The sequence below is a fragment of the Polyodon spathula genome, chromosome 17, assembly GCF_017654505.1.
Source record: "Polyodon spathula isolate WHYD16114869_AA chromosome 17, ASM1765450v1, whole genome shotgun sequence".
Classification (NCBI taxonomy): domain Eukaryota; kingdom Metazoa; phylum Chordata; class Actinopteri; order Acipenseriformes; family Polyodontidae; genus Polyodon; species Polyodon spathula.
Window position 1 is genome coordinate 30,630,514 of NC_054550.1, and position 116,000 is coordinate 30,746,513.

The 116,000-nt window shown below is 36.0% G+C and overlaps 2 protein-coding genes and 2 pseudogenes across 2 annotated transcripts; 2 read left to right on the forward strand and 2 right to left on the reverse strand.

The window, feature by feature from the left end:
- Positions 1-549: 549 nt before the first annotated feature.
- On the reverse strand, positions 550-71,903 carry LOC121329684 (annotated as a pseudogene).
- Positions 71,904-71,984: 81 nt separating this feature from the next.
- LOC121330195 (SNW domain-containing protein 1) lies at positions 71,985-77,390 on the forward strand. Its single transcript, XM_041276534.1, has 14 exons — positions 71,985-72,020; positions 72,784-72,937; positions 73,068-73,229; positions 73,432-73,527; positions 73,820-73,926; positions 74,054-74,158; positions 74,320-74,389; positions 74,604-74,669; positions 75,185-75,301; positions 75,457-75,598; positions 75,813-75,915; positions 76,185-76,302; positions 76,462-76,625; positions 76,781-77,390. Exons 1-14 carry the CDS (start codon positions 72,007-72,009, stop codon positions 76,971-76,973), a joined length of 1,611 nt encoding a protein of 536 aa, XP_041132468.1. The 5' UTR covers positions 71,985-72,006; the 3' UTR covers positions 76,974-77,390.
- Position 77,391: 1 nt separating this feature from the next.
- LOC121330196 (SRA stem-loop-interacting RNA-binding protein, mitochondrial-like) lies at positions 77,392-79,747 on the reverse strand. The gene is made up of 4 exons (XM_041276535.1): positions 79,662-79,747; positions 79,222-79,280; positions 78,890-78,997; positions 77,392-77,535 (listed from the first exon to the last, which is right to left on the reverse strand). Exons 1-4 carry the CDS (start codon positions 79,726-79,728, stop codon positions 77,464-77,466), a joined length of 306 nt encoding a protein of 101 aa, XP_041132469.1. The 5' UTR covers positions 79,729-79,747; the 3' UTR covers positions 77,392-77,463.
- Positions 79,748-81,136: 1,389 nt separating this feature from the next.
- LOC121329685 lies at positions 81,137-89,174 on the forward strand (annotated as a pseudogene).
- The last annotated feature ends 26,826 nt before the right edge of the window (positions 89,175-116,000 follow it).

Below are 116,000 nucleotides of genomic sequence, written 5' to 3' on the forward strand. Positions count from 1 at the left end.
GGGATTCCAGTGCTTTCTTCAGAGTCATGACTAACTTTTGCTTTCAGACTGTTTCATGGGATCACCATAATGTCATCACATATTAGATTGATTAATGAGATTGATGTAGCATCAGGACCAACAATCAGCTGCACAGATGCACATCACTGAGCTCCAAACAACAGCACAAAGTTTTCCTCTCAGAAATGTCTGCAACAATTAAAGATGCCTACTCAAGAAATACCTAATCTTTTAAGTTACACAAAAGCAAAGAGTTGTCAGAAATTCCAAGCATGGGCAGAAATGAAGATGACCATTAAGCTACATGGGGATCTAAAAACCTGCATTTCGTTCCATTTTACTAACAGAAATATGACTTCAGTTGTATAAAGACATTCTCCTGAAGGTAATTAAATGTTTCTTAGTTTCTGTCCTTCATTGTTACAATGTCTATGTCACCTTATTGAGTTTCAAGCTCAGTACTCATTTATAATTCGGTTGATGGTGACTACCATGACCAACAAAAGCATTATGTGCCTTGCAAGTATAGTGCCAACTTTCACACCTACCTCAATAACCATAAATGTCCTTGGAACTCTGCGTCTGCACTTTGGGATGCTGAACTTTGACAGCGACTGTCCTCCCATCATGCAACACTGCCTTGTGAACCTGGGCTAAAGAGGCTGCTCCTTGAGGGGACTCTTCGAAACTCACAAACAGCTGTGCAATCTGTCAGGAAGGAGACCATGAGCTTTCTTGTAGATAAGAGATACCAAACCTACACTGATGAATCTCTAGCATGATACCCATTTCATAGTGAAATAAACAGCAAACAGGATTCAAGGGTGTGTTAGGTGTGGGTCTCATTTGTGAGTGTGGAAAGATTTTTTTTATCACAGTTTAACAGCCTCTGTTATTTTTTTTGTTTGTTTGTTTGTTTGTTTTTCTGAAAGGGATAGTTAAGTTTTTACTCTGGAATTGTTTGAATTTACAATTCATATTCCAATATTAATGTATTTATATTTAGAAATTGTTTGGTTTATATAGAGCTATCCCGTTTGAACAAACTCCCAATTGACTCCAGACAGTAGTGCATGAAAACAATACATTTAATAGACATATGATACAATAAGTACCACAGTATTAAATAATTGAAACAGTCAAATGTATTGGGTATCAGGGGAAATAGACTTGCTGCCACAAGGTTGATATAAATAAACATGTATTATCATGAAACTCCCAACAGTAACTGCAATATTAATGGTAAAGGTATTTCAGCAGTATACACAACTATAGCAAAAAAGACATGAACCTAATACTTAATATCAGTCTTGGTAGTTATTTGAAATTACTGTATTATGTGACTGTCAATATGACTGTATTATTAGTGTGTTTTTCCCCAGCCTTAATCCCACTGCTGGGCCTATAGTTGCTGATCACATCAGGTCCTGACATGAAGCTATATTGATGTTTGGTACAGGGAATGGAAATAGATATTTGTATCATTTACACAGCATGTGTGGTCTTTGGTTGTTTAGTGAACAACATGGAAATGAGAACCTGATGCATAATTTGTTTTAATGAAAAGAAAAGCTTGCAACTGTATCACCAGTAAATACAGTATACTATATTTTAAAAGGCAATACTTCATGCGAGGAACCTCAGCTTTCAATTTCTGAATCTCGTTTTAGTGTTTCCTTATCCTATCCCTCCTTATCAGCCATATTAATCAATTAGACTTGCCATATACATTCAGATAAGGTTATATTCATCAGTGAGTAAATCAGAGGAGCTTTCAATCTGGCTTTGTTGGGTCAGACCAGTTTAAATAACTGAAATGCAATTACTGTGATTTTTAGATCCTTTTTACACCCTTTTTATAATCACATTGCATGTATGACTGAGCTGCTGTTATAGATTACATAAATGCAAACCTTAAGAAATGTAATTCCGTTTTCTTAAACCATTGTGCAAAACCTGTAACAAATAAAAGCAATTTGTGAGCAAAATGACCACAATCAAGGAGATTGGTCTTGCAGTTTTTAAGGGATACTGGCCACAAACAAATTGCCCATCTGTTTCAAATATGTTATGCTTTGTGTTGTTCTCATGTCAATTTGTCTCGATTGTTTACCACAGCTGCAGTATTCCTGAGAGTTAAACACAGGCATGTGCACAAATAAGAATAACAGTACTTTCAATATAGAGTAACAAACGCACTTGTAAATCTGGTACATTATTTTGATATAGTAAAAACACTAATTGTCAATTGAGCTGAAGTAGTCCCCTGCTTTTACCCCTGTTGCTGTTTTTTTTTTAATCTTCCTTACCTTCAAGACATCCTGAATAAGCAGCCATCTGGTTTAGGGATTCAACGTATTAGTCTTTTGCATTCTTTGTCAAAAAGCCAACCGTATGTTGGAGTCTTGTTGTTAACATGTCAATTGTTTTGACGTGAATTAGAAAATTGTTACCACTCTCTAGCATTGCATGTCCACGTGCTAGTTCTCTCCCACTAGACTGCACAAGATGACATTATACAATAAGAAAAAAGTATAAAGAAGCATAGTAACAGTTTTTTATTTCATCATTTCATGTATAACCACAAGAATTACATGAGAAAAAGGCAGGGAATGGCAAGTCCCTTAGCAGACTTGCTATCCCCATATTAAATGTGTCTGTCTTTTTGCATCACAGTCACACTGGCTCCTCTTTTGAAAAGCACAGGCACATTTCAATATGGGTTTCACAAAAGATGTGTGATGCATGGTGTGATGGTGTGTGATACGCAAACCTGGCATCACTGTGAAGGTCACAGTCATTCACAGCACAGTAACAGAGAGGACACTTCTGGGTCCTTTCACCATGTTAAGGTAACATTTGATGCATGTGATGCATTGTATTGAACGGTCAGTGGCATAACAATGCATAGGCTTGTAACTAACACGTCAAAGAAATGCATACCGATATGATGTCTGGTATAATTACTATAGGTAATTAATTATGATGTCTGGTATAAAAACTATAGGCAATTACATAAATCTGCATAATGCTAATCATTTTAGGGTTCACAATTTCAGTTTGGAAAAAAGCATCTGCCATGACAAACATTGGTTTTGAGATTTAATATTAAAATATCTTTCATAAAGAAAATGCTTTAATCTATAAAGTTCCTTAACACTGTTCTACAACACCCATGTTTTGGTTATCTTAGTGACCTATTATATTATTATAAATTATTATTCAGACTCTTATGGACATACATGTGGAACAGATCGACATTCCCATCACCTTGACTCAATTCACTACCCATAACTACACCCTTTTCCTGCAATTTCAGCAGCTTCGTCTGTTAGCAGGCAAACTGCAAATGCTTTGATCACAGCAGTGCAGTTAAACCTCCCATTTTGCAATTGGGGTTTCCTGGGATTTCTATAGGACCACCTGTCGTCTTGCAATCTGCTTATTATGCAATATAGAGGCCAACCTTTTCAGTCTACAGTAACTTCAATCTGTAACATCTCGATCTGCAATATGAGGCTCTTCCATATTGAATAAATAGCCGTTCTGCCAAACCTATTCCTTCAAGACTGCTGTAGCCCCCCTTTTTGCTTGCATGTGTGCTTCAATGCTTCCTCTTCAGTTGGACATGTTGTCCAACCATCTGCTGCTCTTGCCAATCAGGCAGCTCCACCTTTCAGTATTCCACCTGCTCCACCTCCAGTGCTTGCCTCTAACTGTCAACATAACATATACACAACAACTGCTCCACCTGCCAAGTGAGCTGCCAAAAGCAAAACCAAAATAGCAACAGCATTCCTCTCCTCATCTGCATAAACGCATTTGCATAAACTACAATCCAAGAGAATTTTTAGCACCATTTTGCTTTCAAAAATGAGTGCTGTTCTAAATAATTTTCACAACTTTTAATGGGAGGAATTGGAAAGTCCCTATTAAAGCAACACCTTTGGGCCTTGCATCTTTCAGACAAGGTGAATTTGGATTGCATATTAAACTGTGAATTTGTTAGAGGACATTGCAGAGCCTGTAAAAGAAGAGTGTTTACCTTGTACCAGAGTTAAATCCCTCTGTACTTTTCAATTAATTTTATTTAAACATGGATTATGCCATGTCATATATTGGCAGTCAGCTTATTCCCAAAACAATAGATTTTACATGAAAATTACTGAAAAGTAGAGATTTTTTCAAGTTACCATGTGTTAGGGGGAAATACTTTAGAGATGAAGGGGCCATCCAAAATTATCAACAATTTCTAAAAGCTAGTCAGGTGCAGCAAATGTATTTGCCTTGCAAAAGCAGTGGACTTTGATGTTAAATCTTTTTGGCACACCATTAAAATACTGCTTCCAACATGAAAGGATATACTATAAGAAAAAATAATCCAACAAGCTTATTACTTTCCATACACTCATCTTTGCAATTACACTGTAAAACACTCTTTAAAAAAATAGCAGGAAAGGGAGAAAAATTAATCATTTGGTGTTCTATTTACAAATGCGAAGCACTGACATTCCATTCCAGGCTCAAGCTGGCAGGATAAAAAAACAGGTGATTAGGTCTATTGATCTGGTGCACTTACAAATCCATCAGAGATCCAGTTTATACTTGCAAAGCCCAACATGATATAAGTGGATTTCTAGTTGGTAGCTTTAAAATCACTAATGGAAGCAGCTTATAACAGTTGCTATTACTCTAAGTGTGTATTCGTTTTTTTTTTCTCATGAATTGTTAGATTGAGCCATGCTCCACCTATATTACCCTAATTTGGTAAACACAAATATATATTTATCATGTTACTGTCCTGTATCCTTCTGATCTTCACTGTAATTTATACTTGGTATTCCTCAGTATTTATCAGATTTCTATGTATAATTTTAAGACTGTGTAGTCCATAGCCCCAAATCTGGCTAACTGCAACTTGGATGAATTTTAAACTCCTATTACCTTAAACTCCATACACATTTGATATGAAAACAGAGACTGATTTTGTCTTAACTATCAATCACTGAACCAGTGTTTCTGCATGGTTAGGTATTTGTCATACTGGGTTTGAAACAACACAACATTCATCTGTCTCTGACAGGTATTTTCCTAAAGGGACAAGTAAAAATGAAATGATTTTTTTTTTTTTCAAGGGACATGTGACCGGGGCACTTCACTGGTTAAGGGAGAAACAAACAGCACCGATTCTGGGATGACAAAGCGTATACAAACGTTCCTTGCTCAAAACCAGAACGTGTTGAAGAACTTGGCTCTCTGTATGCTGTACTGACCATCATTTCAGCTTGAAGATAGAACCGAACCTAGATTAGTTTATTATGCAGTTGGCCTATGAAATGACACCTCTAAAGTAGCTTGAAAGAGCATTTGCTAATAAGCACAAGAAGCAGAAGCTTTCAAAATAAACATCAACATAAGGCGCTTTACCAACAATATCAATAAATTATATTTTTTTAAGTCCCTTTTAGACTTAAAAAAATAAATTCTGCTGAGCTTCAAGGACAAAATTCTCTGAAACCAGAAATACATCTAACTACGAGAGTATACCGTTGGTCTGTGCTCAAGCTCCCTTTTTGTATCATTGCCTCTATGGCCGTTTTAGCTATTCAGATAATTCTTGTCTGGGTATCTAGTGTGGCAAAACCACTGAAGGAGGTGTGGTAAAGTGAATGTCTGCCAAATACTGCTTCTGAGCTGCAAGTCGGTGAACATAATGTGCTACCAAAGATGAAAGACAGTTCACTCCTGTGGAGACTGTTCACATTATACCCAGTGGAAAGGGGCAACCCTGCCATCTATAATCAAAATCTGGAAGCTCACATCAAGGATCGTGTGTAGTTTAGATCTCAGCCAGACATAAATAAGAACTAACAGAATTAACAAAATAAAAACAAAAAATTATAATTCTGTGCTCAGTCTGTGTATTGAAGAGCATACGTTACTGGTGGGATCTGTTTTGTTAAATAGGATTTGGCCCAGGTTAATTCTCAATAAAAAAAACATCTCCAATATATTCCACAAAGGGCATCCACTAGATCTTTTGTCTTTCAGAAAAAAATACCCTAGCATTCCTATCTGTTTTAGAAGAGTACCTGTATAGTAACTGGATGTGATCAGTCCTTTCTTGACCTTCAGACAACCTGTGTTTTCTCACTGTGAAGCTTTTTTGTCTGCAAGCCTTAATATCATTTATGTGCATCTATAATGTATTGAACATCACATCATGCAAACTTGGTTGATATTGTTGAACATGTTGTTCATTGATCCTTTAAAATGTGCATCTTTTTTATGAGCTTTACACTGATCACCATCAGTGAGTTCACATACAGTAGAAGGTCTATGTTCACAGATGACCCCAAACGCATCTTTTCTAAAAGGATCTAGTAATCTGCATTTTGGCTGCACGTTATCTAAAGTAACAGATGACTGGCACTTGAGCAGTCTGTGTGTCTGTGATTGACAGACAAAACCAATTGACCGTTGACTTTCACATGTGAAACACAGGCACTATAACTTTACATTGAAATCTCAATACAACATGATTACTGAAAAATATTTACTGAGAACATAAAGTCAGTTTGGTCCACTTTGGTAGAACTAATGTGTTTCTTACTGTTTGATCAAGTAGGGACCTAACAGTTCAAGATGGAAATCCATAAATCATGATTCCCCACAGAGCTGAGAAATCAATTAGCATAAGAAAACATTCTTATTGCGAATCTACCTCTGGGCCAAAAACGTGTTCTATAATGGTGTCTCCCCCCAACACATGAACAAGCAGAACATATTAAAAGAGACACATGATCTACACTGCATCCAGAGAAATGTAATAATGTTCTAAAAGCAAAAGTTTTAGATGTAGATCTAAGAACTTTTAAATGGAAAAGTGAAAAAAAGAAATACATCAACGTATGCTTTCTCTACACCTAGAATAATACGGTATGATGACATTTGGAGAGCAATTGTTTTACAGCATATGTGAATGACATAATACAATGTGACATTGAATAATAATATAATGTGTATGTAAAATACAGCATGTGTGTTTAAGAAATATGTACAGTGTATCTACACCCAATGAACACTGGTAATATAATGTATATTACTATTAATGGCATTCAATTTGATTCATTGATTATCTGTAAAGGAAGGTTTATCGTAGACCTATCTTAAACCTTAGGAAAGCTCTAAGAATGTACAGTTTAGAAGTGAGCCTTGACATTACCTTTCCACCTCAAAGGCAAGCAACATGAATAGAAAGTAACAGAATGCAAACAAAAACCACTCACGATGACTGTAAAAGGTCACAAAAGTGAAAAAGGCAATGTTAAAATCCATCAAAAGAACATTTCTTGCTCTTTAGAGATTTAAGTTGGTGGGCGTACTTTCAGCAATTGAAAATCTTTTCTTGCAGTTAATGTTTAAAAGGATACTGGGGAGCTAATAGTTGAAAAACTCAAAGCAACAGGAAAAGTTAAATATACAGGAACAACCTGTGGGCTGAGATAATATGGTCATAGTAAACACCTGGCCTTAATTGTATAAAATCATACTGTGTGCAATTATTGTACTGCAAAGCGATGGTCATCATTCCAATTTAGTCTTGTAAAAATAAATATAATCTACTGAGAATGAGGTACTTATTCTACTTGTCAAGGCTGTAAATCTCCAAGAAATTCAACTGGGTTGCTTTTGTTCATTCTCTAATGTACAGAAGTACACAACACAAAGAAGAAAAAAAAAGAATTGTAAGTAATTTGGTTGGATGTAATGAAGTCAATTAGAACTGGGAGCACACAACAGGACCAGAAGGTACTCATCTATCCAGAAGGCACACTCAGATACATTAGCTGCACCCCAGGAGATAGGAGATATATATATATATATATATATATATATATATATATATATATATATATATATATATATATATATATATATATATTTTTTTTTTACATTTACATGAAATTTACATGGGGTTCAACACTGTAAGTTGGGGTCATAACATGATACGTCGCACCTGTGTATTAGTCGCTCCACCATTTAAGGGCCTTGCTTATAAAAATCAACTTGAATAAGTTTATAAAATCAACTTATTCAATGGTTTTTACAGTATGAGCTTCCAGTTTACTTTCAGGTTTGGCCATCTTTTGACATTTCTCAAACCCAAGTTCACATAATTAAATTACCATCAGTAAATATGGTGACTGTTGTAAATTAATTTTGTTTTTGTATATTTTGCTCTAAGCTTGTATTGTATTTGTTCTTTATAAGACATTTGATACTTGCACATTTGCTGAGATATGGAAAGATTTTGCTGATAGAAGACATCTTCAATTAAGCTGTTAATGAGCTACATAAATCAACGATATTTTAAAGAATGTGATGTCAGGACAGTGCCCACTAGAAAGACAAAGTTTCTTTCCAGCATTGTGAATTCTGGGAGTGTGAAAAACAAGAACGGTAAGGTAAAATTGGGGCAGAGTAATTACAATATTTAAAGACATTGTTGATTCTACCCTTTCCCCTGCCTTTCTCCTCATTGTACTTCAAAAATATGATAAACTGGGATTTAATGACATTCTCCTGTTTGCATCTGCATATGTGACTGCTAAAAGGAGATTGTGCTAAGAGAATTGAGCTTTCACTTTGTCAGTATATTGCACCTGCACTCATCAAACAGTCACACATAAACACATCCTTACACACACATAAATATTGCAAGATACGCAAATACGTGTTGGAATCACATGTATAGCAAAGCCTTATTTTCCTGGTTTCAACAGCTGGAGATTTACTTTATGACTCAAGCTTGTCAGTTGACATAGCTCGTTTGCATGGAGCAATATGCTAATACATTTTATATGTATACTGACATAAGAAAAACAACATTGTTAATATGAAAATTACAACATGTGTGTATTATATTACACATAACTGTGTATTTTGGTTAAAAAAAAAAAAGATAAATGGTATCAAATTTATTGTATGCCTATATTTATTTTTATAAACCGTTCATATTTCTTGAATAGAAAAGGTATTTTTTCATGTTAACATATTTGCATCACATAAGATTGCAGCTTTAGTATGAGTTTTGATGAGGTTCCTTCAACATACAGTATACCTGTAATTGAAATTCTGCAAGTAATTAAGATTAGACATTGGTAAATGTTCTGTGCTATAAAGGTTTGGTTTTCAATTATAAAAAATCTTTTTTTTTTTTTTTTCCTAGGGAAACTATTACTTGGTTAGTTTTATAGTAATTTGTGCAAGATGTTATCTGCGTGTGTGTGGTTTTTGTTTTTTTTTTTTAATACAAAAGGTGCTACACGCTACCCTTCACCATAAAATTGCTTCTGCTTTAGCATCAAACATAAATAATTTTCATTTCACATGTAGTAAAACCAAATTAATTTGACTGCAAATTTAATATTTGCTTTCCTCAAAAGGGCAATGTGTGGGTCGTACAACTCAATGTGTAAATCAAATTTAAATAAATACAAATCAAAATATGATCAATTATTAAAAAAAGTGTGTTCAGCTGGAGTCTGTTTATTAGTAAAATATACTTCCTTTGTGGGTTACTACATCTATTGTTTGCATTTTTTCTGGCATTTCAGCTGATCATCACCACAGAATGTGTGTGTTTGGAAACTGGATCCAGCTAAGTGTAGCAGGTGTTTGTCTTAATAGAAGACCCTTAGTGAGTCTGGACTTCCAGCTCACTAAACAGACCATAACTTACAATTTTTGTGTGTCTGTGTGAACATTTGATATGAAGCAATTTTGGAATATGACTGGATTTGTTTTAAAGTAATACTAAATAAAAGACATACAATAATTCTGATGGCTATTTACTAAAGCCAAAAATGTATTTCGCCACCATATAGACAGTTATTAAAAGATTGCAAATATATCCAGAGCACTGATATTCTATAACAAGGCACAGACATACAGTACGCAGTCTGATAGACTAGAACACAATTATACATTTGGCTTGAATATTTGCATGTAGGACACCTTATTTTAAGACAGATTGAATGTACAATCTTACATTTTTAAATCACTGGATTTTTTTTTTTTTTTTAAAGGATAGGACAATACTATAAGTAACAGATTACAAATCTGTCATAGGTTTTTGGCATTGCATCAGTGGCAACTTGGCTGGTTTGACCTATGAGTTTTTAATAAGCCACTTTTAATCATTTAGGACAAAAACTATCAGATCTTATCTACTTTTTCAAGGATGGCAATCTATAATTGGCATGTGTGCAATGTACTGTATCCAATGTGACCAAGCCTAGGTACAACCGCACTTGAATTATTAAAATGAAGTTAATGTTCAGTTGAGAACCGCAGAGCAAGCTCAAAATAAACGGAACAAGTAATGATCTAAACAGCGGTAGATATAAATCCTGCTGCTTTTTAATGTTCATTTTGCTTCTGTTAACACCTGGGCTGAATTACTGACCTTCTTATTACCATCACTAAAGACAATAAAAAGACAGTGGGAACAGTGCTATGGTAGATTTGGATCATAAAATAGACCCACACTGAATCAAAACAAATAAATATTTTGCCACAGCAACATAATGTATATAGATATACTATTTTGTATTAAAACAAGCCTATGTTTGTATATTTACTAAATAATTTGCATACTGAGTAATTAAGGTTATAAATATACAGTGAGATTGCTTGCTGAAACATATAATTTATTATTGGAATGGACAGGATAAAGTGCACCATGCGACTACCCAGTGCTGTTACAACAACAGAATGGTCGGCTACAAAAACTGAATTCACTGCAATTGCTCAAACTGCCAGTCCTATGCAATATTTTGTAGGCTGTGTACTCCCAATTTACAGCATTACATGCTTGGTGCAGAAAAAGTGAACAGTTTATCATTGTGAAGGTCAAGTCCAGATTTAATAAAATGAAACCCTCTCTAAATCATTCTGCATGTGTTTGTGGGAGTGTTGACCAGATAAATAATATTCCAATAGGAATTTAGTGGAAGCTATAACACTGGCTGTAAAAAGAAAAGTACAAGACTGCAACCGGAAACCTGTTTTTTACCTTACTGCTTACAAGGTAAAGCACGTAGTAAAATAATGAACTGTACTGATATAAAAGTGAATAGTTTTAAAATCCTCATTTGTTATGCCTCTATAGTTACGGTTTCATTTCCATATTAAATATTTCCATTTTTAACTATTAATATCTCGGCAATGGTATTTAGCAGAGTGATGTCCTTCAGAACATAAACACTTTGTGACATTGGACCTCATTTACGAAAGGGCACTAAACTTTATGGTGTGCAACAGTTGCAATTACTGTGCACGTTAATGATTTCTGCAATTTTATTCGTTATCGCGTGAAACAGTGGGCATATTATAGTGCACACTAATTTTATTGTGCTATACTATGGTAATCAGTATGAATATGTGATGTGTATGGTAATGCATGATAATGTATTTAAATGAGCATCCAGCTCAGAATAATTCACAGAATAATTCACATGGTATTTACTAAATTTTAGTGCATGCATTAAAGTGATAATTTATTAGTGTGTATGAACCAGGCTTTAACCACGCTTAGGTGCACCTCAGCTAGACTGTCCAGCTGAGGTGTATCCATTGAATTTATTTACTCAGGTACAGCTAACCTTGGAAGTATTTGCGCTACATCAGAGGTCAATTGACATTCTGTGACACACAGCATGCTGGGATTCTGATTGTTTGTGACTATGGAGGTTGAAATAAGTCTTCTTGCTGTTTACATTTTTGTTATCCACACTATTGACAACCTTATAAATACTGATTTTATAGCAACTGGCAGCAAAAACAAACAAAAAGAAGATGATGACCTGTACTTAAATCATCATAAAGCTTTTATGGTAAGTATTTGTTTGTTGTGTCGGTGGGTGTTAAAAATGAACTTTCTGACAAATTTTTCAAAAGTGCTTTTATTTGCTCCCCATCCCAAGGTAAGCAAACATTTTGTTTTCTTGGCTAGCTAGCAACCTCCATTGCTGCAGTGAAATCCACTAACACGCTGACACTGCGTATCATGCTACATCACGACACTTCTGCCTGGACCAGTGGGGACTCATCCGATATGAGATACAAAACTGTACCATCTCAAACCGGTTTGGGAGGCACTGAGGTGCACCTCAGCATAAATGGAAATGCCCTGGACTCAGACGGACCAGCTGAGGTGCATCTCAGCGTGGCTAGTGGAAACGAAGCATTAGTCTCCCTCTTGAAAACTAACACCTACCTACCTACCTACTCACCACACTTAAATTTCCACTGCTGAGGGGCTGTGGAAAAAAAAAAAGAGTTTAGAAGCCAGTCCACACTGTTACCAGCACTGGTCAGATCTGTAGTATTATCTATTGTGTTCCTTGTATCTGATAATTCTCACCTTTGTGGTATGACATCACCAGATTCCATTAATTAAAACGCTTGTATGTTGCCATGAAAGTAGTTTGGGGCTGACCTTTTAATATAACATCATTGGTTCTGTATGAGGGAAAAATTCTTCAGTACATAATATTTGTATTCTTTATTTGTTTGTGTAGCACAGCAAAGTGTCATAAAGCCTTAGTTGGAACATGAGTGTTCAAGCCTGTTGGGCTTGCAGGAACATTAGGATGTCAAGTTTCACTCTAGGAGGTCACTCTGTAATGGAAAAGGTTTGAGGTTGGAAAGAAGGTTAGTCATGCAAAAGGCATTTACAGCTTCTTTGTTTTATTGACATTGCACAATATATAGCTTTTATTGATATAGACATGTCTCATTGACATATAAATTCATGGGGATTAATGGTGGCATAAGACATTGTATTGCAGCAGACAGTGATCTACCAGGGATTTTGAAAAACTGGCAAACTAAGGCCTGTGCCCTAAAGGTACCATATCAATAGCCTAATTGGATTTAATTTTATTGTATTTTACCCTAGGTCGTAAATTTGTCAGAACACACCAATTTAGTAAATCAGACAAAATTATACATGAAAAATTAGAATGGGTCAAATAAAAACCAAAAAAAAAAAAAAAAACCCCACCAGGCTCTTCTTCTATTTTTCAAGAAACTATGTTAAACACTAGTAATTGCTATGATGTATGACTGGGATATGACATGTATGAATGGGACATGACATGTATGAATGGGACAATTTGTGCTATAGTTGGGTGCCTGATAGTAGATCTCTATGCTCTTTTCTAAAACACTTTCACCATGCTGTTTACTCACAATTTCCCTACCTTAACCCCATCGGCCAGCATTACATTGAACTACCAACAGTGGCACTGGAGCAATTTTTAAAGTGAGGGTCCTTGAACAAAACTGTACCCCCTGTATATGATGGAATCCATGCAAAACCAGAGGGTGCTAACGCACCCCCAGCACCCCTAGTTCCAGCGCCCCTGACTACCAGTCAAACTGTGACCTTGCTCTCCCAAACATTGCTGCAGTTGAAAATTGTTCAGTCCTCATTACACCAAATATAGAGGTCATGTTTGGGTGAACAAGACTGTGTTTCATAGGTTGTTCAATGTCACACAGTAGGATGAGGTCAGGAGCCCAAATGAAATAAAACAAAGTTCAATGTTGAACTGCCTTATCAATGTCATATTTAAAAAAAAGAAAAAAAAAAAAGTAATGATATTTTGTAAACACATAACAGATTCCAGTCTTAAAGACAAATTCTTAAGCAAATCGAAAGCTAGAGTATCACAAAGTATATGGAGCCAAAAGGCAGCCTGTCAAACTAAGACCACATCAATCAATACAAATATCTAAAAAAAAAAAACAATTACAAACCACAAGTACAAATCTGTCCATCAAAGCCTTAGGCTCTCATCTCTAGAAACACGCTTGCTGGTGTACAGCTACAGTAGAGTACCTCTATGATTCTGTATCACGCTTGCTGGTGTACAGCTACAGTAGAGTACCTCTATGATTCTGTATCACGCTTGCTGGTGTACAGCTACAGTAGAGTACCTCTATGATTCTGTATCACGCTTGCTGGTGTACAGCTACAGTAGAGTACCTCTATGATTCTGTATCACGCTTGCTGGTGTACAGCTACAGTAGAGTACCTCTATGATTCTGTATCATGCTTGTTTGATTAGGCATAAAAACAAAGAATAGTCAGTGTGGGCACGACGTGAAATCAGAGGTCAAGTGCAAGACATTTTTATTAAAATGGTTTCTTAGATGGTCACAAAATAGTTGTTTTAGTGGACAATAATACAAAAGTATTGGCACCCTACACTTAATATGAGATCATTCAAGAAAATATTTTAAATACAACGAGCAGATTGTGCTTTCACCACCTAGTACAATTGTGTGAATTATTAATATGCAAATACTTTGTCACACACACCTCTCCAGACAAAAATGAAAACAGCAGGCACCCAAAGTTTTTATTTATTTATTTTGGATCTAAGACTCAGGACAAAAAGTGGACAGGCTATTTTGATCCACAAAAAAAAAAAAAAAAAAAAAAAATAATAATAATAATAACAATAATAATAATAATAATAATAATAATTACACTATAATTGCACTAAAGAGTGGAATTCTCCCGCATTGCCCTAAGTGCAGTTGCATTGTGCAGCTACACAATGTTAATCATTATGACTGGTATTCAGAAGACCTCTCTCTGTTAAACCAAAAACTGTGATTTCAGCAAATTTTCTTTCTTGTTGTTTCCAGTGTATTATCTGTTGATAGCCCACACGTAAACTGAAATGGATTAATTTAAAACACAGAAAGTAGAAAAGAAGCTTGCCAATACCCGTTCCAGCATTGTGAGGCCCCAGTGGCACTTCACCGTTTCATTTCAGATTCTGAATTATGGGAAGCTCTTAAAAGGCACATTAAAGTAGACCCTTAACTCAGGCTTTTGACAGTGTAAGAGTTTTTCAGAAAAGTTATTACAAAAACTAATGCAAATACATGCTGAAAGGAAAGAAGGTAAAAATTGATGTTTCAAGTTAAGCCCTTGAATCTACAGGAAATATTTGCGGAGAGAAAACAATTTTATCTCTTTGTAAGCGCCCTGAAGAAGATCAAAACAAAATTGCTTAAAGATTTAGTAACACAAAGCAATTTGAAAGCAAAATAAACAAAATCACAGCTCAGGAACAAAGCCTTTAGTATCATAATCTTTGCAGGTGTAATAGTGGTTACCTCATATACTTTGAAAAGCTACATGGGCTAACTTGCTTGAAACACACACCATGTCTTACTGTTAAACAATGGGCAGTCCGATCTCCCGATCTGCCCACTGTAAAACGCTGCCATGCTTAAGGCCCTTACACACCAGATGCGATGCGATGAGCGGCACGAGAAAATCAATAAAACCTCTGCTTTTCAATAGCGCTCTTCACACGAAAGGCGACATGACAAGTGACGTTGCCGCGACACCAATTCCAATGCGAGCGATGAAAAAAAAAATAGAAACTGATCCTATTTTTGCGAATTTGTCGAGCGACAAATACACAACTGAGCAATCAGAGAACAGCTTCAAGCACTGTTTCACTTTGTGACGGAGTGCCCACACCCTTGTCTGTATTTTATATTTTATGTAGGTATTAATTTGTTGTTTATTATTATTATTATTATTATTTATTATTATTATTATTATTATTATTATTATTATTATTATTGTGTTTATGTGTGGATGGACGAAGGCTGTCCAACATGATTATTTATTATTTAAGATGACGGCGAAAAGCTGTGTGTTTGTGTTTTGTTTATTTATTTAAAAAGCTTGTGCAGAAGGTGACCAATGACCAGAGATGGTCATCTGTATAAAAACCTGCAGCTTTCTGTGCTCCAGGAGAAGTGTCAGAAGCGCACTGCTTTTTGCCGCCATCCTAAATAATAAATAATCATGTCAGAGGGGTTTCACCTGACATAAACATGATATATTTAATAAATAATCATGTCATAATAATAATAATAATAATAATAATAAGAAGTGACATAAACATGATATATTTATATACTACTAATAATAAATAATAATAATAATAAATAATAATAATAATAATAATAATAATAATAAAAAATAAAATAATAAATACATACCTAAATAAATAATAAAATACACACAAGGGGTCACACACCCGTCACACTTTCACTGAAAATGGAGGTAAAGATCACACTTGCAGTACCTAATTTCCCTGACCTAATAATAATAATAATAATAATAATATAATAATAATAAGAAGAAGAAGAAGAAGAAGAAGAAGAAGAAGAAGAAGAAGAAGAAGAAGAAGAAGAAGAAGAAGACATTTTCTTTTGCATTTGTTAGTAATCTTACTTTCTGAAAGATCCGGCAAATTTCCAGCTGTCGCGTCGTTTCTGTGATCGCTTCTGGTGTGCACTGTGTTTTCAAAGCGAATTTGTCGTGTCGCCCCAGTAAAAATCGTCTCGCGTCTGGTGTGTGCAGGTCTTTACTCTGAACTCCACACTGTGGGAGCTAAAGCATGTACAAATGAAACTCATTGTCAGCATACTGCTTTGATGCAAGGCCTACTAACAGAGTGTTAACGTTAGCTGCCATTTTGAGACACATCAGCAAAATTAATTTATCAAAAACCTCTAAAACATAAATTTGGTATTTAACCACTATGCCAAAAGGAAGTGTTGCTAAACCTCTAAAACATAAATTTGGTATTTAACCGCTACGCCAAAAGGAAGTGTTGCTAAACCTCTAAAACATAAATTTGGTATTTAACCGCTATGCCAAAAGGAAGTGATGCTAAACCTCTAAAACATAAATTTGGTATTTAACCGCTATGCCAAAAGGAAGTGTTGCTTAAATTACTTCCCCATTTTTTTCTCTACTTATAATTGCAACCAGACACTATGCTCGTGTTTCTTGAGCACATCACATTACACACAGTGGTCATTTTGGGTCATCTCCTTGACTATGGTTAAGGACCGTCAATAAACACAAACATTTCTTTTGATCTGGGACTCTCTAAAAATTACTCTTATTTTGTAACATGTTATAACGATGATATCACTTCCAACCGGACAGAAGGCATAACAATGCACAATCAAGTCTGACCAAGACTTGTAGTCCATTTTTTAAAAAAGTACTTTTTGTTTTATTTATTTTGAATTTTTGATACCACTTGTCATCAATATGTCTATTTCAGTCAAAAAAAGTTGGACAGCTCTGATATACAGTACAGTATGTTAGAAAGTTCTATACCCACATTTTTTTACTTTCTTAAGTGTGAGTCATTGGATGTTCTTAAGATTTTGTAAAGTACAAGCATAATTACTACGGCTGGGGAAAACCATTCATTCACGCTATAATTACAATTTGCAATAATGACTGTCTTTGTGTACTTACGTTAGAGGTACACTCAGGGTACAAAAATGTACATCTGAAAGAAATATTTTGTTTTTAATTTAAAAAAAGTGTGAATTAATTTAAATGTTATATATAATATATATAATTATATATATATTATATATATATATATAATATATATCTATATATATATATATATATATATATATATATATATATATATATATATATATATATATATATATATCATTTCAGATCTCGATATTACTGTCTTTAAATTACACTGAGAATGCATGCCTGATAACTCCTCAGAAAGGTCTACAAGCTATAATTCATAGTAAACCTAGACAGGTTAGGTAAGCTTTCTCTTCATTTGCTGACCTGTTTACAAAGCTTTTCCAAAATGTCACTTGAACTTCTTGTCAAATGGAACCTGCTCCTTCTTTTGCTAATTATAAATGCCTGTCAATATAAATGTACAGAACATTTCAAAGCCATTTACAGTAGTACATAATGTATACTGTAAGACATACACTTACGGCTCCCCATAAAGCAAAATGGATGTAAATAATATATTATTTTTAGAAGTACAGAACAGTGCTTCAGCGGTTGGGAAATATTAACTTGAGTATGGACTCAAGAAATCATTCAAAATGGCTACAAATGAAAACCTATATGTGGGTAACTTCACGTCAACTGAACTAATAGCTCTATTGGAACCTCACTACCTATTATTTTTCACACACTGTAAATAATACACACCATTAAAAAAAGCATTACATAATGTGTTAAAAATATTAAATGTTAATTGACTTCAAACAAACAGATCCAAGTGCAAGTGTGCTGAGTGCCCCTGCTACAGCAGCAGTTGTTTGGGATGTAAATCACTGTTTGAATAGGCTGTAAAACAGCCCAGCTGAATAATCTCTATGAATAGGAAAGTAGGCACAGCTGGGCTTTTCATAATCAACATAAAAAACCAGATTAGTACTTTAAAGATTAAACATTATCTATTAACCATATGCAATAAATCAACTGCACTTAAGATACCATTCATTAAGGGCAGTGTTAAAAAAAAAAAAAATAAAAAAAAAAAAATCATACCCAGAGACCCTGTTTTTGTGGTACAGTACAGTACATTGGGCTGATGTATGAAATGTGTTCTGTAAGTAATTAAAATTCTACTCCCACTTTGCTTTATTTTACCCAAACTCTTCACTAGGTTAGTGAGTCATGTAAATCAAACATATGCAAGAGAATATTTAGTTCAAAAAAATGCGAATGATTCTACAAATGACAAAGCATGACATGCAGCGACACAACCACAGCCAAGAAGGCTATAAAAACAACGATGCACAAGACATCGGGACCTAAGACACTGTCAGATCTTGTTCAGATAAATTGTGCTGGTCAGTACATAGTCCGAACTGAAAATTGAAGTGAACAACTTACTGACTCTTCCGTTAATTATGTAGATTTAACAGAAGTGTTAATCAGAAAGCAGCTTCAAATGCCACCTTAGATGCTGTTTTATATTTTCTTTACTATGTTAGCATTTTGGGTGGCTCTAGGATTTGTTGCTCCAATGAGTTGTGTTACAATCATTTCTAAATCAGCCCTCATCTGGCTTTGAACTTCTTTTTGAGAATCTAAAACGCCTGGACTGAACAGACTTTATGCAACATTATGCCCTTTCAGCACTGCCAGTCCAACCAACACTAATAATAATGTTTATTTTTATATAGCACCTTTCATAGTGGACCACCATCACAAAGCGCTTAGAGACTAGGGTGTGTGAACTATGCATCCGCTGCAGAGTCGCTTACAACAACGTCTCACCCGAAAGTCAGATCACAAGGAGGTTAAGTGACTTGCTCGGGGTCACACGAGTCAGTGGCTGAGTTGAGATTTGAACCGGGGACCTCCTGGGGGAAGATGTTTGGTTCCAGCAGTCAAGCTCAAGGCAAGCACAAAGCTAAGTAAAGACAGATTTAGAAAAAAATGATAACGCAGTATTGAAGTAACAGAACCTAGAACCAGTCGGAATGATTGCAAACACCAATCTAATGCTGAATACTGTGGGCCTTCTGCAAACCGAAAGGGTTATACACCCCTTGATTAGTTCTCCACTTTGCTGCAATCACCATGCAAGCACAATGTTTGGAATTTGCATTACAGTTTTATATTCAGCAATAACGTATCCAGTCAATTGCAGTTTCCCTTTCCTTTGTGGTTGTAAAAACTAAATAGTCCCTGGGCAATTATTCACTCACACAAACACGTTTTTTCAGTTTCCATTTTCTGCAATGAACTGCAAGCCCTCGAGGACCCTGAAGACGTGCTCTGCCACAGCAGGGTACACAGCTATGTATTATTCACGCTGCCGGGAAACACTGAACAAATGTTGAACCCTTGTAAGGGGCTAATTCATTTCACTGTCACAGAAATTTAAGAATTGCAGTGGATGGGTCTGTGTCACTAATAAATACAGCATGTTCTATTATCATTACCTAAAAAACAGAAATCCCCTCACTGTCCAATACAAGATGCAGTGGGGCAAGTAGAAATGACAAAATAACATTTCAATACGTGAAAACGTAGGGTCAAAGCATTTTTATTTCCTTAAAGTGTTTATAGGCAAGAACAAAAACTGAGCTTACCTTCTTTAATTTTTTTTTAACATTTTTTTTATACCCATTACTTTGATTAATTTGTTTAAGCTCGTATATGCAATTTTAGCATTAAAATAATTTTAAGCATCTCTCCTCACAATGGCCTTGCTTATGGTCATCAAAACATTACGTCAGAGTAAGAAACACGGCACAGCTATGCTTTATGGGGATATTGTGTTTACATTTTCTGAGGAAATATGCTTAAAATAACTGTACTGCTAAAATTGCACATATAAGCATGAAGAAATTAATCAAAGGAATGGGAATACCAGTATTAAAGAAAACAAAAATAAAATCTGTTTTGAAAACTTCCACACACTGTAATATCTCCTTTTACAGATATCAGCATGTTGAAAAATGAATACAACTGTGAGTTATATAACCTGTACCCTGTTCCTAAAATAAACACTATAAGATAGGCATACAACCTTTAATACAAAAATGTATACTACAGAGTTTTTGATTTATGTCAAAAGAATGAATATTGCCTTGCTCCCCCCCCCCCCCCCCTTGTCACAGGTCTCCCCCAGTTTACAATAGCATGAAATGCCAGTCATGACAAAATCTGTGCCATTTACTCACTATGACTTAACTGTTTGTCATTTGTATTCTTAAGGGAAGCTGAACTGTAAAAGGTTAGGTCTAGATTGGTAATATTCTGATCTCAGCAGTGTGGAAATTATGTTTCTCATAAGATCAAAAAGCCCAACACCTTTTGAACACCTCCGGCGAAAATGAGTTACTGCAGATTTTCACTGTGAGAGAGAGCAGCCAGTGGTGTGAAATTCCATTACATTTTTAGACATTTTCCTTTCTCTTTTTTTTCTTAAAAAAATCACATTTTTAAATGCACTGCTGTTCTTTTTCACAAGGAATATCCAACTGTGAATTCCGTCAAATCACAGCAGGCGAGCCTAAACAGTTATGAGGCCAAACTGCAACTGCAAGAGCACCTTAAAGACAGTGTATTGTGGCCTACCAACCTGAGGTCCTGAATTCTGATATTCACCAGTAAAAGGGGCAGAATGTTAACCTGCTATTACAAAAACACAGTTACTGGATTCATTTGGTAAATGGTTTCATGTTGAGAAAAAAAAGGCATATATACTGTACGTACAGCTACAACAACCAAAAGAACCAGATTTTGTGTTATATATCTCTGTAAAAGGACGAGCAGCCCTGTTCAGTATTTATTTTAGAACAGGGTTTCCCCCTCCGCCCCTGTACTGTATTTTGTGTTTGTATTATGATTTATTTGTGTGTGTGTATATATATATATATATATATATATATATATATATATATATATATATATATATATATATATATATATATATATGCAGAAGGTGGCCACCTCCCGAATTAAGTTATTAATTTGTTGCTAATCGGGAAATGGTCATCTGCATAAATACCTGTAGTAGTTTTGTTGTTATATAATAAACGGCGCACGCCGCGCCTGTGAACTGCAGTACAAGCCTGTCTGTGTTTGTTACGCCTTCTGATCTGATGTCGCTGCAACTCCATTTCCTGCCACAATCTTATATTCTATCATCTGGCCAGAATCCACACTAGAATTATCTTATACATTTTGCATACAATGCAATAAGACAAAAACACTTACAGTACATTACAATAGTATTATGCCATATTACATACTAACCCTGCTGTCACCTGTCAGTAGTACTGATCTGAAACGCACTATGCACTCATGAACCAGACCTTCCACCTGCAGTTTTATATTACTAGAGAGCTATCAAAAGCCCCATTTGAAGGCTGCTTTAGAACTGCCAAAGCCCTGAGTGTAGGGAGATGCATGTGAATAGTCATCATGAAATGACTGTGGCCCACTGTCATACACAAAGAACAATCACACAAGTACCTTCGACTGTGGCAGTCCTAAGAATAGGTCTTAATGTGTTAAGGGTTTCACTTAATGATGTTATGATATATATATATTCTATGATTTATTTTCCTTTCAGACACATAAGAACATTATCCTGAATGCAAAAATACCAAAATATACAGCAGGGATTGACATTTCCATCACCTGCATGTTACCAAAGACAATAGGACCTTTTGACTACAATAATAAATATTTGCCAACCAAAGATGTACACATGGGTTGAAAAACGCAGCTGATCACCGAACAGAAATATACTGGATATGAGAGGGCAGTGAGAGATCTTGATTTGTATCCAGTTTAATTAGATATTAATAAATGTACACCTTTAAGCTGGTCAATCACACACTCAGAAGCTCTAGCTGTTTAAGATGTATGTCTTAGCAAGCTGCAGGGACTGGCTGGAGACAGGAAGCCTGTATGTTTTACAGAAGCAATCAAGGATTAAAGCACATGCATCCCCACAGATGGTCAGTGAATTGTCACAAACATCAGATTTCTGCACAGAAGAGTTTTTTTTTTTTTTTTTTTTTTTTCCCTGAGGGAGTACCATTAGCACAATGTCACAATGCTCTCGGAACTCCAGTGCTCAATGCTGTTGTTCCCAGGACTGCAGCAAGCGCAGACACAAAGTAATACATAATGGAGAAGCGACATCATGCTGAACATTAAAAGATATTCCCGGTGTATCACTGAGAAAATGAATAAAGCAAGGCATAAAGGGATGGAAATATCAAGCCATGCAAGTTCCCTGTCACAGTCTAACCACTGCACTGGGACGCGGCAGTATATAAAGCAACAGATAAATAATACTGAACATCATCGAGATAAAATGAACAGAGTGGTGTAAACATATAGGCACACATGTTTTCTCTCAACACTGCTGAAAGCAAAGGCACAGAGCAACTGCAGATTTTTTTTTTTTTTTTTTTTTTTTGTATGCAGCAGAGAACAGTTCACTTTGATATTTCAGTATTTCAAAGTGCCACAATGGGAAACACAATGATTGCTTAAATCCACTCCAAGGACTCAGCTAACTGAGCTAATATGCACGATTTACATTTTGCAAGCGTGTAGAGGTACTACATAGCAAAATTAGCGCAAAAGAAATTATGTGAAATAAAATAATTTAGCACTAATTGACAAAGCTGTCATGTTTTCTCATAAAAAGTATGAATACAACAAAGCAAAAAAAAACAAAAAATGATGTGTCCCACATGACACACATACTCAGTGCAAATACACTGTGCATCTTACCTTAAATCATTTTCACACCCTAATGATTTTGCAGTACTGCAAATGTAAAAACTTACATGCATGGAACACTAGGGAGTCGCTACAGACCACATTTTAAATGCCACTTGTACAGCTAGAACATGGATGACTCACTTGGGAATGCCCAGCATCACTATAATAGCACATGTATAAACTAGACAAGTGAGCCTACTGTGATGTTTCCAGTGCATCAGAAGACAGTTAACGATTAGCAAGGCTGTACTCACAGCAGAGCGGTGATAATGTTTACGTACTCAGTCAGCAGCACCAACTGCTTGAGCCATTGGTCCATATTTACTGTTGTGTAACGCACCGTGTTTCAATTACTTGAAAACATAAATATTGAGGCTAAACTGTATTTAGGGTCCGATACACTGCATGATGCAAACACACAGGAGTCCTCAATACTGCATTTACTTTGCTTTAAAACTTAAATAATGTTGAACAAATTCACTGTTCTTTGTTTCTACTGCAATTGTAGATTACTACAGATTTGGGATTTTGTAAACCTACAATGTTGTGTAGGTTTGCCTGTCTGAAATTAATCAGCATCTGAAATTTTTCTCATTCAGGACAAAACTACTAGTGCAAAGTGCAAGGTACAAATCTCTATTGAATATTCACGCCTTAAAGAGACGTTATTAGAAAAGGAACTCATGCTATTATAGTAATATATGGGATTGGGAGACAATAGTTGCAGCTAAACGTAGTAGGTAAAGTACAGTTAAGGCTTACTTAGATTACATGTTATTTTTTATCTAAAAGAATGTGACAGGAAAATTAGCATTTATTATAATTATATTATATAGCTATATGATTTTTAATTCCTGATGAATATAAATAAGATGGAAAGACATCTATCATAACTTTATAAAGAACCTCTATGTGAGTTGTGAAAACAGTCCCATTTTTTGTTGTTGTTGTATGCCGAAATAAAATGCTAATATTTTCCATGCTGCACTGGGAATATTGATGCAGGTTCGCTTACCGCCGGATGCGTTTATGACACGTCATCTTTACCGAACTACAGCCATCATTAATGTGGACTATCATGTTCCAATTACATCATCTGTTTCTGTGACTGTTCTGCTAAATAATGAACTAAGAGCATCATTTTATAAAACAGAAAGTCCCAGAGCATTTTGTGTTGAAGCAACGGAAGCCGTCTGAAAAGACTAAAATACTCTCTATCCCCCCAGAGCACTGGCTATGTCTAAGGATCATACCAAAGCACAATGCAAAAAAATAGACAGATTTTTAGATAACAAAGTTTCTACTTTCAGTTTAGGTGTAGGTCCTTTCAACTGGGATGAGATATTTGATCTATGGAGCAGTCCTTGAAAGCTAGGGTGCAGAACAATTAGGCACTTAGTAAGAGTAATCTCTCTCTCTCTAGCAATGTGGGTATATGACTTAGTGGAAATAAATGGCTTTTTAGTTATAAACATCTGTCTTCAGAGTGCTCACTCTCATAGCAATGTTGGCATTTGTACTGAACTGCATGTGTGAGAAAAGAAATCACTGCTTCACACACTGGCAATTATTATTATTATAATTATTTTTTACCCTGCCTGCTACTGCTAGAAATGAAAAATTCACAACGCTAAAATAACCCAGCACATGGACACATATCATTAGGAGAATTCCACACGTTTATGTGCTCGGCTGGCTGGTATATAATTGAAATGCAGCAGGAGCTACAATAAAAGCCCCATCTTACATAACGGCAGTGCAAGCACAAGGCAGCACACTGAGACTTGGTGCCATCTGTTGTTTGCTGGTCTAAAGTAATGAAACAGGGTTCTGCATTGGGCTTTGTCGCTGTAGGGGATTAATGTGCTGAACAATCCAGGGCTTGGTTTCATCATCTAGGGAAGAAATCGCTTGTTTCAGCTTTGCTGGCTTCCCAAAGATTAATGAGGTCATTCTTTGTGTAATGAGACTACTAGTTAATCAGCTAAGTGGTAACCATTTTGTTTCTTTTTCAAGTAACCTTTAGTGCATCTGTTTTTTTTTTAGTATTATAGCGTTTCAGCTTCTTAATTCCCCCCTCCCCCCCAAAAAAATAAATAAATAAATAAACCTCTTCCTGAGGCTACTCTCTAGACAATAAAAGCTTTTACTTATTTAATCTATTTAAGTAGCAAAGATCTATGAGACTTTTATCCTATTTTCAAGGACATCCTGGATGACAACAGCAGCACATTAGAAAAAAAAAAAAACATATGCTATTAATATGAGAAATGTATGAGAACCAACAATGGCAGCTATAAATAGCAGGGTCGGTATATGGTTCAGCCCTTTGCTTTCTGCTCAAGTGACATGTTGTTTTGGCTAAAGAGATGTGACATGAAAAGGAGAGTTTATTATATTTAGATGTAGCTGCAAAATGGACAGTGAAGAAAAGTGCAACGTGAGATCTTGTAAAAATGAAATGTGCCTTAAAATATGATACACAAGATGGCAAAATACTTTGAATCCATTTCTAAGAGCAAAGCGTTTACGTTATTTATCTGTAGGCACCGAGAAGTCCGATTTAAGGAGTGGTATTAGGAAAAGTTGTCAACAATGTTCTAATATTCACGTACAACTCCGACAGTCTTGACTGGGTGTCACATCCAACGTGGGCAGCTCTTCTAAGATACTATTGAAAACAATAAAAATCCTAGCTGTGAGTTAGTCGAAAATGGTAGTGTGGCAGGAAATGGCGTTGTGGTGACATCAGACCAGAAGGATGCACAGGTCAGATAACTGTAGTTTACTAAAAAAAGATGCGGCGTGCGCCATTTTTATTTTAAATACAACAAAAATAAAAAAAATTTAAACAAAAAAAAAAAAAAAAAACACTGCTCAGAGCACAAAAATAAAAAAAGAGATAAAAAAACAAAATCACAACCACAATAATAACTGTTAAGACCCGGCTGGGCAGTAGCCTTCACGGATCCTTTAAGCGTTTTTAGTTTAGTTTTCTCTCTTCTCTTCTCCCGCCTCTTGAACAACCCACCCCGGAGTGCAGGGAGCTGCAGGTATTTATACAGGTGACCTTCTGCACAGGTTTTTAATGTGGATGGGGCTTCCCATCCAAGCTACAAAACAATAACAAAACTAAAACACAGCTACGCCATCATACAATAAATAATAAATAAACAAAACACACGGCGGTTCGATGTCATCTATATATAAACAAATAAATAAATCATAATACATAAATAACGCAGGGGCGGAGACCTCGTTTTAAAAATAAACAAACAATACGATCAAACAGCAGGGCTTTCCAAACACCCTGCTACAGGTAGTTTATATCTTCTGCATTTTTATCTTTTGAGAAAAGCTTGCTGGATAGCTTGAGGTAAAATAAAGGCGGTCATGTGACGTTACCAGCGATGGTAACGCACAGAGGACAAATACAGCAAACTGTACAAAAAGTGCAAAATAAAACACAATACCCCAAACTATAACTCAAAAGGTGCCGTGAAAACGGCAGGCCTTGCAGCAGCCCCGAGCAATCTCCCGCGGATGTTTTTAAACTGACGGACACTCGGTCGAGACCCGCCCACCTGCTGATTGAGGACCAGCACAGCCAATCACTTGCTGCCCTTCCCTCAACCAAGCATAGCAGGCAGCAAGTCTCAATCAAGCGCCGGCTGTAAACAATAATTCAATCAAAGAAATCAAGTCCCAAAACGACACAAAATAAACCCATTCCCACATATAAACCACACCAACACTAATTTACCACTGTGCAGGGCAATCGCACTGCCACACCAGGTGTAAGTCATTTTTAACAATAGTTTACATTCAATTGTTCGTCCATCCATCTGTCAGCCGGGTTTGAGGACTACTACTACCACTACTACCCACCCTGATCGTTTGTCGACCAGTGGACTCTAGGGGGCGTACTCTGTACCACCTCCCCTTTTGTTCTAAATATTTAATTTACAGTCCTTTTTTTTTACACCGGTTTTCGTTAAATTAGTTAAAAGTCCATTTCTTTTAGCATCCTCAAATTGCTAATGAGAATTTTTTTCTCCAGCCGTTATTTGACGGCTGGAGATGTCCTATATATTGGACGGTCCCATTTAATGGACTTTTAAATAGGACTACTACTACTACTACCCACCCTGATCGTTTGTCGACCAGTGGACTCTAGGGGGCGTGCTCTGTACCACTTCCCCTTTTGTTTTGAACATTTAATTTGCAGACTTTTTGACCGGTTTTCGTTTAATTAGTTAAATGCCTAACTATTTAGCATCCTCTATTAAGAGGATGCTAATTTGTATTTTTTTCTCCAGCCGTCGTAAATGACGGCTGGAGGTGACAATTGCTTATTTAGGCATTTAAATAGGACTACTACCCACCCTGTTCGTGGCTCCAGCAAAAAGAGAGACCTCCTCGTCAATCTGCTCCTGGCTTTTGCTAAACTGGACATTTACAAGACCAGGAAGCGTAAGATGAGCGGGGAAGGTCTCTTTGACTGCTGGGCCATGTTCAGGGCCCTCCTCCGGTCAAGGATTCATTTAGAGCACACCCACGCAGAGGCTGCTGGCGACATGGCATCGTTTGTCGACCAGTGGACTCTAGGGGGCGTGCTCTGTACCAGCTCCCCGTTTTCTTTAAATATTTAATTTGCAGTCCTTTTAACACTGGTTTTTGTTAAATTAGTTTAAGGTCCATCCTTTTTAGCACCCCTAAGGGTGCTAATTTGAATTTCTTTCCAGCTGTCTTTGGACAGCTGGTGTAGTCCCATTACAATCGGCCTTAAAATAGGACTACTACTACTACTACTACTACTACTACTACTACTACTACTAATACTAATAATAATAATAATAATAATAATAATAATAATGTTGTTGTTTTTGTTAGGTATAAATCTAACAGGTTTAAATTCCTAATTACTGAAGATATTTTAAACTTTTCAGATACTGTGCAATTCTTACCCTCTTTATTCGTACGCTGGGAAATATTATGCACATAAATAAACAGAGCATAGTATGTGGAAGCAATAAGGCAAGATGTGATAACAGAAATGGAGGAGGTCACCTCTTACACAACTGAACATGAATTTAATGAACTGTATTCAACTTCTTAAAAATAAATATGGGTTACTCAATCTTCTAAAAAAACATAGCCTACCATCTAGTCCCAAGTACAACATTTGTAAACCTCCATGGGCACATATTAGGAAAACAAACAGGATAGGATCTACATGTAAAACATCACTGAATATATTTGTATTGATGTTCACATAAATCTAATGCTGTCAATCTTTTTTTAAGCTGATATGTATTGCCATGTTGTGCGATATTGCACTTGTATCTTAAAAAATAACCATTGACCCTTTCAAGCATCACGGCTCCCGAAATCAAAAAGAAAATGACAGCTTATTTTTCACCCAGTTTATTTCGCACCAGTCTAGTTAATGATTATTATTATTGTTATTATTATTATTATTATTATTATTATTATTATTATTATTATTATATTATTATTAATATATAATAATAATAATAATAAATAATAATAATAATAATAATAATAATAATAATAATAATATGCTGTTTTTGTTTCTTTTTATGTATAAAATGTAACAGAACCAAATCCCTATTTAAAAAAGCTGAGTGGATCCAACACATATTTTGAATAAGCAGCTTCTCCAAAACATCACATGCTGGAAGTAGTGAGCCGTGCAGATACAGATGAGTAACCTTCCAGGCAGCATCTCTGTAATGAGCCCACTGTTACAAGGCCTTTCCTTAAGCTAGGTATGACCTTACTAATCCATGGTGAGGCACGTCTCCCCGACCTTTGTCATAAACATCATGATTGTGCAGAGACTGCCACGGGAATTTATGAGCAAGGACATACACAAGAAGAGAGGGCTCGAAGTACACTGCGACACACGTTGCCAGTAATTAGCTACAAAGAGCTGGCAAGTGCCAATTACAGTGCTAGGGCACAGCAGCGACAGGCCAGCAAGATCTGCATTGCCGTACTATCAGACATGAAAAGACAACACTTGCTTGTTGAGTAACAATGAAGGAACACATAATCACTGTTATTTGGGTCCACATCTTCAATTAGTGATATATACCCTATTTATTAAATTAGTGTATTCGCACCACACACAAAAAAAGGCCCACTGTTTTCACTGTATTGTTAATAGAGGCAGAGATACACAACTGATGTGGTATGGTATATAAAGACCACTTCCTGAGTCTTATATACAACAACACAGTGTGTCTTAAGATTGAGATGTATCTCTGGCACAATCATATAGAGAAATTGTTGGTGGGGGCAGGGAATTTACAGTATTATACTTAGTTATTAAATTAATAAAAATTAAAAACATTAATTCATAAAATGTTATCTTGAATGTTGTGTTATTTGCTATGCACTAATAGTAACTCAATATACTACTACTAATCAGACTATTACTACTAAAACTGATACTATTTACTGGTAATAATAATAACAATATATCGATTTTTTAAATCTCAAACATAAAATACAAGCAATATGTTTTTCTTTTTTTTTCTATTACATATGCCATGTTTAGACTGAAATACGCAAAGGTCAGACTGTCCACCGAGAGCAAAGCTATTTTTGGAAAACAGAGCAAACTGAAAATAATTTATTTTTGCCCCTCATTATTAGAACAACACAGCAGTTCACATCTTGACAAGCAGAGGAAGCGGCAGCGGAGGGACTTTTATTGTGACACAGTGCGGCACAGATTATTCTCCTGCTTCACTGAAATCAAGGAGGCATGACAGGTCCATCTACAGCTTCAAGTAAGGAGGACCACCAACTGAAAATGCCCTTTTACCAGAAAATATTCCCTTTCTATTCACATTACACGATGTTAGATTTTGTACATGTATTTGTACAAAAAAGTAATACATATAATTTGGTGTTTATATGCAAATGTTACAGGAAATAGAATTACATGTTTTAGAGTGACCTGTAGATCTTCCAGTTCAGAAGTACATATTTATTATTTGTGGTATACTACATGATCTCTCCTACCAGCACCACAAGGTTTTTATTTTATACATTGCTATTTTATATATAGCATCTATTTATCCATGGGTACACAGACAGAATCTAACCTCTTTTCCTACGTCCTCTCTGATGACTTGCTCGATCACCCACAGACTGCTTTGGGGTGCCCTGCTGTGAAGGATCTTCAGCATGTGTGTGTATTTCTCTGGAAGGAGGTAATCTAGTGCACCCAGGTGCTGACCCACCTTGATGACGGTTCCTCTATTAGCACAGCACAGGTCTTTGAGTCATTCTGCAGAACGCAGATGTACCTGTAAACATCAGCCATGTTTATGCGACTGTTATACATAACTGACAATACACTGAACTCTTCTGTGTACATTTCCTGAAAAACAACTATAACAGAATAGTGGCATGATATTATAACAGAAATACAAACCGGAGATTCAAAACCAATATCTCCTTTGAAATGTCCTACATGTCAGGCCGTCAGATGGAATGTCATTTTATACATGGGTAATTTCCTCAACCTCTCTGCTCTACAGCAGTTGATGGTTTTATTTCTATGCAGTCCCAAAGCGTTTCAATTGAATACAGGCAGGAATACAGCAAGTGCTCATCCTGCAAATGTATAAATGCAGTTAATATACATCCCGTTTTATTATTGCAAATAGAATGTGAAGTCACATAGCAACATGTAATGACAATAACATTTGACATTTATTAAACTACACTATATCCACAAAGCAACATGTAGCAGGTATCATTATTATTATTATTTTTTTTTAAATAGTGATAAAGTATAAAAACATTTGGATATTGCTGATGTATAGATATTTCCTTATAATGTAAACAGAACATTTCTGATAGAAACACCTCCAACAAAACCCATTCACAACATGTTGGGTGTTGCCTGAAGTCTAGTATTGACTAGGGTCTTTTCTACAGTACCTCCCATGTAAGTACATATAAAGATCAGGACCCAATGTGGTTGTGTACTGTAGTATAAAAATTCAAGAGGTAAGAAGTCACCACTGCTGGCTGCTCTGTGATTTGACTTACAGACTGTCAGCAGTCATCATTACAGGTTGCTGCCTATTAAGGCTGCCTTTATATGTGAACTCTCCAAAAAGGAAAAGGCAGCCCAGGGCCGGCCTAGATTTAGGCCGCCGTTTTGATGTTGCCAAGGGCCTGCTATCCGGGACCAGGGCCAGCCTTTACATATGTGTGAACTCAAAGAACCCTTTCTGCATTACCAATTTGATTTTCTATGATAGCACGGAAAATGTCTATGATGTGAGACATTTTGTTGTTTTACATTTGAGGGACAAAAAACACACAAGGCTTTTTTTGTTTGTTTGATAATAACCAAATCAATACATGTACCATATAGAATTATTAACACAGGCAACTTTGCTTTAAATTTACGTAAACATGCCTGTATAATAAAACTGCTTCCATTGTTCAAGTTCAGTGTTGAATGAGGCTTCAGTTTACTTTAGTCAGTATCCAGAGCTGTTCAAAAATGCAGAAAACAATAACAATCCCCCCTAAAGAACGGATCAAGGAGTTTAGCAAGGCGGATTTTCACATCGATGGTAATGTGCTGTTTTGTACTTCATACAGCAAGGCTATAGACTACACTTGTAGGCAGACGATTGTAAAATGTGAAGCGCTAAACATAAATTGAATGAAACGAAACCTAAACAGCAGCAAACTTGGGATTTTCTTCTGTGTTCAACGCCTGCGTCGCATGTCAATATGGCTGGAGTAGGCTGCAGCTCAATTTTACAATGGCCATCCCGATTTTTTAAAACAGGGAACTATTTGTAATACTTGAAGCAAAATAAAAAAAAAAAAGTTTGTTTGTTTGTTTTATTGATCAGTGGCACTGTAACTTGCTTAGAATTTGAAAGTGTAAAAAATAGTATTTTCACTGTAATGTTTTAATGTCTGTTATTGTGATTATTATTGTTAATATTATTCTACTGGCGATAGAGCAGTATTGGGGGCTACCCTTATTGAAACTGCCGTACCTACATGTGTAACAAGGGTTTTATTATAGCCATATGTTTGGTAATCCTCCAAGAGCAAGTGTAATGCTGATGTTTAGTCGTTACTTGCGATGTTTAGGGATTAGAGACTAATAACAACAATGATAATAATAACAAGTAAACACAAAATTGTTTAACGATCGTGTTTGTAAACAAAGACGGTATTCATGCAGGTTAAACAAATACAGATACATATAAATGAGAGGAAACATGTGCCATGTAAATTATATAAATGTTTATTGTAAATGGAATGAATGTTAAATAATAGTTTTTGTTTGTATAAAATGATTCCAGGTGTAACGGGTTATTGAATAATTAATTAATAATTATTTAATGCTTTGTCTTTCCTCAAGAGGGACCAGTCGTAGTAATAGGTGGTTAGTCCTGAGTTTGTCTTGTGAATGTCAGTCATTGTGTACCACTCTGAGTGAAGTATCCATTACGAAAATAAATATTTATACGAGCACTGGCAAGTTGCTGTTTCCCGCGTTCTGCATACCTTGGTGTTCTTACGAGAGTAATGTGATTGTGAGTGGGAGTAAGGTAGGACCAACACCCACACACCACAACAGTAAGGCAAAATAATCTATATGTTTTTTTTTTAGTGTGTGTATGTGTGTATATATATAAACACACACACCATAAAATTGCTATTATGCTGCATTGAAGAAAAAACTAAATATTTAGAAACAACTGCTACAAAAGGATTACTGTATATCCCTGTAGCTCTTCCATTCTGAGTGCAGGTTATCGTTCCATAAAACAAAACAAAAAACAAGCAGTTTGCACATTTTAGGCATGCTTTTCAGTTACATACATGAACACGCAAAGGCGTCTTAAAAACACAAATGTGAACGGGGTTGTGAATGGGGTCCAAGTGATTCAGGTTATGGTTGATAACAGTGAATACTTTTTTTAAAAAAAAGAATAAGCCTGGTTACTTCAGTTATTTATTAGAAAAAGTCTAGAAATATAAACTAAGCAATATCAACACCTTGTGTATGACCTTAGCCAATTATTAACGGGGGTAGGGTTAATAACCAGAGTTAATAAGCAAAATATTTTCTGTTTCCTAAACCTGTCGGATCAATAGAGTAATGACTCGCATAAAGACATCACAGTGGCACAATATGTGCATTATGAATAAATTATCACTCAATTAAAACAATCAACAGTCATTAAATGGCATTAGCACAATATTACTAGCTTTTGTTAACAGGTGGCTTTTGACCTGAAATCGATGTACTCTTTCACGCTATGGTTACTTATCCTATTTTTTTCTGTTTTGTGCTTTTTGATAAAGCCAGAGTAAACAAATCTCTATATTTCTGGATTCAAATGAATCCTACACTGTAGTGTGTGGTGGATTTAAAGATTGTCCTGTTGTAATGTCTAACAGCTAGCCATGATGTTGTCCAGAGATGCCGGGAAATTGAATTTTCATTGCCAACAAAAGATAAATATGATTAGAATAGTGAAGCGATTTAAATATTTTCTGAAATAGTTATAAATGCTTGTTTCTAGAAAACAGTTTTTGAAGCTTATCCATTCAGGGTAATGTAACCAGGTTACTGTTATAATTATTATTTTTAGGAACATGGCCATTTATTAATAATATTAAAAACATTAATAGACACAGCAAGATTATTAATAATCAACATTTGTGCGTACTTGTTATGTGTGAATTAAATATGGCAAAAGACTCGGCTCTTTTAAGACTCTGACTGTTAGTTTGAAGAGGACGGTTTTTTCTCTATCTGTTAAAATCCCAAGGAGATAAATCTGTGCCACCTGTCATTCCAAAGCTCTGGCAATCAGAAGCACACACTATTGGCAGGCACAACCCTTGCTAATGCCTACAGCAAATACAGCCCTATCTATCCAAGCGAGGGACTGTGCATTCAGATAAGGATCATCTATATGGTGATGTGGAGTTTTATGGTGTAAAACAAAAAGCTTTTTATCCCTTTCACATAGCTGCAGAAAAGGAAAATACTGTCTCTCTTAAAATCACATTCATAGGCTTATAGTGTTTTTATACATGTTTTAACAGAAAACACTATTGAAAGGAAATCCTCTTGCGTACAAGAACGTCCTGTTCTAGGGGAAAATCTGAAGGCAACGTTGGCATACACATAATTAAATAAGGAACCAGCAAAAATCACGAATACCAACATTAGTCTTGTTAATCAGTTGCTTTACCAGTATTTACATTCACTGGGGTTTGTGCAAAGCATAGTTCACCCAGTGGCTAAATACTATATTACATTTTTTTTTTTTTATAGGGTAATTGGGCACACTGTGCCACTAGGTGTCCAAAAACTGTAAATGCAACAGATTAAATGGATATTTAAACCAATTTCCTACAGAATGCAAATTACCTGATATAATGTTTCTGTTAGTTAGATCATATTCTCTTATCTGCCTGAGTTACACATCCACAACATGGGATAATAAAAGCTTGACAGCTTTCCTCTGCACAGTGCTGATGGGCAGCAGGGGGCTGTTGGGTACAATTAACTGCCTCCCTTTTCTCCACCAGCACAGCGGATCAGTAGGCAGGAGAGACTTTGATAAGCTTACTACAGTAATTGCTGGAACACACTGACATTTTTCAGTTCTTGCAAAAAAAGCATTAGGTGTCTTCTTTATGGGGCCAAAGTAATCTTATTGTCATCCCTTATCTTCACTACCTCAATAAAGTGCCTCAGTATTTTAAAAAGGGTATGTTCTGTTCTGAAGGCTTTCTAAACCAAAGCTTGGACGCAAATCTAAACTAAAGACTAGAAAAAACAAGAAACTTCTTGATTTGTTCCTCTGCACCTCCTTCCTTCCTCCGCTAATGAAACAAAGAGAGCAGATGCTGGGAGATTAAATGCTCCACTAATAACACTCTTTCAACTTCAGCACAGGCTGCACTTTTTTCCAAAGGCAGAGCTTTATCAATTCCTAGCACAGCAAATGGATGGTTTCTCTTTGCACGGATATCATGTGATTATTCTACAGCACAGTCCTTGACCCTGGTGACATAGCAGCACAGAGTTCATGAGCATTAAAAAAAAAAAAATAATAATAATAAAAATAGCAGCAAGTTAGATAGTATAGTATTATAATGGGGAGAACATGCACCAATTACACAACTGTAATCAAACAAAGGATTTAAAGCTTATCAGAGAAACCAACAGCTTGGAAATAACCTAATACCGGCTGCCATAAATGTAACAGTGACATTCATTCTCCACCACAGCATTAGCATGACAAAGTAGATCACCTGAACTGATCCACTGTATGCTCATGTAAAAGTTTGATATAAAGGCAGACAGGTGACCCCTAGATTCTGACACTCTCAATAGTTTGTGCTAAAGTATGTCCAAGTTTTAGACCAGACATGTGCCTCCACATCAGAGTTTATTAAGCAGCTGGAAACACACTGCAATATGTAAAGCTGCCAGAATAGGGATATATGAAGGCACCCTGCCTCTCTGTCTCTCTGTTGGTCCGTCAATATGTCACATCTAAGTCTGTACAAATATCTAGAGTTATTATTCAACTGAGAAAAAAAAAAAAAAAAAAAAAAAAACAACCTTTGTTTAGCACATGTTATGGTGAGTATGATAGTCAGAGGGGCATATGGAGGCACCTAAGTCTGTATGTCAAACTTACATTTTACAGATCAATCTCATTGTGTTCGTATAGCCGTGGCAGAGAATAGCTCTCAATTTGGACTTTCTGAAGTTAATGAAAATGCACTACCCCAACTTCACTTTGCATATGAGGCTACTTAAACCTCACATACTGTTCATGGAAATACGGCATTTAATAAATGCAAAACACATTTTGTTTCAATCTGAGCTTTATCCTTTGAAATTGTCATTTCTGTTTTGTTATTGAATTGTTACTGAATTCCAGTGGTTTTGTGCACTGCTTTGTAAAACATACAATATGAATATTTTCTAATTATTCTAAGACCATGATGCATTATTTAGCATCAACAAGGTAAACAAGTAGGCTGTGCAGCTCAAGAAAAAAATACCACAGATTTTGTGATTCATTTGAAACCTGCATAGCAGGGCAGTCTGCAAGCAGGGAGATGTGTTTCATAAAAAGGGTTTATGGTAAAGAGATGGCAGGCAATTAAAACACTGAGACAAGAAAAGTGAAGAACATGCATGGGTGTGGGAAAGTTTGAAGCATTTTTCAACACAGCACCTGAAAATACTGAAAGGCTGTCTGTCACACATTTGAATATGTTTAAAACATTAGTCTCAGGTGGATTCTTGCCTGTAGAGCTAAAACAGTCACCTTCATCAGCTGGGCTAACAGTGAAACACACAAATACTGTATACTCAATGCACCATGACTATTTTCCAGAATTATTGACCATAAAAGGCATCTTTAAAAGTACAGATATACATACTTGTGCATATATACACACCACCACAATAAGTAATCATTAATTTAACAGATTCACACAAGTGTCACATTTCCACTTTGTATGTTTTTAAGTCACATTTCCTAAAATTGTTTCTTCTTTCTGCCTAACAGTATTACTGTATGAAGTAGATATTTTTCCACAGCTAAATTGAAGGGGGTGGGGGGTAGGATGGGAAGGGGGGACCACTGAGTTGTACATTGCTCAAACTTTGGTCCATTGTTCTCAAGTCAAGTCACATACTGTACCACAGCTTAGTGTCAATTGGAGGACATGTATAGTGATGCATCTCTATGTGTGAAGCTGTAGTCTGGTCTGATGGGCTGTAGTGGAATTACCAGATAAATGCATACAGTTACTGTTTTTCATTTTATTGGTATTTTATGAGCAGAAACAGTACATGTCTATATATTAGTGAATGATATTAATACCCTAAAAGAACTGAGATGGATGGTGGAACAAATGGTTCCTGCTTGACCTAAAAAAAAAAAAAAAAAAAAAAAAAAAAAAAATCAGCCGATTTAAAAAGCAGCAGTGCCACAGATCAATCCTCTGAACTCTAATTTGCAGGACATTTTCCACTTCATTTTCTTTCTAAAACCCCATAACCCATCATCAGGACTTGGCTGCTGGTCCAGCATTGAGAGCGCTTTTAATTCCAAAGCATAATAACCCCTGTGCTTTCCACACAGTCATTAGGGATTAATGCAGTGTAATCTTTTCAAATCTCAATGCCAGACATCATATATCTTTTTACAGCTGTACTCTTATAGAAAATAAATAAATAAATAAATAAAAGACCAAGAAACACAGTAGTTCATGTTCTCAGCCTTTCTTGTGTGAAATCTTTTAGGAAAATGTACGCCACTAAACAGGACGGTACTATAAGAGGGTATAGAGTAGCTGTTTTGAACTTATGTTCATGGTTAAACTTTTTGGTATGCTTACTTCCCATCATTCCCAATTGATTTATAAACACGATACTTTATGAAAGTACATGGAATGCTGTGTTTATTGAATGCATGGGTATGGCTGTAATATACATCACTAGAGATATATTTTGGTGCAAACCAGATCAGCTATTTTTATTTTGCACCAACACACAATTAAAAAAAAAAACATCCCTTGATGTAAATGAGACTGACAACAGCCTGCAACTGAGAGAGAGAAAGCCATTCCTATGGTGCGAAGCAGATTCTCTGCTAAAATGCAAATTTTGGGAATTAAAACTAATTATTTGGAGTTTTGCACTGTTCCAAATGGGTATGTTTCATTCTAGGAACACCTAACCAGTGACAGTTTGTTTAAATACTGTAAAATTCATTTAGGCATATAATTAAGAAGCATTAGGGACCAACAGAACAGTTAATATGTTCTCGGTATGCCTGCTTTACCTCAAAAGTCAAGTCAGGAAAGGACAAGGGGCCGGTAAAAATCACAGAGCAAGGGGGACTCTCATTATCGCTGATTGTATTTTTTATTGTGACCATAACTATAAAACAAAAGTGACCTTTTTAATAGAGAACAGGTTACTCTGATAACAAAGAGAAAAGCAATCTTTTTAATTTTTTTTCCACAGGGCATAACCATTTTCTGTGTAGCACTTTTTTGCCATCATAGGAATACCCGGCATGTAGATTTCTGTACTCATATGCTCATTAAAGGTAATGTTTTTATTGACTTTCTGTTCATATTCAAAATGCATTGGAGGCAAGACTTCTAATCAATGCTACCTAATGCCTGTATTTTTCTAAATGGGAGTGCACACAAATTAATGTCCTAGTGATCAATGTATCATGAAAAGCCTTTTACAGGGAGTGGGAAGGATTCTTTAACACCCTTTTCACAGCTATTATCACAGAAGAAGCACTGCAGTTTTAAAAGCTGACAACTTAATACCGGCATGTGCTGTGTTAAAATGTGCTGTGTTAAAATCTGCAAGCACTAATTAATAGGCAAAGCTTGTATAATGTCCCTAAACAAGGCCTGTGAATAGATGTGTGTTGTCCTTGTCTTTACTAAAGGGCCAATATTGCATATAAATATTAAAGTGTATGTGAAACAATCATACTTGCCTGAATAAATATGTATCTGAGAAATATCTATGACTGGAGGAGTCCTCCAAATGACTGGTTTATTTTCTGGTACATAGTAAGCTTTTTTATTGTGAAGAATTGCTGAACTATATTACTTGCTGTCATTTTTACTATAACACTCCTCTTTAGGGAGTAATACATTGCAATATACCAGCACTAGGCAGTGTGGTCCAGTGATTAAAGTACAGGGCTTGCAACCAGAAGCTCACCAGTTCAAATCCCACTCCTCCCACTAACTGACTCACTGTGTGACCCTGAACAAGTCACTTAGCCTCCTTGTGCTCCATCCTGTGGATGAGATGTTAAATCAATGTCCTACTGTAAGTGACTCTGCATATAATGCACAGTTCACAGCCTACCTCTGTAAAGCGCATTGTTGTGGTGGTTTACCATGAAAAGTGCTATTTAAAGATATTATTATTATATTACTACCAATGCATGTACTGTTTCTTTGACCAATAAGCAGCATAAAGATCATTTAAAATACTTCATTGTACTTTCTTTTTTTGTTGCCAACATCAATCACTTTACAGCAGGCCAGTGAACTAAATAATCTACTTAGAGAAACTCTTTGCTGCTACATCAAATTAACATAAAGTAACGAGTCACCTGGGGTGTACACGGCACTCAGACCCTCCAGTTCTTAATAGGGCCATCTTAACAGCTTAAAGCATATATCTACATGCCTTGGGAGAGACATAATGTTCCCTTCAGTAGCAATTATAGAACCACCAAGGTCCACATTTTTACATATACATGTTGTTATTATACATTTTTATATAGGTTACATTATATATGAGCTATATATTGACCACATCTTTACAGCATAATAACATATTTTAAATTGCATTTTTAAAGATGGTACATATTGATGCCTAACCATTTCCATTTCAGTCTAGCTGTCAATTTTGGTTTAAATTTTTGTCTTCACTTCTTTTACTACTCACTGCATCAACCTTTTATCAAATGGTATGCCTACTTTATCAACGTAGCCAATGTTTAAACCTGTATACAGCATCACACTCCAAGTAGTATAGGGACACATTGGGACACTTATCTTCAGTGTTGTTCTGTTTAGGCATGGGACATTTATCCATCCATCCATCCATCATTATAACCACTTATTCCTTTTAGAGGGTTGCAGTGAGCTGGAGCCTAACCTGGCAGACGCAGGGTGCAAGGCAGGACTACACCCTGGATGGGACGCCAGTACATCACAGATGGGACATTTATTTTAAATGTAATTTTTTTAATCATTACAAAAAAATAGCGAGTTAGCCTATCTGCTGATTTTTACATAACCACAGAAATTCTACAAACACACATTTTGGACTAATTACTACACTGCTTCAGCTTCTGGTATTAAATACTCTGGGAACATCCTCGCTGTGAAAAGGATTTATTATATAAAGAAAAAAAATATGTCAAAGTACGCCTGAGGATACTAAATAGCAATTTTGCAATCTGATTGTGACTTTAAGGTTAGGATTAGAAGTTAACAATTTTCAGATAATTAGGTGATTTAAGGTTAGCATTAGATTAATGTGCTGCTGTTCCTGGTAGTGTGGATGTTCCTGGAGTATTTTGGCACCACACAAATCATGCACGTACATCTAAACCACTGTGCAGGATCGATTCCCCAGGACTGGAGTGTTTTTGGTTTTTTTTGTTTTTTTTTAATGCACATAACCTTGCTGCATCCCACATTGAGTGTTCAGCTGTATTACACAATATTCACTTAGTAACAATGCCAGTGTTTAGAAGGCTCCCCCACTAGGCTGGCAGGCATATGACAAGTATTCAAAATACAAATCAGAAAGTTTCATTAAAAAAAAAAAAAAAAGCTTTCTCAACTGCTGTTGGAAACTAGGTAATACAATCTTAAAAGCCAACCTCTATAGCAGTGTTTCCATATGATTTATTACCTGGAGTTTCCATACAGTATATAACAAATATGAGATTTGGGTTAGCATTCCATGCAAGCTGTGCATGGCGATGGCATTGCCCATATTGTCTAGTTACTGAGAGACAGTGTCATTGCTGTGAAATATATTTATAGCTAGATTCACTATACTTTGAAGTTGCTAAACTGCATCATTAATATGAATGTTACGGTGACTGATAAAGTTTATCACCTCAATAGTAGATTAAATTAATCTTCACAATAATAGATGAAGTGTCCGCATTACCTTTGACATAATTAATTATTTTACATATTTGTTCAAGGAAATAAGGACTAGATACAAAGACTATAAAGACTAGAAGGTTACCCAGGAAACAATATGAAACCATCAAGACTCCCTTAAAATGACTGCTGTTTACTGTTCATAAAGTTAACAGCCATCAAGAAACATATTTTGCAGGCTTTTTTTGCAGAGCTGTCAGTCTGTCACAAGTCATAATTGCAGATTAATTCAGTCATCAGTAAGAGGAAATGACTAAGATGATACTTAAAAGTACAAAAAGGCATTGCTTCAGATTATTTCTGATAGTTTTCTTTTTATAGAATATAGTTACATCCACCTAAATAATATGTGAACAACATTGTCTTATTGTAATAATGCCAAAGGAGGTCCCGGAAGGTTTAGCTCTAAACCCCACCCCTACTCCCCAACCCCCCAAAAAACCCTAAGAGCCAGCTGCTTGTTTTTGAAATAGAAAGGAAACTCAAACGAGCATGCTATTTGCAGCTGTGGATAATTCACCCGCCTGTGTTTTAGCTCAGCTTTGGAGCCAGGCACTGTTGCCAAAGAGTCTGCCACAATATGTCTTCATTAATGTTCAGCAAAGTGTCTTTTAACCTCAAAATGAGGCACAAAATGAGGCTTCTTGTTCCTTGTCAAGCCATTTCCCAGAAAACCGAAGAGGGAGGGGATAATAACAGAGGCAAGCGTTATTCTGATTTCTCTTGTGATGAATCTGTAAAAGAGAATCATGTGGAAGATGATGAGTTGACAGTACAGGTGACAGCATTCGAAGAATAATTAATGGAAAAGCAGATAGCAGTAGTACTGAACCCCTTCACACATACTTCATCACAATCCTGACCTTGAAAAAACTGCATCCTCTAATTACAGCAAGGGACGATTCCACCCTGGTCTTCTCCAATTTACTCTGAAACATCCTCCAGTAGGGGTTGAGCTCAATTTCACAAGCTGCTTTCACTTACTATATTACTTGACCTGGATTCACATAGTACACTCCATAGCTTTTAAATCAGGCATCTAAACCAAATAAAACAAACTAGAAATGTGATAATTTCACTATTTTTACATGTTTTTCGCATGACCAAGCAGAAAAAAATAAATAAATAAAAAATAAAAAAACCCACTGGGCACTGGACCACCATCTGCTGTTTTCAAACCACCCTCACTGATTACAGGACAGCCGTTTTGAAGAGCAATTTGTCCCCAAGCTTGGGTGATGAATGAGATTTTCGATAGCACTTTGTCCCTGAGTACTTGTTCAAAGTCCTTGGGAGCTTTATCAACAAATACAGGGCCTCATCCATCCAATAAATTAACATGATTTTTTTTTTCACAATTAACACAGGGCTCTTAGAGGTATTAGTTGACAGATATAGGGCTCATTTCTTAGACCCTCATTAGCACTAGTAGTGAACTTCCTTATCCAATGTACCTTGTAACAATGTACTCCAACTCTGGTGCAAATTCAGGTGTACAGAGAGTGTACAATATGGAGAATCACCCTCATTTGGTTTTGGTAACACGGCCTCTCTGGAAGACTGCAGAAAAAGTTTCTATTGCTAATTATTACAATTACTGGTGGAAATTATTTAATAAGAAACACAGCTTACACCACCAACATAGCACACATCCACAGTGAATATAACCGTGTAATTACAATTGTGGTGTTAAAAGATCACAGGCTGTTGCTTTAAAAATAAAACAAAGAAGAGACAGCAATCCCCTGCACTGAATCGCAGGAACTTTAATTTCACTGCTTTTTCTGCAGTTCCCTGTCATGTATAACAAGTCAGCTATTGGTGTGGCTGCCACTTCAGCTATCAAAATAAGTCCAACAGGAATTATATACTGACAAAATAAAATACTGAAGAACATGAGGTCAGCTGGCCAGGCCAAGGCTAACTCCACAGGGAGACTATCTTGTAAGTGTCTGTTTTAAAGACAACTGTACATTCAGATGCTTATAATTGGGCTATTTTATGAACTATAAAGTTGTTTCACCATATATAATCACTAGTTTGCAAAATAAAATGTATTATGGCAAATGTAAATTCATATAGTTGGCCTAGTGACTCAACTGGAATAAGCGCCTAGACCAGGGGTTTCCAACCCTGGTCCTGGAGAGCCCCTATCCAGCAGGTTTTATAGGTATCTACATCACCAGTGTCTAAAGACCTGGAACACCTGTTAATCTTGACTAATTAAGCCAATAAATGGTTCAATTAAGTAACTGAGAGATTGGTTGAAACGAAAACCAGCAGCCACAATAGCTCTCCAGGACCAGGGTTGGAGACCCCTGGCCTAGACAGTTGCCAGGAGACCTAGGTGGTTTGCCAGATAGAGTGTTCTAGGGGTCAGATATTGGCTGTCAGGTCTTTATCCTTTTAAACTCCAGGTTGTTAGTTTGATTACTGCAGAGGCCCCAATGGTCTTTCAGTTTCCAGTGTACAGATACTGTGCTAAATGGAATTAACTGCCTTTTGTTACAGGAAAAGGAGAATTAAACTGTTAGGGAAACTGACACTTATTTAGACAGAGTATGAATGAATGGAGTGGGTTATCAAGCTGTACAGTACAGATCTCTTCAACTTGAGAAATCAGAGAGAGCGAAATTCAGCAGGGGCACCACCACCAGAGGGACCTGGGGGGGCCATTGCCCCTGCACTTTTCCAACAGGGGGAGCGGTATATAGTTTGGCCCCCGTACTTTTACTCTGAAAAAAATAAAGCTGCCAATTTTTTTTTTAAATGTCTCAGTGTGGCAACGCGGCGCTGTTGGGTATTAATGCGTTATTTTCTTAAACGGTGGTTAATTTAAATTAGAACACAGTTTCTATGGTTATGGGAAAAGAATAACAAATATTTTTGTTTTCCTGTAGACCTTACAGTTCTTTATTTTATAATAATTGATATCATTGTGAGAAGCAAATACTAATTGATTCAGATTTAAACAGCTGGAGAAAGTAGCATGTAAGAGTTTGAATGACCACATTTACTGTTAAGAAACAAGCCTGCGGTAACCTGTTTATTTAGATAAGTGCGTGCAGTTGGGTATAAAATTAAACTAATTAAACTTCTTTTCAAAATAACCAACTTTAAGCTGTAAGCTATACAAAATGCTTTTAAACCTTTGAATGTTTGCTCAGCCAGGTGGTTGAGAAAATTATGCCAGGGTTTAATTGTTTTATTTGGCAAAAAAATTATTTCTTGCCAAGTTTAAAATATTACATATATATATACTTAAATATAAGTATTTAAAAGTATAATCCTTGATTTTTTATTCAACCTTTATTTGTTTAATAAATTTGACCTCAAGGGTTCCATGCTCAAACTATACGTAGGATCCAATCAACAGCAAGGCACTGGAATCTCAAACTATCACTGCAGGCCAAGCTGCTGCTTTCAAGGAAACAGGGGAGCGGAAATCAAAGCTGCAGAATTTCAGTGTCCAAAAGTGCTTGCAACACGTCTTATAATTACCATATCCAAGTAATGCAGTCAACATTTGGCAAATGCAACACTCACTTTCTGTCATAGTATGATAGTATACTGCAGTTGTTTTTAACTGCTGTATATAGTTTTTATATGAGTTCACAAACATTTGGGAAAATACCTTTGCTTAATATGACCTGTTAAATAAATCTCTACACTGATTCAGTTTCAAAAAGAAAAGTGTTCAGTTTCAAGCTCACTGTCTGTCAAATTTGAAGAAATTCAGAAGCATTTACAAGAACATCGATTCCAATATCCAATATGCTGTACTCAGACCATTTTTTTATTCAAAACATTTTGAACAGTAGAGAATATGTGTTATTGGAATCAAGATCTATTCTAAACAGAAACAATTACTGGCATTTATTTTAAACCCCATACTTTCTCAACCTTGATATAATGATCAGTGACAGCTTCAGATAAACCTTTAAAAAAAAAAAAAAAAAAAATTCCAAGAATAAATGTCCCTTTGAAACAGACTTTAAAGTTATAAGGGTAAAAAGTTGTCAGGATGTTAACAATGAAAATAATTTACAGGTGTAAACCCGAGCTGTAATATGGGAAATGGGAAATGGTGGTGACACACAATACTTTTTAAAAGCATTCTTCATTTTTAAAGAGTGAATCTCCATTTATATACTGTACATCAGTCTAATGTACTTATTTTACTTTAGATATGACGCCACTTAGATAGCAAACCATGCCCATGCCGATGTTGGCTAAAATGTCAGACTTGTTATTAAAGTGAAGCTCTGTGCTGCTGCACTAGCATTTCAAACTAACTATACAGACAATGTTTGACAGCTCACATATCTAGGCAACCTTATAAAAGATCAATTACTTGAGTTGTATGCTACAAAAAAGAATGGAAAGACAAGAGACGTTCCTACTTCTTCTAACTAGTGCACACTTGTAATATATGTTGTTACTGCAGGTACAGATCATTAATGTATTTATTTATTTATTGCATTTATACAAAAGTATTGCAAAGCACTGTACAGTACATAGCAGAAAAAAAGAACAAACCACAATACATTTCTATAGCATGTCACATATTCAACTGCCACAATCAGACCATTTAAATAACATATTTAAATAACAGTATACATATAATACAAAAGCAGCAATTTTAAAGTTACATTAAAACACACTGAGATAAGAAAGCCACTTTTATAAAAGTGCATTTTTAGTCTTGACTTGAAAACTGTAACAGTCCCAGCTTCCCTGACAAACGAAGGCAGAGCATTCTGTAATTTAAGATCTTTACAAGAAAAAGCCCTCCCTCCTGTGTTGCTTCTGTTGACCCTGGGAATAACCAGCAGCCCCGCATCCTGTGATCTCGGAGTGCGGTTTGGAAGATACAGGGTCAGTAACCCTTGCAAACAACTAGGTGCTAATCCTTGCAAGTTAACAGCAAAATCTTAATATGATTTCTATACTGCACTGGGAGTCAGTGTAAAGAGGCCAAAACAGAGGTAATATGTTCACTATTTCTAGTTTTAGTCAGAATTCTAGCAGCAATATTCTGAACAATCTGCATGTGAAATATTATTATTATTATTATTATTATTATTATTATTATTATTATTATTATTATTATTATTATTTATTATTATTATTGCCATCTTAGTTTGGTCTAAAACAAGGGTGTGCTGCTAAAAGAACAAGTAGCAAATTCTTGTCTGAACAATTAGTTTGGGTTTTAACTACGATGAACCGAAAGGCATCTAAAACTCATCCAGCCACTGACAAGCTGGACTGACACTTTCAAAACACCTTCATTAACTGATTTACGTCGTCATGATTGCAAATGATTTTGATTAATGTAGACTGAACTATGCCTAATTAAATAGGCTTATCATTACCTCATTATTCTGTATGCCTCATTTCTATTTTTCTGTTGGAGCTGAGATGTTTGCTGCTGTCCCTGCTGCAGCTGAATACTGAGCGTTTCAATGCATTATCCAATTAACCCATACTTTAAAAAAATATACTTATCGCAACACTTTTGGAAATGAGCAGCCCTTAATAAATGAAAGGTTAATTATTCAGTGATGAATTTGCTGTGTGAAATATGAAGGATTGACAGCACAGGTGACTAAATACCCATATTTATCAACTGTACTGTCGAGATAACTGCCATCTGTATCCGAAACAGACTTGGATAGAGTGGGCCCTTTTGTAAATTAGCCTTTGTGTTTAAATTGGAAAGTAACTGCTTTATTATGAAGCAGTATATCAGAGCCTGTATTGAGGTTATGTATTAAGCTAATTATTAGTTCAATTAAGGGTTGCTGTATTCAAACCATAACTATATAATCGAAAACACTGGGCATTCACTGAAAGGAGAATCTGTAAAACATTGTTGTCTTATATTATGTAACAAGTGCATTCTATCTGCCATACATGTCCATTGTGATTCTGAATTATTTGATAACAAGACACTGTGGCTTCAAAAGCATCACCAGCACTGAGACAGCACCCTGTCACAGAATAACTGTTTTAGGTGAAGTCAGACTCACAGCAGAAGCAGCACTTTTTAATAAAATCCAGGACTTAAAAAAGGAATGCCCAGAATGTCATATAATAGCTGAAAGGCACATCAAGGATACTTAGAGAGAACCAGCTCCCCTGATTGAACTATGCATATGTACTGTACTGTTAAAAACTGTGATCAACAAACACAATAATCATCAATATAGTATCTTATTGCAGAAGGCTATATCACTTTAAAAATATACTTAAGTATACTTAATTTGATAGCAATAGATCCCAAGGTTATTTTTATATTCACAAAGTAGGTCTGGGAGTCATGCAGCAAATCAAACAAACATACACCCATCCATTCAAAAACAGGGGTTTCGTCTTCGTTTCAATGGCCCTGACGACAATCTGCAGAGCTTGAAGCCAGGCACATGTATTTGTAAAAGTGTGCTGGACTTTATGCTAAGCCCTCACCTTCAATGGCTTTTAAAAATAAAGTATTCAAGGGCTGAAGGTGTGCAGCTGGTCCCGTGGCACTGGAACAATTTTTAAAGTGGGGGTGCTGAAAGCCACTGAACAAAACTGTAACTGTTGTGTATGATGGAAGCCATGCATAGCTGGTCTATCTAATTAATGATAAGTGAATGAGCAGTTTTCATTTAGCTTTCAGCCATTGTTAATTTCAAGCCCTGTATTTTCCCATCAGTAATGTTAGGCTCTGTAACATTCAGACAGTACTCTCATCTCCACTGCAGAGAAGCTACCAGTGGAACTCCCTAAAGTTGTTTTCCTTTTTTCAGGCAGGATCAAAAGCCTAGCATGAGGCAGCAAAATTCACTTTAATTTTCCCAACTTGACAGCTGGATGAGTACTGCAGTTATCCAAAAAGATTGTGTTTTTACTGCAAGGCATACTGGGGCAAGTCACTTCATTGTGTTAAAATGGTGATACGTGTCAGTCTTACATTATTATTTTATTAAATCATGATCTACTTCAAAAACAACCCTCTGGCAATGCTTTAAAGCTTCCACTGTTGGACTGGTGCTATTTTACAATAGAACTGACTTGTCATTCTCAGACGTGCTTGCAATTTCGTATGGGGAATACCCTCCTTCCCCAACCTGCCCAATCTTCTAAGCATCCTAAGCCTGAAATAGATATGTAAATATTTACTAGAAAGATGGTTACTGCATGTTTTTTTTATAGAACAGATTGGTTTGTATTGCCATTTTATAAGCTTTAACATAACCCTGTTCTTATTGGCTAAGACAATACAAAGTATAGATACTATGCATTGTCTACATTATCATCTAAATTTTCTGTTTAATATCTGTGCCATTCTACATTGCTCTTTCTGCTTAGATCTGTTTAGATGCATAATAACTAGTCCAGCATTTTATTCATGTATTCATTTATGTATTTTAACCAACAGTAATTGTAATGTGTAGTTAGTATATGGAAAATCTCTACACAAAAAAATCACAGTTTCAGAGGGGAAGTAAAATACAGCTACACACCCCAAGTGGTCATTATTTTAAACAATCTTACACTTGAACGCTACAATATTGAATCTACAATTTAAAACCTGCCTATACTCCTGGAAGATAAAAACAAAATAATTAAACTGATTGAAGTATGCAGTAACTAAATAGCTTTACCGTCCTATATATTAAAGCACTTGAGGCTTTGAATATTGTTTCAGGCAATTGTGAACAGTTAAAAGAAAACTGTAACCGCTTAACATGTTGATGATAACCTCTCTCCTCCAAAGGACTTTTTTGTGACTAAGTGCAATGGCAAGCTTTCAGAGAGGAATTAAATCACTTTAATGATATGAAACTAGCAGGAACTAGACATTGTAAATATATATATTATATATATATATATATATATATATATTATAATATATATATAGAGTATATATATATATTTTTTTTTTTTTTTTTTTTTTTTTTATTAAACATTTCCCTTTCCCCTTGCTTTACAATAGGGCCCTAATATTTCAGTTTCATACAAGAATTCTGAATGAGCTTCTGCTTCAATTTCAGTTCACTAGCCAGAAAAGAGTAAGCAACTAGCAATCACTTAGGATGCGACAGTTTGCTTAGTCTTTGGCAATCTAGAGTACCTTGATCACAAAAGTAGGAAACTGTCAGTGCTGATAAATGGTGTCACTATATGCTGTCTTTCTTATTAAAAAAAAAAAGCTAATATTTTGTCCATCTGGTGAATTTTGTTTGAGTGGCATTATACAGTTTATTATACTTTTTATTCAGGGCACATGCAAATGTAATAACTAGATTTGTCACGACTGTCTTAAAGACAGATTAAACAGTGGAAATCCGATACTTATCCAAATAATGATTTAGATTGACAATTTCTGTAGCGCAACAGGATAACATTAAGAAAATGAGTGTAATTTATACAACAAAATTGCTTGCAGTTTAGAAAATTAAACTACATCCTCACAAGGGAAACTACAGTCTAAAACCTAGAAGCATTTTTATTTGGACATTAAATTCTTCTGTTAAAGATCTTCTGCTTCTTTGCTTGTATTTTATACTTTCATTTGGAATATACAGATATTTCAAAGACAACATTATAGATGAAAAGGCACAGCTTCGTCCTGGTCAAAATTACTCCAATCAGACCATGTGATCTACAGCAAGGGTTCCAAGGCGCAGCAGGTTCTATAGTATTGCACTTGATGTATTGCATATCCTGAATTAGCATAAAAAGATAAGTGAAGAACCAAAACATTTTCTCACGACAATACATAATAGTAACAATAGTAAATAATAAAAAATATATAATAATAATTAATGCAGTGGATTTAGGATAGTGTCCACAGGGTGTTTAAAAGTTACCATATTTGCTACCAAAAAGCACTTTGCTATTAACAGTGGCAATGAAAGCACAACCCCTGAAATCACTTGAAATGCACTGTAACACCAACCTAGTACAGTTTCATGTACTTTGTATCCTCAGGATAGTGGGTATGGTCCATTTTCTCAAATAGCTTGTTCTAAATACAGATTAGATGAATTTAAAAATGATCATGAGTAAGATATTCACCAAACCCTTACTGGAATGACAATAGAATTCAGCATATTGATATTACCTGAGACTGTTAACAATGACTAGCCTGTTTACCATATATAAAAAAAGTACCTGAAAAGAAGTTATGGGTTGATAATGGACTGTGTAGTATGTGATCACTTTTTTTGAGCTATGTATTGTGCAGTGGCACACCTACTATAAGCATTGCCAGGCTGGGTCTCACTGAACAGATGAAAAGAGGTATTGGCACAACTATCCCAGGTGTTTTAGTGCCATTCAAATGGATTTGAAACCCATTGGTGTTGTTAAATTAAAATAAAAAATATATGAAAGCGATATAAAAACGATGTTAGAGTAAAGGGTGCAACCACATAAAGATATGATATCTACAAAAAGGAGCAATATAGAAAAAGGGTCATCCGCGTTTAATAATACACTACTGGGGCAAACTTGGTCCCATCTTTTTTATTCATCTTGACACTCATTCCTACTGCAATATAACTTGGCCCCTTTTATATATAGTCACATCACATGGCATAGACTCCACAAGGTGGTGAAGGTGTCACCATAGATGTACATCGGCTATACCAAGAGAACATACCCACAACAGGCCGATAAAAAAACAATCAGATAGCAGGTTTTAGAGAGTCAATTATCCAATCTTTGATCAATCATACTATCTAAACAACCGAACGCACCTGTAATCACGTGATGAATTACAAGTGGTGTATTACACACGCAGCTTCTGCTACTAAAACGGCTACGACATTTAGATGCCAAAATAAAGGCCAGCAGACTGAGGCAAATGAAAGATACAAAATTATTCAGACCACCAAAACCTTAGATGTAAGGTAAGAGTGCTATGGTATAGTACCCCTCGTGCTCTCAGACCGCGGTAACTATTTTGTATGTGTCTTGTCTAAACAAAAGAAAACTGCTCTTTCAATTGTGAAAGAAATACTTAGATGACTCACTATTGCCCTTCCGAGTATACTGAAGTAGTTTGTTCGAATCTATGTGCAATATCTGAGTCCTGTGTATTAGCGTGCTTTAAGTTTGCAGAACTAGCTTCCTTTTCTTTACTATTCTGAGTCTTGTTGTCTACCCACTATACATGGTACATCAAACTGATTGCAAACTCGTATTTTAGCAACATGCATAATGATTAAATAGTGTCTACAGGAGTGTTTGTAATTAGGCAGTTTACAGTTATGTGGTGCTTTGTGTTTGTTTTAGTTTTATGAAATGAACAACTTGCTGTTATTTTTGACAAGTGTTATTTAAACGTATATGAAGTTGTATTTGTCTCTGAAGTGTTTGTGTGAAACTCACTATTTAAGGCACTATAGCACTTTTTGGCCTGATTTGCAGTGCTATTGTAATCTGCTGCTATTTGACAATCTGTATGGTTTTTGCTATCAGATGATAATTATTGTTGTACTGGCAAATGTTTTCTTGGATGGAAATTAAGTACTAAACTACTGACTAGTTTTTAATGTGTTGCCATACTCTACCCAAGTAAAATGTGTTACTTTTAACTTTTGGTGTCCTCACTTTATACACTTTCTTGATTGTTAAAGAACCTGTTATTTATTTGAAGCTAATTTAGCTTTAAATTGGCGAAGTTGTTAAACCTACTTAATTGGTAATTTAAAATAATCAATTAAACACATAGTCTACTGTGTTTGGGCTCCGTTGGCATCCCAATGGGGCGCTACAATAAGTTTAATTATAGTATTTCATTACCTTAACAGTAGGTGTTTTACTGAACTGCATTAACGATTTGTAGAGCTTTGTAATTTTGTATGCTTAATGTGATAGAATAGGTTACTAGCTACATATCATCAGTGGCTACTTGTGTACTAAGTATTTGCGTATGTTAACTTTATTCTATACATTATTAAAAGGTACAGTAATTGTTGTTAATGCCTGTTTGATTATCCATACAAATCAATTATGCAAACCAGTATCGGTCCCAATTAGTTTGGATAATTGACACTCTACTGTACTGCAATACTATTAATATGTATGAAAACACACATACAAACAATATTCAAGAGCACTGACCAAAAATCGGGATTTAAGGCTACATGTGTTTAATAATAATAAAATCTTTATTTTTATATAGCGCCTTTCATGGTGGATCACCATCGCAAAGCACTTTACAAGATATGAGACTAGGGTGTGCGAACTATGCATCAGCTGCAGAGTCACAACAACATCTCGCCCGAAAGATGGATCACAAGGAGGTTAAGTGACTTGGTCAGAGTCAGTGAGTGAGCTGGGATTTGAACTGGAGACCCTCTGGCCACAAACCACACAGCCTCCTATGACATATTTTTTACTTATCTTAAACAACAGTAATTCCAGTTTAATTGCTGAATCGTTCAGTAAATTCTACCTGGGCTTGCTCTGTGGCCCAGAGGTTTTACAACTAGACAGGAAAAGACAAGCACAGCCAAGTTCCGTCTAGTTCTTCAATAAAAAGAAATGCCAAAAATAAGCAATATTTTCAGGGAATGGGACCTTTGGGTCATGTACATTATTGCACTAACTGCTTTAATGGAAAACATTTTGCAATAAGTGCTGCTTTCAGTGCTTCAGATTTTGTTTCTTTTTTTTTAAATGCAAGTAATCTTGAAATAAGCTTTTTTTTTTTTTTTTTTTTTTTTTTTTTTTTAGCGTTTTAGCTAAAACTAATTATTTATTGAAAACATTTTAATTAGTCAGCTAGTTTTCTAATCAGTGTCTGCTGTGCTATAAAGCAATTATTAATTACAGTTGAATTACATAATGGGATTCATTCTTTTAGCTGTGTCAGGAATAGTTTATATAGTGTAAGAGTGACCGGACAAGGGTATGGGATAGACAAATGTGCCAGAAGAGTTAAGTATTTACACGTCATGAAATCATAAGTGTTGTAGTCCATTGTTTAGTAGCAGAAAGCAATAATGGAATAGACTTTTTTTTTTTTTTTACAAGTTATAGTATCTCATAAACAGGACTCAAATGTGAAAATGAGCAAGGAACATCACTATTTCATGCAGTGTTATTATGTCCTTGACTGTTTGTGATATTTACCATGAACATGTGTGATTTTGGTGCTGTTTTCCCTATTGTTTTTTCTCCATTTAAATTTTTTCTTCATCATGGTTCTTCCATAGGTCTATTACAACCCTGTGATGGGTTTGTGTGTATGCAGTGGATTACAACAGTAGCTATCCATCTTCATTGTGGTCCTGCCAAAATAATAAGAATAGAACATTTCCAGTGACCAAAACAAACCACTGCAGGCTGTGCATTAGTTATTGTGACTCTAATATATTAACTCAATGGTTTAGGTCACATACCATCCCCTGGTCAGGGAGCCATCAAAGGTCTGCTATTGTTGATTACCTCTGAACACACCTCATTTGACTGACCTCGCAAAGAGAATGTGAACACATGTTGACCACTGCGTTGAATGAAGTGATGGTTGTTAGCAGCAGAGAGAACCAAATAGGCAATCAAGAGTATTTATTTTCTATATTTTAATATTTTTATACTTTAAATCATATTCCTTTCAAATGAAATCATTACCTTGTCAAACTTTGTTTTATTTAAATACAGTAGATGGCGCTTATTAGCAACCTTTCGGTTCCCAGCAAAAAGTTGTCATTACCTGAACGTTTTCAAGTGCATGTATATGGAAAAACAATGTATACCACAGTTGTAGAAACAGTACATTGAAATACACGTCTCATTACAAACAAATAGATATGAAAAACACTCAGTATCAGAAGAAACAACCAATGGCACTGGAACCATTTTTAAAGTGGGGTGTTGAAATCCATTGAACAAAACTGTAACCTGATATGATAGTCATGCAAAGCCAAGGGGGTGCTGCTGCTCCCCCAGCACCCCTAGTTCCAGCGCCCTTGCAAACAACTGTTAATTAATACTACATGGATGTGTGAAACAAAGTATACCCAGTACTGTATTGTACACATAGTACTACAATGACCTACTATCAATATAATTTAACAGTAAACACACTTGGTATACAGGACTTGCATTTAATACAGAAGCATAATTTTAAAAGAAGTAGTTGTCCAATGTTTGTATTTTTTACGATTCGCCACCTCCAGCTGTAAATAACTCTCACTTTTGCGTGTAGCTTCGTAGACAATTTCAAAATGCAGGACACAACAGATTTTGAGACGCCAAACTTTTCTGCTGCCCGTGCTTGTTTAGCACCGGGTTCACACAGTGCCTCCAGAATCAAAACTTTATCAGCTATAGAAAGGTCTACACGTTTTGAAGCAATGATGACAGACGACAGTCAGACTTAAATGTACAGCTGTGTTATGAAATACATAGATGCTGCGATGTGTGCGCATGATGTATTCCTGTGCATGCTGTAGCCATAGAAATTGTAAAAAAAAAAAAAAAAATTGACATTAAGCAGCAGACAGTTGCTAATATCCAAAATCCATTAACATTAAAGTCTATTGGATGGGATTAGTTCCTGTGAAAATGTTGTTAATAATCGAAAGTTGTCTTTATCAGGGTTGCTAATAACTGGCATCTACTGTATATGGAACCAACTGAGAACATTCAATTCAGTTATAGTACAGTGCTCACCTGGGGAATGGAGATCTACATTTTAAGAATTAGTCAGGGCAGGGAGACTGACCATAGATTTATTGACCCTTATTTGAAATTAGTCAGGACACCAAGGTTAACACTCCTCCTCCTTTATTATAGTGGCATGAGGCACTTGAGGTCCACAGCGTACCATGTATAGCCCCATAATACCATGCTGGGCACTGATAAACCTGAAACAATGTGACGTGCCCCCTACAGGACAACCAGTACATCTTCCTGCAGAACCTGATTTTTTTCAATAGGCTCCCCAACCAAGACTAATCTTATTTAGTACTCGAAATTATAAAATTATTACAATGGTTCATTGTTTTTGGTGTTCCAAGATGCCTTATCCAGATTAAGTAACTTCAGATTCTCTCAATAACTTGTTAACAAACTTCAAAATCAAAATCAGATAAAGCAGTTCTCTCTGATGCCTGAATATATACATGAAAAAAGAAGGCAACATGCCTCCAGATTCTGATCTCCAGATAATTCTCAACAACTTGTGGGACAAAGAATGTCTTTACAAACTGTGTCATATGTCCACAGATGCGTTGATGTGCAGTTTTATTTTTCAATGTGCACAGATGGTTTTATTACATTTGTGCTCCAAAAACGACTTACCTCAATGACCCGTCAACGGACAGAAATTGCCTTTGCCAAAACGTAAACATTAATGTCGGCTTTGTAAGTAGACATCTGGCAAACTATAATTTTTAAACTGCAACAATTTGGGAGCAATCTGCACTGCAACCTTCAGTGGCATTATTAAGCTGTAGATCTGTCACATTAAACAAATAAACATTTGAGAAAAAAAGACTTGCAGATGTGTCATCATGAAAGTGTCTGGAATGATTCCCAAGCTGTCATACAACAGGAGTCCACTAAACTGACATCTCCCTCTGCTAAAGTGCCAGTTGATTATTTTAGTACACATTGCCATTCAATTTTCAGAAAGCTGCCTAATTATTACTTTCAAAACTGGTCCTCAAATGTATGAAACAGAATATTCCCTCCCCAAGGCTCACTTCCACTGCATTATGTCTTTGTAACACACACAGAACCTTTCTTTAACCTTAATTTATAGCTTTAATCGAGATTTTCTAGTCGGCAGTTTGCTTTGATTTCATATGTAGAGTTCATTATACTGTAGCGAAGTAAGCTACATTTAATTTGGAAATCAGCTGTTCAGTTTTTCCTTAATGATATGCAAATAGGTTTAAGGAACCTGAATTCCCATAGCCGGATTCTTCAGAGTATGAAAGCATTTATGATTACATTATCACAGGCTGATTAGAACATTTCCATAAGCATTTACAGTCATTTTGTTGGTCTTTTTAGTTACTTAACAAAGTTACTCAGTGGAAGGGGTTGTACTAAACTAAAAGTACTACAATGTTTGTTTGTTTTTTTAAACACAAATGTTAGTGACACATGCCTTTTCATTTTCTAAACGATGTCATTGTTTAACTCCATTGAATAGATCATAATCCCCAGTAAGTCAGATATTTAAAATGCTTTGTTTAAGGCTGATGCAATAACAAAACAACATTGTTTTAAATGTACATTACAAAAGCAATCTGTAATGCTGCAAGTAATTATGTATTGGAAAAACAGAAAAAAATATTCTTCAAATCCCAAAGGCAGTATGTACTGTGGGATGTTGAAAGATGTCAAAAGTCAAGTTGTGAAGTAATAAAATGTGATTTGAGATCTTTTAACATGTCCGGGGCACATGGGAGCTCTTTCAGCCCTCCTGGGAAGTGCTGATCCTTGATGTCATTTATAAAATTATTTTCCCAGTTAGCAGCATACAGCTGGACATACCATTGCTGGCACAATAACCAAAAGCAACATATTTCAAGTGAACTAGGAACAGCAGGTTTGACACTTCTTTCAACACTGTTGTGAACTGGAGTGGCTGGAAACACTAACAAATTCTCAGTGTGTTGAGTAGTAGTTGACAATGTGTTGGCATATGTACTGTGCTTGATATGGAAAGTAGTAGACCACTGACCACCCAGGGAATTGGTTGCCCAATTGCCTCTTTACACACAGGATCTTGACAGTGGATGTTGGCAAGCAAGCAGCCTCTGCAGGTCAAAGGCCAGCCCTGCAGGTGTTCACATGAGCTCCCCAGGCACAGTGAGGAGACTCAGTCCCTGATGATTTTGCCTCCCTAACCCACAAGAATGTCAGAGCCAAGTCAACCCTCCCTGTGGATTCAGCACAACAGAATATAGAATTGAATTGAAAGTATGGCACAATATGATATTTTATGTTAGTCATCAGCTTGCAAAGCATGTTATTGTTACATACACTTTACATCTTAAGCTAATTTCTATGATCAATGTGACACACGACAATGTGGAATCAGATACAATCAGCAGGTCCATAGACATGCTATTATTTGGCCAAATAATCAACCAGAGCTTTAACAATCAAATGGATCAATGTGTCCCTCCTGATTTACAGATCCTTGCTTAGGTAAATTCTTATGGTTGGTTGTCCCTTGAGCAATACCTGCTCATTCTCAAACCAATATTCTTCCGGCATGATATGATATCTTGGTACACTACCCTGCAGTTTAATTTGTATAGTATTATTGATTAATATGCATAAATGAGATGTGTTCAGGTTGCAAGGAAAAAAATAATCTTTCTTAGAAATCCTGTCTCTGCCGAGTCATGGAGCATGCTCAGATATAATTTTTTATTCCCTCCAGGGAAGCGGGTCAGAGAGGTCAGCGATTTGCCAATTTCTGTCAAAACAGTCTGCCACTGACTGATATTCAACATTGATTTTCACTTATGAGCTTTTAAAATCAAGCACTGCTCCTGGTATGCAATAGTATTAGTTTTATTTTGTTTTGACACTTCTGTTGTTGGTTAAATACTTTACACTTGGGGTTTAGGTTTTGTTAGCTGTAGCACAGATATTGTAAAGCAATAAAAAGCCTGTGAGGATATTTCTTAAAAGGTTACATGTTTTAAGACAATACGTATAGATCTTTTAAACTGTAGATCATAATGAAAATAAAAGAAGAAAACAAATTGCCATAAGCTATTATAACGCTGTATTGAAGTCAAAATTTATTAATAGCAATTCTCAGAAAATGGTGTAGCACTAGTATTGAATTGGTATCTGTCAAGTGTTCTACTGCATTGTATTGCTGTTGGCAAAAATTTTAAAAGCATCATTCACTTTAGTAATATTATTTGATGCAATCACCTAGTAAAAGAATTGCCTCTTGGAGTGGAGTGTGAGTTATGCGTGCATGGTTCGAATCCTTGCAGATATTGGCTAGTACCCAGCACTGGGCTTTGCTCTCCCGGAGGGAGTATAATCGCCAGGGGACAGTTTCCCCTACTGGCAGTTGCCCAACAGCCCAGGTGGAGACTTCCTAGGTTGGGCCCTTGCCTCCTGGGTTCAGTAACTTGGTAACATCCAGTGCTTCAGTTTGGCAGGTATTAAGATTTGATTGTCTGTCGCCGTTGATCTTCTCATCAGTAAGTGGGTTGCAGCAGAGATGCAACATTGGGGAATTGGGCATTTCAAATTTGGTGGAAAGATGGAAGAACAACACCTGACTTTATAGCTAAAAGTCCCGTATGTGTTTGTGATTTTTAACAAACCAGCTAATACACAATATAATAATTTCAGTCTTGGTTTTTTTTGTGCTTTACCCTTGTAACACATTCAGTGGTCAGAAAAAAGTACCCTCCCATAATAAATATATTTTAAAATGAGTGTGATAATGATTAGCACTCTCAGCATCACGAACCAAATGAAAATGGTTATACAGGTCAAGAGAAAAAGAAGACAAGCAGTGAAACCTACATAGCTACATTTATAAGACCTCTAAATGCACAAAAACCTTATATAAACAGGCTCAAATTCCCTTGTAACGCCTAATGTATGATTGCTTGCCAAACTTCAGCACCATCTAATTACAAACCAGCATACATTGCAAGGTTGTGTATGGGCTACAGTAAGGGAGAGTTTCGTTGCCAGGTAAGAAGTTTCATTGCCTTTCCCTAGTTTAAATTACATAAAATGTAGACACATTTTGCCAGCTGAATTATTTGATGGCCAAAAGTAAAAAAAAAAAAAAAGTAATAATGCTGACTAACTGTTGCAACCAAGGACAATGGAACATAATTGCAAAATAAGCAGTCGTTTACAGACCATTTCCATTGAGCCACATGACTCGAAGTGGAATGCGTTCTCTCTTGACACTTAACTAAAATGATAAAGCTGTTATACTAACACAGCAAATAAATCTGTTATTTCTTATTTTTTATACAATACAAAAATAATCATCACCAGTATGATCCCATTTTTGGGTGAACAATACCTGTTGATTTAACAACATACTATTTGTACTCATTCATGTATATCATTTTCTTCTGTGCAATCAACATTTACCTGATTTTTGCTATAGATTCCCAATACGATTTCATGTTTCATTTCAAATTTGTGGTGCCAATCAACTGAATGCAATCAGCTCAGTAATTACTGATCTTATATGGAAATATGTAATAAAAAATTAAAATGCATACAAATGTTGACTATGAGTAATTAGGTACCAGGATTCTGATTTGATAGTGAAAGTCTCCTAAATAATAATTGAGGAATTACAACAGCTGACCACAGGTGCTGCCAAGCTGTAAGTAAAAATATAACCAGAATCCAAGGTACATCCATAATTACACTGAGGAAGGCGTTCGACAAAACATTTGTTTTCTTGACATAACTCTGTTACAAATATAATGTTCATAAAGTCTAAATAAAACCCATTCAGAGGAATGTACTGTTTACAGTATGGGTCTATCGGGTACTGTGTAATCTGGGGATTCCAAGGCTTGAATCATTTGACATGCTCAGAAATTCTGAATAATCAGGCTGTATGCATTTTTTGTTTGACTATTTTCATGGTCCTGATGTAAAGGAAATCATTCAATTATCACACATTAGCATCAAATTAAGAAACTAAAATAACATGTTAGTTCTGAGAATGCTATTTATCTTAACATGATGGATTCAAATGAATTCCAGCTATAAAGAGATTAGGTATTGGTTGGACTGCCGAATACGAATGATGTTCTTTCTTATCCCAACTGAATGCAGATCCAAAAGTTTAATTTATATCAATAATTTAAACTGCAAAAAAATATAGTCTTGGTCAAGAAAAGCAGGACATGAAAAGTGGGTAAGAAATAAACCTATAATAATAAGCAGATACAGAAAATGAGATTTGGTGGTGGAAAAGAGGGGTATAAGGTTGCCATGGAAAAACTAATGACCTTAATCTCCAGAACAGTTTGGGGAAGAGTCCCTTTCCTCTAAGACACAGGCAATGCCATTTCAGAGTGGAATGGAACAGGGGACTACAGTTCCCTGCTCCCTTTGTAGAATGTGTTATCCAGATTTACATATAACATGGCACTTAACTAGTGTGGTGTTTACAGTATCAAGCCATCTGGTGGTGATGTGGGCTGGTTGACAAAAACTAAGGCTGGAGCCCAATTGATGATACTTGGGTTTGCCTGCAAAAGGACTGGGAGCACCAGTACACTTAGATGGTTCCCATCTGAAAAAAACCTACATTTATCAAAAGACACTAAACAGTAGCAGCAAAACTGTGTGTGCTTATTTAATGCTAACTCGGCATAAAATAACAAAAGCAATCAGTTATTTTTTCTCTGTTGTTCCTTGATTTGTTAATAGAGCTTGTTAGTACTTTTAAAGGCCTCTGTAAGGATAGTGGTGCCACTACTAAAATGCAATCTAAGTGAAAGGTAAATGGTCTTGCTGGCACTCATTAAGAGACAAACTGAATCAAGGAGCTATGCAAAATATTTGAGTATGACGTTTCACAACGTTTTTTTTTTTTTTTTGTATCTGTAATAAATCGATTAAAAAAACTATTGCCAGCATAGGTATGCAATAGAAATTGGTAAACACAATGGGGTCTATTCAATTGATTTAAATGGTGGTTGATCTAAATACTGTTGTAGCTTAAATAATTAAAAGAAAACCTGTTTGTCCAAGTCAAGTTTGTTATTTTTTTATACTTTTAACTGTGGTGATATGAAAATCTGCCACTGTTTATATTAATTAAATAGACCCCAATACCATAAATTGACCATGACTTCACATTAATGTTGACTAAAGCTAAATATGCACAAATGCTGTAGTTTTGGATGCTGTTGTCAGTTTATGAATACAAGATCTTTCACAAAAAAAATGACTTTTCTTTATCACCTTGGGATTTTAATATTAATTCTGTTATAATGTTCACTTTTGAGATTCTACTGAAAATATAATTAATTTATATGACAACTACTAAGACAATTACCACTAATAATAATAATAATTCAAAGCATACCTTTTAACTGTGAACTTCCTTAAAGATCCAATTTGTTCATTACTGATAAAAAAAGAAAATCTCTATTGACCTTCAGCTCCTTTACACCGTCTCCCTTAACAATTAATCAAGTTGAAGTGATAACTATTTCATTATCAAGCTCATGCATCACTTCTGCACTCAAACTTTGAAAAGCGTGAACAGAACAGGCAGAGCAATTAATAACACAGCATTACTTTGATTTCCTAATTAAGACAGGGAGGGCTGGTGGCTTTTTTCAGAATAAATCTTCAAACTATGAATTAAGAATCGGAATATTTGCAATTTCTATCATGAGAATTACTTGTACATACAGTCAATAAAAGCAAAAACTGCTAGATTCACTGTTTCTTTTATTACAGCCGTATATTTGCCTGTCATATTTGCTATTTATGTAAGCTTATGACTATGTAATATGCTGTTGGTGTTCGTATACATTGCCATCCCAATTCCCAGAATGCTTCAACACTTGGCTTGTCTTTAAGACTCAAAACAATGCACTGACACACTGATGCTTCTTGTTAATGGCTGCCTCTGGTTTATCAGCTTGCATCAGCTTAGATCCAGTATTGCCTCTTTTGCATTAACTCTTTTCATGTTTAAATGGCGATATTAATTACCATGAAGTGTTATTGCCCTGCTTTTGTTAAACTCTTCACAATTGGTGCAATGTCTAAAAGTGGCATAGTGTTTATCGGTCTTTGTGGTCATAGGAGGCTGTGTGGTCCAGCGTTTAAAAAAACGGGCTTATAACCAGGAGGTCCCCGGTTCAAATACCGGCTCAGTCACTGACTCGCTGTGTGACCCTGAGCAAGTCACTTAACCTCCTGGTGCTCCATCTTTTGGGTTAGACGTTGTTGTAAGTGGCTCTGCAGCTGATGCTTAGTTCACACACCCTAGTAGAAAATATCAATCTCAATTTACAAAACTATTTGTTAGTAAATTATATGTATTAACTACTTGACAACAACTAAATGACACAGAATGTAAGCCACAGATATGTACATTTTAGAAGCAAACAACTGATCAGTAAAATAAAGAAACAAAAAATAGTGCTCATCGACTAATAAAAATGATTACATATTGCTAAACACTCTCGCCACCTTTTAGATTTAGTACATGTAGGATGTAAAACACTTACAAATCTATCATTTACATCTGTGCCTTTTAACCTGCTTTAAATGGTACCAGAAATGTGCACTACAGTAAAATATTAATTGGTTCACCTCTCAACTTAGGGAAGTTTTGTTTGTATTTTGTTCCAGTAGGTGAATCAGATTGTGAAGAGTGTAATTATGTTTTTACAGTTACATTTCGGCAGATTTAATCAATTACCCAACATTTTAGTGAGCTACTAACCTAGATTGGCTGGAAGTGTAGCTGGAAACCACATGGAGACACTCTTTCACCCCAGTGTACTCAACAGCCTAGTTTTTTTAGGATTCCGTTCTGATCAGAAGAGGGAGGGCTTTCACTTCAGATCTTGCAGCTGCAGACCCCAGGCTCATGCACCCCAGTGTGTTACATTTTAACTTCAACTGGTTGGATTATCCTCATCCGTTTTGAAGGAAGAAGTAAAATAGTATAATCAACTGCACCTGCACTTGTTGTTGGTGTTTTGTTGCACTGCTATGTGATTTTATCATGGTCAGATACTGGTGGGGCCAGAAACAACTTCCCCTGGATTTCTGTGCTTGTAAAGTCTGTCAAATTGGGAATATATCACTCCCAAATGATTTGCTTTCAGAATATGATGATAAGAAATGTATTTTGCCAAAAAAGCAGCAAATTTGGAAGTTGTAAAAGAAATTAAACTTTCACACACTTTTTTTGTTATTACTCTTAGTTTTGCTCTCGTAAGTTTGAGCACTTAGACGCCTCTAAAAATTGAAAGTAATGGTAAATGTGCCATTTATTCTGTTACAAATTCTACAGCCTTCCTACACAGCAGGGCTCTTTGAACTTCTGTCTAAAAGCAGTGCCTGCATTTGACTATAGTTGCAGCGGCAGTCTGTTCAGCATTGCACAGCCACTTCACTAGATCAACAGTCCAGATCTGTAGCATATAACAAAATGCTGAACCCTATATTTCAAATTTATAAAAAAATGTTTCTTTGAATACTGCTTCCCTTAAAATGGTCATGGGCCTGTGTGGTATTTAGTAAATAAGGAGGTCACTAAATCCCCTGTGTAGTGCAACAGCCTGGAGATCAAATTAATAATATCTTATTGCTTCAGCAAAATAGCACCTTTCAGATGTTCAATTGAAGCACAAAATTAGCAGCACAAGTGTGCTTGTTTGGTTCACACTGGCATACCAGCAAAGAGGTTTCAGGGGAAGGCCTTGAAGCTGAAAATGTCAGCAAACTGAGGTGGTAAAAAAATAACTGTTCTTTCAGATTAATCAGAGAGCCTAGAAGGTTAACGAGTATAATAAGCAGACAATAATAAATCAAATTTGTATACAGTATAAAACTGAACATGATTGTGGGATACTGTAGCTTGAAGTCCCCAGCTCAGATTGACCTCAAAACACTGAAAATGGTCATCACAGCAGAAGAGATTTAGTGAGATGAACTACTCTGTGTGTGTGATGAGAAGCAGCTTCTATCTACCCCCATGTCTATCTAACATTAACTTGAATAGCGAAATAGTCCCTGGTAAAGCTTAAAAAAAAAAAAAGCCTGATCTACAATTACCTGGATAATTAAACTTCACTGAGGCTATAGTAAAACTATTCTTTTTTGCAATTTGACAGTGTTGACATTTTTTTTGTGTTGAAAATTTTGTAGTTGCCAATTATTTTTTTATTATTTTCTCACCGCTACCACCCCTGCGCTGATTTGGGAGGGCTGTCCTCTGAAGCGTGCCATCAGCTGACCTCTTCTTTTTCAAAGTGCAGGCTCAACATGCAGCCACCTCAGAGCTACAGTGCCGGAGAACAACGCAGCTCTGGGCAGCTTACAGGCAAGCCCGCAGGTGCCCGGTCAGACTACAGGGGTCGCTGGTGCACGGTGAGCTGAGGACACCCAACCCAACCTAAGCCCCCCCCAGCCTGGGCGGCAATTGGCCAATTGTGTGCTGCCCCCTGGGAGCTCCCGTTCACGGTCAGCAGTGGAATAGCCTGGAATCGAACCGGCGACGTCCAGGCTATAACGCGCATCCTGCACTCCACGCGGAGCGCCTTTACCGGGTGCGTCACTCGGGAGCCCTTTTGACAATTTTTTTTAAGGTAATTTTACTGATTTCAACAATGGTTTAGGAACAAGATGCAACTGTAAAAAGCATTCTTTTTGCAAGGCTTAGTAGACCTGGTGAGGTCAAATATAATTTTATAAACATTGCACTTCATTATTCATTTGCATTCATGGTTGTGTCTAAAGACATTTTGCTTTTTTTTTTTCCTAAGGCTGTTCAGTACCTGAATACAATTTTAGTTTAGCCTGCAGCATTATTTTTTTATTCCACTCAGGAATCTTTCACATTAGAGTAGAAGATTTTCACAAGGGACTATAGGAGCATACTTTGCAGACTGGAAATCAAGTCAAGTGGAACTCGAAATATCTGAAGTTTAATCTGTGGAAATGTTTCATGCGGTCCTGTGTGACTCAAGTAGAAAACCGCTACTGTAAGGAATCAAGCCAGGGCACACAAATGAACATGAAAATGAATGAATGTAGGCACTGTCATTTCTTATAAGTCCAGTTTTAGTATATCTAGAGGGCAGCAGCTGGTACCGACTGAACCCTAAACAAAAAATAGCATTTGAATATTCTAAATGTTGTGCAGAAAAGAAGACTACAAAATGTACTTTTACACGCTTGTCTAAAGACGAGCTTGGATATTAAGGTGGATGGTTGTTTTTGTGTCATTGTGGGTTGATAAGGTGGATCCAAAAGTACTATTGCATATCACTAGATCAAATCAATTTTCATAGATCAAAGAAGCTTACATTTGCTTCTAAAAAAAGGCATGATTAAGTCAGGTTACACTGGTGTTACTTTTCATACCTTCTCCAATCAGTGTGAAACAAACACTGCAGCGTTTCCAAGGAACAGTCGCTATCTGACGACAGGCAGTTCTCACTAATGTCACTAGTTTTGAATACAAACACTCAGGAGGAACTTCAGATTCTGAAAGTGTGTGAAACACAGGTATAATAACTGTTTTTCACACATACGCAGGTGCTGTACCCATTAAGCGGTATATTTTCCCTGTACATGAACATGTCTGTACAGTAATTAGCAGATACTGATCATTACAAGAGAATTTAAGTTGGAGGGTTTAAGTTTGGATAGCACCAGTGCCACCTGGTGACTGAACAGTGTAACTTCCTTACATTTTCTGCACACCACTGGTCATTTAATAAACCAAAGCTGTCATTTAGGATCAATTACAATTCATAATGAGATTTGAGCCAAGAACAAAACAAATACCACAAACTGTGATCTTTAAATGTGTCACAGACAGAAACCCAGTGTCGGGATATTCGTGGTGGAAAATCAACAGCTTAATGAAAATCTGCTCATTATTATTGTGCCCCTGAACCACTCAATTCAACTACTCAGCAAAAAATGCTGAGAGGAACTGTGCCCAAGTGTAAGTATGATAGAAAGCGTATGATGGATAACATTTATTTTCAGTTTTTGTCTTTCACTGCTTGTTCTGGTAATACATCTCAGATGGGGCATAATTGCTTGTTCAAACTCTTTATTTTACAGACTTGGACACTGCAGTGTAATCTGTAGCAAATGTCACAGTAATGAGCCTGTGGTCTAAAATAATACATTGGAAATTTTACTCCAGTAATATAGACATGGTAGCTCTTATCTAGCCTGTCCTTTTGTCCTATGTCATATTTTAAGATGTTTTATACGAATATGACAAACTGCAAAAAAAAAATCTAATTTTATATTACTCTGGGTTTCTTTATTAAAGAAGTTTTCCTAAACAATACCATTTCATCTGAATGAGAAAGATTGTAAGATTACCTTTTTTAAACTGGCTTCCCAGAATTGACATTGTGTGTGTCAAGAAACCCTTAACAATCCAATAATTAGTAAAATTCTAATTGGAGATGCATATATTTTTATTAAAGAACTCAAAGACCCTTCATCCACCTTACATAAAACAAAATATTAACAGATTGCAGATGATCTCCTGAAAGAAACACATTGAAAAAATGGTAGAAATTCTATAACAGCACCAGGAGTCTGTCAAAAAACAAGGAAGGGGCAAAGAAAAAAAAATTGCTTTAATCTAAATGTAATACATGTATCTGAAATGACTTCCAGTGAACGTTGAGGAGAGGGGGCTACTAAAGGAACGTGGACTTTGAAACAGTGTAGCTAGTAAAATGGGCAAACTCAGCTAAATAAGCATGTTTGTTCTAAAGATGTCTAGGATTTTGACAAGCATGGCTGTTACTGTATGCTTTTTTTTTTTTTTTTTTTTTTTTTTTTAACACCATAAGAGGAGACAAGAGGCTGCATCTCTTTAAAGTTCAGTCTGAAGCAAAATATCACTCCAAAAGTAGAACTGTTAAGTGTGCTTTCTATTTTGTGCTGGAATCTCTGGCTGTCTGGTGACAATGTACCCTGCATGAAGGTAGAGTATCTAGGCTGGTGACTCAAAAACAGCGAGAAATATTTTTTTTTAATTAAACCATTACTGTGCTAGCTGAGGAATCACAACAATGAGGTAACAATTAGAACAAGCACAATAAATGTGATCACTTAAGTCAGCTTGAGACAGCATCTGTCTCCTTTGTGATTTTTGTCTTTAAAAGCAAGTGCAATATAATGCCAGCAAGTGCTCTATTTTAATTCGATCTACCACTGTTTATGTAAAATAAATAAAGCTTACATAACATTTCAAAACTGTATACAGCTACAGCTACCCAGTACCCTCTAATTGTAACTTTACATCAAGTTACTGGAACACCTACACATAATGGTGGCCTCTGACCTCTATGCCACAACCATTTTGTCAGCAGTTTCGTATTTAACTGCCAATAATACAGAGAGAAAAAACAGAAAGATGTACAATGACCTTTGCCATTATCCAAAGTGTCCTGTTAAGTTAGCAGGGCAGCAATTTATACTATTTAGTCTGCTGAATACCTCAAAACTACACAAAGGATGGATGGGCAACACAGATCCAAAGCAGCAAGGTATACACAGTGCATTTTACTACATTCCGTGTGATGAAACAAAACAAATACTCCAGAGGAGGTTTGATAAACACTGGAGGTTTTTGATAAGCAGTAATAAATAGAAGCAGCTTTGCTGACATACAGTAAGCCGCCGCTGTTGTTGTTGTCAGAAAAACCACATGCATCCCTGCCCGATAATCAACCTGAGCTGAAGAAGAAACATTTACATGAAAATCTAATGGTTAAGCATGGCTGCTCACTCGGTTTAACCACGGTGTCCTCAGAAACAGCTCCACCAACAGGGATGCTGGAAAGACTGCAACATGACATTACAGCACAGATTCCTCATACTTTTCTTCCTCTGCTATTACAAATTGTAATTCTGTGGACATTGCTACACCGAACACAAGCACAATTTGACATACTGTCAGTCTCTCCTTGGGAGACGCTTGAATGTCAAGGGTTTGCAGTGCTATTCTACTATATTCCCACATGTCAGCTCAGCAGCGATGATGGGGCAGATTGGTTTCTGAGGTCTTGTTTTTGCAATGGGTTTGACCACGACCCCTTGGCTATACTCACTATGTTTTTACATAGCAGCCGAGGCAGGGTGGGGGTGTGTGGTGCTTCAAGCCCCTAGTGGGAGCTGGGTGAGTTGTCAGGACAAACTGCAGGCAAAGCAGTGTGTCTGTCTACTATGCGGAGGGGCTACCTTTCAATCTCACCCCATGCACTCCGCAGTGCTATTACACATGTGTTATTAAGTTTCTGTTGCTTTCTGACATCAAAATTAGATGAATACGTTTATTATTGCTGTTATGCAAAAGCAAAAAATACGAGACAAACTAAAATTAATGTTGCAATACCTATCATAAAAGGTACGTCTTATGAAAGGCTGAAGTACCTACAGAAAGCGGGAAAGCCGTGTTTTAACAGTACCCGTGAGAAACTGCTAGTTCTAGTGACATTTACAACTAATGAGTTGTTAAATTATTATTATTTTTATTATTTTTATTTATTTATTTTTTTAAAGAAAGTTGGGTTTTGTAAGTATGATATGCATGATTTTATTTATTTATTTATTTACCAAAAGTCTAATTAATCAAAACTTTATTTGATCCCCATCTTCTGGATAGGGTCCATTATAACTAGTACCTGGTGATCTCTGAAAAGTCTTTTTCTTTTAAGTGCTTCTGTTAACAGTTACATTGATATAGGACCATCATAGAATTTCAAAGTGCTTAAAAGAGAAGTGAATAACAAATACAATAGCTTTTGGCACCTAGAATGAAAAGTTCTTTTTCTAGAATTTTGATATCATCATACCGTCATCGTACTTTTCAATTTTCTGGAAATGCATAATCCAAGCATGGACCGCTTGGGGGAGTAGGCCAGTGCCAGCATGGGTCACTACGAGTCAAATTCAAAAAACAAATTGAAGAATCATTGTCTTAACGAAAAAAGAATAGTACCGGATATCTTTGCTGGATAAAATGGTCCCATCAGGAAGTATTGTTTTTTCATTATATCTATAAAGTAATGCTGCACTATCTATGAAGTTAATTTTAAAGCATGAAGCTTTGCTTTTTTAGGTAAGAGGCTGGTTTACTGCAGAAATATAAAAGCCAGACTATCCCTGAAGGTATGAGAAAATTCAGCACTGCTGGTACTGGTGCTCCTAACAGAGAGGAATGGATAAAAAACATTTTAGACATTTAAATAGGGCAAGCTGCCGAGATGACAGTGGAAAATGTTTACAGTACCATACTGTAAGCAGCTTTCAAAATGGTTCAAAACATAAAAGTGGGGTTGTAGCCTTTGAAAAAATACAATTTACATGGTTCTGTAGTTCCAAATAGTTACAATATGTTAGCACAGTTACTTAAAAATGGATGAGACCTTTGTGGGTTTGAAGAAGGGATCTGTTAGAGCTATCATAAGGAAACTCTTGGTAAGAAGTCTGAACAGACACCGCAGGAGATTTTGACGCTGAAGGAAAAGCTTCAAAAAGCAGGCCGACTGTGTTGTGCAGCAGTGGAGACAGCAATTGACCTCAGCCCAGAACATCAGAAGAAAGTCAGCTGGCATAACAACTCAGCTGGCTGCACACCTACACTGTTACCAAGAAGCCAAGTATCAACTCTTTATACATGGATGATGTTTTTATAAAGGTGTATTATCATGGAAAACCTACTGTTATGTATCACTAAATACAGGTATTCACAATACAGTTTGTACTGTACTGTGTTTTTGTTTTTTAATTTGTGAAACTACAGTTAATAAAAGCAACAGATATTCAAATATTGACTCCCAGTCAGGTGTTCTGTATGACCAAACCCAAACTATAAATACTTCCATATCTGGTCACAATATCACAATGTCAGGTGACTGCATTCAGACCTATTCTAGTATCTAAAGTGTGTAGAAACTACACAAACAGCCCGTTACCAGTATGGTAATAGTAATAAATAAATCAGTTTTTGTTTTTCTTACCTTGGATTTTACTGCCCAATAGCCCTCTGTCCCATACTGTACAGTTTTTAGTGACGTGAGGTAGTCATAACTGATAACCAGTGTCTACAACAATAAAAATACAAAATAATATGTCATTTATCAATTACATTACAATTGCCTTTTTAAAATCAAGATTCTGTGGTATTTGAGAATACAACAAGTGAAAAAATAGATAAATATATAACTCAGCTGTTTGATTCTTGTTTTGTAAAATGAACCTGTGTTTTACCTCTTCCAAAAGATAGGAGTTCAGAATTAGAGACTGAAGTAAACGCTTTGAAAATATGGCCCACTGTATCTAAAAATGTACAGGTCACTTCCAGCTGGCATTCTGTTATACTCCAACTTAGGTTTGTAGGCCTTGTTTCCTTACCAACAGATCAAAATTAATAAACTGTTAAAATAATTGTTATTATTATTGATTATTATTATCTTATTTTGGTTTCTGGTTTAGTGTTATAGATAACGGACAGACACTGCCTAAGCACAATGCTGGCACAGCTGTGCAAACACCTCAGTCCAGACCTGCACTCTGTACCATTCAAACCTTGGCTTCGGTCAATCACAGCCACCTACTGCAATAAACTGTGTGGTAGTCTTGTGCACTGGAATCTAAGATTCAAACTGTGACCTGAGCAGGACTGGAGCCCAGACCTTGAAAACTTGAAATCTATAACAAAGTAAAAACAACACAGACCTTGTTTTTGTGTACAAAGTTACATTGTACTCAGTCTGCCATGTGAATGGGCATTAGCTTGTGATCAAAGAAAGAGAACAGATGACTGGGAATGTAGAAGCTTACATATTTCCAAAGGGAAAGCAGCTTCTTGGCTATTACTGTATTTCACGGCCCGTTTCATTAATCCTACAGGAAAGTTACAAATGGAACACTGAAAAAGAATTGGAACATAAAACTAAATAAAAATGGAGTCAATTGAGAAATGCAATTTCAAGCTGCAACAGAACGTTAATAGTAAGGGCCCGTTCTGATTGGCTGGTCAGCATTCTACACGTGACTCCACTAGTTGTTAGCAGCAGGGTATAGCACACATTTATCAGGCGGAGCAGGGCTTGGACATTTTTTGTATTTCTGAATTTATTCGTGACGTATAAATCCTGTCATTCATCATGACCCGTAGTATTGATTGAAGTAGTTTAATTGTAGCATGAATATACCTGGTTCGCTCAGACGAGAAGAACTTAAATGTTGGTGTACAATGTAATCTGCACTACTGTCTGTGGTACTACACACTGCCCCATGCGATCGTCGCACAACACACAAGCTTAAACTTTGCGACCCGACTGAAATCGACCGGTCCATCCTGTAAAATTGCATTGCAAAGCACAATACACTTTCCGATGCGACTGAAAAAAAAAAAAAAAAGTGTCAGTGTTTATCGGGCTTCATTAGGAAACTGATAGCATCCAGTAATCTTACGACCTAAACTGCACAGGTGTGCTAGTCCTGTATGGCACTGCCAGTACCAGCCTACTGTCCTGTCCCTGTTATGCCTTCAGATGTTGCACAGTGAGATTTTGGAAACATTACAGTATGTCAATAATATTTCAGCAGCTAACTGACATATTATGCAATGTGGATGAAATGTGGAAGCATTATAAACATCCAAAATATTAAAAAATACATTACAATAATATATGTTCTTAATAAGCTAAAACATCACTGTTAAATAACCGTAAGTGCACTGCATCTTTGCTTGGATTTATTCCAAAGTCAGATTTTTCGTCACTCACCGGTTTTTTGCCGACCCCTCAACTCATGCCCCCAGTTTCATAACTCGTCTCCGTCCTGCAGCAAAGCATTTCGGAACAGTTTTTTATTATTTTTTTATACCATCTAAGCGCAACCTTTTTGCTTAACTTTTTTTTTTTTTTTTTTTTTTTTGCTGGTTTCATAGACCCCAATTAGTTAATATAAGGCAAAATGCTCAAATAGAATACACTGTACAGTAAATAATATTGAGAGAATGTATTTGTATATTCTATATTAACGTTAGCATAATATTAAGCAGCCCTTCCAGTTGTCACACACTTATACAAGACACGCATGCTTGGACAGAACATTTACATTTCGTCTGCCATTCTGCTAAATGGTCAGTAAATTGCTCATTGTGAAAAAATGAACAAACCTACAGCGTTTCTGTTCGTACTTGCATGCCCGATTGGACGAACCTCTGACTTTTTTTTTTTGCATGGTAGACGTCTTGGGCGACGTATTTACAGCGTATGACATCAGACGCAAAGTTCCGGAGAAAGAAGATGTCGCTAACGAGGTGAGTAGTCTCTGGTGGAAATATTTCGTATATGTTTTTAAAACTTATATCCTGTTAAAAAAACGTTCGAGATACATTTTAAACAAATAAATGATATGTTTTGAACCATTCGAATGTCTTCTTTCAATGCCATATAAAATAAATGTTTAACATAAACAACATATTGGTTTGTGTAAGGCCTCACAGAAGCCTGGGGATAGATTTAAGTATAGGAAGGGGTTTTGTTTTGTATGAGTGGCTATGTGTATTTGACCATAAAAGCACTGTTATTGTAGCTTTGCAAATATAGTATAATTACGTACTTTAGCACATTAGTTTATTTTATGATAAACATGTCAGTTTCGAGAAAGTAAAAACAGTGTTTGCGAGCCTATACGCATGTTTAAACTAAAGCCATTGTTAGAATGAATTGGATGTTTGGATACAAGTATAACAAATAGGAAGTGTATTCGTCTTCTAGTGCGTGCCCACAGTAGCAAAACGGTTCTCTCAACTTTGTGTTTACAGAAGTTTGTAGCTGCACACGTTGTTTAGTTTCTTCAGTTAAACTTAAGAAACATTTTCAAAATAATCGTTGTCCACTAATGTTTTACATGATAAAATGTAGACAATTCTGTGATTTTCACCAAAGCAGCCGTTGAAATGGGGGTGCTAGACACAAGAATTAACATTATAAATATATTTTAGGGTGTGTAGGCTATATACATGAGCATAGGAGTTGTTCTACAAGTCTCTGTAATTTTGGATTGATTTGTGTTCCCAGCTTTTTACCTGCCCCAACTCAGCTTTCCCAGGACCAGCTGGAAGCTGAAGAAAGGTCTCAGTCGCAAAGGTCCAGGTCAACAGCACTGGTATCATCACGTAGAGAACCACCTCCCTATGGCTTTAGAAAGAGCTGGATTCCAAGGTCACTGGAGGTAATATTTTTAAAGATGTTATGTTTATTCTTATTTGAACGAATCTTGAGTTAAGATGCCCATTTTGTTGCTGTTTCTACTGTTATAATCATGTTTCTTTACTTAAACTCTATTTTTCTAACCCTTTCAGGACTTTGGAGATGGCGGTGCTTTTCCAGAGATTCACATTGCCCAATACCCGCTGGAAATGGGAAGAAAAAAGAAGACTTCCAATGCTTTGGCAGTTCAGGTGGATGCAGAAGGGAAGGTCAAATATGATGCCATTGCCCGGCAAGGACAGGGAAAAGACAAGGTTTGACTTTTACAAAGAGTTCTGTCTTACAGATTAAGCACATTCAAGTAATGGTGCAGCCGCAGGGCAATTTGTTGATCATTAAAGTACAGTAATGTGGTAGAAAGGCAGCTGGTCACCTTGACCTGCCAAACTCTTAATTTAGAAGCTTGCAGTTTTTATGTGTCTGTGTCTTTATATACAATGTCTTCATTTATTTCAGGTTATTTATAGTAAGTTCACAGATTTGCTTCCTAAGGAAGTTGTGAATGATGATGATCCAGGCCTTCAGAGACCAGATGAAGAAGCTGTTCAAGAGGTAAGACTTTGTATTCTAAATAAGTGTTTTAGTCAAATCAAAATATAATGCAAGACTCGTTATAAGCAGGGTTAACGACTCATCACATTTTTAGGGATCAGACAGGTCCCTTATTGGAATTTGGAGGCCACCGCAAAATCTAAAAATGTTTATTGTTGTTGCTGGAAAAGTTTAAAGGGGTAAACATTGTTTTGAAACACATTTGACTTGTGGTGGCTTTTTTCAATTAGATTATTTTTTCATGCATATACTTTTGGTTTACTGTATATTGAAAAAAAAATGTTTGTTTTAGTTGACAGAAAAGACAAGATCTGCTCTTGATAAACAAGTTTCACAGAAGATTGCAGCAGCCATGCCTGTGCGTGCAGCTGATAAGCAGGCCCCTGCTCAGTATATTAGGTAAGAAATGGTTGTAGTTTATAAAAACACAAAAAGTACACAATCATGTGTGGGTCTTAAGTTGGAATATTGTCAGTCATATGTTTGTGTTTCAATAATGTCTAATCTGTAATTTGTTATATTCTAGGTACACTCCATCCCAGCAAGGAGTTGCATTTAATTCTGGAGCCAAGCAAAGGGTTATTCGAATGGTGGAAATGCAGAAGGATCCGATGGAACCACCACGATTTAAGTATGTATCAACAGTAGACAAGATGGCTGCTTTTATCCTTTTAAAAAAAAAAAAAAAAAAAAGAATAATAATGTGAATTTCCCCTCGAGTTTGCAGTGTAAATTTAAATGTTTACAGTTAAATCTAAACAGTATCAACAATAACTTGTTTTTAAACCTTAGGATCAATAAGAAAATCCCTCGTGGACCCCCATCTCCGCCTGCACCAGTCATGCATTCACCCAGCAGAAAGGTACATTTTAACTTTTATTAACTAAAGGCTTTTTTTTTTTTCATTTTGCCGATTTTTTTTTTTTTGTTTGTTTGTTTTATAGCAGTCACAACTTTATTTAAATGTATTTACTGTAATTGTTGGCATCAATAACTTAAACACCCAACTCAACTATCAACTGTAATACCCCGGCAGTATACGTTTATTTTCAGTAACAATTTTTATTTTATTTTAGATGACTGTGAAGGAACAGCAAGAGTGGAAGATTCCACCATGCATCTCAAACTGGAAAAACGCAAAGGTTAGAAGTACTATGTTTTGTGCACATCTCTTATCTCTAAAGAAGGTATGTGTTGGTGGTCCCCGAGTGGCTCACCTGGTAGAAGCGCAGCCACGTGGTGAACAGTGTGAGTCATAAACCGCAGGTTTGTGCCCTGGCTATGTGAATTAGGCCAGTCTTTGCTGAGAATTGGCTTTGGTGCTGCCGTGAGTTTGCGTGGCAAAACCGTTGGGGACTGTTTCTCCTCATTGCGCTACAGGAAACCTTGCTGGCCAGGTGTCCAGTGTGTTCAAAGGCAGATACCTGCAGGGCTGTCCTTCAGAGGTCAATAGCTCGCTGACCTCTGCTCTTGAATTCCTGGGTTCCCATTGAACCTTTGGGACTCCTGAGCCATGTGGGAAATTGCTGCAGTGAGGGGAAAAGCAATTGGGCATTCTAAATTAGGAGAAAATCGGGGGTAAAATAATGACTGAACACTAAATAAAGGTATTGTGTTACAGTACCAACCTTCTAAATCCAATTGTTTTCAATCCTAGGGTTACACAATTCCATTAGACAAACGTCTGGCAGCTGATGGACGGGGACTGCAGACAGTTCACATCAATGAGAACTTTGCAAAGCTTGCAGAGGCACTCTACATTGCAGACAGGAAGGTATACATGCTTGAAAATTGATTTAATTGAACAAATACATAGTAAGCTTTTCTGTGCTTTTTATTTAATCAAATTGTTCTGTAATATATTTTTAAAGACCCTATGGCAGAGCAGACAATCAGTATTTGTTTGTCTCTTTCTTTTTTGGGGGCTAGGCTCGTGAAGCTGTTGAGATGCGTGCCCAGGTAGAAAAAAAAATGGCTCAGAAGGAGAAAGAGAAGAAGGAGGAGAAGCTCAGGGAACTGGCCCAAATGGCAAGAGACCGAAGAGCTGGCATCAAAGGTCATGGTGACAAAGGTACAGAATCCTAGGCATTTATGTTGCTGTAACAGATGATCTTATTACAGTCTACATACATTTGCATTAAATTAAGTGAAATTGAAGACTTGAACAGCATAATAGGAAATGTGAATTGAATGTCTGCTTCAGCAATAATTGTTATTGAAAGCCTTGCACAGGAGAACTTTCTATACACATTTGTTTCTTTACAATTACTTTTTTTCCTCTCCAGTTGCAGAGGATGGAGAGGCTAGAGAGCGTGATGAAATCAGACATGACAGAAGGAAAGAGAGACAGCATGACAGAAATATATCTAGAGCAGCTCCAGATAAAAGGTTGGTTCTATTTTAAACTGAATTACTTAAATAACCTTAAATAAATCTTAATGTTTAAAGGAAGAAGATCCTAACACAAATTCAGAAATGTAGAACTATATTGAGAGATTTGTGTGTGACTTGTTTTATGAAATATTAAGTATAATTTGTGAAATATGCTGTATCTGTTAAATCTGACCAGAAATGTTAAATGCAAATTCACAGCATTTTGCATAACTGCAGGTTTAGTCATTTTTTATTTTATTTTTTAATGTTTTGAATGTCTGTAGGTCAAAGCTACAAAGGGACCAGGACAGAGATGTCAGTGAACTCATTGCGCTTGGTCAACCCAATCCTCGCACTTCTAATGAGGCACAGTATGATCAGCGACTTTTCAATCAAAGCAAGGTAAGTTTATTTGTTAAATATTGTAGAACTACATTGACATTGCTTGTCCTATTTTGGGTTTACATATGTTTCAATTACCTGTCAAGTAATAAAAATAATTAGAAATAAGGCTATTTAATATTCTATCTGTTCACTAACTTTTTTTTTTTTTGCACTTAGGGTATGGATAGTGGTTTTGCTGGTGGAGAGGATGAGGTTTATAATGTGTATGACCAGCCTTGGAAAAGTGGCAGGGATATGGCTCAGAACATCTACAGACCCAGTAAGAATACTGACAAAGATATGTATGGAGACAATCTGGACACACTCATGCAAAATAACAGGTAATTGCATGTTCTCCTTTGCATCCCTGGCAGTGCTTTCTGATCTGAGCAGTTCAGAAGAGTTTTTATAATAGTTATATTTGTATAAGAAAAAATAAATACTCTCATTTTGTTAGGTACAGTGTATCTAAATTGTGTTCTGTTTGCCACTGCAGATTTGTGCCTGACAGGGAGTTCTCTGGCACTGATCGCAGACAGCGCAGAGATGGCCCGGTTCAGTTTGAGGAGGATCCGTTCGGTCTGGATAAGTTCTTGGAGGAAGCCAAGCAGCATGGTGGCTCAAAACGGCCATCAGATAGTGGACGTTCAAAGGATTACGACCATGATAAGAAACGAAGAAAAGAGTGAAAATACTTTTGGTCTCCTGTAAGGATCTGTTTTTAAAGACCTGAGCCTAATGTATATAACAGTCTGGTATTCTTTTAATGGTTTACTGTATTTTTAAAGCAGTTGCTCCAGCGTTAACCCCGATTAAGGACAGACATGGTGATGACATGAATCTCAAAATATTAATCTAAAATAAGAGTAATATGACTAAATAGGTTTACATTCCTGCAATGTTTTTCAATTGGCCATTTAACATAGCACACATTCTATTTGTGAGCATTGCAATATATATTTCTCTACCTGTTGTCTGCTGTAACCTTTGAACATATATAGTATGGAATACCGGATTTGAGTTTTTTTTTTTTTTTCACAAGGTATTTGTACAGTTAATGTAATACAATGAAATAAATGTTTAATTTTTTTTGATAATGATTACAAATTCACAAAACAATATTTATTGAAGGTTGCAGTAAAGAGACAAAAACACAAGTACATACAAAAAATATTTCCTTCAAATTGACTCCCCAACATCCCTACTTGACCATCGTCCAACAGCTGCTTGTCTATTTCTTTGAACTTGAAGCTTAAAAAAAAAAAAAAAAATTAAACATGTATAGAAAATGGTATAAGCTTGCTTGTTTAAACTCCTGTGATCAAAACTCCATCGTAGTCAAACTACACCAGTATGGATGGTGTGGAGAAGTAGAAGCAAAGAGTGCTCATTATATCTTTACAAGATGTGGCTAGCCAGCTGTACCAAGATGGGGTTTGGGTTAGGGACACATCTCTGGTTATCATGCAATTAAATAACCTATTTAGCACCCTCCCTACTTAGTTCAACCCATCTGTGGTTGATTTTAACTTGAAAATCACAACAGGTGCACCAGCTATCTCTAAAAACAAAATGATAGGATAGTTAACAAACTTAACTGTTGTATGGTCTGATATTGTCCCATCCAAGACCCCCTCAAAAACAACAACAGTGAGTGATGAGGAAACATTTAATTAACATCAACTTGAATGTGGTCACATTGCTGGGTACATTCCCTCATAAGCCCGTGCCAAGGATGTATGGTATATTCTAGCAGCCATCCTTGGTTGTTTTTGTATATATCTAACAAGCATAAGTGACGAATAAAGGTCAGACTTTTTGCAAGTTATACAAAGTTTGATAATTATGAAACTTGTTATGCTTAAAATTAAACCTATTTTACTGATAAAAAGAATCAGTACAAAGTTTTGTGAAGAGCTTTAAAAGTACAGAATTTCAAGAAAGGTGGTTCATAGTGGGCACCTATATGCATGTTTGCTGGGAATGTCTCAAAAATCGAGATTTTTGGAAATAAGTTGTGCCAATTATGTCAGGATTGGTTAGCATTCAATTGCGCAGGGTTGACTGCGGCAAAGAAAGTTATCCTGAGGGGCTGAGTGGAGCCTGACATAGCATACAAATTGCATGGTTACAGAGAGATCCACAGTTAGATTACATTAAGCCAGCTCTGCCACGGTAAGTATGTGGACGGGTGTAGTTTCACAAACCATTGGCAGGTACAAATATAATGTGGCCTCATCATCAGAAACAATAGCATTAGACTGATTCATTTGGGTTGTTGATTTTTATTTTATATTATGTTTTCTTTATCTGTTATTGTGATTTTTGTTAATTTGTGCAAAAAATAAAATAAAAAGGTGATTCATAAAGGGTCAATGTAACGCTTATCCATTCAATTTTTATAATTCCTGAAAATATAATTTCAAACCACAACCTTTTTTCATTTTTTAAGAAACCAGAAAACTCAGTTTTGGTAACGAGACCATATTTGAGTTTAATTTTCAGAAAACGTAAAAAATGAACTGATAAGCGTTACACAGACCATAAAGCAATGGTCATCAAAGCCTGTAACAATTGTAAAAAAAAAAAAAAAAAAAAAAAATACCTTTGCGCCTTCCACAATATGTGAATCCTTTTGAAGCGCATTCTGGAGACCTCCTTCACTTGAAAACCCAATCCTGCAGAAACCCTTGTGGAACCCTGTATCCTTATCCTGCGAAAAACACAAAATAGACAAAATAGCTGATTATATATATATATTATATTATATATATATCATATATATATATATATATATATATATATATTATATATATTACACATATACATACACACACACACACATATATATATATATATAGATAGATAGATAGATAGATAGCACGTCATTTAAATATACAGCACATATGGTTTTCACTGACAGTAATGTACACTTACAAAAGGCAGCAAACACTTCTTAACATGTCCAAATTGCCCGAAGTATTCCTTCACTTCCTCTGCAACATAAAACATGTACCAAATACTTAATGCAAGAAAGTCAGAAATATGAATTTACACAACAATGTAAAATTACTATGTACTGTATGTCCTAAGTGCTCCGGCTGCAGACTCTTAGTACTACTTTATTACGATATGTCAATCACTGGATGCAGATTTGTATAAATACTTATCTTAATTTAAAAAATAAATAAATAAATGATTGATTTAAACAGTTATAAAACGAATCAGATTCGATGCAGAGCAGTGGTTAGGTCAATGTCATGAGGTAATTTGCCATGCTTTCCTGAATTACTACACGATGCTACATAATGCACAAATGACACTAATAAAACTGTTAGTAGTTTAATGCCACATATTTCTAAATTTCTGATACTCACTACTAGCCAAGGTCCATGGGATTTTTGAAACAAAAACCTCGAACACCTTCTTTGTGGAAGCAGCCATCTTGCAGTTTTGACAAATCCACTTTGACCTTATCACCACGTGATGTTTATTAGGGCTGTTTAAAAAAAACCAAAAAAAAAACACGAAATCTAGCAAAGCTCATGAAATTAAACTGAAATCACATAAAACAAAAATAGTATTTAATTGAAAAGAGAGTATTTAATTATTTAATCGGTTTCGGTGCATTTTGTTCGTGTTGGTGTAGAGTTGAAAGGTTAGAGGCGGGCGTGGCTGCTTCCATGTTAGCGCAGGTGGGAAGATGCTTTTAGAAAGCTGTTTAAATTCTGTAGAAGAAAAAAACCCACCTCCTGATTTGAGCGATGTCATAGATTTTTCTAAATCTGGCAATCATTCTGGAAAAGTAAGCAATGTAAATTGTAGATATAATTGTATTTTTTGTTTGTTAGTTTGTTTATTTATTTGTATTGATGTACGTACAGTACTTGTTCATTTATACCTTAAACTGAACTAGTTACAGAACACTCCATTTTTTTTTTGTTTTGTTTTTTTTTTTTTTTTTTTTTTTTTTTTTTTTGTCACAGACCCTATAGCACTAATCTTGTTGGTCTATCTTACCTAAAGTGATATTAACCAGGATAGTGCTAATCAGGGTCTGTGATTTTCTATAGAATTCCAGTGAGATCCATATATGTTATGCTTAAATTAATGAAGTTCAGTGTGTGGAAAAAACATTGAAATCTGAAAAACACACACACACACACACACACACACACATATATATATATATATATATATATATATATATATATATATATATATATATATATATATATATATATATATATAATGTGTGTGTGTGTAAGTTAAATCCATTTATAGGCCATGGTGTGCACTGAACTTCAACATCAAAATCCCAGAATTGGCAGGTTGCCCAGGTTAGTTCTTGGCACACTTTTTGTTGAGAAATAACGGATAGATGGAACAATAGTTGTATTATTTTAAGGAAGTTTACTACATTTTTTACTGCTGCACAAAACTACATAAAATAACAGATCTCAGTTTAGCGCACTACTCACGTTTTATTTGTTTTTTGTTTGTTTCTGTGTTTATGTTCTACTTCTGTCTGTTGTATAACTTTTGGGATTTGTATACAATACAATTTTGTTGTATTGTAGTGCTTTTCAAAATTAGTATAACTTGCTTTACACCTAATTTATTTTTGTATGAATACAGGGGTTATAAATGTATCTTTATTTATTTGTTTGTTTGGGAAATCTCTTTGTTGAAAATTTTATAGGAACAAACCTACACCTAAAAATAAGTGGGTACTAACATTCAAACCCCTTTCCAGAGGAATATGGATAGTTCAGAATGGAACTGTAGATTTGAAAAATATGTTTTTTATTATTAATGTTCATCTGTGATCTAAATGCAGCATTACTAAGTGATGGAGACGCCTACAGAGCTGGTCTTTATCCTGTCTGCAAATGGAAGGCATTTGGTCTTGATGGCTACCCAGGTAATTCAGTATAGAATGCTACTTTTTATTTTATTGAGCTAAGTTGCAGCTGAAATTAAAACAGGCTTGAATGGTTTCAATTTGGAAACATTTTTTATGTTGTTTCTCTCAGCCCAGTTAAATACTAAAATGTAACTGGTGCAAACAATTCAGATTTTACTTTCCATTTTTCTTATACAAATATTACTGTTTTTACATTATGAAGCTTTTAAAATGTATTTTACCATTGTAAGTGTACGACAATTTCATATAACTTGACCAGAGCTATCTTTCATATATGCCTCAATTTATTCTGGGTAACTAAATACATTGTAAATGCTCCCATCTTTTTAAGAACAGGGACAAGACTGCAAAGTTAGTCATTTTTTTGGTGTGTGTGTCTAAGGACAATTTATTTTAAAATTTTACCTGACATCCTCAAATGGAGCTCTACTATAGTCTTAAGTAATTTCTGCATGACTAAAGCTTACAGTAGAAAACTTGCATTCATAAGTTTCAGCAAGTCAAAACCTGTAGATTGTTTCAGTGAAGTGTTCCCTTTAACTGTTTTATCTCAGATGTTGAAGTGAGATTTAAATGTGTGACACTAAAAATGAAGATGAATGGCTGCTTTAAGCTAAAACACCTTTTTAAGTGACAAAGAAGATGACTTGAGTATATAAGTTATAGTAAGGAAAGCAAATAAAGTATTATGTAACTGCATATCTCCTAGTCAAACGTGATGGGTAAGGAACAAGAGTTATACTGACAGACAATTGCCTAATGGAAAAGCGAGATTCATTTTTGATTGACCCCACATTAAGTTTGTGATGCTGACCGACGACCAAGGTGGTATACAGGATTTTTTTTTGTTATCTCAGCATGCAGATGGTATACACAGCTAGAACAGACTTATTGTAATGCTGTGCACAGAAGACTGGCAGATAGCATGAGATCCAACTGAGAAAACCTTTTCCCTCTCCTCAGGGATGTGAGAGTTTCATAATAACATCTAAAGTATTCAAAAAGTAGGACTCTCACATAGATCGTCAGGTGAAGTTGGAAAGGCTTTTTTTCTTTTAATGTTGATGTAGTCTATTTTTGTATCATTTTAATGTATTTATTATTTGCAGTATTGCCAATTGGGGAATCAGCTTATCTGTAAAGGGATCAATAGATTTCATGGCTGCCATTAACTGCATATAACTGCTCAGTGTATTTTTCTATTAGGACACATTCGAATAAAGGTATGGATCAGGGTTTTTTTTTTTATTGATTGTTGATTGATGGCATTTTTTAATACCTGATTTTTTTTTCACCTGAAATAATTTTTTACTATGATGTGTCTTTTTTTCATTTTTTCATAAAACAACTGGGTCCTTGAAAGAAAGTAGCATTTAAATGAGTATAACAGTGCAAATAATTATTTGATTGTTGTAGTGTATCTGGTTATGCATCAACTGTGGTTATATTCCCCGTTGTACTTTGTGTACTCTATATTTTAGTCAATTCTTGCACTGTCTTTGCTCCCTTTTGTGGAGGTTCTTGTCTTGTTTCACAGCCGCTGCTATGGGAGGAAAGCTGCAGGAGCTGCAGTACCTTGAGACTGGTGCAGCTAGAACTTAACAATTATCTTAGACTTCTTTTTCAAATGATCATTGACAGGCCTTCTGTCAACCTGTAATATGGTTATGAGTTCACTTGGCTTTATGGAAGCTCTCAAAGCCGATCTGTGAGGCCTGTCTGAATTGTCAAATAACATTTAGCCAGATTGATCTTTTTTTTAACAGGCTTTATTTTCATCTCAAACCCGTTCCTTCCTGGTTCACAACATCACTGGGTGAAACAGTATCTCAAAGTATATCCTCAGAAACCCAACATCTGCAATTTAGACATGCATATGTCGCCAACGGACACCGGCAATTTGTGGGAGAAAAGCAGAGATCAAATGAGGTAAGTCGTAATCTGCATTGCCAGTTTCTATCAGCGTCTGATGTCTATTTTAACATTACTCCCCTCCATTCTTTGAAACAGTCTTAAGTAGTTCTAGTTCAGTGAATGAGAAAGCTTAAGATGAGCTTCAGTAGCAAGTTAATTTTCTTAGACTGTTCTAATGAAGTCACTGGTTGGAGCTAACCGTAATAAACTGTAACGGACAAAGCTTGAAAATATCTGCATTCTCTCTGGGGCTTTAGAAATAAAAATCCAGTATGTATTTTTAAAAGAGGTAAAAAGCTACAATGAAACTGTATGTACCTCATGCATTTTGATCACAGTGGTTGTTCAGCTAGGAAGACTGGTGATGCGTATTTTCTGAGGTCTCTTATGTTTAATTCCTCTGTGCTGGAATTTTTTTTTGGCTCTACTTCTGTATTTCCAGATTCAGAGTCTACTGCTGGCATCCTTCTATTACATAAACTTATTATAAAACATTGTTTCAGCTTGAGTTGAAAAATGCAAGAGTTCTACAATGTCTCACAAACCTGCATATAACAGCAATATTTAATTATTCTATGCAACCTACTAGATCCAGCCAAAAAAATAACAAGTGCTAGGGCAGTTATGGAGAGCAAGACCTGCTTATATTGTACTATAAATGTTGAGTCTTTTCACATCTTTTCACAACTGGGATGAATCACACAGTGTAAACACCAGAGTATTTCCAGAATACGTCCTCGGCGTGTTTACACTGAAAAAAGTGACCGGAATCCGTCCTCTCAGTCCAGAATACGAACTCAACATTTGAGAGGATAAGAAGACGGATTCCAGAACGTGCTCAGTAGCGTTTACACATCCTCTATCCTCTTATCCTCTCGATCCGGAATATTTGTGCCAGTGTAAACACACCTATTGCCACCACTCCTCAGTGGGAGATAAGGAGGTCTCTGTAATTGGCCTATGTGCTAATCCAATAATTCAGGAGTGCTACTTGATTTCATTAAGACATTTCCAAAGGCATCTCAAACTTCAAAAGTGTTTCTATCCACAGACTGAGTAACTCGAAATACTGAGTGCATTATTGTAAATCATCTACTCCACTAAGCATTGGAATAGAGTTAGCCCCTTAAAAGGGTAACCCAAGAAAAGATGACAGAAGCAGTAATTACCTCTTTTCACTGTGAATCTAAGATTCAAGTTTGAGTAACAGAGATTTCTCTCTCTCTCCATTGTACCACTGCACGTGAGACACAGTTAAGTGAATTAGACTGCTTGACATTAAAGAAACTTCAAAATATGGATCTGTACATGAGGCTTTTAAGCTTTCCAGTTATTTTTGGTTAAATTTAGCAATTAAAAAGAAAGTAAAGGGATCAGGCTTATCAGGATGTTATTTTATATTAAAAAAAGAACCGTGTTAAACAAGGCACAAATTACACTGCCTTGGCCTTCTCCTAGCCTGGAAATAAAACATGTATAAGATTATCGTATAGTTCCGTCGCATAAGACCACAATCTGCAGAAATGTAATGATTTTCTCTTGGTCATCTCGCAAAAAGGTATGGTTCCCTTTTATACTGCTTGGAAAACACTATGATTTCTTGGTGTTCACAGTCTCCTGTAACCTGAATAGATATATCCAAGACAGTGAAAATGTGAAAAAAACAATAACATTTAAATAATTCAGTCGTCTTAATTCAGTTTTTGGCTGGGCCTTACAAATTGCATAGATTTTTGTTGTTGTTTGCTTTAAGGCAGGGTGGTTAATCTTTAACTGTACAGGCATGAAGCTTGTCTAGTTTATATGCTAATTAAAGTAACACTGTTCTTTCATACTAACTGATTCACATGCTGAATTCATTAGCTTTGATCTCTATTTGACATTGCAAAAATTCTGACAACAATCTCTGAATTTAAACATGGCTGCTGTTCCATTTAATTCCCGCATAAAACAGGCACCATTACATCAGACATACTCTGTATTCAACGGTTTCTGACTTTTACTGATTACATTTATGCATGGCTATCAAAATAGGAGCGTACTATAATCGGCTAAATTGATAAAAGGCACTACAAACAGGACGTTGATTAAAATGAGCAGATTCTAAGCATAGATTTGATATGTAGATGATCTTTCATGCTTGATCACTGAAGATAATTTATTTTCATGACCAGTGGTGCACAATAATCTCATCATGGGTAGATTTATTATTATCAATATATATATATTTTTTTTGTCATGTCACACAGCAATCGCTCATGTCACCTATGAAGTAAGTGTAAATCAGAGTTAATAATTCCTATGGTCTGCAAAAACTTTACAAGTTTATACATTATAATTAGGGCTTTTGATTTTCGATTTTAACCGATAAAACCTGATAAAACACCCCTGATACAAAAAAAATGAAACTGGTGGCTAGCCAATAAACAGTAGGAAAAACTGGAAATGGATAATTAATTCACGTTGACTTTACCCTTTTCCCATTTAAAAAAATAAAACCTACCTGTCATTGGTTCGTTCGGAATACTTTAAACCCGCCCCAACTACTGAGTGACAGCACATTCCTGCATTTCTGTTGCAGACTGCTTGCAAGATTTAAAACGAGATTACAATCAGGAAAGGTTGCTTGTTAGTGGAATTTAAAGCTGTATTGCAGTTAAGATACGGAGGATTTAAAACAGAATTGTGGCAAAATGTAAAATAATGCCTGCGCACAAAAACCCCAGAAGAATGTGCCTGTGACCATAGGGATTTCGTTGTGGAAGACAGCAAAGGAAAGAAGGTACAACTTAAGTGTACAAGTACTATCAAGTTACTATACATATTTTGACAGAAAAAAAAATGCTCAAGCATTTTGGAAAGTAACCGAAACACTAATTTCATACAGTATGTCAAAAACAAAAGCCCTGAAAAAAAACAATTTACATAATTCGAAAATAGCTAAAAATAAGCAAAAAAACAATTAATAAAAACTGTTAAACAGAAGCCCTAATTATAATACAAGTGTAATAAATTGCTAGTTCTTCTTGTTCTTTTTACATTGAGAAAACCAGTAGTCCAGTACCCTTGGAGAATAAAAGGACTTGATTTAAACAGTCAAGTGCTTTATTGGTTTCCCTCCAGTGACCAGAAGTTTACCTTGTACTGTGAGTAGGGTAGAAATGAGCAGCAAAGACAGAGACTTAGATAAAAAGCCAAAGAAATCTGTCTCCCTTTCCTTTAAGAAACTGCTAAAGTAAAAGCCTTCTTTATATGGCTTAGTATGTATGTGTAAGAGTCAAATGGCTTATGGTTTGTATCTGCAGCTTTTTAGACGTACTCTGTGGATCACTGCACCCCATTCCCCTCAGACCTGAATGCACTGTCTGAAGGAGTTGCAGCAGGTTGTGGCTTCTAAAGGTTGAAAGCAGAGGCTGGGATCCTGATCTACTATCACTTTGATTCTTCTCTTGGAATTCATCTTGATGAATCAGAGCTGGACCACTCTTGGCCGCTGTTATCATTCAGGTAAAATGTAATCCCAGGATAATTCATTTAGACAGCAGAGACCTAATTACTGTTTCAAAAACATGGTGTTCTGTTTACAACAATTATTGAATCGTGCATGTAAATTACCTCTTGGCAGTTATGTGAGAGACGAAGCAGTATAATGCAGCTAGACAGGAATAATGCTAATGTCAAGTAAAAACAATTGGCGGGAATTATTATAATTTGCATAATACAAAAACACAAAATGGAACCGGCATAGCGTTGTTTTTTTGTTTTGTTTGTTTTGTTTGTTTTTTTGTTTTGCTTGGTTTTTTTTTTTGTCTGAATACTGAAACTTCAAAAATAGACATGTTAATAGATTGTATTTATCAATTAACTAAATGCAAAGTGAGTGAACAGAAGAAAAATCTAAATCAAAGCCACATTTGGTGTGACCACCCTTTGCCTTCAAAACGGCATCAATTCTTCTAGGTACACTTGCACAAAGTCAGGGATTTTGTAGGCATATAGTCATGTGTATGATTAAACAATTATACCAGATAGGTGCCAATGATCATCAATTCAATATGTAGGTTGAAACACAATCATTAACTGAAACAGAAACAGCTGTGTAGGAGGAATAAAACTGGGTGAGGAACAGCCAAACTCAGCTAACAAGGTGAGGTTGCTGAAGGCAGTTTACTGGGAGGCATCTGATTGGCCCCTAATTTATTCTGTAGCATGACAATAACCCCAAACATACAGCGAAAGTCATTAAGAACTATCTTCAGCGCAATGAAGAACAAGGAGTCCTGGAAGTGATGGTATGGCCCCCACAGAGCCCTGATCTCAATATCATCGAGTCTGTCTGGGATTACATGAAGAGAGAGAAGCAACTGAGGCTGCCTAAATCCACAGAAGAACTGGTTAGTTCTCCAAGATGTTTGGGCCAACCTACCTGCCGAGTTCCTTCAAAAACTGTGTGCAAGTGTACCTAGAAGAATTGATGCTGTTTTGAAGGCAAAAGGTGGTCACACCAGATATGGATTTGATGTACATTTTTCTTCTGTTCACTCACATTGCATTTTGTTAATTGATAAATATAACTACTAACATGTCTATTTTTGAAAGCATTCTTACTTTACAGCATTTTTTCACACCTGCCTAAAACTTTTGCACAGTACTGTATGTATAATATATTGGTGTAATATTTTGTGTGTATCTGTTTTGTGTGTATCAGTCTCTTTTTTTTTTATCCTGGTAGTTTTGGCCAATCGGCTGTCTTCCTGCTGGGTGGCTTGAGGAGGGAAGATCCAGCCACTCCTATGTTTATGCACAGTGGAGACATCATGGTTATGTCTGGGTCGAGATGGCTCCTGTATCATGCAGTTCCTAGAATAGTCTCCAGTCCTGACAAGCAGGCCCTGCCTCAGTTCCTGCTTCAAGAACTTGCAGATGATACTCCAGAGGACTCTGTTGTACAGAATGTTTCTGAAGAGGACTGGGCAGTCTGTGCAAAGTATATTCAGACCTCTCAAATCAATATGACTGTGAGACAAGTACTAGGACTGGGAAAGGCTTTCCCAACGGAGCCTGATAATGAAAACACTGTTGACGTCCAGCCAGGCACTTATCACGAAGGAAGCTCAGACAGTGAAGAAAGTAATGTTAAATGAAAAAAGCAATAACTCTGAACATCGTGGACACTTGTATTAGGGTAATAACTTATCCCAGAGGCCCTGCTTTGAAATGTTTACTGTTATATCACATTAAATGATGCCACTAAAACTGTCACCTTGTTACGCATAAGCACAAGATTGTTTGTCTCAGAATATCATTCTGACCTGATGCCAATGATACCATGTACTTTACATTCCCTGCATAATACTGCATACTCTCAGACTGTGGGGGGTCAGTGCTATCTGGACCACCTAACTATTGCACATTAGTTTGAGCTCTGCTGCTTTTGATTAAGAACTATAGTAGTGTGCAATTTGAGCGTCCAGATCTTAACTATCTCAAGATAAACCTGTTTCTGACATTATGCAAATGTTTTGATGAGAAGCCAGAGAATATTATAACAGGAAGAATCATAGATGTGTGTTATTGTTTGTCTAATTCTACAAACTAGTTTATTTTTAGTTTTACAGAATATTACATTATTTCAAGCCTATTCACATTATCAAACGCCTTGCTGTAAACCCATGGTTTTAAAGACAACTTGTGAAGCTGGTCTGTTTCTAGATGATTACAGTGGACTGCTACGATCCTGATACCTCTAAAAATATACCTAGCAGCTAGAGCATTCATTTTGTATTGGTCCTACTAGCACTACCGGACAGCAAGCTTCACAATTCACAAGCATAATTCAAAATGATAATTGTTCATTTTACATTTAGACTTAATTCAGCTACAAGTTGTTTGTTCCACATACAAAACATGTATTAAAGATCAGATTATTTTTGCTACAATGTTCTTATGTATTTAATGTTGCTCCTGTGTTTGAAGGTACCTTTTTATTAAAAATTAAAGGGAGTCTGGTAGATTTACATTACTCATCATAATTTAAATACCTGTCCGTTCCAGTTGCAGTCTGTTTTCATCTTAAATACTCACAACTTGTCCATCGTTATTTTACTGTATATCATACTTCTATATTAATGAGGCTAAACTGCAGTTAATCATAGCAGTTGGGGTATATTCCAAAAGTTACATAACATTAAAGAAATAAATAAGATAATAAAAAGTGAAAGGAATTTTGCTTCAGTAAACTGGAACAGAAACTAGTATGGTCATAGAGGTTCGTAGCCAGACACCTGCATATTGTTTCACCACAGTTTGTATTATTTGTTATTTCTGTGTTGCTCAGCTCCTTTAGCTAATCTTTTTTTGTCATATTTTCTTGAACCCTTTTATACATTATAAATATTGTGGTAATTTGATGGTTTTAGGATTCAGTGCTTTTAATGCATGCCTTTGTCCAAGAACACATACTGCTGTTCCCTCTTAGTTAGATTAAATATGTAATCTCCCACAATTTTTTTTTTTATTATGTAAAATGTGAATGCTCTAGGAGGCCCCCAATTGCTTGATATCTCACAGCTTAATTAAGGAGAAAATATTCTTCTTGACAGTTTAGGGTCATGCTGGAGGCCTCTATGGGTATGTTCATTAGGTTGAACACTGAAAACAAACTGAAGCACTGTCGACAGAGGTTGTATTTCTTCATAAACACTCTCAAGAGCTTTGAATCCGTCCCATGCCAATGCAATGTAAGAAGTATGTGAATGAAGCTGGGACTGCCGTTTGAAAGCTTGACGCAGAAAAATGCTTTTTTTATTTTGTCCTTCGTTAATCTAAGTGTGTTCATTGTAGTCATGAAGTCATACAGGATTTATTTGTCAGCTATATCCAAATGTGGTCGAAACACTAACCTTTGAAAGTTGTATGAGGATAAGACTTTACCTTTAAGTGAGAACCATTGTATTAAAAAAAAAAAAAAAACTAAAACAGTGCTAGCACAGTGTCCATTCTCGAGGAAAATTCCTCTGCTGGCAAGTGTGTTGGCTAGTTAGATCCTGTGGTTACATAATTTTAAATTGCAAAGTTACAATGAGATAATGAATTACATTACATTAATTACCTAACCCTAACCCTAACTTTTAATATAAACAATATGATTGTTCTGTAAACCTGTCAGTACTGTTAAAAGCCATGATATCTTCAGAAATGTTATTCTTTGAAGTTTCTGTGTTCCTCTAGCCTCAGAACAACACTGGAGTGCTTAAGTTCTGTTGGGATTAGTGGCTTGGCTGTGTGTTGTTTGCTGTGCATTGTTACAGTATGTGCAAATTATTTATAATGCCAAAAAAGTAATGGATGGTTTTTCATCTTTCAGTTGATTTATTTAATGCGCTTACAATAATAAAGTCCAACGCTGTGGTAAGGACATTTGTTTTTATAGCATGCCCAATCTTTTCTACAGGCTAATTCTACAGTTTAGCTCTGTTTCTACCTTGCGTTTCTGATGTTTGCATTTTGATTGATCTCCAGACGTCTGCCGGCAGTCGAACAGCAGAAGCAGATACCTAATAGAAAAAAAGACCTGTCCACATGGAGAAAAACCTATTACCACCACAGCCAGAAGAATTGCTGGACTTCAGCAGAGCAAATTGCATGGGAAACATAAGTGGAAATGTTTCAAATAGGAGGGGGGAAAAAAAAAAAACCTTCACAAGTGCTTTTCAATTTATCACAGATGTGTTTTTTGTCAGCTTCGCAGCTTGATATCTGACTAACAACACGTTTATTCTTTCTCTTCAGTGAAGATCAAATGGCAACAGAACACGACGCTGCATTCTCCTCTTATAATTGTATGCCTTTTGTTGTATTGCTGTGCAGTACTGCTGCAAAAGATTGCTGAGTGCTTATAATTGCGTTGATTTTATTCTTTTTTTTGAAAAGGTATTAGGAGCATTACTGTAAAGATTCAGATGTGCAGCTTCCCACTAGTATTGTGAACTAAGACAGTATTGTGCCAACAGAGGTTCATCCTCGATAGCCATTTATATTACTTCATTCACAATCATTTCATTTTATTTTTTGACTGTATATTTAGTCATTGTTGGAATTGCTAAATACATTTATTTGTTCAACTTGTCCTTTAAATGTAGACATGCATGAGAAGAAATAGTAATGCTACACATTGCACAGAGACTTGCATACAGCGCCCCCCCCCCCCCCCCCCCCCCCCCCCCCCCTCCATTAGTGTACGTCGGATTTTTTACTGAATTAAAGTCTCGTCCATAACACCAGAATTGGGACTTTCCGTGTTACATTTACATTCAAGATCTGATGAAATAGTCAAGTTACGACATATTGATGACTAATGACAGAAAAATAATTTATAAAAAACATTATTGCATAATTGATACAGGGTGTACAAAACATAGTTTTAGCTGGCTGTAAATAAAAAATGTATTTCAGTTAATGCGTAACAATATTTAGCGACCCTGTGCATCGATGACTGCAACCAATATTGGTTCAAGGATAGATATGACTTTCAATTGTGGTTTTGCTAAGGGGTAACAGTACATGACATTTTTTATCTAAATATTTGTCATTTATTATAGTTTTACTACATTTAGTGTTTTATAGTTTTGAATAAAAGAAAAAAAAAGCTTTTTTAAACTCACAAGCTATACTTTAGTTTCAAAGAAGATACTGCGCCAGCAAACTAAAGCACTGAGGCAGCCAGGTGAACAGTTTTAGGGGGTGGTCTGGTTTAGGGGGAAATCATTACTGGCAAACGATTCATTTCAAGAGGACAATAAATCATCTTAATATAAGTCATAAACAGCAACTGTGTCTCCTGAAACCTGGGAACCTAGACCTGCTGTTTATTTAAAACCAATGCAGTCTATCTCCCTTCCCAGAAACCTTATGAATGTTTAAGCTTGTGAATTCTATTTGCTTTACCTGCTGTGGTAGATCTAAATGAAACTCTATCAGCAAAAAACATTTACTGGTATACTTTCTTCCTGTTTGTGGAGTATAGGAGAAGGCGCTTGACTCTATTTTTTTTTTTTGGGGGGGGGGTGTACAAAGCTGTTTAGAAGTTATTCTGTAGATGATAGTGATTATACCTAACAAAATAATCCCATAAATGTTTCCTGTTGTGCCAGTTTTGAAACACATTTTAGATTATATTTTATTACATGACTCCATGACTTACTCTTAGAAATCTGTTACACTTGCAGTTTCAAGGTCATTTCACATCAGCCATGATTTCTGAGTCAAAGCATGTTACTGGCTGAAAGCATGTCAGTCAGTAGGAGAAGCCGCTGTTTGGTTAATGACAGGTAAGATGCTATTGACTGGGTGGGGACAATTTTACCCTCCTGGTGAAATGTCCATGGAAGTGAAACAGTGTGTAAAGCATAGATTGCAAACAGAGATTTCTTTAACCTCGTGTTGTACCAGATATCGTGTTTTAAAATATTAGTATTATGTTAAAATATTAGCATGTGTTTCTTTAAAAACTTCACATTTGTGAAGTACACAGCAGATAAGATTTGTGTAATTAGTTTGTTAGCTGTATTCACTTTAAGAACCCACATAGAACCTCTACATTGCATTTAGGAAGCAAATTCTATTTAGCTTTTTTCTCATTTGGTTGTGCCTCAGACATTTAAACAATAGCTGTATGTCAGCAGGTAGTGAATAAGAGCTTTTGAAATCAATTGTTTCGAATGATATGGTAGAAGACAACAGTATTGGGATTTTAAGTCAAAGCCAGCATTATCGAACTGCAGAGACAGATTCTTTTTTTTTTTTTTTATGAAGCCCTAATTGTTGCACTGATGGGGCGTTCCTTCTTTTTCCGAATCGATAGAAATGTAACAAGGAGTTTCTTTTCTTTTCTTGGAAAGTTGCTATATTGATTTAAAAGTCACTCGTGAAATGTTTTGTCACAGTTTCAAAAATTATTATTACAGTGCAGCCGACTACAGTGCTACTCAAACTTACTGTATAACTGCAATTTTCAATTGATGTCATTAATTTTGCTATGGCTCCAATTACAGCCCCCCATTTGTCTATTTAAGTAAATAGATTGGATTTTATTATTTTAATTAAGTTGTGTACCTGATAAAGATCTGTTGCTGATTGCAGTCGTGCAACTATATGCCACTCACGGCAGGCTAAAATACCTTAATACTTAAGTCAGTCTCTGTCACCTCTTGTGTCAGTGGAACAAACCATACTGACTGCATGTGTGGTAATGAGTTACATCGGACTCCACATTGGAGCCTGAAGATCATGAAGGTTTATTTGTACAAAGAAACAAACAAAAAAAATAATCCATGTTCAGTATCCATGGAAAATCTAGATATATTCTGTACATATTTTGTCCACTCTTGAAAAATACTTTATCTATAAAATCATTTAGTGTAATAACCTACAGGGTGTCAGCACCTCTTCACTGAGTGATTCCTTCACCTGGAAGATTGAAACACGACCACTCTCCACCTTGACCACTTTCCACCTCGGTTCCTGTGCTGCATTCTTGAACACAAGGGGCAGTGTAATCTTACCAGTGCACTAAGAACCTGTCAGAATGATTAACAATAAGCCATTGTCTGCTTTTGCAGGCTCACCAATAACCATTTATTGACCACGGTAAAAATATATTTCTTATTTTTCATACAACGAGAGGCAAAGGCTGGCACTATGCACCTGATATATTATTTAAAAAAAAAAACATGAAAAGTGGCAATAGGTGACACCGAGACAGAATTATTCTAAGATATTCTGGAGATCTGCAGAAGAAAATGATCAGGTGCACCTTAGGATATCGCACAATGGTTGTCTAAGTGTCCTATATCATTTCCATCTGTAGTTCATCATCCCCCACACTAGCACCGGAGAATCCAGGCATTACACCAGTAAAAATATCTGAGCACTGATTCTTCCAAAACCTTTCTGACATTCAATCAAATTATATTGTGCACCAGCTGTAAATACATTTTGGAACTAACAACCTCCAATTCTCTTTAGAGATAACAGGCCACATTTTCTTCCAACAGCAATCTTACTACTGCCACGTTATGTTACCATGCTCCAGCATTAAACCTTGTGTCACTTAAAAGGGTTTTGTTCTCACTGACACAGCTGATTTTCTAGGGTAAAGTTAAAGGAACAGCCCCTTTAGGACATGGTGCTCTAGTCTTTTTGCTTCCCTGACAGAATGCGCTTGTATAATACTACAGCTGTTATTTTCTCTTTTTATGCAACATGTAACATGTTTTTCAAGCCTGTATTATCAGAGCCTCCCTTCAGAATGAATGCAAATCCAGGTTAAGAATCTTTCTGATCATTTTTAAAATGCGCTAAAAAAAAATCTTTAGATGTAGTTGTAGGTCAGATAAGCGCGCGACAATCCCCTGACCCATTTCCTGTTCCTTGTGTAGGTAGATGTTTTCTTGTGTAAGCAATTAGATAACATAAGAAAAGCCTTTTGGACCTGCTATGATACATCCTTTACTACAAATACTGATTTTGTCTGAAAGGCACAGATCTGTCTTGTGTTTAAAAGCCATTATCTTAGTTCTCATTGCTTTTATAATGGAATATAATTCAAATAGGATAAAAAGGTTATTAATAGAATCAGTAGATGTCAGCATTAACACTTTGTTTTAAGTGGTGTTAGTTATAGTTATGGCCAAACGTTTTGCATCACCTAGAATTTTAGGATTGAGACATCATTTAAAAAAAAAAAAAAAACTATATGAACATAATGTAGATCTTTTATTTAACATTGTGCAATCAAAGAAACTACAAAATGATATCGCAAAAGTCTACAGGAAGCCATAATAGTAGTTCAGTATTTCACATTTCACGATTTCGAAATGTCACATTTTCAGTTTTTTTGTAAAAGTATATGAAAAACTACAAAGCGGAATGTAATTCAATATGTTAACTTAACATTATTCAGAAGGCGTAATTCGACTTTATGCAGCAAAGTGTGTTAATTCTATAGAGTCATCTAGAGCTTATGGCCATAGCTGAACATACGGTATTAATAACACATAGATTTCAAAAGAACATATAGACTTTGAATGAAAATATAAATAAAGGGGCACCTGTTTATTAGAAATTGAATAAACAGGGGCTTCATTTGTAAAATAGATGTGCTCTCAAGCTCAATGAAACCCAATGGACCTTTTCCATATATTTATTGAAAAAATTATTCAGTTAGAATATTAAATAAACCAGGATTAATGTGTGCTAAATATGGGTGTTGATTGAGTTATTGATATTAAAATACACCACCCATCAATTATTGGCAGTGCATATATACAGAAGTGGAAACAATTATGTAAAACATCCTTGTTATAATGATATACTGCATTGTTAATTCATAACTGACTCAAGAATCATGCAGAATTATAATATTTGTCACAATGAAATTAGCTCTGATTAAGTCTCAAATTCAAATATATGAAACCCTGTACTGTATAAGTATGGGGAGTACACTGTATATTGAGTTACTTTATGATACTAAGCATGTCAATTCCAGCTGTAGTCAGTCAGACACAACACATGTAACACAGCAATCATAAAACAATAAATCATTTATGTAATTAAAAATAAGAATCTTTAAAAATCTTGGAAAGGAAACAACAGTCCACCCTAAAGGTGGAAAGCAATTGCGAGAGTGGGATGTAATATAGGCACAGACATTGCGCTAATCTTTAGTATGCGGAAAGACCTCTCGTGCACATCCCTGTAGAGTATATTAATCACAGAAAAGCAATGCAATCTGTGTCTATGGGCTACAGGCAGCCATGGGCAAAAAAAATCAACTGGAGTCATGGCTAGATTTGGACTTGCTTTGAGAGTGAATGATGAAGGGTATCCCAGATTTGTGTGTAGAAATGAATGATGAGGATAATGCAGCAATGTAATAAAGGAGGGTTAAGACACTAGGGTGACTTACAGTATAAGAACTAGAGAAGCTTAACTGAACAAGGGCAAAGTTTAAAGTGAAATACTTAATACACAACTCAAATCCAATGGTGAGCAACTGCTGTAGAAACTAATTATGGCAGTGGAAACTTTACAGTATTCGTGCGCATGTGTTTCTATTTGTGTGTCTGGCAGGGATGAGGTTAAATGCTTTGTACTTCCCTTCCAATTTGGCTGGCCAATCATAGATGTGAATATTTGTTTCTAGTGCAGTTTGTTGCGTCTAGTCTAAACATTGATTACTCACAGGTTAGTTTATAATGCGGCGTATACTTTGTGCAGTAAATGGTGCTGCTGGGTAAGATTATGTGCTGTGTGTGCACATGAGGTGAGGATGCTAAGATTTATTAAAAGTTAAAAGTTTCTTAATTGTACTGCTGCTTGATTCTCTGTTTTCTTTTCCGGTTCTCTGGCTAAATATCACATTTCCCACCTTTCCTGATCCTTGACTATCCAAAAACAGTTGTTATAATATTCTAAAGATGCTGACACAGGCATGGCCAGAGGTGTATCATTTATTACGGCAGCGTGCTGGTTAACCCACACAAACAACAGGAATTACAGAAGCTATAAAACAAACAACCAACTGCTCACATCCTCCTGGCAGCTGTCCTGAAATTAACGATAAAAATTAGATGCTGCAAGTTAAGAAGCAGGATTAACTACATCCATATAATCAATCATTAGGCAGCAGAGGTGAAGAGACAAAGAAAAATCTCATTGCTTTGCATGGGCAGTAAAAGTCCATGCTGTTGAAACTATAAAGCCTGCTGCATGCTGCTGGATCCCTTTTTATTGCTTCAGTGCTTATTTAATTAAAGCTTTTGATTCTGACCATGGATCATTGGAGAGTGCTAGGGAATGGAACATTGCTTTAGGCCAGTTTTCTAAAGACATTTTTAGACATTGTTTAATGCTTTCAGCCATAAAATGAACACTTTCAACTACTGGTTCTGTAGAAACCCTGGCCCGCCTCTAAACAGGCTGAGCTGAGGGAATTACACTAAACGGTGATGCACACTTTCAGGGTGATCTTAACTCACTGTAAAAATATTCAAAATCTTGCATCTTACATTTTTCTTTTTTAAAGTATAACAATTCATACAAATATTAAGTCCCGGCGATATGGGTTGTATTCACAAAATATTTAGTCAAATTTAGTCAAAATCTTACTAATAAAATACAGTTGGAAATTCAAGCAACTGTTCCAGATCATTGTTGGCTTCTTTAAAAACAGACTAGAATATCAAACTTAATTCAATTAATAAAAACAGAAAAGTTGCACTAGCTGATTGGTTAAAAATCAATCCTAATCCCTGGTGAGCTGCCTGAGACTGAGACAGAATTACTGAACGGGTTTTCAAGGCTTATTAACAACAACGACTCCCTGTCAGGTATTGTTGCATAAAAAGTGGCTTCGTTTTAAAATTTCCAAACCCTTACTCATTTTAGGTGCAGTGCCCTTCACAAAACAATCTATACCCTCCATTTGGTGATTTCTTTCTTTCTTTCTTTCTTTCTTTCTTTCTTTCTATCAAGGAATAAGAGAGCTACTAATTATGCAACATACATTATGTTTTCCTATTCCCTTCTCCACAGACAGATTTTTTTTTTTTTTTTTGCCTGAGAGGCAAATCTAGCAAGGTTAGATTTCATTAGATCAAAGAAATAGGTGGGCTGTGTAAGTGTACATGCCAGTGTTTCTTAAGCTATGTTATGCATTTCCTAGAGCATGTTTTAGTGCTCTTTCAATTAATGACACAAATGCACCCACACAGGTACTCTGAAATGTTGTGGTGCTCAGCACTACTTGTCCTCTTCCCTGTGTTAAATCAAGTATCTGGGAAATTTAAATGTTCAACATTAATTTTAAACCTAAGAGCTTCATAGCTTCACTGATTTACTGAAAGGAATAAAGTGGATAAGGTTTCAACATACCGCTGTGCAATTGCATGGAACCTCATCATACTGAGGTCACAGGTTTCGGCTATACAGTGGCATCAAACATTAACAGACAGGTACAATAAGTGTCACGTTCATTTGGTCAATAGTTCCCAAAAAGAGTTTGGCCAGCGTCGAAGTTAATACTTTTTTTTTTTTTTTTTTAATTAAATACATTTTCAACAGTTGTATGTTTATTGAAAGGTAATAATATCCAAGCCCTAAACTAAACTGTGACCATAATCTTTCTAAAAAACTGAAAACTGTCTAAATCCAATACAATTTCCCAAGCAATTCATATGTTTTGCATTCCAAATAAATTATATTTAGCTTCAGGTTGCTTTCTTCACAATCTGACACCACTTTGTAGTCAAACGTCAACAAAAATAAATTGTTTTCACAGTACAGTATAACCTGCTATTGACATTTTTCACACCTTCCTCTGAAAAACACATATTGTGCACATTCAGTATGCAGAGTTGTATTACTGTAGAGTTTAGAAACCTGGCAGTAATAATTGACACCAGGCCAGTTTACATGTGTGATTATTTCATGTGAAACTTTGCAGGGAAAGCTTGTGAAAGTGTCCCAAAAAACAGACTCAATATTTTATGTGAAAAGTCTCCAATCATTGTGAGATTCCTGGAAAAGCTCATGAAATCAACGCCCATTTACACATGTAAACGAGTTTCTCCTGAAAATGTTAATTAGCTTGTTTAAGTCCTTTCCTAAAGCTGCTATAAAAGTCACATGGGAAGATTAAGGTACATGGTCCAATGATGGCAGCAGCGAAATTAATGTTTTGTTTGCAGTATTTCCCTTATCAGATTGATGTTGCAGATAACCCCACTTTTTTCTCCGTCTTCCCTAGAAGAATGCTAATCATACACGGATCTAAATGTGTTTGTAAAGTATCATACAGATTGTATTTACCAAGTTTCTGTTTAAAACTATTACTAAAAATGTTTGATAAACTGCATTGTGGGCTTGGGAATCAACAATACTACTCAATATTCCAATTATTTATTAAACAGAAGCAGTCATACAATTACAACGCAAATGAGGATGCTATATTTGGTATAAAGAGATACAAAACAAGCATGTGATACAAAACAAAAATATGATATAAAATAAAAGTACACTGTTACAAAAATAAAGATAGCAGTGCCTCTCTAATAGCAGGACCCTCTTTATATGGCTGTTTTACAATTGTTGCTGGAGGCTGAGGTAGCTGTTCCTTTGCTTGCCTGTGCACCTCCTTATGGTCCTGGCACAGACTGTGCCGGATACAGCAGGCTGTAATAATTTGGGGGACAAGCTCATCCAGTACGCTTCAGTAGTATCTGTCCCCTCCCTTGCAATAGCAGAAAACGCCTGTTCCACGACCACTTGGATTTGGCCCAGTTTATTATTAATAAAGATTCCTACCCACCCACTTATGTGTGAAAAGCAGTGTGGGTGACAACAGCATAGTATTAAAAAAGCAGGCACTCAGCAAATCATATCTTTAATAACTATTTACGTCAAACACGATGACGTGTGGGTTATTTCTGGTGAAAATTTTCTCTGCTCATGTAAACAGTATTTTGGGGACTTTCATGTTTAACAGCACGATACTCTAAGTGGGCCGTCAGCATGGCTAATTTAAATCTCCCCTCCCCTCGTTCATTTGCATAGCGTTCCGGAAAAAAGTAACTGTTCCAAAGGGAAATGAGAGGCTTTACAAAAACACAAATCATGCCTACGTTTATTTCACGAGAAACAGATGTCTCGAGAAAAGCAAACACCTATGTACCGTGGCCTAATGACAGCTCAACCTGTATGGACACATGGACCGCAGGTCAGAAACATTTATTCTGCTTTATCAGCATTACAATCATGTACATCATTTGAATGTTTAGTCGCAGTCTAGCTTGCCACCAGCGAATAGTGTAATTATAGCAGGTATAAATTAAAAAGAAAACTGGCATTACTATAATATTCACTTTCGTGCTTTAATTATAGTTAAATAGCACACTTCATTAGGCATGTCATATTTTGCCAAATATAGAAACTGCTTGGATAGTAATGCAACTGTCACCTGAGTGCAGTGCAAGGAAAGGTTCTGCAGTTTCAGATAAAATGATAAGCGGCCAGGATCATATATGTAGTCGTATAATTTGTATTACATGCACTTTATCTGCTGTTCCTACGTGTTCTGTGTGTTGCGCTGTTGCTTGTTTCGTTCTTTCCTTCTCTCCTATTCCTCTGTCATTGGAAGTGAAAGGCAGGTGCACAATTCTAAAAGCACCAGTGCAGATCGTGTTGCTGCTGTTACAAGTTTGCCTTGAATTTGAACAATTAAGCTCCCACATTAATATTCACAACACCATTATGATCCTCTCTCACTTAAACAAACACAAGAACCAAAGAATGAACCATACAAGAGCAGCTGACCACATTGCTTTCCAGATGTAGAGATGCCCTGTACAGTTCTAGTGTGGTCCAGTGGTTAAAGTCCAGTGCTTATAACCAGAAGGTCACTAGTTCAAACCCCACCTCTGCCACTTGTGTGTGACCCTGAGCAAATTGCTTACCCTCCTTGTGCTCCATCTTCTGGATGAGATGTTAAATTAACATCCTATTGTAAGTGACTCTGCGTATAATGCACAGTTCACAGCCTACCTCTGTAAAGCATTTTGTGATGGCAGTCCACTATGAAAGGCACTATATAAACATATTATTATTACACTTACCAATTTGTGGAGAACATTTCCCATAGCAATGAATTATCTAGTAAAGTAGACAGTAATTATAGCATTCAGATTTCACATTTCCTTCAAGATCAGTAAAGCACTCCAGGTATCAGTTTCATTTGCCTTTTGCCTGTTATGATCAATGCTAGCCTTACAATTTACCTTATTCTTACAGCTACTGTATTAACTTCACAGGTAGGCTTCTGTTAAAAAAAAGTCCATTACATTAGGGCACACATTTACTTTACATGAAACAGAATATAAGTGCTAATTCATCAATATTAGTTAAAGTGTAGATGCCAATTTGAATCCTGTGCATGGCATCAAATTGAACTTAAATTAAATAAGTTATAATACAAGTTGAAAACAGTAGACTGAGTTCTCAGAGACAGATTTGCACTCATCTTGCTTTCAGTATTATTTACAATATGATTGACTTGATGAGCATCTAATTCTGAATTTGTGTGACAATTCATATTTCTGAAAAGGCATTTGTTATCAAGACGCAGGAAGAAAAATTGCCTGTGTGTTGATTTGACTTTCAGAGCTCTCGTTTTCTGGAGATAATGAGAGCAAATTAGCTCAGCAAATTAGAACAAAATTGCATTCACTGTGTCATTTTCATAAGCACTGCCATTACCAATAAATGCTAAAGTGTAATTAAAATGCAGAATGTTAGTGTGGTTGTTTAAAATGGTGGTCGCAGGATTCTCATTCTCTAAGTAAAAAGCTCCCTCTAGTGCTTTTTAAATAAAACTGCATCTCTGGTACTTTTTTTTTTTTTGTTTCTTTATTATTACTCACCATTTGTTGCCTTACACAGTCTTAAAGATTTCTAAACCATTTATTTTAAATAATTCTCTAATGCTAGGACACTCATTGGCTCAGTACCCAAATATATTCAAGTAATTTCTTTGTGTTGAACCTAACAACTCATATCAGACCTAGGATTAATCCATATAGCGAATTTTAAGAAGTACAAAATATCAAGACAAACTATGACAGGAATAACCAATTATACAATGTTATCATTAAGTCATTGTAACTTATATACAATTATATACATTACAATTGTGTTGTTGTTGTTGTGAGTCATTTGTTATGTAATCCTATGATGGGTATTCTTTATTTACAGGACTTTAAACAGTACTTTGCTTGGTGTGTTACAGTGCACAGTGCTATTTTAATTTGTGTTCTCCGCAACACTTACATACCTTTTAAAAAGTTGTCTTATAGTCAGGCATCATATATCATAGATCCCAGCTCCAAAATCCTACTTGTGTATGTTTGTTTGTGTGCATCTGTGCGTGTGTGCGTGTGTGTATTTGCACACATGTCTTTATAGCTTATATATATATCAAATATTTTCAGCATAATAAGAGTACAGTTTGTCTCAAAGGTTAGATTTTGGTTTTGAAATGTCCAAATTTTAAATGGACTAGAATTGTGCTATAAGCAAACCTTTTCTTTCAATAGGTTACTGTCTGTCAACAACACACAAACTCAAGAACGGTGCCCATTTATTTGCTTAAAACGAGAGACTGTGGAAATGAGACAAACTATTGATTTCCTGTAGCCATTGGGATTAAACAAAAAGCTTCCCTTGTGATGCTCACAGAACCGCTGTCTAAGAGAACAAAAGATGCACGTATTTGCATCAGCACCTCCCATTGTTCAGTCTTCTCCTGTCTAAGGGTAGATAATCTACAGCCTTCCTGAACTCAAATGGAAATCTATCAGCTCCACATTATTCCTTCCAGTTTCTTTCTCTTTGTTTCTTTTTTTTCTTACCCTTGTTCCTCATTTTATTAAAGTCATGGCCACTCAGCCAGCGTCTCTTTTTTGTTGCTGGACCATGTTTTTTGTTTCTCACAGTAGAAAACAGAATTATATGAGCCAGCAAAACAGTATATTACAGCAAAAATAATTTTCTTGTGCTTGAAACCTTACAAAAATGCTTAAGGTAGTTATACAATATTTTAATTTACAACATAACTATTTAGATACCCAAAGATTTTAAAAGAATGTTGATCTTATCTATTTAGAAAAGAACAAATGGTAAAAATCTAAAATATATTCCAAAAATAAATATACTCTTTTGAATCTAACACCAACATTTGTTATGTGGTGGTTAAGCCTTGATATAAACACATTGTCAAGATTGTAAAAATAAATATTCAGTGGTGACACATTCATTTAAACACTCTTGTTGCATTTAGAAAAAAAAAAAAAACAATTAAATATAGAAGTACTTTTTTGCATTTAACATATTTAAACCAGGTTGCTTTTCTCTTATTTAAACATTATGTCACAGGATTATTCAGTGCTCATGAGTGGAACACAGGCTATTGTGTCATGACAGAACATTGGAAACCATATACCGTACAGGTCACACTGTCATTGTGTCCAAAAACACAACTGGAAACCCTTAAGGGGAAGATTATTTTACCAATACCAGTTAAAAAGAAGTAGTGTCAATGCAAAATGTAGGAGAAGATCTTTTTAGTCTTTATTAAATACAGTAATAGAAGAACAGGAGTCTTCTATTCAGTGATTGCCTTCATACATTTTAGAACTGGGAATACGATACATTATGTACAGAACTGCTAAATACAAGAAACTGTTGTTGTTCTCAGCTAGTTCTCATAATTCTCTGTATATTTTAAATGTGTCATTTTTTTTTTTTTAGTGAAGATCCGCTATGCAAATCTAAAAGCAAATGGAAGATTGATGATGCTTCCAAGAACTTAAATGGGTCCATAGAAGCTAGCCTGAAATCAGGTGTCCTGAAATAATCCGTGCTTATCCATTGTAATGTGCATGACATCAGTAATGGTAACAATAGCTACAGGACACTGGCACTGCAAGCAGTATGCAGAGCCAAGTACAAGCAAGTGTTTTATCTACATGAGTTGCAATAATGTAGTGATAGGTGGGCCTACTGATAGTTGCCTTGTTGCGGAAGGTGAAACCCTCTCATGCTTGTTTGCCATCTGTCTTATCTATTTCCACAATTGCATGTGTTTCTGTTTCCATTAGAATCTCAGTTTACAAGATAAATCTAGGTACACTATGCTGAGATTTTCACTGGGGTTATATAGCTGTGAATGTGTGCAATAAGTAAGCATTATACCATGGTAAAAAAAAAAAAAAAAACACAACAGCCATTCCCAGCACAGGAACACAGAACAGCTCCGCTTTGCTCTGTTCAGTGAGTTGTTGGTTACTCTGCCACCCTCATTCATGGCATTAGTACTTCAATTACTACACTGAGTACCCTCTATGTCAATGTTCTTCATTGCAAGGCCTGCGGGCCCCTGGTGGACTTTAGTGCGGCCCCCAACAATACACAAATGTGAAAAAGGCGGTGTGGCGGCCCTCACACTGATGTCTTATCTGCGAAAGTGGCCCCCCTCTGAAAATTAGTGAAGAAAACTGCTCTATATATACCTTGTGATTCATTCTTCCAATGATTCTTACAGTAGCTGCCACTGCGTTATCACTAAATATTATTTTGCAAGATATAGCAATAACTTTCTGACAACAATATGTAAATAGACATTGAAAGGTAATTACAACAATTTAATTTATGAAACAGCAGAATAATTCAGCCTGAGCATCATCTACAGTACCAATCAAACCACAAAACCATTCCATTTTTTAAAAGTTATCTCCCAGAGTCACTCAGTCATCTATACCATAGTAATGGGAAGTAAACCTGCAGATTCAAAAACTCAACAACAGAAATGTGCCTCGGAGTGTTGTGCCATTAAGTGCTAGAATAAATGGGACAAATGAATTCTGGGACCATTTCAGCTGGATTGCTTGGGGCTGTGGGGAAGAACTATTTAGCATCATTCTTTTGTAATGAAAATATTAGCAACAAACTGAGTTATGATACTGCAGGTCATTTACTTTCACACACAAATTACCTGAACACATTTTTGCTGCCTGGAAGAGGGAGTCAAGAGTCAGGCACACAAGCTGACCATTTGAGTTTGAATCAGTTTGAGTCATAATTCCAGAACCAAACACTGATATAATGAAATACATAAAAGGAAGGAGGCTGTGTGGTCCAATGGTTAAAGAAACAGACTTATAACTAAAATGGTTCCTGGTTCAAATCCCAGCTCAGCCATTAACTCATTATGTGACCCTGAGCACGTCACTTAACTTCCTTGTGCTCTGTCTTTTGGGCGAGTCGTTTTATATATATATATAATTTGAATAGACCCTGCTGAACATCTGTTAAGATTTACCAAATGTTTACTCCTTATTATTTAACCTCTTTCCAATATGTTTTGATATATATCCACAAAGACACACAATGTGATACATTTATTGCACAGTCAATTACATTTGTTCACCCAGAACAATCACCTGTAAATAGCTGTATGTTCCCTCTCATTAAACCAGACCCATTCCTTCTCATTTTCAATCAGTTGCAACCTGAAAAGTAAACAGTATGGTGATAAAGTCAGTCACAGAACCTGAAGCTCAGATTTCTCCACTGGTGAGGGTCAGAAACATTGAACAGAAACAGACAGAACAGTGGGTTTAATGGTTCAAAAGATTGGATGCAAGTTGAGTAGCTGATGAACCTGGTACAAGAACAAGTTCTAAAGTCAATTGTTTGTCATCTACACTCCTAAATTAATCTTGTTGCTGTAAAACTTGGCTGGGATTTCATATACCTGCTGGTTGCCCAGTAAGAACTAAAAAAACACCTCTATGTTATTGCATATTGCTGCCTGTATTATACACATTGTGGCTGTGTAGCTATATAGGGATGGCAATGAGTCATTAATTAATCTAATATGCAGGCACGTTTACAGGTTAACAGGTTGATAGCGAAGTGGAGAATACACATATGTGCTATACCTATTCCGTTAAGATTCACCTGTATTCAAGTTATTTTTAGCTTGTTTTAGACCTGATGCATTGATATTTGGGGCAGCACTTCAATTTAAGTATTTTCAAATTAGTAATGTATTGCTCTTCTGTAAATGTTTTGTCCATTTGATAAACATGCAATTAATGCTTAATTAAATTAATATGAATGATTCGTTTTATTGCTGAAAACAATTAATAATACAATTTTATTAACTCTAAATAATGTAGCTCCTGTGTAACAAAACATTAGTTAAATGTTTATTCAGGCATACTGTAACACTGTAAGTATAGAGCTTTGTGCTCTGTGCTGGTGAAAGACTCCACAGCTTCATGTTTTCTTCTAGAAATTGCTCACAGTGAGAAAATATTGGTAATGATCGTACCCCTCTGTAGTGGAGTTCAGTCAGGTCTCAGTAAGAATGGAGTTCTGAAAAAGATGAGAGAATGGTCTAGTAACTAACTACACCATCCCAGCTGTTAGAAAACGTTTTTCACAGACGTTATAATAACTCAAATATACATGTTTTGCACACCTTACAGTATTGTAGTTTATTAACATTTATCAAGCAATACACTCAATATAATATAATATGAAGTGGTAGATACATTAAAGATGGAAACAAAATATTGCTAATGCTATGTCAAACATTGCTTTCACTAGCCTAAATTGATACATCAGAAAATAAAATAAAATAGAGGAATGCCAAGCCATGCTCTTTCAAAAGCTGAAAAATGGGAACAATAAACATACTTGCAAATTCAAAATATAAGGAACGGTTGTTATGGTGATCATTTTTCTTTTCTGGTGAGTTGATTAGAGACTATTGTGTGATTTGCTTTGACATTATTTTATTCTAATCTGTTCCCCTTGTGTTAAAAGAAACTGAATTGTTCTCTTTTTTTCTTTTTACCTCACTTTCTGCTTGTAGATCCGTAGTTTTGTGTTACACATTAACGGTCTGTTGTTTTTCTGTTACCCAGTGAGTTTAAAAAATCATTTGAAATACAAAATGTTGACCTAGTTAAAATGAACTATATTTACTAATAGCATTACTATTTCCTTTGTAAGAAAATGGGCAGTGAGGACATGTAGAGGACATTTAAAGAGTGAGCTATACATATTTGATTGATTTAGATTTCATCATCTCTCTCTCTCTCTCTCTCTCTCTCTCTCTCTCTCTCTCTCTCTATATATATATATATATATATATATATATATATATATATATATATATATATATATATATATAGTTTGCACAAATAGTTGAAAGTTTGGGCCCTATAAAATGACACAAATTACAGCAATAATGGTTATGAGAGAAACTCAAGCAAGCTCAGAAAGGTAAGAACTTGTGTTTGCATTTGGCATAATCTCCTTTTATTTGCTGATATGAGCACTGCAGAATGTTGCCATCTATTTTCTCTGCTTGCAGTTTTCTGGCTGTCTGTAATTTTTCTTTTTCAGTCATGCATGCTCCCATAGCAACTATCTACAGTGAGGCCAGACTAGCTCTGTGAAATTGTTCTTGGCTGAGTATAAATGAGTCTAGCAGAACGCCTGGTGTATTCAGTAGGATTTTACTGGCCCTCCTTTGTCAGGGTGAACGTTGTCCAGCTGCAGCTGACCTGAAATTTACAGACAAGTCACCATCTATTCTACACAATGTGAATTTTAAAATACACACATTTCTGAATTCCTGTAACGTACACTGCTTGGTTATGTAGTTTGGGTTCTGTTGAATTAAAATAACACAGCCAATGGGACTGATGCTTAGGAATAAAAACCTTACATAATATATAGCCAGTTCTGAATGTAAACATTGTCTTCAACTATATAAGAAAAACAAGTTAAGTAATTAATAATGGTACCTTACAAAACAGGACAGGACCGTTGCGTTTCAACATTTCTTGAACCTGTAAAATGTTTGCTAGTGAAAAGATCATTTGTTCTTTCCAAGTTGATATCTGCAGTGTGAGACATATTTAAAAAATAAGTATGGCCTAGATTGTTTTTTTTTTTTTTGAGGTTTTTTTGGGGAAGTCAGTGAAATACAAATTCCAGTTACAACACAACACAATTTCTAGAAGTCATTATCTTGTCGAAATGTTGCAAATCCTACAGCTCAAAAAGCACTAAACAGGGGGCTGTAGTAATGTATTCAGCAAGGCTGAGTTCATGTTGGCGTGGTTCCTATCAATTCAGCCCTACCAAGCACAAATGGCCATGGGCAAAACTCCCTTCACCACCATTATAGTCACTATTGCAGCTCAGTTCAGGAATGAAAAGCAGGCTGCGTGCTGTGAATCACTCCATTATAGAAACAGCTGAAGGGATTAGGAAAAATAATGATCTGATCCTCTTTGATCTCAAAATGATAAATATTTTAAATTACAAATAGTTATATTAACCTGGAAAGAACCATTTGTTTTATCTGCCAAAATCGCATGTAGGCTACATTTTTATTATCATATCACTACTGACCAGGACCACTAAATTCAATTTCTAACATCAGTGCATTTACTATATTTAGTACTCAAATACTGGTACATAACTCTTTTAGCCACACAGAACCAATCTATCCTCAAGTAATGACTCACTTATTATCCCCCTACTGGATTAAATCCAGGGCGACAGTTGTGTATTATTATTGAAGTTATAATTTATGTATGCTCTTATGTTGCCCTATATTGATATTGTATTTATATAATACAATATCCATGATATTTATTGATGCCACTGAAATGTTTTTGCAGTTCTTGAACCCAACCTTTTTGTTCCGATGAACGTTACAATATTTTTGTAGTCCAATAGTGCCATCTGTTGGATACAGATAAAATATACAAATGTGTATTCAAGTAAAGGACTGGTATGGAAAGCATTGAGAAGGCATAGTCTTCTAAGACATGTTCACAATCACCCTTTAAGAATTCCCTCACTACTCAAATATACTGCCCCAAATGATTTAAAAATGATCACAGAATAAAAAACTGCTTGACAAGTGGAACTGTGATTAAATGGTATAGATACTTTCAGGTGTGAAAGTGTTAAATTATACACTTGTCAGTACACCAGCAACAGCTGGGATGAAGACAAACATAACATGTGGAGGACTTTCCTCTTGAAACCAAACACAGCAATGGTGAACCCCAGTGAGAGTATGCCCAATGCTGCTCCTAGTCAGAACAGGAAGAGGTAGTTAGTACAGGTTCCTTTCTCCTTTCCTCAAAATCTGTCCTTTATTTCACCATGAGAACAAATTGTCTAGAACAAAAGTCAAGCAAGCTGTTCTGACAATGTTGTCAAATGTATCTAAACATGTGTACCTGGGTGCCATGTGTAGACCTGTATTGTGTGTTATGAAAGCTGATTAAATCGAATTTGACCACTCATCTTGAAAAAACCTACAGCAAATTAGGTATCATGAATCGCTTTTCCACACAATACTTTTTATTAACTGTGACTCTTCTATTTAAGTGACTGTCACTGCCAATTTCCAGAAGTACGACACTGGTACTGTGAAGCCCATGACACTGTTTCCACATAACTTCAGTATTTGAGAAATTCCATGGCCCTGAAGAAAGTGAAACTCCACTATAGACTGTCCAGCAGCTCCAAAATTGTTAGCTGCTTATACACAGCACTAGTCAAGCAGTGAATTATCACTAGTTTTAAGACATGGCTTTAAAGTAAGCTTTAAAAGATGACTGCACTTATTTTGAATTGCCCAGAATTCAGAATGTATTATGGGTCTAGAATGGACAGAGGACTGTGCAGGCTGCTGGCTTTGATTCAGATAATATCTTTGTCCTGCTTGTATTTTTAATAGGTGTGTCTGTTTTGTTTTAACAGTATTAAATATATAAATAAATCGTTATTAATAACATAACTCAGTTATGTTAAATAGGCAATGATAACCACTACAGTAATTTCATGTTTTTTGCATTTCATTATTAGCTTTAACCTCAACCTTAACCTTAACCTAATCAATATAAAATGTTATTACTAGGAAACAGATAGAAATACAAACAAAAGCAATAGATTTTCTGTCATATACATTATGTTATAGCCCTATAGTAGTATATATTATATATTATCTATATATATATATATATATATTATATATATAGATATATCTATATATATATATATATATATATATATATAATATTAATATATACACACACACACACACACACACACACACACACACACACACACACACACACACACACACACACACTATATTCATGCTTTAGCCCTGGGCACTTTCTGGACATGACATACTGAACAAACTTGTTCTGATGAGCATGCCTGGCAGCCAGGGCAACCTCTCTGCAGCATGATGGCTCAGCACCATCTCCCTCTTCTGCTCTCTCATGAACTTTGACGTGCTTTATAACTTTCCAGTTAATACAGCCCCACTGCAAAAAGCAGCAACTCTCTGCCCCTTTGCCTAACCCATTTTGCTTGCTCCTCCATCCAAAAGCCCTCCCCTTTCTGTCCCACATTGGAACCTTGTGGACAAACATATGCATTGCGCTGCAGATTATTGGCTTGGGTGTGCAGAAATGGGTAGATGCAATTGCATATTTTAGTGTAAATAGGTTTAATTTTAGGTGATTTTTGCTCTTTATAAAGCTGAAGGCACCATGCAGCATCTTGAAAACAATTGTTTACAAACTAATGGAATTCTAGATCAAATCAGACATGAATGCAGGAAAAAGCAGCTTCATCTATCTCTCTCTCTCTCTCTCTCTCTCTCTCTCTCTCTCTCTCTCTCTCTCTCTCTCTCTCTGGCCTGCTTTATTCTGCTTTATTCTGATCAGCTGTTTTCTTATCAGAGCCTGCCAGATGTGAGTCTGGCAAGGAGCTTAGTAATTAGGTACTGAGATCTCATACTCTGATCGCTTTTGTGCTATCTGGGGTGACACCAATCTCCTTGAGTGACATTCTGCCCAAACAATTATACAGACCAGCCACAATCTCTGCAGAATGTCAATGTAATTTAATCTCCCACACACACACACACACACACACACACACACTTAAAATTTCTGCCTGCTGAGTGCAACACTTTGTTTCTAGGCAATTATTTTTTTATATATATAGTTGCTAAACAACAACAAAAAGCTTTTATTAGCAGTTTGTTAGATCCAATTGAATTCTAGCTAGAATTAGAGTCTGCTTAGAACTGCTTTGAGAGAACCTTTGAGCTGAATAACAAAACTGTATAATGTGACACATTGTTTTTCCATATGCTCTGTGTGATGTCGTTTGGCTTCTGGAGTTTGCATGATGTAAACGGGACTCTGTTATTAACTGCTCTGGTCTATGTGGCACTGCAAAAAGGTCAGCAAAAGCAAGATACTTGACTTGATTGATGTGTCTGTCTTTTTTTAAATCTTTTTTTTAATTTTTTGCCTTTTGTACCTCTAATCTCATCACTGTCATTCCTGTGACAGCTAAAACAAGAAGACTGGTCCATGAACTAGGACCATATATTTCCACAGCACCACTGAAGATTTGAGACATCAACGCTGTGGTTTCCAATCCTATTCCCTTTTCACGTATAATGCAAAGCTATTCTTTGATGTTAAGATTAAGGAATTCATTAGGTATATTTATGCATCTGCAGAACTTGGAACTGGTAAGAAATACCCACTAGTGACGGGTTGCCTTTAAATGACAGTAGTGCCAACTGCCTGCTGTGCTAAACTTTTCATCTCAGCAAAACCTTTAGGCAGGCAGTAGTCACTCCCAGAAGTATTAAACAGGGGAGATAGCAAAGGGTGCTAACACCATGGAAAACATATCCAATCCGGCCTGTTGGCAAATGCATAAAATAAGCCTTTTTAGAATGTCATTATAGATGATTTTGTTCAGGACTCTTGTTTACCATCTTGTTTACAGTGTATACGCCTGTGTGTGTGTTCTGCAGTAAAATGAATAGGCTGATATTCTTAACTAGGGCAAATCACACTCTGACTTCCAATTTTATCATTTTGTATTCTATGAAATTGTTCTGATGAATCCCTTAAAGAACACATGTGCCTACCATTTAAATACCAAGCATGCTTATCTTGGTTGTTTTCTTGGTTGTGCAGGAATGCCTGGTTATATGATGTCATATTCACTGCCAGAGCCAGTTCAAGTTCAGCGTTTTGATGTAGAAAGATAGATATGACTTGCTGTATCGGCTTTGTAAACAAATAAGCGAATCTAGCAAATAGTTTTCTTGTTAAGTAACCATGTATGAGGACAGTATTATTGCATCACTAATTTATTTGTTTTGTGTAGCTAGCAGGCTTCAATTTTGGAAGCAAAACAAAATGAACCTAGTTTTCAGCATGTTGCTTTTTTATACTGATAATGGTTTACAGTTGCTGAAATGCACACTCTTGTTAAATGCACACTCTTGTTAATGGGCTTTCATTTCCTGGAAAACACAGGAACTCAAACATGAATTTACCAGCTTAAAAGCAATCAAAAAGACAGGTCGACATTATTAAAGATGACAGATGTCAGAAGAATAGAATGAAATTCATTTCCCTTGAACAACATAATATTAAATGTACTCTCAGCCTTAATTCCAATGATGTACAAAAGGCAAATACTACGTGTTAATCATTCATATAAGAAGTAATTACACATTAAGTACAATGTAAGTACACAGATGTTACGTTTGTACTAAGTGTGTACTTTATATGCTCCATTGCTGGGATTACACTTTAATTATGCTGCCTCTATCCTCATCTTAAAACCTTCTCGGCAGTACCAATTAACAAGCAACCAAAACTAGATACCTAATGTACTGTATGTTGAACCTACATGTAATTTAATTCCAGAGCATTAAAAAAACACATTGCAATCATATCCATTTACTGGAAGACTAAGCTTTAGGCATATGGTCCTATGGCCTAACATATCACTTAATATATCAGTTAGTATTTTTGTAATAGGTAAACCTGATGGGCTGGCTTGTAAATTTGGTTGGAACGCTACTGCCCTCATTTGTACTATATATATATATATATATATATATATATATATATATATATATATATATATATATATATATATATATAGAGAGAGAGAGAGAGAGAGAGAGAGAGAGAGAGAGAGAGACACACACACACACACACACCATAATATTTGTAAGCAATAGCTACCAAATATTGTTCCTCGCTAGCAGGAAAGCCTTTCAACGGTCTTCACACAACTCATCAGTTATCTTCTGGTTATGTTTTGATTATTTGTATTTATAATAACAAATACAACGTTTGACATTCATGAAGTGTTTTTATCTGTTGTTGGTCTCTTTAATAACTTAGAAGAGGGTAATGAACATAAAACTTGATTTCTTTTTTTTTTTTTTTAAATGAATATGGACAAACATTTCAAATACTGATAAAGGAAATCAACATTTCAGTACTTTATAGGCCTAGTCAAGCTGAAAATGCACTCTTTCAAAATGAATGTAGGCCTGAGTACAAATTGTCTTGTTTCATTATACACCTGAGTGGCCAACATCATCTTTCTCATACTTTAAAAGTCAAGATACAATTCAGGCAGTACAGTGGCTTGCGAAAGTATTGACCCCCCTTGGTATTTTTCCTATTTTGTTGCCTTACAACCTGGAATTAAAATTGATTTTTTGGGGGTTTGTATCATTTGATTTACACAACATGCCTACCACTTTGAAGATGCAAAATATTTTTTATTGTGAAACAAACAAAAAATAAGACAAAAAAACAGAAAACTTGAGCGGGCATAAGTATTCACCCCCCCAAAGTCAATACTTTGTAGCGCCACCTTTTGCAGCAATTACAGCTGAAAGTCTCTTGGGGTAGGTATCTATAAGCTTGGCACATCTAGCCACTGGGATTTTTGCCCATTCTTCAAGGCAAAACTGCTCCAGCTCCTTCAATTGGATGGGTTCCGCTGGTGTACAGCAATCTTTAAGTCATACCACAGATTCTCAATTGGATTGAGGTCTGGGCTTTGACTAGGCCATTCCAAGACATTTAAATGTTTCCCCTTAAACCACTCGAGTGTTGCTTTAGCAGTATGCTTAGGGTCATTGTCCTGCTGGAAGGTGAACCTCCGTCCCAGTCTCAAATCTCTGGAAGACTGAAACAGGTTTCCCTCAAGAGTTTCCCTGTATTTAGCGCCATCCATCATTCCTTCAATTCTGACCAGTTTCCCAGTCCCTGCCGATGAAAAACATCCCCACAGCATGATGCTGCCACCACCATGCTTCACTGTGGGGATGGTGTTCTCGGGGTGATGAGAGGTGTTGGGTTTGCGCCAGACATAGCGTTTTCCTTGATGGCCAAAAAGCTCAATTTTAGTCTCATCTGACCAGAGTACCTTCTTCCATATGTTTGGGGAGTCTCCCACATGCCTTTTGGCGAACACCAAACGTGTTTGCTTATTTTTTTCTTTAAGCAATGGCTTTTTTCTGGCCACTCTTCCGTAAAGCCCAGCTCTGTGGAGTGTATGGCTTAAAGTGGTCCTATGGACAGATACTCCAATCTCCGCTGTGGAGCTTTGCAGCTCCTTCAGGGTTATCTTTGGTCTCTTTGTTGCCTCTCTGATTAATGCCCTCCTTGCCTGGTCTGTGAGTTTTGGTGGGTGGCCCTCTCTTGCCAGGTTTGTTGTGGTGCCATATTCCTTCCATTTTTTAATAATGGCTTTAATAGTGCTCCGTGGGATGTTCAAAGTTTCGGATATTTTTTTATAACCCAACCCTGATCTGTACTTCTCCACAATTTTGTCCCTGACCTGTTTGGAGAGCTCCTTGGTCTTCATGGTGCCGCTTGCTTGGTGGTGTTGCAGACTCTGGGGCCTTTCAGAACAGGTGTATATATACTGAGATCATGTGACAGATCATGTGACACTTAGATTGCACACAGGTGGACTTTATTTAACTAATTATGTGACTTCTGAAGGTAATTGGTTGCACCAGATCTTATTTAGAGGCTTAATAGCAAAGGGGGTGAATATATATGCACGCACCACTTTTCCGTTATTTATTTTTTAGAATTTTTTTAAACAAGTTATTTTTTTCATTTCACTTCACCAATTTGGACTATTTTGTGTATGTCCATTACATGAAATCCAAATAAAAATACATTTTCATTCCAGGTTGTAAGGCAACAAAGTAGGAAAAATGCCAAGGGGGGTCAATACTTTCGCATGCCACTGTACACACAGCTGAGTGCAATGTTTCTGTACAGCCCAATTCAGAAGAGTACTCATAATTAAAATACATTTACTGCACATAAGGAAGTATTGTACACATTTACATGTATTCTAATTCAATTATTAACTTTTACAGTTGTATTAACCAATTAAATTATTAAATATTACAGTTTTCATTAATGGATGCAATTGTTTACCACAAATACAGCACTTGGGATTTGTTGACTGCAGAAAAACCTCAATATCGATATACATTTTAGAAAAACTAATGTTGAGATATTGAAAAAGGCTTTTAGTAAAAACATTTGTAAGGACTTTAAATGTACATATTGTTTTGTAATAATTTTTTTGTACAAAAAATGAAAAAAAAGGTCATTGCATAATGTATCAGGAACATCAGCAGCCATTATGGATTAGATTAGACGTACTGGTGACAAAAAGGCTTACACTGTAGCTCTCCAGTAGCCCCAAAACATACCACCATAAACTAAAATACCAGCACATGTGGGAATCTACATTTATATCTCATCATACCAGCTTTGATACGTTTATAAGTCTGGCTTCTTGGCACCATCATGATTTTGCCTTTTAGGTAAGTCACTCAGTAACCGTTTAAAATGGAAAAAATAATGGTCAGCCCTCTCCTGATCCTCTGAACTCCCAAAAAACAAATAGCTGTTTGCATAAAGCACTTACTATCAGTACCGTGTAATATACAACCCAGTGGTCTGCAGAACAAACGCCTGTAAGGGGCTGAGCATTAGGATGCTTGATATTATTTGGGAGGCACATTCTTATATAAAGTTGCATGCCACAAGTGACCCGCCCTGAACCGCTGAATACCATTTCAAGTACTTCTATTTATCCAAGGAGGACAATGTAAGCATTGGATGCCCACGTGCTATGGGTATCTCAATCCACATTAAAGAAAATGTGCAATCACTATGCTGCTAGGGCTCAGCAAGCCAGTGGCAAGATATACATACTGTAATTCCAGCTCCTGTCTGTGGTCTGTGCCAAGGCACCCATTAAAGCTAATACAAGGTTATTTTCTTACAATTGCAGGAGCCAAAACCAGTCAAGCTCCCTAGAAAATGTAAAATAA

What these genes read in the sequence shown, in the direction of transcription:
- LOC121330195 (XM_041276534.1), top strand. An exon ending in ATGAAGAAGCTGTTCAAGAG is followed by an intron (nt 73,528 to 73,819) that starts GTAAGACTTTGT and finishes TGTTTGTTTTAG; the next exon opens with TTGACAGAAAAGACAAGATC. An exon ending in AGAGCAGCTCCAGATAAAAG is followed by an intron (nt 75,916 to 76,184) that starts GTTGGTTCTATT and finishes GAATGTCTGTAG; the next exon opens with GTCAAAGCTACAAAGGGACC.
- LOC121330196 (XM_041276535.1), bottom strand. Translation starts at nt 79,728, where the DNA reads ATGGCTGCTTCCACAAAGAAGGTGTTCGAGGTTTTTGTTTCAAAAATC. An exon ending in CCCATGGACCTTGGCTAGTA is followed by an intron (nt 79,281 to 79,661) that starts GTGAGTATCAGA and finishes TTTATGTTGCAG; the next exon opens with AGGAAGTGAAGGAATACTTC. An exon ending in AGAAGTGTTTGCTGCCTTTT is followed by an intron (nt 78,998 to 79,221) that starts GTAAGTGTACAT and finishes TGTTTTTCGCAG; the next exon opens with GATAAGGATACAGGGTTCCA.